Below are 104502 nucleotides of genomic sequence, written 5' to 3'. Positions count from 1 at the left end.
CCCACCTCTAGCCTCTCTGGACACCTGCGCTCACTACCATGTGCATCCACACACATAGACGTACATACATACACACATAGACGTACATACATACACACGTAGACTACATACATATATACATAGATGTACATAATACACACATAGACTACATACATACACACATAGATGTACATACACACATAGATGTACATAATGCACACATAGACTACATACATACACACATAGACTACATACATACACACATAGACTACATACACACATGTCGCCAAGTACTGATGGAAAGTAATCCCAGCTACTTGGAGACTGGGGAAAGAGAACCTCAAATTTAAGAGCTGCCTTAGTGAGATCATGTCTGAAAATGTAAAGCAAAGAAAAAGATGTGAAGAACCCGGGGCAACTGGCTTGGCTCCCTCCAAAGCTCTGTTTGGCAAGTTTTCTATAGAAGATGAGAGCGGTACAGGGTGTGGAACAGGAGCTGGGCAGCACTTCCCAACCCTCCAGGGCCCCCATGATCTGTCTCCAACCCCCCAATTCAGGCCATGCTCATCAAAACCGAAGCCCTGCCCTCACCCAGAAATGTTTTTACAAACCACCCGATAGCATGGCTCTGTTCCAGCACACGCCATCTGACGTCTGCCCAAGAAGGTTGCCTACCCACAACAACCACTTTTCTTCCAAAAATGTTCTGGCATATATACCTATACTGAGCTTCCTGCTGCGTTTCCAGGTACGTTTTAGCCAGTGACTGACTGACTGCTGTTAATCTGGGCCCTCACCCCCTCCACCAAAACTGTACACACCGCAACCACCCCTGAAGATTACACCGCTCCCCAAGCAGCCCTTAAGCTTGCCACAGAGACATCGTGTGGACACGCGGAGAAGTTCCACCAGGGATGATCTGATCCGTGGATGAATCGTCCAGAGGCGGCCTCGCTCACCAGAATCCAATGACAGTGACTAGCTGGGAGAATGAGGGCAAATGCAGGGTTTCTTTGACCTCTGGAACGGGGGTCAGCTCAGCTCCTTACCTGTCTTTTGTTTTGGAATCACAGGGCCCAGCCACAGCAGCAGGAGGAAGATGGGCCACATGGCTTCAGGATCAGCAGAAGCAGAAGTGCTTCAGCGATCAAGGCCCAGCTTCAATGGCCACCCACTTGAGAGAGCTCACCAGGTGTCGGCACACAGAGGAGGAGCCAGGTGACACCTGGCCATTGGCGAAAGGGTGGCACCATGGCCATGCGGGACAGGTAGTCCAGCACCATGGCCATGCGGGACAGGTAGTCCAGCTGCTTAGCTTACCTAGACAGAGGTCAATTTAACATCCATGACGTCAAGCTCTGGGAAGAATCTGAAATGCCCAAGTGCCAGAGGTGCCATGGACTTCAGAGAGTGTCTGACCTTCCCATTGTATAGACAAGGATGCTGAGGCCTGGGAAAACAAGGGGTACTTTGGGTTCACATGGCTTACTGTGAAGAGCTCAGATGACAGTTAGTCTCCCAGCCCCCAGTCCAGCACTCTCCCAGTCAAGTGAGGGAAATTGAAAGAGCAGTCCTATCAAGGACAGCAGTGAGCGTGAGATCCCTGATCCCTTGCAGAGCTGGCAGAGACCCTTGGCCTGGCAGAGCTGTTGCTGTTCTAAGGACCGTGAAGGACGGAGGGAAAGTCATTTCAAGGCTAAGCGATGAAGAGTTTTCCCCTTAGAGCTCATACTTTTAAAATGCAAAGAATTTACTCTGTTGGGCATTTGGAAAATTACTAACTGTGATTTGAATCTGGTTGTTTCTTTGGCCCAAGAAGGTTCCAATCAATCTCTGACTGCAGCAAAGGATCCACTTTAAGAGGGATGGTGGGTCTCCACGACAGAAAATAGCCCCTCCTAACCCTGAGCCGTTAGCTTCCGCTGTTGAGAAGACCCACCCTAAATCTGGGCCACACCTTCTGGCAGCAGCCCACATAAAAGGCTTTGGAAGAAGGATGCTTTTGCCTTTTTGCCTTTGTGCAAAAAGTTCTTTTTTTTTTTTTTTTTTTTGGTTTTTCGAGACAGGGTTTCTCTGTGGTTTTGGAGCCTGTCCTGGAACTAGCTCTTGTAGACCAGGCTGGTCTCGAACTCCCAGAGATCCGCCTGCCTCTGCCTCCCGAGTGCTGGGATTAAAGGCGTGCGCCACCATCGCCCGGCCAGTGCAAAAAGTTCTTGCTGGCAACTTTGTCTATCCTGAGACATTGTTCCGATGGTATTAGAGCCCAGTTCCTTGCGATTCCAGCACAGAGTGGAGACCAGCTGAGGCATCCAGCCTCACAGGTGGAATAACTCACCATATTCTTGACCTTTCTGTCAGAAGACAGCCAATGGTGGACTAGCCAGACCCCAACCTGTAAGTCATTGCAATAAATCCCCTTTTAATATACATAAATTCCTTCAGTTCTGTTTCTCTAGAGAACCCTAATACAGCACCCCCTTTCTCCTCTTTGTGTCTTGAACATTTTTATTTATGCATTTTAAAATTTAATTTTAGTTACAGTTACTTTTTGTGTGCATTCACGTACACGCATGCACGCACACACACGTGCAGGCACACACATGCATTTGGAAGTGAAGAGACCAGATCTGAGAATCATTTCTCTCCTTCCACCCTGGGTGCTGAGGATGGTACTCAGGTTGTCGGACTTGCAGAGCAAGCTCTTTACCCTCTGAGGGTTCTTGCCAGCCCCTCCCCTTCCTGTCCTCACTCGATTTTCAGTCCAGGGTTGTGGCACCAGCAGTCATGAGGCAACAAACACCAGGATGAAGCAAATGGCAACATTGTTGAGCCTGACGGAGCAGAGAGATGGACCGAGCCTGGGTCCCAAGGAAATCTCTATGCAACTGAACTAGAGTTATCAATTGATGTGCCTCCCTTGGGGCTCTTGCAAAAACAGAGAATCAAGCTTCCATTTGTCTGGCATCTTGTTGGGGTTCCCGCAATGTGTCAATGAAAATATAGTAGTACAGTAATAATCTCCATGGGCTGAAGAGATGACTCAGTGGTTAAGAGCACTGACTGTTCTTCCAGGGTCCTGAGTTCAATCCCACAACCAACGGGGTGCATGGTGGCTCATGGCTATCTAAATGGGATCTGATGCCCTCTTCTGGCGTTCAGGCGTACATACATGCAGATAGAACACACCTTTAAAAATAAGCACTCACACATAAATAAATTTTTAAAAATGCTGGGACCAAGATGGAAAGGGAGCCAGCGGCCAAGACTGCTATGGTTTAGTTTAGTGATATCTGTTCTCTAAAATAAACGCATAAACAAACAAACAGAAGAGATTTATCTTCTGAGGGCAGAAGTCACACACCAGGTGCCAGCAGGCCTCACCCATTATTCTAGGTTTGTTTTTAGAAACAAATTCCTTGGGGTTTTCTCCATAATCGTGTCAACTGCAAACAGAGCTCCGTTTCCTTTTCCGACCTTATTGGGGCCGCTAGAACTTGATTCGCTGTGTTGAATCCGCGGTGAGAGTGGGTGCCCTCCTCTGGTTCCCAATACCAGGGAAAAAGCATGCGAATGAGCTACAAGTCAGCCGCGTGAGATTCCTGCACTGAGAAGAATTACTTGGCGCTGACCTCCTCGGGGCCTTGGGTTGTGGAGATTTGCACGGAGGAATTTTTTTGTTTCCTTCTCCCAGAAGTCTGTGGGTGTCATCATGCTGACTGCAACGCGGGGTTCTTCACAAAGTAGAAGCAAAGACTTAGGGGTTGCTATTTGTCTAGATGACGATCTCTTCATTCACCTGGCTGAATTGCCCCCCTCCCTCCCCCCCCTTTTTTTTTTTTTTTTTTTTTTTTGGTTTTTCGAGACAGGGTTTCTCTGTAGCTTTGGTTCCTGTCCTGGAACTAGCTCTTGTAGAGCAGGCTGGCCTCGAACTCACAGAGATCCATCTGCCTCCCGAGTGCTGGGATTAAAGGCGTGCACCACCACGGTCCGGCTTGGGTTGCCACCCTGGCGAGGAGTCCAAGACCCTAGGGAAAGGAACAACGAGTACAACGCCAGGAATGCCAGCAGATGGCGCCACCGGTCCAGGAGAGGACCGCATCTTGTCTCCTCTCTAGGGGAGATTGCTGTTGCATGGACTGCATCCGGCTACTTCAAACATTGCAGCGGTGTTAAAGGAGGTTCACGCTGAGGATAGTCCACTCAGGTAACCCCTCCAGACGTCCCAGGGACCCTCGGGCCATCGTATTTCCAGGGAAGTGGGAGTATAAAGGAAGCAGCATTTGGCTTCATTGAAGATACATGTTCAAAAGTTAGCAAAAAATATAGATTTTTGGGGATGAGTTTGACCTTTAAGAGAAAATAACCAGAAGTGAAATAGGCTTAAGAGAGACTGTAACTTTAAAATATTTTTATTTATTCAGGTTTTTTTATGTGTATATATGACTGGTGCCTGAATGTATGTGTGCCTCATAGATTTAGGGCCTGTGGAGGCCAGAAGAGGGCGTTAGAGGGAGACAGAAAGAATTTTGAGTTGCCACGTCTGTGCTGTGAACCCAGCCCAGGTCCTCTGTGAAAGCAATGACACCCTTAACTGCTGAACCATCTCCCTGGCCCCAAGCCTGGATTTTTAAAACGGGAAAACTTGTCAATAGTTTTATCAGGTGTGCCTCCACTCGCCCTTGAAAAGGTCAACACAAGAAATGGTCACAGCTTCTAGAGCCACGTTCTCCCGACAGCAGCTCATTTTCTGTGCATACTGGGTCTGTGGGATATTTTTGTTCGGTTTATCATATTTTGAAACAGGGTCTGGCTATGTAGCCTCTACTGGCCCGGAACTCAGAATCTTGCCGCAGTCTCTAGAAGGCTAAAATTACAGTCTGTGCCATGACACCCAGCTGGGTGGGATATTTTCCTCTTTTTTTTTTTTTATATTTATCTTGTTCTGTTTGATTGTTTTTACACAGGGTTTCTTTGTGTAAAAGCTCTGGCTGTCCTGGAACCTGCTTTGTAGACCAGGCTGAATTTGAACTCACAGAGATCCTCCTGTCTTTGCTTCCCAAGTGCAGGGATTAGAGGCACTTGGCTTGGAATAATTTCAAAATTGCCACCTGTTCTTCTGAAGACGATTCAGCTCTTCAGCGCACCCCACAGAGCACTGTGTTCTGGCCCCTGTGTTTTAGTGACAGGATAGGAAAATACAGGTATGGCCTGGCCCAAGATGAGTTCTGGGGCAGGATGAGGAGGGGTCTCACCTGGATGCCACCTTTATCTGTGACGTGGAGTAATACTGTGAGGAAAGTGACAGAATCCATGGAGTGCCATGAAGGAAAAGTCTGGGGTGGTCCCTGCTAAGAATGGGAACGTGAAAGTCTGGCAAGGGTGGTGTGTGCCTTTAATCCCAGCACTGGGGAAGAAGAGACAGGTGGATGATCTTGGTGGGTTCAAGGCCAGCCTGGTCTACAGAATGAGTTCCAGGACAGCTAGGGCTATTTCATAGAGAAACCCTGTCTCCAAAACAACAACAAACCAAAGGAAGGAAGGAAGGAAGGAAGGAAGGAAGGAAGGAAGGAAGGAAGGAAGGAAGGAAGGAAGGAAGGAAGGAGAATGGAAGGAAGGAAGGAGGGAGGGAGGGAAGGAAGGAGGGAGGGAGGGAGGGAGGGAGGGAGGGAGGGAGGGAGGGAGGAAGGAAGAAGGAGGAGGAGGAGGAGGAAGGAAGGAAGGAAGGAAGGAAGGAAGGAAGGAAGGAAGGAAGGAAGGAAGGAAGGAAGAAGGAACGAAGGAGCTCCAGGGGATGCTATGCCTCTGGCCTCCGTTGGCGTGCATGTACACAAATTGCTCCCCAACTCCACATACACAGTGCACACATATTTTAAAATGATAAAAGAACTCTCTTAAAGAGAAAACTGGAAAAGTGAAGAGCCTTCGTGGAGAGGTCAAGACTTAACGGTGGCCTGATTTGTATCTGTGGGCAGCCCTGACAGTGAAACAGGGAGGCCCCAGGAGAGAAGACCCCTTAAAGCAGAAAGAGGTAGGTGGGAAGGAGGGGCAGGCACTGGTGGGCTGGTGTACCAGGAAGGAGCTGGACTGCAGGGCAGCAGGGGTTGAGAAGAAAGACCTTTAAGAGTAGTTACCTTCCACCAGGGCAGTAGTGGCTTTAATCCCGGCACTCAGGAGGCAGAGGCAGGCGGATCTCTGTGAGTTTGAGGCCAACCTGGTCTACAGAGCGAGTTCCAGGACAGCCAGGAGGACTGCACAGAGAAACCCTGTCTCAAAAAAACGAACAAAACAGAGTAGCCACCATCACTGCCATGGGTGCCCAGCAGTTGAAGGAGGCGGGGGTGGGGATGGAGCGGGGATAAAAATACTGCAGGGGAGCAACAGTGCCAGCCCCCCCCCACACACACACATCGCACAGAGGATTCCGGAGTGAGAGACAGAGCTTTATTAACAACCCCCGCACCCCACAAGGTGGAAGCAGAGAGCCAGCTCCCTCAGGTTGTCCTCTGAACTGTACATGTGCACTGTAGCACATCCCCAACCCCCAAAAGAAAAAGTGAATTTAAATATTAAAACCAAGCTGGCGGTTGAAAGTGGCAGGCTTTTTTTTTTTTTTTTTTTTTTTTTTTTTTTACGACCAGCTGACCCTCTGCAACAAGGGACTACACGACTTTTCTTTTTTTTTTTTTTTTTGCTTTTTCGAGACAGGTTTCTCTGTGGTTTTGGAGCCTGTCCTGGAACTAGCTCTTGTAGACCAGGCTGGTCTCGAACTCACAGAGATCCTCTTGCCTCTGCCTCCCAAGTGCTGGGATTAAAGGCGTGCGCCACCACCGCCCGGCACTACACGACTACACGACTTTTCAAGGAGTCAGGTGGGTCCCTCAGTTGCCCAGCACTTTGGAAAGTGCATTTTCTAGAGTGTGGGCTTCTTACATCTGAAGAAAATGCAAAGGATCAAAGTTTCTGTGTTGTTTAAAGTGACTGACTTGGTCAGAGCTCTTGCACTGTGACCTTCCACAACTCTGCAACCTTCTGGAAACTTGAGTAGAGGGAGTGCCTGGGCCCGAGGGCCTGTGCATTCCTGGCTAACTTTAGGGTGAGCACGATCTATAAAAAGGAGGCTCCGCTGAGCAGCTAGGCCTCAGGAGACAGAGCAGGAGGGGGTGGGGTGGGCTAGTCAGAGGGTGGATAGGGTTGGATCTTGGGGGAGGGAGGAGGCTTTTGCGCTTTCAGTTCATTCACAGGTGAGCCTGGGAATGTGACCTTGGCACTCAGCTTTACCCAGCAGCCACCCTCCAGAAGTAGGCAGGGAGCAACTGTTTGTGAGGGGCCGGCACCCCAAAACTCAATAACTCAATGTATTATTCCTCTGACTACCCCCCCCTTACTCTGTGTGTATGTGGGTTTTTTTGTTTTGTTTTGTTTTTTGAGACAGGGTTTCTCTGTAGCTTTGGAGCCTGTCATGAAAGTAGCTCTTGTAGACCAGGCTGGCCTCGAACTCACAGAGATCCATCTGCCTCTGCCTCCTCGAGTGCTGGGATTAAAGGTGTGCGCCACCACCACCCAGCTCTGTATTTTGAGACAAGGTTTCTTTCTATGGCTGTTCTGGAACTTGTGGTGTAGACCAGGCTAGTCTTGAACTCACGGAGGTTTTCTTTTTTTTTTTTTTTTTTTTTTTTTTTTTTGGTTTTTTCGAGACAGGGTTTCTCTGCGGTTTTGGAGCCTGTCTTGGAACTAGCTCTTGTGGACCAGGCTGGTCTCGAACTCACAGAGATCCGCCTGCCTCTGCCTCCCAAGTGCTGGGATTAAAGGCGTGCGCCACCACCGCCCGGCTCACGGAGGTTTTCTTACCTCTACCTCCTGCATTGGCTATCACTACCTGGAAAATTTGGGAGTGTGGTTTTTTGTTTTCACTTTGGTTTCTCTGTGCTGACTGTCCTGGAACTTGCCCTGCAGACTGGGGTGCCCCCACTTTTTTTTTTTTTTTTTTTTGAGACAGGGTCTCAATATGTAGCTCTGATTGTCCTGGAACTCTCTATGGAAACCAGACCCCAGGCTAGTCTTGAACTCACAGAGATCAGCCTGCCCCTATGTCCAGAGGGTTAAAGTTAAAGGCACTTAAAGGCATGCACCACCAGGCTCACCTTGCTCCTACTCTGGAAGCCTCTGTAGATTGTGCCCCACCCCCTTCTGTTTCCTCAGTTACACCCACTCCACCCGGCCACCCCTCCCCACATGCCTGCCTTGTTGAGTCCTGTGGCTTCCTGGGTCTTTCCTGGTTTTCACTGCCCCAAGTCAAGCCTTTTTCTGGAGTATACCCCGTACCCCCCTTTCTCTTTCCTTTCATTTACCTTCTAAAGCCTATAAAATTTAGCTCAAGTGCCTCTTTAGTTCCCGGAACTCAGGGTGGATCAAAGGCGCAATTACAGTAAAATCTCATTTAGACTAAATAGGAGCTGAGCAGATGAAGCTCAGCACTGACTGCATAGGGGTGTGTGTGTGCACACTCTACCTCACTCCTTAAAGAAGACATTAGAGGGCTGAAGAGGTGGCTCCTGGGCAAAGGTGCGCAAGCCCCAGACCCAATGCCTGTGATGCATTGGTGTCCACTTAGCTCCACGCATGCATGTGTCACGTACATACCTGTACGCCCATGTGCACACACACAGATACATACACACAATATTTTTTATTAGTTTATTAGTAATTCCTCAGGGAGGGGTGGGGCTTTATGAACCAACTCCTCCTCACTCCACTGTGGAATGGTGACAGCCTGTTCTTGTGCAAGTGGTCACGCTTGCTTGCTGGGAGTTTGAAAGTAGAAGGGCCACACCATGCCTGCCAGACAGCACTCTAGAACACTCCAGCCCCTGCCCCGTGATATTCCCAAGCTTTGGAGGGGTCACTATAGAGGCTCACAGACTTTCTTACTTGCATTACAGGAGCTGTAGGAAGAGGGATTTGGAGGCATGCACCAGCTTCTGTTTGGGCTGGGTCAGGCTTGTCTGTGGTCTCAACCCTCAGATGGCAGCGGGGACTGTGAGTTCAAGGCGTGTGGTGTCCCCAGCTGTTCAAGCTCCTGCCTGTCTTGACTTCCTTGCAGTGGTTGACTTACAGAATGCCTTGTCCACTCTCATGCATTGCTTAGGACCAAAGAACTCACTTCTCAGCCAAGAGGAGCCACAGTGGAATTCCGTGCTCATGGAATCCACTGGTCTTGACACGTACCCCACCATCTTGAAGCAGGTTACCTGCTAGAACAACGCCATGGTCTTTTAAAGACAGAGTTAGAGAGTCAAATAGGTAACGGTAGCCTGCAGGGCTGGGTCAGGGTTCTCCAGAGGCGTAGATGATTTGAACCAGCATTGAAACATGTGATATTGTTTCTGCCGTATCCAGGATTCACAGGTCTAGGAAACACGAGGTAGAGATGGGGACGGCTCCACTCACTATCACCTCTAGTGACCCACTGGCAGAATTTTGCTTCCTGTTTTCCTGACCCCAGGTTCTACTGACACGGAAGTTTTAGGTTCCAGAGGAAGGAGTGCTTTAGTAGGCAGGGCAAACATTCCATTAAAGTGGAAGCTAAGACTTCCTCCTGCCTCTCTGGTCTCCGGATGCCTTTGAGTTAACACAGTCTAGGAGCAGGGACTGATCCAGATGACTAAGGGAAATGGGCTGCCTCTCCACATCTGGGATGCAGGAAGTCCTTTGGACATCCCACAGTACTATCATGTCCTGTTATTAAGATCAATGGGAAAGCCTAACAGTCTAATCCAGTCAGGATGACAAATGGCCCAAACCCTCTACAAATGAAAGGATGGGTCACCCACCTTGCCAGGTAAAGCCCCAAGACCTACTGAGGTGCTTGCTGAGGGTGGAGGAAATACAGAATGGATAGTAGGAAAAAGTAACTATAAATACCAGCTAAGGCCACGTGACCACTTCCAAAAATGAAGGTTGTAACTGACGTTAGTGTCTCTGTTCTATTTTGTTAAGAATATGCTTGTCATATATACACACATATTAAGCAGATACTTGCATTTTCTTTCCTGTATTTATCATGCAATGTAACAGCAATTAAGATAATATCAAGGAGTTAAGTATTGTAAACCTATATTGTTATATTTAAGTTCTGGGACACTAAAAGTCTATGCATTTCTTGAGAGATTTTACCACCTATCCTGAAGGACATGTTTGTGGTTATGTGTGGGAGAGTTGTATCATGTCGGGGAGGGGTATGATTTTGCTGTTGTTTTCATGTGGAAATTAAGCATACATAAGGAACATGTTATAGGGTATCAAACTGGCAAGGGGTGGGCTCATGAGATTGTTAACTTGACTAGAACTGGAAGAAACTAAGATAAACTGATAGGTATACTTGTAAGGGGTTTTCTTTTTTATTTAAAAAAATTTGTTTTCCATTTTCCATACCAATCCCAGTTCTCCCTCCTCTCCTTCCCCCCTCCCATACCACATCCACTCCTTAGAGGGGGTAAGGCCTTCTTTGTGGGAGTTGACAAAGTCTGGCATACCAAGTTGAGGCAGGACCAAGCTCCTGCCCCCTGTTTCAAGGCTGAGCAAGGTATCCCACCACAGGGAATGAGCTCCAAAAAGCCCGTTCATGCCCCCTGGGATAGGTCCTGATGCCACTGCAGTCTCCCTCCCCCACCCCCAGATCAAGTCACATAACCGGCACTCACATCAGAGGGTCTAGTTCAGTCCCATGGAGGTTCCCCAGATGTCAGTTTATAGTCCATGAGCTCCCGCTAGCTCGGGTCAGCCGTCTCTGTGGTTTTCCCTATCACAGTCTCGACCCCCCCATTGCTCATATGACCCCTCCTCCCTCTCTTCAACTGAACTCCAGGAGCTCAGCCCAGTGCTTGGCTGTGGGTCACTGCATTTGCTTCCATCAGTTACTGGATGTAGGTTGTATGATGACAATTAGGGTAGTCACTAATCTGATTACAGGGGAAGGCCAGTTCAGATACCCTCCTCACTATTGCTAGGAGTCTTAGCTGGGTCATCCTTGTGGATTCCTGGGAATTTTTCTAGCACCAGGTTTCTCCCTAATCACATAATGGCTCCTTCTATCAAGATATCACTTTCATTGTTCTCTCCCTCTGCACCTCCCCCGACTCGATCTTCTTGCTCCCTCATGTTCCCATCTACCCCCCTCCCAGTTTACTCAGGAGATCTAACTGTTTTCCCTTCCTGGGGCCCTCCATGTGTGTGTAAGGGGGTTTCTTGACCAAGTTATTTGAAGTAGGAATACCCATATTAAATGTGGGCAGCATCTTTCAGGGACAACCCAGAGCCGTGGAGTCCAAGGAAAAAGCTTCACCTTTGTGTCTCTCTGGACTGCCAGTCACCCTGTCGCCTGTCACTGCTCTACTCATTATCAGAACAGCTTCTCCAGACCTCCATTGTGGTCCAAGGTACCCTCCAGACCTTCAGGACCAGGGAACTGCTGAAGCCTCCAGCCTTACGGACCGATGGATCCTGGGTTCTCACCTCCTCAATAGGAAGATAGTCGTTCTTTGCCTACCCAGTCCAAATCCTGTCAGACTCCCTAGTGAGCCCCCTTTAATATATATCCATTCTATCAGCTCTGTTCTTCTAGAGAATCCTGGCTGATACACCATCTAAATCCCACAAAGCTTTAGGAACCAGCTCTGGCACAGGACCTCCCCTGTCTCGCAGGGCCACACTCATGGCCCATTTCTCTGGCCTTTTAGGATGCAGCCTTTTCATTTATCTTGGCATAACACAGTGGTTAAGAGTGGATCCAGGCTCCACTAGCGCTAGCTGGGGTGTGTTAAGCAAGTTACTTAAACTCCTGTACCTTACTTACTTGTACACAGTGGTGTAGGCGGAGACTGTTCTTTCATTTTCCAGCTGCCCAGACCCGAATAATCACACAGAAACTCTATTAATTACAACACTGTTTGACCAAAGGCTCAGGCATATTTCTAGGTAGCTCTTACATCTTAAATGAACCTGTTTCTATTATTTTATATTTTACCATGAGGCTCGTGGTTTGTTACCTTATATATTGCCTCTTAGGCGGCTTCACAGCATCTCCCCGACTCTGCCTTCTTTTCTCCTCTATCTCTGCTTGGATTTCCCACCTTGCTATATTTTGTCCTGCCATAGGCCAAAGCAGCTTCTTTATTAACCAATAGTAAGAAAACATATTCATAGCATACAGAGGGGAATCCCACATCACAGTGGAAATGATAGTCCTGTCTACTTCAAAGAGTATCTGGGAGGTCTGGGAGTCACCCGTATGTAAATAATTTAGAGTGGTGCCCGGGACACAGAAAGTTCTCCATGTCTAACACTTACGTGTTCCTATATTAATAACTTCAGTCAAGTACTCAGTTACAGACACATACGTGGAGACAGTCGTACACCAGCGGCTTGGATCACGTTAAGCTGGATAAGCACAGTTAATATTTTCATAATTTATGGCTGATTTCAGATGCCTTTGCTTTTGCCTTTTCCCAGCATGTGCCAGGACTCTCTCGCCTCTCCTAGTGTGCACCAGGGCTCCCTTGGCATGTGCACTAGATTGATTGTTCCCTCTCATTGTATGTACCAGGGTTCTTCATTTCCAGTAATAGAGCAGACTCCAGATAACACAGAGGGGAAAAGATCCAGAGGGAAGCCATTGACATCACTGATTGGAGGGACAGTCTAGAGATGGAGGCTAGGACACGGCACCCCCTAGAGTCTAGGTGACATGGCGTTCTCATTGCCAAGCTAGAATGACAGCCATTTGGGCCATTGCTTTGCTCCATCCTGGAAAACTCCATGCCCCCCAAGGAACCCTATATATAACCTTTGCTGTTTCTTACCCTCTTGTGTTCTCCTCAATAAATCTCGTGTGAGGTTTGCTGTGCCGTGTGACTTTGTAGTATTCCTTGGCTCCCAACTGCCAGGACAGCGTTCCCTCCAGCGATGTAACACTGGCATTGGGGACACCTTTCCCCTCAGGGCTGTAACACTTGCAGAAAGAGCTACCCAGCATCCTGGGGCTTTGCTCTAATGTCCCTGTTTGCCTCTCAAAGGCCATATCTGAAGATCGCATTGGGATAAAGCCTTCAATATAAATTTTAGGGTAACACAAACATTTTATCTACTGCACCAATTCTTGATATAAAACCTAAAATGGCTGGAAATAGAGGCATATTCCAGTAATTCCAGCACTTGGAAAAAAGAGATGCAAATGGATCAAGAGTTCAGACATTCTCAGCTGTATAGCAAGTTCGAGATCAGCCTGGGCAAGGTGAGGACTTTAAAAAAAATGGGGGAGGGGAAGCATGGGGGAAATAACTCAGCAGGTAATAGCAATAGCTACGTAAGTCTGACAACCTAAGTTCAGTTATTGGAAACCATGCTTCAACCTCATTTGATCCCCAGAACCCCTGTAAAAAGCTGGATGTGGGGGTGTATAGTATATGTAACTCAGCACGCCTACACTGGCTCAACCAAGGACGAGTCACTTCCAAAGGCTGTCATCTGACCTGCCTGCGTCCATACTCACACACAGTTTTTTTGTTTTTTTTTAAATCTAAGATTGTAATTGGTTGAGATGGTGAACATTTGTATCCCCAGCACTCTGGAGACTGTGGCAGGAGAATTCCAAGTGTGAGGCCAGTGTGAGCTACAGAAAATAAATATGAATCAGTAAGTCCTTTCAGGTTCTTTCCCCAGTTCCTCTTGTAGGATAGTCACACACGCCAGCTCCTGTCTGAAGATATCTTTGTCCTCTGAGTTACATTCTTGGGGAAAGAGTTGCAGAATCACTCGTGGGGCTTCCCCTTTCTCTGGCCTAATTAGGATCCTGGTTCTGTTTTAAAGAGCATTTTTGTTCTTTTCCTTTGAGGCCAGCAGCAGAGCTCCAACTAGCTGTCCCTTGCTACCTGAGCGGACTGGAAGTAGGGCTTCCAAGATCCATTAAAGCTCAGGTCTTGGGCTGGAGCGATGGCTCAGAGGTTAAGAGCATTGCCTGCTCTTCCAAAGGTCCTGAGTTCAATTCCCAGCAACCGCATGGTGGCTCACAACCATCTGTAATGGGGTCTGGTGCCCTCTGCTGGCCTGCAGGCACACATGCAGACAGAATATTGTATACATAATAAATATTTAAAAAAAAAAAAAAAGCTCAGGTCTTTCACACAAAATGTTCTAGTATTTGCATGCAATCTGTTTATATCATCTGTATATTTAATCTATATAGCTCATAATATCTAATAGAATGGAAACAATGACCACCGTGTGTTCTTAAGTTTGCGGTAGCTTTCACTACATTTTTTTCTAAATACCTTGGCTTTTTAAGCCTCCCAAGCGCTAGGACCACAGGTACACGTCACTGTGTCCCTGCAGGCACAGACGGCTGACTACACACTCTCCTGACGCTGTGCTGTGTCTCTCATTTCCTTATGGGTGGAGCCTGACTCCACTTTGCTTTCTGCTGTAAGCCCCACAGACTACCACACAAATCGTGGGTACCTGAGTATCTGATAAGAGTGGGTGAACATGAAACTGACATGAGCCCGGACAACCGTGAGAACTTGTACTTGTGTGGGAGATGGAACGAGATACATTTAAAGAAAAGGACAATCGACACACTTGATTGACAGGTGGTGGGGAGGAGAGAATGCCTGACTAGCCAGGCACGGGACCTGACTCAGAGCCAGTCGAAGACAAGTCATTTTCAAATCTGAGTCAGTAATGGTTAGGTCTGTAGAGATAAACCTTGGTTTTAGACAGTGGTGAGAGACCATAAGGAGACATCTGAAGAGTCACGTGCACAGTGTCCTGTGGGGTATACCTGTCATCCTAGCACAAGGAAAGCAGAGGCAGGAGGATTTCAAGTTTGGGGCCAGTCTGGGATACATGGGGAGACCCTGTCTTTAAAAACCAACAATAATAATGAAACAACTAACAACAACAGGAATATGGAGGAGACTCCACAAACTCACAGGGAACAGTCAGACATGGCTGCTTTCAGCAGATACACAGCATCCTTCCACAGTCGTCAAAGCAGGTACATAAAAGGCAAGATTTAATTTCCTTAGTTTATTAGATGACCATGAATGGTTAGGATGTGCACACATTACAGCAGGTGAAAATCCAGTTCAAAACACAAGCTGTACACAAACGGATGTTTTTATTCCGACTCTTGCTCCCTTTCTGTTTGTTAGTTTGGTCGAGGAAGCTGGTAAGAGCCCCCTAAGTGCAGAGGCTGGGCTTCCACACCCGAGTGGAGTGCCTCGGAGCTTGTCTCCACCTCAGGAGCAAATGCTTCCCTTTGTACAGAGGGTGCTCCCCTCCCACCTCGCTCTTCAGTGGTTCAGAATCCCCACAGCGGGGGACTCTCACATACTGCTACTTGACAAAGTGCTCTCACAACCTCCCGTCTCTCCCCGACTCCCAAATAAACAAACCTGTGTACTTGGACGATAACGACAGCACAGAATCAGGAGCACTAAGAGTCAAGATCCAGAGGAACGGGGTGGGGACGTGGGGACACTGAGGTCAGCTGGAGCCTGTGTGGACGCGGAGCCTGGGCGGCAGCGGTGACCTGGAGTGAGCAGCTGGACAGGAAGTCAGCCACAAACTGGAACTGGAGCCAGAGTCTGAATCCGAGGGCTGACTCAGTGACACTTGAGTTCGAAGGGATCACTCCTAAATCTCCTTAAGGAAGGGAGATTCCTAATCAGCCCTTCGAAACAGCCATGGTCTCGGCTTTCTGTCTCACCACCAACTGAGCCAACAGTCCGCGTCACCCAGCCCAGTGCTGCTGTCAGTCCCCAAAGGTGGGGCAGAGGAACGGTGCCACGGGCCAGTTCTGCCACGTGCTTCTTGCTCTGCTAGAGCTCCGCGTGGCTGTCACATCAAATTCCCTTCTCTTTCTCTGGGAGACCCCTTGTTCCCTCGAGCGCAGGACTTGCCAGCTTCTACCAACCATGTGCAAATTTATTTGAGTTCCTGGGACAGTGCCTGAGCCAGTTATCTCACTAGCAACCAATACAGGAAGACGGGTACACGGAAGAAGTCAGTTCTAGAACAAAAGCACTGTGGACAGCAGTTCCCAGAACACCGGGCTCTGAGATGCAACCCCGGCCAATTGCGGCAGTTCAAACTCCCAACAGATGTGTCTGGCCTAGTCTAGGAAACCCCAGGGAAAGCACATTAAGTGATGGGGGAGGAGTGTATTAAAATCAGTAATATGAAATAGATGGTCCAACATATATTACCGAGGAGTTAAGTGCATAAACGGCATAAAGGCTCCTGTTACTGAGCAAACGGAAACATTCACAAACTGTCGAGTTCTCTAAAGCTACTAAGTAAGAAAAGAAACTAAGGCAAGAGATCAGCCAGAGGGAGGGCCCCCGCTCTGCTGGGGGAAGGGGACGGAGAGTGCAGTGGGGTCATGCCTCTGCTTAGAACCATACAGAGCAGTAAGGGACCCACGTTAGGATGGTGGGTGGGGTTTTACCCTTGCCTGAGCTGGAAGCACTCCTGCACTCAAGCTGGTTACTGAGAGCTCGAACACCAAGAGGCGCCCATTAACCTGTATCCCAACAAAGGCTCCTTAGGCACCCGCTCCAGCCTCACTTATGTGTGTGGTGCTGGCTACGAACGGGCCTGGCCTAAGGTTCAGTTCTGCTCTTTGCTTCAAGCCCAGCAGAGTACACAAGCCAGCTTGTGTCCACCTGTGCCTGGAACACCTGAAACAGGGAAGGCATGCTTGCCTCCTTGAGGTCTCCGAGGATTCTAGGACAATAATGATTCTGTTCTTACCTGCCCCCCAAAAGCCTAAGTCAGTCGGACAGAATGCCCGCCATGTAGCCCATTCTCTCCCATGCCTCAGGGCACAGTCTTGTTCTCTTTCAGGACTGGGACAGGGAAACTCCATTCTCCTGTTTCAGCCACAGAGAAGAACATTGGCTGAGAAGGGCCTGGTTCAGGAGCTAGGGCGCTAAGTCAAGAGTGGGAATGATCCTTGAGCTGCAGCTGTAACCAGACCTGGGCCTAGTCGAACAGGCCAAGCATGTCAGAAGAACTGGGTCTTGCTGACAAGAGGCACTCCAAGTGGCAGTTCTGACGGAAATGCCCAGTGCTCACAGATAACTGTCACAACAGACTGGACCCACCAACCAATAAAGGTGCTTTACACCTGGACAGCAGACAAGTCATAAAAAAAGTGACAATATATTTTTTAAAGGTCCCACCACCTTTCTTGGAGGTGTGGCTCAGTTCTATATCGTTTGACCCTAGGCAGCCCCTCAGACAAAGGGTCAGGTGCATTCCTCAAGTGGTCTCCAGGACAGTGGCCTCTAGAGCCAAGGCTTCTGTGGGTTCCTCCTCATAGTCAGACAGGTAGGACTCCAGGCTCTGCTTGGCCAGCAACTCCCGCCGGGCCTGCAGCCGCTCACACCGGGGGCAGCTTCCAGACTTGAAGCAAGCTTTGTGGTAACACGCTTTACACTCTATTTGGGTTGAAAGAGAAAGAGAAGAAAATAATTTGTATTCTCCCAGGCTGGAAGCAAGCCAGCCCCTCAGCCACTTCTCCCCATAGCTCGTGCTCTGGGGGTGGCGGTGTGTGGGGTGACTCCCACCATCCTCCTGCTAACAGAGGACACGCAGGGAACACATCACTTTGTGTCCAGCCTTGCTCGTCTCAATGCTAGCATCGTCCTCACCTTCACAGGTCCGGCACTTCTGGAGCTCAAAAGGAAAGATGACATCATCCTCATTCTGGCAGAACTCACAGATGAAGCCTTTGGCTTGGCACAGCTATGGAGGAGAGTAATGGAAACAAGGTGAGGGACTGGCCCAGAAAGGAGGCCTTGGTGAGGGGAAGCAAGCCATAAATACAACTTTGGGCAGGATGAAGGGTAGAGTCTGGGGCTGGACTTGTGACTATGAGAGCCAGATCAGGGCTGGGTACCATCACACAAAACTTAAGGTAAGGGCAAGAGTGTTTCCCCAAAATAATAGCCTCTAGTCAGGTTACAGTGCAGTCTACTCACCCCCCTGCCCTCCCCCACACCCCCACAGGACCACAGACTGGGCAGCGGAGATGGGTAGATCTAAAAGCATCATTCTGACTTTTCTAGCATTGTTGATCTTATCACGAATGGTAATAACTTACATTTTTAAACAGAATTTGCAAAAATGCCATCAAATAGGCTGCTTCATCAAACCGCAGAAGCTCAAGAGGGAAGAATTAATTCTCATCTAAGTATTACCTTCATCTCAGAAAGAACACTGAGGCTTACACAGAGAACAGATTGTTTGAGCTGTGACTGAGAACAGGTCTAGATTCTGGCCAGAGTCCTCCACGAGCGTGGGATCCTTCACTGAGCGCTGCCCAGTCTCGCTCGGGCAACACCAGCATCGGCTCTGTCCTAGCTCTTTCTGTATTGTTTTCCTTGAGACGGGGTCTTGCTATGCGGCCCAGGCTGACTTTGAACTCACAGCCCCCTGCTTCAGTGCCCCAGCACTACGTCCTCTAACCCCAGGTCCTTCAGAAGATCCTGCTGCTCACTCACTAGGCCTGCAGCAAGCTCTCTGGTTTCTTCCAGTGTCAACTGGCCACATCAAGTTTCTGGAGCTAAGTGTCAAGACCCTGCCCACCACTAAGCCCCACGCAAGGGCTCATCTGCATGGCAGAACACGGCTCCTCACCATACATCTCTCTACGTGCGCAGCTCCTGCTCTGGTGAGCTCAGCCAGCCGGGGCCCCAGTTCCCCCTTCTTGGTCGCAGACAGGTCGTTCAGTGAGTACAGGTGGAGATCCTCTGTCAGGTGGCCAGGAACTACGTCAAAGGAATCCAAAAGCCTACAGGAAATGAGAGGATGTAGGAGGGCTTGGGAGTAATCCTTTGACTGGCACACGACAGTACAAAAGTCCTCACTAGGCAGGGGAGAAGCTCATGGGGCTGGTGACATCCTAGGCCACCCCAGCTTCCTCACACCATTCCCTGGAGGACAGAAGCATTTTATTTCTCAACCCTGGAGAGTGAGCTTGGGAAGTGGTGTCTGGCCCTGGACAGATGCTCCCCCTCCAGAGAACTCAGATCTAATTACCGCCATGGTTTCCCATTTACTACTTTCAGGCATTTCTGCAAACCCTTCCTGTTAGGACACGTTCCTCTCAGAGACAGGACACCAGAGGACTCTGGCCTCCACGACACTTACTCTTTGGCCAGCCGGCAGGTCTTAAACATGTTCTTCATGTGGTACAGCTGAACCCGCAGCAGCTAAAGACAAGGCATTGGGTTGAGAAGGAGAGAGAAGGGGCTGTTAGAAGGACCGGGAGGTGCCTTCAAGCTCTGCAGGGAGCAGCCAGGGTTTGGAGGGCCCCCACACCTCAGTCAACAGCTTCAACTTCAACAACTCACTCAAGTGATCTCTGGCCAGGGAAGGCTCTTCTGCCAGGTCAGTGTGCTCATTCAGACACACTGGCAGCTGCTGGGAACTCTGGGATCTAAACTCCCACTCCTGTGCACGGGGAGTGTAGGAACTGTGCTTGCTTTCAAGTGCTATCTACGGCCTCAGAGCTGCCGGGAGGTTTGGACTCTGGCAAGACGAGTCTCCGGGACTGTAGACGGGCAGCTCGGTGGTAGAGGGTTTGCTAGTACTATGGGTATTAGTGCAGGGCTCCACGCCCAGCCCTGGAAATCAGCCGACAAGCAAGTACACAGAACATGAATGGTGACGGGTGGTGACCTAAGGGGGCTGCACTAGCACAGACAGAGCTAGGAGAAGAGGAGCAGGGATCTGTGAGGTGGCCTGTGCAGGCATCTTACCCGGACTTGATTGAGCAGCTTGACCTTTCTGTAGAGGGCGCTATTGATGTCCTGCACATTGAAGAGAGGATCATTCCAGATCTTGATGAGCAGATCCTTGGAAAAGTTGCTGATGTAGTATTTGCTGAAGTCCCACTTGCGCAGGATCCGGCTGGGGACGACCATCTGGGCGTTCTCGTGGCAGCACTGACAGAAGTACTTGCCCAAGTACTCACAGTACCGCAGCCTCTTGATATAATCTAGGAAAGTCAGAAAGCCAAAGGCTAGATGTTTCTGCACCCAGAAGCTGGCGGCCCTTCAAAAGGCAGGCAGGGAGGGCAAAGCAGCTTCTAGCAGCTTTTGTGTGAATTTTCTAAAGCTAGGGAAAAGCCCTTGCATAATGAGGTCCATGGCTGTTGCATCCTATCCTGGAGGCCACCAAAGAATCCAAACCTGAGAACCTGGCTATATATAATGAGTCAGTTTCTCCAGGAAGTGGCTCTGCTGGTGTACTTCTCCCCCAGGTAATTCCCCACAACTGCCAACCCCTGCCTCAGCTCCCCTCCTGCTCAGGCCCTTCTTTCCTTCTCCCCATATCTGCTCTATCACCTCCTCTAGGTGAGGAAGAACTTTACCGGGGTCAGTCCGGATGCCACAGCCTGCACAGCGGTAATTCTGCTTGGCCACAGCGATCTTCCTCCTACAGAAAGGGAAGGAGAGGGGATTGGAAGATGGAGAGCTGAGAACTCACCAACTTCCTGTTAGAGTTGGACAAAACTCATTCTGTGGGGAGGTCTATGAGGTTAGAATTTATAGCGGTGGACCATGGCAGTGATTAAGTGATTATCCTCAACAGGCACCACGTTTCTGTGTAAATGCAAGGTGTAAGGAATAAAAACCCAGAAAGAACAGTGGGGAAGGAAAGCATCTATCTTAAAAAGAGGAGAAAACCTAGTAAGTCCATCAACTACTGGGAGACAGTCTGGAAATGCTAATTTAAAAGACTGGGGTGGTGTCCAGTTAGGTATGGGGAAGAATAAAAGAACTAAAAGAACTTAAGAAAAACAAAACAAAACAAACAGAATCCCCTTTCTATGCTTTTAAATACACAGAACTGTGTGGAAAGTACAACCAGAGGCAGAGCCGAGAGGCAAGACCATAACTCTACTCACGTCGGAGCTGGATGAACATTAAAGATGATCTGAGGCCGAGGTGGAGCCCACTCCAGGTTGCCACGGACACGGATACGCAGCTTGTAGATGTCCGCATGCTGCCCATCATCTGGTGAGATGGGCAGTGAGTCGGGAATGGGCAGGAGCTGCAGGACGAAAGTGTAGGTGAGCTGGCTGGACAATCCAGAGGACAGAGATGCTTGGTCCCTCCGTCCACGACAGAAGCAGAGACCACGAAACAGATTTCAGAATCACTACAGGCTGATCTTCAAGGAACCCTGATTTCAAAACAATCTAGTAGGTACTAGGCTCCTTGAAACAAGGACCTTGAGTTCCAAGAAGCAAACAGAAGCATCATCCTGGGTGCTGGCACCCATTGCCAATGCTAGCCCGCCTCTTCCCAGGGCCTATGGTAGTATGCCTCATGCCCCAAGAGGTTCAGCTACAGGGTTTGAACAATTCACTTTCACACCATGCCTTAAAGTTAGCCACAAAACAAGAGATTTTCTTCTGCAGAAGAGGGCCGCGAAGGGGAAACGGCTAGGGAAACCCAAGCAGGCACGCACTCTCTCATTCACTCACTCTGCGCTTTAACAAATGCTGCACAGGAACACGGGCAGATGCACAGGCTCGTTCTCAACTAGAGTCGCGTGAGAGAGGAAAACAGGACCAGAAGGTTCATAGGCTCCTGGGCAGGGGAGAGTGGGAAGAGCCTACCTTCTGCGGGGCATCGTGCTCTGGAACTAGCCACTCCAGCTCGGAGGCAGCTGGAAGCTGCATGCCCTCGAACTGCTTCAGAAGCCCCATGGCCACTGCCTCAGCAGATGTGGAGTGCAGGAAGCAATGGGAGCTGGGAAGGAGAGAACCAAGGAGAGTTGAGTGCACCAAGTCAGGAAGATCGGTTTCCTTTTGGGACCATGTGCCTGAACTTTACAGCTGAGGGAACACTTGCTGCACCCAGTCTGTTCAGTTTCTTTACTCAGTGCCAGACACACATGCACTGTGGAAAGAATACAATTGTTCTTAACCATCCTGAATCTATATACAAGTCCCTATCTCACCTACCAGCATTGAGTGGTACTGCAGTTAAGAGTTCTATATTTTCCTTTCCCTAAAGTTCAGTTTCTTTAATTGCAAAATGGACAGTATGCTTGTTCATAAAATAAATCAGCAAAACTGCTATTGCGCCTCTCAGAGACGAAGTCTTTCTCCCCTTGAATTGCCACCATCTGGCAGGGCCAGCGCTTGAACCTTGCCTGTTGGTGAAATGGGATGGCTTTCTCTGTGCCCTTTTTCAACCACAGGCCATGTTCTGGCTTTGTTTCTCCATGCATCCTAAAGGTTATTAAAATGAATGAAAAAATACTCACAAGTTCTGGGAGATGGATGATTTGCCATTGGAGACTGCACTACGCCTGATGTCAGCATCTGCATGGAAACCAGAGATAAGAGGAACAGGAACTGGGAAAGGAAGAGAAGCTAAGGGAACTGTCATAGGGTGCTGCAGCTAAGCACTAAGGTGGCAGCTAGGAGCTACGTTCTATGCAGGGCACGGAACAGGGAGGCTCTATGCACTATTCAGAGTCCATCTCCATCCACATCACATCCAGGCTGAATTAGTGACATCATGCAGAGCACTGAGAAGGTCAAGTGGTTACGTATGGGGGGGGGACACACAAACTCAGGTTTGGTGTAAACAGTGAGCGAGCGAGAGAGAGAGAGAGAGAGAGAGAGAGAGAGAGAGAGAGAGAGATCGATCTGCAGGCACATGGGGGCACACTCACTACAGGCACAAATACAATGATGATTAAATCTTCCTCTTGAGTGAATCTCAAGCTTTCTTAAATGATATCCTCCCAAAAGTGGTGTGGTGGGTAGCTTGTGCTTATAATTCCAGCACTGGAGAGGCTGAGGCAGGAGGATCATGTGTTGAAAGCACCTAAAATAAGGGCTCTGTCTTTTTTTTTAAACAAAAGAATTATCAACCAACACAAGATTTAGATCATCGAGGTTACCTATTAAATGTCTGTGTCTCACTGCTCACCATTACCCCTGATGTTAGATGCTTTCTCTACATTTAGAATAAAGTTTCATGGGAAGATTTTACTCCTGTTTGGTGGCTCAGGGAGGAAAAGAACTTCTCCATGGCTCAAGACTCCCTGGAGAAGCCTGGTAACCAACTTTCCACGGGACCTGTCACACATGTCAACATGATCACTACTATAGTAATCTCATGTACAATTACAGAAAAATGAGACTTTCCAAAGCAAAGTTCTAAAGACAGACCTGAGCCCCCAGAGACCTCACTGACCCAAATCCTATAGAAGTCTTATTCTAGGACGCTAGTCAGGCCCTAATCAAGTCATTAAAAGGCTATTTTGATAGTCTCATTTCTTACTTTCTTTGATGGGCAGCGAGAGGACCTTTTCTCCTTAATCAATCCAGACAATGACTAGTGCTGTGTCTGAGCCCCTCGGCAGAGCGCTAGGCTTACATGATGTCACTCTGCATTTGGCCACGGGTAGCTCAATTGTGCCTTATGCTTTAACTGCACATAGATTCTTTTGTTTGTACAACCAGATTACAAAACATCTCTGTGAGGAAATGAGATTATGTCTAATTCACTGAGCTTTACAACATTTAATACATATTTCTGGATCCAAGTATAATTCAAATAATACTATTCACAAACTAATGGCTTCAAAGCTTCAAGCAGCTTTGATGTGCTACTTGTTTGGGGCAGTGCTGGAGAGCAAACCCAGGGCCTGGATGACAGGCAAGCACTCTGATACTGAGCTACATCCCAGCCCTCATTTGCTTTAAAAGCACATAAAACAAGATATTGACCTTTTTTACCCCTTGTAACTACAAAAAGACCATTTTATTTGACAAAAAGGTGTTCATTTCTGTCATATTTTCTGTCTGAACTTCAGTCACCCAAATCATACAGATCCAAAGAATGCCAGCTGTCTAGTCTACTGCCACTAGTACTGATGGGAAGAGGGGAAAATGTCTGGGCAACAGCAGCCAGACCTTTACACAACTGTTCGGTTTGCACCATTGACTTGGGGGTCATAAATCCTGCTAGGGCTGAACATGAATCTTGTCTTGTCAAACAGCACTCAGGATGTTCTCCATAGAAAGGATTTTCAGAGTAGTTCCAGAATGATTAACTGACTAAAAGCAATTCAGGTTTTTGCAAATTTCATCCTGCCTGGAATAGGGAAAAATGAAAGAAAATTCTAGACAGACATCCTTGAATAAGGAACTAACCAATTTTGATACCGTAGGGCCAGAAAGTGTTACAAGGGCTGGAGAGATGGCTCAGCGGTTAAGAGCACTGCCTGCTCTTCCAAAGGTCCTGAGTTCAATTCCCAGCAACCACATGGTGGCTCACAACCATCTGTAATGAGGTCTGGTGCCCCCTTCTGGCCTGCAGGCATACACACAGCAGACAGAATATTGTATACAAAATAAATGAATATTTTTTTTAAAAAAGTGTTACATACTGTTGATAGCAGTTGCTACAGAAGCCATTATTATTTCTGTCAGTGGTCAATGTATAAGACAGGGGCCCCCTGAGACCCTATCCTGAGGGGATAGGATCTCAAGACACAGTAGCCACCTCAGCCTGTGTAAGTAAATTCTCTGATCTATGACAGCCACACAAAATCACCTAGGGATACATTTCTTTATAGTTAAGCAGAGCATTTCATATTCAAATAAGGAAGTCTTTTTTATCTTTATTTTCTTTTCTTTAGAACCTATAATCATCTGGATTATCCTGCTTATTATTCTTTTTCATCAGATACATAAAAGGTCAGAAGAGGTTATGTGGCAGGTACTTTTTAGCTGATCATAAATACTGCAAGAGCGTGGAGAACCACATTCCCTGGGGTAAGGATCCTACCCCAGCACAGAGAGTTGAGGTGGCGCTGATATCAAACTGGATATGGCACCCTACACCGATCACTTTACTGTGCCTGCGGGGTGTCCTGCTGACCCTAGTTAGTTCAGGGAGATGACTAAGTTGACATGGCTGGACCACTGGTTGAACACAGTGATATGACCACACCAAGGTCAAAAATAGATAAGGAAAGCATTCTGTAGAGAACAGAAAGCAGCCTGCACCTTCCTAGTGGAGTTTAGCATAACTATAAAATGTCTTCTTAATCTTTTGAACAAAACCAAATATGTTTAAAACAAATATATTTTTCCAAGAGAATTTATTTGAAGTGCTTTTGAGCTTTCCATACATAAAGTAATTATTATTGATGGGGGAAAGTTATAAAATATAAACACAGGGGCTGGCAAAATGGCTCTGGAGGTAAAGGTGCCTGATGTCAGCCATGAGGACTTGAGTTCAAGCCCAGGACCCACATGGTTGTTCTCAGACACCCAGAACAAACTAAAACGTAAAAACAGACAAGAAAACGACGTCACATGAGGGGAAGGTGCTCTACTGGGTGGCTGGGCTGATCATGAAGAACCGGCTACACTTCTGGTTTTAGCAAAATCTACACATTTTAAACAAAGCAAGTGAAACTTAGGGAGTTAGCTTAGGGATTTCCTGCCTGTACTGACAATGGTTTCCACTCACTTTCCGTTAGCAGATAAAACAATCTCCAGCACAGCCGAGGATCCAATGCCAGTGCACTCTCTGTGATCATTAACTCAAAGAGGAAGACGAGGAGCAATTGGTTACCTTGCTCTATTCCTAGTTAGAATTACTGTACTAATCCTGTCATGGAGCACCATGAGAAAAGCGACTTGGGGAAGACAGGGTTTGTTTGGCTGACACTTCCACATCACAGTTCATCTTCAAAAGAAGTCAGGACAGAACTCAAGCAGAGCAGGAACCTGGAGGCAGGAGCTGATGCAGAGGCCATGGAGGGGTGCTGCTTACAGGTTTGCTCAGCCTGCTTTCTTATAGAACCTAGGGCCACTAGCCCAGGGATGGCACCACTCACAATGGGCTTGGGTCCTCCCCTGTGAAATTAAGAAAATGCCCTACAGCCAGATCTTATGAAGCATTTTCTCAATTGAGATTCCCTCTTTTCAGATAACTCCAGCTTTGTCAAGCTGACATTAAAAACAGCCAGCACAAACTCCATGCAGATTTTACTTATCAGAAAATATAGTTTACGAATACCCTTCTTCATATATTATATTAGGTTTCAATTTATTGCCTTTGAGCCCAAATCTGCTGTGCTTCCAACAAGTCTCCTGGTCAACTGGCGTAAATAAAGCATCACCGGAGGGCACTGAGAGGATGCTGGGAAGGAAGGAGTTTGTCCTGTTCCAGCCGGCTGTGCTCCGACCTAGACTGACAACTCAGCGCACTGATACTGCCCAGGGAAGTGTGCCCGCAGCAGAGCCACAGCGGCGCAATTACTGCTTCCTCTCACACACGGTTTCCCACAGCACGTTTTGGAGTGCGATGTTTAAGTGTCAGCCTTTCCCACAGGCTCTCTTGCAGTCCTGCCAGAGTTCTGAGAACGGCAGTTGCCTGGCACTGAGAACGGCTTCCCACTGGAGGCTGTTGGCATGGCCTCTCCCTATGGACGGCATCCACAATGTGACTCAAGGCAGCTCTGTGACTTCAGAAGCTCCTCTGCCACCTGGATCTCACCTGGGAATACAGCCTGGGGCTGCTCTACTGCAGCCCGTGGGAGAGTGGCTGCCACTGCATCCACCCTTCCTGTGTTCTCTTCACTCCTTAGGAGTTTCTCTCCCATGATTCAACTGTTATTACAGCTGAAAACTCTTACCATTCAATGTCCCCTATTCAAACTGCCCTGCTATTTTCTGTCTCCTAACTGGACCTGAAAGGTGCATATATGCAGAGGGCTTAAACGTGAGAAGAATCTACAGAGGGAAGAAAGGATGAGGATACAGCACAGGAGAATGGAGGGGCGGGGACAAGAACAACAGAATCTTAAACCCCCAAGTGAAAACACTATCCAGAACTGGAAGTCTATGGAATCAATTTGTCAGACACCACATCCAAAATAAATAGGGAGAAAGAAGCAGGGATGAGAGATCATAAATCATATACTGTATGCTCCATTTATATGAAATGCCCAGAAAGGGCAAATACGCAGAGAGCATGCATTAGTGGTCAACTGAGGCTGGGGGTGGGAACATGTCATAACTGTGCATAACTGTTCATAACTAATACAGGATCTTACTGCCATCTCTCCAGCCCTTGAGCTTAAATTCTTAATTTAACGGTTTCATTCTTAATATAACACTTATTATTAAAAAAACTTGCAAATAAACAGGATGTGGTGGCGCACGCCTTTAATGCCAGCACTCGGGAAGCAGAAGCAGGTGGATCTCTGTGAATTCGAGGCCAGTCTGGTCTATAAAGCAAGTTCCAGGACAGCTAGGACTGTCATACAGAGAAACTTTGTACCAAAAATCCCAAAGCCAAAAACCAAAAATAAAAAAAAAATAAACAAACAAAAAAACAAAATGAAAAACAAAACAAAAGAGCAGCCAAACAAAACTGCAAGTAAATAAACGCATCAAAGACTAAAATCAACCATCTCCACAGTGAATTTCTATAGTTAGTAAGCTTTCAAAAGGCAGCTGAGGAACTTCACGCTAAATTTTACTTGGTATGAATTACATTTTATGCTCTTATCTACCACCAATACCAAAAAATTCAAGATGGAACTCCTTTTCTAGGCTTGAAGATTCCTTTCTAAACTTTGACTCCATCAGTTACATGACTAGCTAATTTACATGACCACCTAATCTAAAACTATCTCTCTGAGAGGAGACAGCAAGGGCTGCTTGAGTCTGAATACCTGAATTTCTCCTGCACTGTCTAATGTTTTCCAGTTAGTTCTCTAGCCCATGAAGTTCTCATAACCTTGACAAGCACCACAAGATCAAACATGTGCAAATGCCGGTGCAAACATTCACACACATGCATGTAGAGGCACATTCGCACGTCCAGCACGGCTACCTGAGAACATCGAGGCCATTGATACTGAGAGTCCACTCTGTGACATGTGAGTCAGGTTAGAGCCTTCACTACCATCTGTGTAACAATAATTACAAAGAGGGGCCCTTTAGAAAGGAAGTTGCTGAGACGACAATTCCATAGCACAACGTCCTTGGGACCAGGCTGTGGCTTTCGTGCAGCTTTTAGGAACCCACATGCATGGGCAGGCTTGGAAAACAGTAACTGCTACTTCCCCAAGCCAGTCAAGCCTCACGCACCTCCTAAGAAGAAGCTAAGGGCAATGTTAGGAACAGCTGGTCATTTTGACTGTGGAGTAAGGAGAGGGACTCTACGGGAGGTTCGTGTGTAGAGGCTGGAGATGATGGCAAACATCTCAGTCTTCGAGCAGTTCCTCACAACAAAGGATGACAGGGGCCTAGAGACCGAGATCCTGTTCTATGGTGTCTCCTGTAAGGATTTCTGTCCTGAACCAACAGGGAATTTAGCCGATTACAGGCACCCTTGGGGCCCACAACTGAAGCAACAGTTTCCAACACAAGTGCACTTTGTTGAACTATGATTAGAAAAAAACACAAACTAAGGGGGAGGGGAGTTTTAAGTTACAATTATTGTCAAGAGTAGAAATCAAATACATTAGGAAGAACAAATAGCAAAGTCCTTAGAGGCCTGGACAAGCTGTGTAAAATATGAATTTCTGAGTGAGAAAGCACTCTGGTTACTCAGGAGATCCCTGAAGACTAAAAAAGTAAAACTATCTATTCATTATCATTTTACAGTGTTAAAATGGAATGCGTGTAGACAATTTAGCTCTGCAGGGATGAAGAGTTTATCCACCTGAACCGCTCTGTTTATTTGCTTGCTAGCTGTTTGTCTCTTTGTTGGGTCCTGAAGAGATCTATGGTTTGCAGGAACAGGGCTACTGTGAAGCACATCACTCAAGCATGACGTGGCCACTACCATGTTGGAAGCAGGGCAGCTGATCCCAGGCTAGACTCACGGAGACCCTCCTAAGATCGGATCTACTGACTTTCCTTCATACAAACTGGAGGGAAGATCATCAGATCCTCGCTGAGAGTTCAGCCACCCGGTCACTCTGGCGCCCCCATCTCCCACCTCGAGTAATGCTCGGGCCAGCTGCAGTGTCTTGGGAGATGCTAGACTACATAGCAGGTGGGAGATGAGCTGAAGGCGGGACTCCAGTTAAGCAGCTCTTGGGAGGCTGTCACTCATGCTGGTCTGATTTTATTTTATTATTATTGATGATGCAGCCTGTAAGTAAATCAATAAACTCCCTGACTCACCAGCTTGGACTTGAGACTGTTTCATTGGTCTGCTGTGAGGCCCCCTCTGAGGTGACTAGTGATGCAAAAGGAACATTACTTGCTTCACAACAAACACCTTCTCAGACGGCAGCCCCACCCCTCACTGCACTGATGCTTCCGACAAGGGGCTGGGGCTCTGCCTTAAGTCTGCTTTGTAAACCTGTCTGTTTCTCCTTTTCTTTTGCTTTTCCCTTAATGATTCATGTCCCCCACCACACATATTACTATAAAATTCCTTCTTATATATCTTGGAGCAATTTCAATTGTGTTACGGAGCACTGGGAAGCATTCTAATCAAGTGGTTTGGCTCAGCCCAAAGAGCTAGAAGGAGGAAGAGAGTGAGGACCCAAGAGAAAGATAAACACATGAGGACTGAAAATCAGGGTGACTTCAATAGCCAATCGCCCTCTTCCTTTCAAGTCTGCATGAATTTTAATGCGGTTCTGACTCTAGCAAGAGCAGCCGTCCCTTACAATAACTAACAATGTACACAGTGGGTAATAATGAAGATCTCTTTGGGGGTCACTCAGCCAACACTCCACATTAACAGGACTGTTAGTAAAAAGCGCTCCTTTGTAACAGACTGGCAATGCTTACCTTGGATTTCAAACTCGTCAACATCATCAGCAGAGCCAGAGTCCGAGAACTGTGTAGAATCACGTGAACTGAACTGGGAGCTGCTGGATGTGACCCGGAAGCCTGTGGCAGTAAAGATCACAGTCACCCCTCTCAACACCACAGTAACGAGCCCAGACTTGAACAGAGGAGAGGGAACAGAACCACTGCTGGGACTGAAGCTGAAGTGGGACTGGCACTCCTGCTGGCCCATTCTCCTTTGGAGGAGTCCATCCATGACCCCTGGCCTTAGTTCCTACCCTGGAGTCTCATTTTGGAAGAATGCTGTTTGTGATGGAGGAAACCTGAGCTCTAGCAGTGTTTCTGGTCTAGCATGGGGAGAAGAAACAAAACCAGAACAGCGCGGCCCAAGCTTGCCATGCTGTGAAGAGGCAGGCATCCAGATGTTCCCGGGCCTCACTCACTTCCATGCTCATTCTCCTGGTACGCGGGGAGCAAGTTTTTGGTGCGGATCTGCTGGCGCCGAAGGCGGATCTTCTGCTTCAGTTCCTGGATCTCCCTGTCACTATCTTCCTCCTCTACCTCCTCCTCTTCTAGGCACTGGCTCATCATGTTGCATTTCATCAGCTCGATGGCCGCAATCAAGGACTCTGAGATGCTGAAGTGGGCATTCTCCTGGAGGAAGGAGGGCACCGAAGAAGCTGCTTGTTAAAGGACTGGAGTATGGAACACCTTGTGGATGTACGATGCGGGGAAGCAGAGCTCCCAAGACTTGCACTTTCCTCAATGGCGCCACCAGGGGAAATGCACTGCTCTAAGGAAGGCAGATGGGCAAACAGCCTGCTCTAGAGTCTATGCTCTTTTAGCTGGCCATGGCTGTCTCCTCATCTGTTCTATTTTCTACATAAAAATGGAAAGAGAATCCCAGCTAGTCAGTCCAAGATCTCCTCAGTGCCAAGCACAGCTTCTGCTCAGTCCCATTTCCACTCAACACAATGAAAGAAACTATGGGAAAAAAAAAACCTCTTCAAACTGGAAGCCCACAGGGCACATGGGTGGGAAAGGAAATGCTTGAAGAAAGCTGTGGTTCACGGACCACCACAGCAGATGATAAAGAGCGCTAGTTCCTTAAAGAGGGTAGATAAAATGGCATCCCTGATACTGAAGTGAGTATTTCCACACCAAGGAATCACCTTCACAGACCTGCTGGTGTCTGGTACAAATGTTTCCACCATTATAGGCCACTGAGAAAACGCAGCCAACAGCGCGGCACCATTGTGGCACTGAGACCTGCTGCACATGGCCAGCACTGTGGTACCAGACCTGCTGCATGTGGCCAGCACCACGATGGCACTGAGACCTGTTGCACGTGGCCAGCATCGCTGTGGCACCAGATCTGCTGCACGTAGCCTGACTATCTGAAGCTCTGCCCAGTGTGTGGACGGAAATACCATTTGCTCTGGAGGCAACGGGACACTTTCGGATCTCCTAGAGAATTTGACTTCTAAGAATGAAACAAAGTGAACTGAACCAACTTCTAAAGATAAAACTTGATGTTTTATCAGCCTCTGTTTTCTTTTTCAACTGCTTTTTAAAAATTACTCAGGTCAGGTGTCCCACACCTGTAGTCTCAGGCCCCAGAGGGCAGAGACAGGAGAATCCTAAGGTTTGAGGAGTCTAGCCTGCGCTGCACAGTAAAACCCTGCCTCAAAAACAACAACAAAATGTTTACAGACTGGATCAAGTCTAAGTGTCTAATATTTTTAAGTCCATCGGACACTGCAGGTCTTTTCAGTTGCACTAAGTAAGCTGATGAAACCAGGCAATCATGTTTGAAACAAGGGCTACGAAGGAAGAGAACAAGCCAGGAATTCCAAAGAGACTCTTTTCCCAGAGTCATACACCCATACCCACAGTAGCAAGGTAAGTAAGCCCCATGATAAGAGACTGGTGGACAGATGTTATCATACACACAGTTGAGCCCAGGAACAAATGTAGACCTGGATTCTGGAAGAAGTTTCTATGTGAGGCCACAGAGTCAACAAACAACAATCACGTGGCTAAAATCCAATATTTCTGCATAGGGTAGACCCGGACCAATGACAAGCACAGGCTCCCTGAAGAATTCCCTCGACAGTTCATAGGTACTGCCGTGTACTCGGAACCTCACTAAAACAATGGCAGCAGAGACCATCGGGCCGGATCCCCCGCTGCACTAGCTCCTCATCTGCCCCTTTGATGCCTTACCTTTTCTAGGTCTGCACAGCTGCCAAAGTCTTGCTCAGAGAGGTAACTGATGAGGGACTGTCCTTCTGATGGTCTTCGAAACATGCCTTCTCCTGAGCACAGGTACTGACCACTCTCTGTGGGAAATGGAGGGCGGATATAAAATTTGAGTTGAAATGAAAACCTGTAACATCCATGCTCCTTCATAAAGTCTGAGGATGTTACTACTAAAGGCTCTTCCAAGTCTTCCTAGGGAACGGGGACCAGAAACTGCAAAGAGGACATCTGTCCATCTTCTAAAGGCATTGCTTAGACTCTTAAGAGTCCCAGAGCACCAAACCCCTTGGACGGAGAATGACAGAGAAAACAGAGATCCTAGAGACAATCCTTTTACTATCTGAAGTTACAGGAACACTGTCCTTCCTACTCCACTAAAGAGGAAAAGGGATTAACTCAGTGCTACGCATTGGGAAAGGACATGAATGCTTCTGCCTGCAAATGGTTCCCATGTAAAACTTGTCTTCTGAGAACTACGCAAAGATCCACTGTCAGGCCTCTTGCTCACTCAGGCTATGTCACATACGTACAGCAGACACACATGGTAGCGCCCAGAGCACGACAAAAGGGGATCCTAGTCAGTGAGGACCACAGGAAGTGAACTCGAGCTGAAGATGACAGAAGGGCAGGTGAGGGCATACAGGGTCCTCCACAGAGTGAGCTGAGCTCCAAAGCCCAGCAGTCACAAGGAGGGAGCAGAGCGAGACGGAAACAAGCAGGCTTCAGTCCTTGCCTTCCTGGTGCTCGCTCACCATACTCCATGAACAGGGAGCTGGGGGCACTTACTGACTGCACTGCTCTGGCCAGAGCAAGGGAAGGGGCCTCTCAAGGCCCCTTTGTTGTCTAAGGGGAAGAGACACCACCACTGGGGCAATGCAAAGGTGGAAAAAAAAGTCAAAATAGGGATTAGTTTCTTTTTCTTCCATCTTCTAACCAAATGTAATAAAATTATTAGTTAATCACTATTTTTTTTTTTTGAGACAGGGTTTCTTTGTGTTACAGCCCTGGCTGTCCTGGAACTCACTCTGTAGACCAGGCTGGCCTTGAACTCACAGAGATCCGCCTGCCTCTGCCTCCCAAGCGCTCGGATTAAAAGCATGTGACACCATTGTCCAGCTTTAATCACTAATTCTCAACAAACTAGTTTTAAAAACAATCTTTAGATGGTAAAATAAAAATAACTACAATATTTTTTTTTACCAAATATCTTGACAGTATGTTTTAAAACAGTGTCATAAAATATACATCCACTAATGAAAATGAAACTCAGAAAGAAGCTTAAAAGCAACATCAAGTCAATTCTGGAGAAGTCAAGGATGGTGGTTTCAAAACCAAAGGATTTAGTCACCAGAGAAAACGAGAGACTTCCAGAGAAGGCTGATGTTGAGCATGGTGACACACGCCTGCAATCCTAGACCTTGGAAAGTCAGGGGAGGAGGATCACAATAGTGAATTCAAGTCCAGTCTGGACTACATAGTAAAATTTTGTCTCAAAAACAAGGGTGACAGAGAGGTTGCTGAAGGGGTCATAAGACAGGAGAAACTGATATTCAAAAGTAAATAAAAAATGCCCAGTGCCATGGTAAGAAAATCCTGAGACATGAACAGTATGCTCTGGAAGAGCAGATGCCTAAACATATCCAACTGTTTCCCCAGGAAATAACGCCAAGTGTCAGATCACACACACACACACACACACACACACACACACACACGAAGCAAGTAATTTTGTGTTCTTGTTGCCCTGGCAGTAGGCTCTGCTCTGTCTACTGAACTAAGGAAACACCAGCAATCACCACAATACCATGGTAAGAAACAACGGAAGAGACTGTTTCAGATGGCACACCACACCACCGGTAACGCCATCACTGTGTTCTTCGATCACACAAGCCACTGGGCTTCTGTACTGAGGTCACCGACTCCTACAGGCACCCACTCAACAGACTCAGCATTTCTTCCCACTCACTCAGAATCTGCTTTCTCCCAGTTTTTCCTCTCCTTCTGTTTCTGCAGATTTTCTTCTTTAATATTCTCTTTTCCAAGACAACATGTCAGTAACTTCTCCATTTCCAGGAGGCTGTGGTCTCTAGTCCTCCCCGTCACAGCTTTACTAACCCATACCCACACATTAATAACTCCATCATTATAGCGCCCAGAATAGAACACAAATCTCAGTTTGAAAACCACCATGAGGGAAAAAGCAAAAACAAAGAACAAACTGACTTTACTAGAAAATGTTCAGTGACTAGTATGGAGTATGCAGATGCACAAGGGAACGAAGACTGCAGGGAAGGAGACAGGGACCTTAGACAGGCAAGTCATGCAAGTGTATCCAAGACCACATAAAAGGAATAAAACACATTCTGGTGTGAAGTCAAGAAAAATAAAGTTATCCACAGCAAGCCTTCAGATAAGAACACCCTGCTGCTGACCCATCATGAGCCCTTAGATGGACAGCAGGCCTCATGTTTACCCTTGTGTAAAGGAGAATTGCTTTAGCTTGACTATGGCTTCCAGAAGCTGTTGGTAGAATGAACAAAGCATGTGGAAGCATGTTTGGGGCACAGCACCTAGTGTCCTGCTACAGATGGGTCCCAGCACCGCAACAGGATTAAAACTCGCCAGACTTGATTTGACACCAGACTGGAAAAGGAGGTTTTGAACTAAGCAAGGTGGTCACAGAGGAAGAGAAGGAAGGAGAGGTGGGGACTGACTCCCAAACCTGCAATGGGATCTTCAACTATAATGGTGATATTCCTGGGGCCTCCTGCAGATAAACACACAGGGACAGAGAATCCAGACAGAACAAACAAGATTAGAGAGAGAGAGAGAAAGAGAGGAAAAAAAAAAACAAAACAAGCCAACCCAGTGACTTTTACCTGGCAGAAGTGGTGACATGAGCTGCCAACAAGGGACACCGGGGCTGCAGGAGGGGTGACTTGGATAAGAAGCTACGAGACCCATGCTCAGACCTTCTGCACAGGTCTTTGCTGGCTCCCTTATCCCATGCAGGTTACCATGGTTTCTGGAATCCACACAGATTCAAGAATGGAGTCAGGGAGGCTGGGAACGTCGCTCTGTAGAGCTCTTGCCCAGCATGAACAGGGCCCTGGGTTCAATCCCTAGACCACTTAAAACAACAAAACAGTGGGATGCAGGACCCAGGGAGTTCTGTATGATCAAAGGTCAGTGCACTCATGGGGTGTGGACACAGGGCTGCAGCAGATGGGACTTGAGGGTCTAACCCCAACACGCTTCCCATGTGAGGAAGTGCATGCAAAAAGGCTTTGACCTGGAGATTTTTCTCCTAAGTTCAAGTAAGTCATTCAAAATTCCTAGAGGAAAACAGATGAAGGGCTGCTACCCAGGGTTTAGTTGAAGCCTTGAATCTTCATCTTTCTAGAAACTACAGAGACAAGGACAGCTCCAGCTGCCACAAGAAATCTCCTTTATTTTTGCTCATGAAATAAATACTTTCTATTTTATTTTTATATTTTGTATCTGACTTATAGTAGCTTTGAGCACAAAAATTAGAGTTACACTTACAGACGATCCCCAAGCAAAGCCTAGAGACACCAGCTGCCCAGGAGGATGGTGGCAATGTGATGCAGGAGCAAGGAGACTCACCTTCATCATGCCTAGGTTTGCGCCCTACTACCAGCTAGCACTGTGGGAGCGAGAGGGACAGGGCAAATGGCCCTCATCTCTTATGACACTTGGTCCAGGGTCACACTGCCCATCCATACTCACTATTACCCCGATGATAACTAGGAAACCCTAATAGTACTCAGCTTAGTACTACTTCCTGAACTAACTTTTAAGGAATCACAACAGAAGGAATTTAAAAGGATTATCTCTAAACCTCTTTAATACTTTGCTGACGTCTAAGAGATTCAGTTAAAACATATACTGCAATGCTCATACTATCCCAATGTTAAGGAACTTTGGAAGATTCAGGGAAGCATTTAGTATTTAGCATCATGTAAAGGAAGACATAAAATATTCTTGGGCTTCATGAGTACTACATGCTAAACGTCTTTCATGACAGAGCAGAGTAAAAAACATGTCATCCAGAAACAGTTCTTTTCTCTCTGCCATCTGAAAAATCACAGGAACAAGCCCTCTCTCCAGCCCTGAATTTGGATTGGGGGAGGGGGCATCCTAACCAGTAGCTGGTGCTCGTCATTACCTGTGGTTCCTTTGGAGGCAATGTTAGTATCCGAATGGGAGCGAATATGGCTCTTCTTCGTCCCGTTGGCGACAGGGACTGTCTGCCCCTCTGAGAAGCTGGACCTGCGAAGGACACTGCCTGGCTGACTCTGCCTACCTGCCTCCTGGTCCCCTAAAGAAGAAGCAGCAGAATCTGGCTTCTGAGAGCTGCTGGAGGAGAACAAGTGAGAGCTGCTACTCTCGGCATTGCTGCTATGACTCTGACAACTGGCAGTCCGGCCACGGGGGTCTGGGTTGCCAATGGCCAGGTACTCAGGCCCCTCACTGGCATCACTTGGGGAGTCATTTTGGTTGCTGACCCAGGATGCCTCTATGGGGCTGGTCAGAGTGCTGGAACTCATCTCATGTGGGGTCAGTGGGGAACCCTGGGCTAGAGCTGAGTCTGAAAGCAGCGGAACTTGGGCGGTTTGACTCTCCGCTGGTGAGAGCTCTCTGTCTTCTTGAGGTTTCCAGAGAGGGCCAGAAAGCGAAAAGGAAGTGGATCTTCTTTCTAGGATATAAAAAAAGGATAAGGGGAAAGGTAAGCTAGAGACCAAAGTATGTGTATAGGTTCCCAGGTAAGGGCACCCAGGATCCACGTCACTCAGAAAAGGTCAATCAATTAAAGTACGAATTTAGAGCAGCTAAGGGGAGGGCACGGACACTTGAGCTAGCAGTGGCTTCCCTGCTCCTCAGCCTGAACCCCTCAACTGCAAAATGAGAGAAATAATGAGACCAGCAACCCCACAGAACTGTTTTAAAGATCAAATGAGGTAATACACACAAATTGTACCAAAACTCAGCATGGTGCAGGCACTCTAAAGATGTTAGCAACTATAGACCTGATTTGAAACGTGAAGCAGAAGCTCAAAGGCCTCTAAGGACATCTCTTTGCTACAGAATGATTTTAGGCTAGTTGCTGAATAACTTTCTATTTTGTGAGGCATGGTCTCACTATGTGGCCCTGGACACCTCTGAACTTGTAACCATCTTCTTGCTTCCATCTTCTGAGCGCTGGGATTACAACCCTGCAGCCCCACACCAGCAACTGCTGCTCCGTATGTTTTTATGACGCCTACGACAAAGACACTCACACCAATGTCTACCAGTCCAAGCTTCAATTTCCAGTCTGCAGTTACTCTCACAAGAACTCTCTACTTTCCAGAGGTGAAGGATGAGAAGATAAAACCAAAACCAAACAAAAGCAGGTTCTGGCCTGTGAGCACTCACAAAAGTCCTCTACTTCCCCAGCCTAAAATGAATGCAGTAATTACACATCATCTGCCCCCATACCTGAGCTGTGGTTGGCCATGGGTTGGTGGAGGCTAGAGGAGGACCCAAAGCAGGATTGCTGAGCACAGCTAGCTGGAGGGGTATACGTGGAACCAGGCAGAGCCGTCAGACTCTGGCTCTTTGTAACCAGCAGCGGGCTCTCGTGCTTTCTGGCAAACTAAAACAAAAGAAAACATGTCAGAATGAAGCAGAGGCCCTCAGAGGAGCGGCACTCATTACTGCAGAAACGCTGATAGGAGCTCGTAGTTGACACTAGGCCTGGACTACTAGAGCACAGCTACCATAGCATACAACATCAGAACACTACAGCTTCTGCACTGGGATTCTTGTAGGATAGTTTCTCCTGTGAGTGGTGCAACAAAGAACGCAAGAATATACACGGGAGGCTGGGAAGATGGTTCAGCAATTGTTCTTGCTCTGCAAGCACAAGGACTAGAACTCACAGCCCCAATACCAGTGTGAATTCCAGGTGGGCAGGGCAGCCTGCACATGAACACCCATACACATGGGAACAGGTATACAGACATGTATTACACTACACATAAATACATACCAAAAAGGATGCATGTGAAGTAAAAGTCATATAGAGTGGTGGTCTAAGCCATACATGTCTCTCATGAGCACCTGATCTGAGCTTTGGGAGAGAAGGCAAGTGTGTGTGTGGTTCGATGCCCTTTTTTTTTTTTTCACTTTTTAGACAGGGTCTTGATATGTGACTTTGGGTGGCCTGGTACTCACAACGTAGCTCAAACTGCCCTGCTCTAAACCCATGTCTATCCTCCCACCTCTTAAGACTCCCAAGTGCTGGGACTACAGTAGTGAGTTACCATGCCTACGCCCGGCCCCTAGTGACTTCTTTTGTAAGTAGAGCAAACATTCATACGTGTGTACAAACATGGAGGCCGGAGGTCGATGCTGGCCATCTTCTTCAATCACTCACCACCTTCCTTTTGAGACAGGGTCTCTCAGTGGACTTCAGGCTCGCCAGTTCACCTTTCCCTTCCATCCTATTCTGCTTCCCTCACCCCACCTCTCACCTCCCCTTTCCTTTTTTATTTTTAAGACAGGATCTCATAGTCTAAACTAGCGTAAAGCTTATTATATAGTCCAGGCTGGTCTCGAACTCTGACCCTTCTGCATCAACCTCCCAAGTACTGGGATTACAGATGCCAGTCAACTTGACACAGAGTTTTATCTGGGAGGAGGGAATGTCAACTGAGGAAATGCCTCCATCAGGTTGGCCTGTAGGCAAGTCTGTAGGACATTTTCTTGCTCAATGATTGATGTGGGAGGGTCCAGCCCACTGTGGGTGGTGCCATTCTTGGGCAGGTGGTCCTGGGTTCTGTTAAGTAACAGGCTGAGGAAGCCATGGGGAGCAAGTCAGTAAGCAGTGCTCTTCCATGTCTTCTGCATCAGGTTCCTGCTTTGAGTTCCTGTCTCAATGAACTGTGACTAAGGATATGCAAGTCAAATAAACTCTTCCCTCCTCAAGCTGCTTTATGGCAAGGTGTTTTATGACAGCAATAGCAAGCAGACTCAGGCAACAGTCATGTGCCACCACACCAGCTCTCCCCAAACATTTCTAAAAGTGAAAGTCTTTCAGCTCACAACAGCCTCAGTAAGAAGTCATCTGCTACTGAGGAGTGTCTAGCATAGAGAAGTACAGAGGCCTAGGACAGACGTGGGGATCCCTTTTCCCCCCTTACCATAGATGCATCAATCTGGGCCAGGAGCCGGGGGTTGTTCTGTTCCACTGCTTCCAGGCACTGGAGCATGGCTGTGACGTGGGCGTCACTTAGTAGGAAAGCAGTTTCTGGGAAGGAAAAACACACCACAGTGATGAAGAGTGAAAATACACCACAGTGATGAAGAGTGAAACTCGGAGAAAGAGACAGAATAAAAAGGAATCGAGGAAAAGCATGTCACTGTGGAGAGGAAGGATTTGGGGACAAGTAAAGTACAGAAGACGCTCAGTTGTATGCAGTCTAACATAAGAAGCTCCAAAATCCATTATTCTTCCTCTGAAGGAACATACAATAAACTGACTCCCAATGACTTTCTACTGTATCTATAGATCAGGGAGGCGCCCTCCTACAGAAGAGGGGAACTAATACAGAGATCCACAACTGGGCAATGTGTGGTGAGTGAGAGACTAAATAGAATGTCCTAAGTAGATTTCTTCATCAGATCCTTCTTAGGGCTCAGGGAACTATATGGATGAGGAAATTTTAAGATTGTAAGAGCCAAAGGGGATGGGATACAAAATGACTGAAACATGGGCACTCACAGAGACTGTGGCAGCCTTCATAAAACCTGCATAGGTTCAAACCAGACAAGGTTCTTGCATTAAGTTGGGAAAGTAGACATGAGTTCCCATTCTTAACCAGGAAGCTATTTCCAGAGGATAAACACACTCAAAGGAAAAGTTAGTGTCTCCCAGGGAGTCCCACTGGGCATATCACCACACTTAAGAGCAAGCAAGTCCCATGCCCAGCAGTAGATGGTCACCACAAAATGATCTCAAAGGAATTTTTGGATTTTTTTTTTAAATTTTTGTCTCATTTTACATTATTTGTGATTTTTTTTAAAAAAAAAACCCTTATTGGTCTTTTGCTTATATATTATGGATTCTAGTTTTGTGTTTTTACATTTTTATCCCTTGTGTGTTTTAGTGTGTGTTTGTGTGTGTTCCTTCTTTGTCTCTTTTCCTTTTTTGTTTGTTATTAGTTTGATCATTTTGTTTTATTCTTTTTAGAAAGAAGGCATGGAGTTGGAAGGGGAAGAGAAGGGAGTGGAGAGAATCTGAGAGGAGATGAGGGAAAGGAAGTCATACTCAGAATATACTATATGAAAAAATTGTCTTCAATAAAAATATAAAATATATAGTTTCCACCTGCAGAATGAAAAAAAAAAAGAAGAAGAAGAAGCTCCAAAATCAGAAGGGTGCAGAATTGGACCTGGCTCTGTGTTGACTCTGGCCAAGTCACCTAGCCTCTCTGATTAGAAAACAGTGATCCTACTACCCAGCTCGTGGAGCAGCTGTAAAGAGGGCAAAGGCATAGTGACTAGCACATAGGAAACACGGTTCGTGGCATTTCTTCTTACAGTTTGCATGCATCAGGACAGGAACAACTTGGCATGGGCGTTTTCCCAAGGTGGCTGAGAGGAGGGCTGGCTATGTGTTTTTGAGTAGAATCTACGGCATCAAGTAAGTTTTAGGAGACCCTGGTACAGAAGCAATCTACTGAAGAACAGAGAGACAGAAGATCAACAAGCAGTATGCACGACGCCCTGAATTGCTTCTACTCACCTGTGTAGAATTTCCTGATATACTGTCTGTCCCCAAGCAGAGGCCGGAGCTGGGCTGAGAGGCAGTGGCACTGCAAGCTGTGCTGCAGCCAGAGCTCTGCAACAGCACGCTCGCTCACATCGGCGCTGCTCTGGTCATTCTCATGCAAGCTGATGAACTGGGGAGGCAAAGAGGCAGGAGTCAAAACACATACCCTGGCAGACAAAGCGCAGCGGTGAGGGCCCAGGGACCTTAGAACTACACTGAAGACAGGCGAAAGAAGGCTACCCGGGGTGTCTCCTGCAGCTAGCTTCTGAAGATGCAGGAGGAAGACCGTGAAGAGATGAATGGCTCCTCTACCTATCAGACCTCAGGAGAAGCAAGCCTGCTAAATCTGGCTCTCTACGGTCTATCTCCAAAGAGGAATCTCTAGGATATTCCCAGGAAGGATCAAAAGCATTTGACCTCTTGGCTTCTCTTACAGAGTCCTCTATTTCAGAGCCTCCAGAGAGAAATGTGATAAAAAAAAAATCTTGGCATGCATATGTGTAGATGGGTTGGTCTAGGAAAAACACCACCAAAGACGCTCTTGAAATTTTTCTTGAGACTTTTTTCAATGCGTCTGAGTATGTTGCCTGAATACATATCACATGGCTGTAGTGCCCGCAGAGGCTATAAGAGGGCATCACATCCCTGAGGACTGGAGTCACAGATGGTCATGAGTCACCATGTGGGTACTAGGAATTGAGCCTGGATCTTCTAGAAGAGCAGCCAGTGCTCTTATTCACTTACTCAGCTCTCCAGCCTTAAGATTCTCTACTGGACCTCCTCCTCCTTCGGTGTTTCTAAGCCCGAGTTCTCATAGCCAGGATCAGTAACACAAAATGTATCAATAGCAATGTCAGGAAGCCCCTCAGAAGAAATGGCATAGCACCACATCTGAGGTGTGGGAACACACACCTGATGACTCCAGTGCACGGGTAGCTAAGGAAGGAAGACTACACATTCAAGGGCAGCCTGGGCTACCTAGTGAAACTACATCAGTAAACACAACAGAACAGAATGAACAAATGAACGAAGGAAAGATGAGAAGGTGAAAGAAAACAGCAGGTTATGATATTTTCAGATCAGAAAGGCTGGTATGACCATACACAGAAAGGCCAGCATGACCATATACAGAAAGGCCAGTATGACCAAATACAGAAAGGCCAGTATGATCATGTAAAGAAAGGCCAGTATAAAGGCCCGAGTCTTTGTTCACTGGATATTAGGGGAGAAAAGTATACTTCTTGACCTCATCTTAGCAATAAATCAATAGCTGGGACACACATGAAACAAAACAAGTCATACAAAGAGAAATAAAGAGGGACAATGGACGGATATTTTGCAGTCATTTCATTAATCTAACTTAGATACATTTAATTTTCCTATAATAAAAAAAATTAAGTGCATACATAAAATAGTCATTGATTGAACCAGTGTGTATCTTTGGTCAAGTCACCTGACTTCGTTGAGTTGTTTCCCTGACTGGAAACCTGGAGCACTATGTGGAGCTGGAGACAGGAGACTCCGAGCAGCCAGAGCTTTTAAGGCAGCACTCAATCCACTGGACTCTGGTATGCTTTATGCCCACGCTCCTCTTACTTCTTTAGGGAAATTCTTGCCATTTCTCCTAGTTTTTTTTTTTTTTTTTTTTAAAGAGTTTCATTAGACCATTTTCACTCGTTTCCCAGGAGATGAAAAAGCAAGATGAATGGATTTGGTTTGTTGGTTGGTTAAGCCTTCCCTCTAAGTCATTGCTACCGAGATAACCTCTCCCCTCTAGTTAAAAGAAAGCGGATACACTCCATCCCAGGGAGAACAGAGTCTTCCAGCTGAGCACCAGTGAAACTTGCAGCCACCCAGCAAGCCAGCTCCCCTTCACTCTTACCTTCTCAACGTGAAGGGCTGAGTGCGGACTGAGCCACCGAATGTCTTTCACAAACTGCCAGTAATCCGCCTGGCGGCTAAACACCTGCCAAACAAACACCAACGTGATGAGCAGATCCTGACTGCTGACAGTAAGAGAGAGATATAAAAGCTGACATAGTAGCACCCCTCTGTAATAGCAGCGCTTGAGAGGTGGAGCCAGAGGGTCTGGAGTTCAAGGCCAGCCTGAGCTGTATAGAGAGACCCTATTTCCAAAACAAGAAAACCAAATGAGGCAGAAGAGTAGAAAAGGGGGAAGGGTGGAGAAGGGAGAGGGAAAAAAATGAGAATAACCTTCCTCTGCTTCAACAAAGGCTGCCAGCAGCAAGCAAAGGAATATATACATACTTTTTAATTACTTAAATTGTTTTTTTGTTTTGTTTTGTTTTTTTGAGACAGGGTTTTACTGTAGTTTTAGAGCCTGTCCTGGAACTAGCTCTTGTAGACCAGGCTGGCCTTGAACTCACAGAGATCCGCCTGCCTCTGCCTCCCGAGTGCTAGGATTAAAGGCGTGCACCACCATCTGCCCGGCTCTTAAATTGTTCTTGTGTGTATGGGTGTACATATATACGCATGTTCACAGAAGCCAAAGGTCTACGTTGGGTGAAGTTCCTCAGGAGCATCTTCCACCTTAGTTTTAAGACAGTCTCTCTCTGTAGCTCACTTGGTAGGCTAGACTGGCTGGCCTGGATTACAGTGAGTATCAGTTCTGGGGACTGAACTCAGGTCTTCACGCTTCTGTGGAAGCACTTCACGGACTGAACCTAGACTGCTCTGAATAGGTATTACATGCAAATGATATAAAAGGTATACAGTGAAAGTTATCTGTCTCCTACTCCTTTTCTCTTCATCATCTGGTTTCCTACAAGGAAAAAAACTAGTGCAGTCAGTTGACAGGGGTGAATGTCCTTAGTACCTACTGCAAACAAAACAAAATAAGGAAACACTTGGTTGGCCAAAAAAGGCTGTATTTTAGAGTCAAAGAAATATGAAGTCCTAGAGGAATGAAGGGTCTTACCCAGCCAACATTAATATCAAGAGACAAACCAACTAATAGAACAAAATAAACAGCTAGAAAGAGACCTTAAAATACATTAGAAAGTAATGTGGAATTCAAAAAGCACCTCAAAACTCAATGGTAAAGAAGGAGGCTGTGGATTAGAGGTACTGTGCTTGTCAGTGTGGATGGGGAGGGGCATGGTTCAAGTCAATGGAAGGAACCCTACAAACAATTATGTGTCAATTCATTGGAAAACCTTTAACAATAGCTAAATTTCTTAACATTTAATCTACCAAAACTGAACTATGAGGACACAGAAAACCTGAACAGAGCAATGAATGACACTATTTAAATCACTGATAAAATGTGTCCCAATATAACAGAACTCAGGAACAGATGGCTCCACTGATAAATTACCAAATATCTAGAAACATTGTGATCTCAAAGCCATACAAAGATGCAACAAAAAACTGTTAATCAAAATCCTCAATGAACATAAATATAAAGTTTCTAATCACAATATTAACAAACAAACACCTTAAAAAGATTGTATGCCAGCCAACAAATGGATCAGTGGGGAAAGGTGCTTGCTACCACGCCTGACAACCTGAGTTTAAGCCCCAGAACCAATATCGTAGAGAGAGAGAAGACCAACTTTCTGACTGCATGTGTCCCTAAATAAACAAATGAATAAATGTAAAAAAAAAAAAAACAACAACAACTTTAAAAAAGAGTCTACAGGGGCTGGAGAGATGGCTTAGAGGTTAAGAGCACTGACTACTCTGCCAGAGGTCCTGAGTTCAAGTCCCAGCAATCATGTGGTGGCTCACAAAAATCTGTAATGAGATCTGGCACTGTCTCCTGGAAAGTGTATATATAACAAATAAAAAAAATGTAAAAAATGGGGGATTGTCATGGTTATGGAATGTAGCAATAATAATAATAATAATAATAATAATAATAATAATAAAGAGTCTACAGATCTACAATGTGGCCCTTACACCTCAGGGAACATGACACAAGGATAGAAGGAAGATCAGAGCAATTGTGATGTCTGCTGTGAGACAGACTTCTGTATGTGACAGGAAGCTGCACCATGAAGTCTGAACAATAGACTTACATGTGCTTAAGTAAGACCTGCACAAGGACATCAGCTGAGTCAACGCAGAGGGGAAGACCTCACAGGGCCTTGCCCTAGACAAGAGCCCTAGACAAGAGCTACCGATAGGCAACAGCTGCTGAGAGAAGGCGATTGTTCTTCTCTAGAGGTTTTCATAGAGGATACTAGCATATTATAACCACTATTTTATTTTTTCTAGAGGTTTTCATAGAAGATATTAGCATATTATAACCACTATTTTATACTGTCCCCTTTCACTTACCATACCTTGTAACTGATCCTGTAAAATCATGACTTTACAATATTACATTTATTTTTCTGAGTCTTTTTAGTGTATGTCAAAGTTTCAAAAATAATAATATATTATGCATATTTTTTAAAAACACATAGATTTTTTTTCATTATTATTACTTTAAAAATCATGGCCAGGCAGTGGTGGCCCATGCCCTTAATCCCAGCACTCAGAAGGTAGAGAGGTTGGTGGGTCTCTGAGTTCGAGACCAGCCTGGTCTACAGATCAAGTTCCAGGACAGCCAGCACTACACAGAGAAACCCTGCCTTGAAAAAACACAAACAAACAAACAAACAAACAAAATCAGGCTACCTTGGGGCTAGAGAAATGGCTCTGAGGTTAAAAGCACTGGCTGCTCTTGTAGAGGAGGTTTGGTTCCCAGACCCACATGACACTTACAACTGCCTGTAACTCCAGTTCCAAGTCATCCAAAAGCCTTCTTCTGGCTTCCATGGGTAACAGGCATGCACATGGTACACATGTATACAACATGTAGATAACATACTCATACACATTAAAAAATAAATCATTTAAAAACTGTATTGAAGCCGGGTAGTGGTGGTGCACGCCTTTAATCCCAGCACTCGAGAGGCAGAGGCAGGCAGATCTCTGTGAGTTCGAGGCTAGCCTGGTCTATAATAGCTAGTTCCAGGACAGGCTTCAAAGCTACAAAGAAACCATGTCTCAAAAAAACAAAAACAAACAAACAAACAAACACACACACACAAAATTGTACTGGGCCGACACTGCTAAGCACAGTTTGTTCTAGGCGCTACTCACTCCCACTCAGCTGTTTGCAGATCTCTGAGCAGCAGGACCGAGAGATGCTATCATTACGCTTGCCTTACAAAAGGAGTCAAAGGTGATGCAGGCTGACAAAATTGAGATCCCTCTAAGAAAATGGTCCTGACGTCACAGCTTCCCAGGGGCCCTGGGTGACTAAAACAAAAGAGAACTCACACATCCTTATGAAAACAAAGGGGAAAGATGGCCACCATGAATCATCACGTCCCTTCCCCTTCCCCAGGACACAAACCCAGAATAGCTCCCTGATGACACAGCGGCCTGAAATCTTTGAAAGCACTCAGCGTTCTGGACGGAGACAGCAGGAGAAGACAGTTCCGACCTGACTCCTTAGACCATGTAACAGGCAGTCACAACTGACGTGGAGCTTTGGTTTCTAGCTTTTTCCTGCTGGAGCCGCTATGTGCTATGTGCCTCTACATGCTGTAGTGTGTATGTGTGTCAAGTGGCTGTCTCTGCTCCCGGCGCTAGCTAGTTTTGTAAGTGGTCAGACACATTCTTTAAAAAAAATTTCATTTTGAAGAACAGGTGCTTTCATAAACGCTATCGTTTTAAGAACTCTGACAAGAGCCGGGCGGTGGTGGCGCACGCCTTTAATCCCAGCACTTGGGAGGCAGAGGCAGGTGGATCTCTGGGAGTTCGAGACCAGACTGGTCTACAAGAGCTAGTTCCAGGACAGGCTCCAAAACCACAGAGAAACCCTGTCTCGAAAAACCAAAAAAAAAAAAAAAAAAAGAAAAAAAAAACTCTGACAAGATATGTTATTAGCATTTTGCATTTGCGAGCTTGTTTTATTTGAGAATGTTATCAACATTTCTCCTTTTGTGGTACATACAGATGGTGAAACTATCATGTAATCTAGTCAGGTTACTATGTGACAATGTAAAATTAGTAACAGGGCCAAGAAAAGAACTTCTGTTATCAAGCACCATCAGGTGCTCTAACCACAGAACAGCAGCACTACTATATTAACCTGATGGCTATTCTGTCACCAGCCTGGGAAACTTGTACTTTGTCTTTAACATGAATCCCAAATTTCTGAATGGAACACTGGGTAGTTCAATACTACAAATTAGCGGCCGGGCGGTGGTGGCGCACGCCTTTAATCCCAGCACCCGGGAAGCAGAGGCAGGCGGATCTCTGTGAGTTCGAGACCAGCCTGGTCTACAAGAGCTAGTTCCGGGACAGGCACCAAAGCTACAGAGAAACCCTGTCTCAAAAAACCAAAAAAAAAAAAATTGTCAAATACTACAAATTAGCATAGAAAACACTAAGATGAAAGGCAATCTCCTGGGAGAAAATATATTCAGTTTTGGCTGTGCTTGTTGGGTAGGAAAGAGAGCCAGCCAGATGATAAAATAGAGGAGACAGCTGGTCTAGACCTAGAACTCAGAGCTGAGATCTGAGCTGGGGGTTACAGATGCATGGGTGAGACTGAGACTGCTTCAAGAATACAGAATGATTCCGCCTTTAAAGATCCATTTAAAGATCTGTACAGGACAAGGGAGGTAAAGGTCCCTGCCAAGCCTAATGTCCTGTGTTCAATCCCCAGGACCTACGTGATGGGAAGAATGGACTCCTGCAAGCTGGCCTCTGATCTTCACCATGCATGTACCCCCAAATTAAATAAATAAATAAAATCATTTTAAAATGTTTGATCCAAGAAGAAAGTCCAGGGATAGAAACTGAAGACCAGTCACACATAGGACAATGCTTCCACGGTATCAAGAAATGATGGTGGCCAACAGCATTTTTTTTTTTTTTTGAGACAGGGTTTCTCTGTGGCTTTGGAGCCTGTCCCGGAACTAGCTCTTGTAGACCAGGCTGGCCTCGAACTCACAGAGTTCTGCCTGCCTCTGCCTCCCGAGTGCTGGGATTAAAGGCGTGTGCCACCACGGCCCGGCAATGGTGGCCAACAGTATTGAATTAACATAGTCAAAGGAGAATTGACCTTGAGTTACCAAGCCAACTTTTCCAGTGAATTCTAAGACTTTCCAACGGGCCCAAAGCTATTGTTCAGGGGCAACAGAGCCCTACTTTTAGAACGGAGGGCAACATACTAAGTCCTTTGATGCCAATTTGATATTTTCCAGTGTGAGAGCCAGCAGAAAATAAATGCAGGTGAGAGAAGAGAAACATAGCTCTGGTAAAAAGGACTTCCTTGCTGTGGAATATTTGTCTAACTAGGCAAAGATGTGTTACAACTGTTTGTGTTCCAGAATATTTGTTTGACTATATAAAGACGTGTTGCATTTGTTTTACCTTGGGTGCCTAGGAACCTGATTGGTCTAATAAAATGCGGAATGGCCAATAGCTAGACAGTAGGCAGGTCTGGCGGGCAGAGGAAATAATAGGTGGAGGAATCTAGGCTCAAGAGAGAGGAGAGGGAGAAAGAGAGGAAGACGCCAGGGGCCAGTCAGCCAGACATAGAAGCAGCAGGAAAAGTAGGTCATACAGAATGAAAGAAAGGGAAAAAGCCCTGAGGCAAAAAGATGAAGAGAAACAAGTTATTTTATAAATGGTAGTGGGACAAGCATAAGATAAGACTGAGCATTTATAGCTAATAATAAGTCTGTGTCATGATTTGGAGGCTGGCAGTCCAAGAAAGCCTGCTATACTTCCTGGGAAGAATATTAGTCCCTGGCAAGGGCAGATGAGTGTTTGAGGGCCCTTAATTATGTGTGCACGAGTGAGGTCTGAATTTGCATATGTGCAGGCGTACATGCATGAGGCCAGAAAACAGCCTTGGGTGTCATTCCTCAAGTACTGTCCACCTTATTTTTTGAGACAGGGTTTCTTACTGGCCTTGACCTGGTCAAACTGGTTAGGTTGGCTGGCCAGAGACTGGGATTCCCACCTTTCGGTAAGTATTTTGTCCAGCTCTGCTTTGGAGTTTAAGACACCTGACTGCTAACCCAGAAGAAAATTTTTAGATTCTCTGGGTCTAAAGTTCAAGAGAAGCCGGGGCTAGGAGAGTGGAGTCCAGGATTTCTTCTGGGCAGAAAGCTGAGACACAATTCTAAACCGGATGACTAAATCACCACCCCCTCTTACTGGCACCATGGCTCAGAGAACATTGAGGAAGAAGAGGTAGGAGGAATGTGAGAACCTGAGGATGGAGAGGAGCATGTGAAATGCTGTCTTCTGGACAGGGCAGCTGCATGCACTGCAGGGCACTGCAGGGAAGTTGCAGTGAGCTCACTGAGGCTGCAGTTACCTGTGCAGGGTCAGGCCAACAAGATAAGCCAAAATCTCAGCAGGCAGCACTAAATGGACTCAGTGGGTTATAAGAACAAACTAACAAACAGAAGGGGAGGACATGGAAGTGGGGGCCTGTGCTGTCTCTCGGGGAGTAGCCAGTAGAGTGGGAGATGAGAATGACAAGACAGTGGTGGATAGCACCAAGACACACTGTATACATGTAAAAACTGTCAAAGAATAAATAAAATGTATGCTAAAAACTGAAACAAAAAATTTTAAATTACAAAAACAACAAAAATAAGAAAGAAAATTGAAAGGGGAGAGCTGCTGCCATCGCCTAGCCTCTGTGTGCACTGAACATACATGGTGTACAGACATACATGCAGGCAGAATGCCCATACGCATAAAATTATAAGTAAATCTTTAAAAAACTACCACTCAGAAACATTAAACAGTTATCTACAAAGTAATGTTCAAAGCATATCCTGAAGCTTTTAAATTACTCCTCAGATGTGTCCTAGGTTGCTTTCAAAGAAGAAACCCAAACAACTCAATTGTATCCACTGATACTCACTGCTATAGTTTAAAAAAACAGTCCGAGAGGGAGAGATGCCATCTGGGCTGGCTAGGTAATGCCAGCACTGTTAATATTCATGCCATCTTCCTGTTATTTCAAGAATGGGTCCTGGCTAGTCCTGCCAGGATAGTATACAATTCTTTTACCCTGTTTTAAATTAAAGTAACAGCAAAAGTCTAAACTTAAGGCAATCCAGAGTGGTGTAGGAGGTCTTTCTGTTTATGTGTTGCTTTCATTGGTTGAATAAAGAAACTGCCTTGGCCTTTTGATAGGGCAGAACTTAGGTAGGTGGAGTAGACAGAACTGAATGCTGGAAAGAAGGGCAGAGAGACAGAAGCCATGGCTCTCCTGCCTGAGATGGACGCTGGTTAGAATCTTGCCGGTAAGCCACAGTCACATTGTGATACACAGATTTAATAGAAATGTGTTAAAGTAAGATGTAAGAATTAACCAATAAGAAGTTAGAGCTAATGGGCCAGGCAGTGTTTAAACGAATACAGTTTCTGTGTGATTATTTCAGGTGTAAACTAGCCGGGCGGCTGGACAGAACAATCCCCCCCCCCCCTTGCAACACCAGAGTCAGAGGAAGAAAGAATGGTTTTAGATCAAACAAGAAACATTAATTCTAATTAAGCAAACTCATCAAGCCCAAGGATCTATCTCCACAGCACACACTGGTCTCTGGGCCAAAGCCTTCCAAGTACAGAATAATTGACCACATGGAATTTCAGCTTCTTACTAAGCAGAAACACTTCCTGGATGAAAGACACTGTACACATTTTGCATCAGCTTTATTCCATATTCCAATATTCCACATTGGGGGGGGGGGCGGCTTGGAGAAAAAGCATGCTTTTTCTATTTACTGATTAATGGAGTAAAGTGACTTCAGTGCTGGGGCTTGAACCCGGGGCCCTGCACACGCAGCAATTGCTTTACCATCCATCACTAGGCTCCAGCCCCAGATCAAAAGCATGGTGCTAAAACAAGACTAAAATTAAAGGAGAGGAAAATCTTCCTGGTTGTGGTTGATAAAAATGGTCTTCTAGGGGCTGGAGAGGTGGCTTAGTGGTTAAGAGCACTGGTCACTCTTCCAGAGGACCTGGCTTAACCCCAGCACCCATATGTCCGCTTCCAAGCATCTGTAACTCCAGTCCCAGGTGATCCGATGCCCTCCTGTGGTCTCTGAGGGCACCAGGCATGCATGCAGCATACAGACATACATTCAGGTAAACACCCATAAACTTAAAAATAAATCAATAAAAATTAAAAATAGTCACTTTAACAGCAACAACAAAGACTGGGCAGTGGTGGCACTAGCTAAAGAATTCGAGGGAAACATCCAGAAGCTGAAAAGGACAAGGAGAGAAGAACATTTAGCACTTCCTAGAGTGCAGCACAGCAGACACCCTGGCTTGAGTGATGAAACTTATTTGAGAATTCCAACCTCAAGAGCTGAAAGATAATAATTTAGTCAGTAAATTCATCTTTATTATGGAATCAACAGGAACCAAACTGACCTAACCTCTTGCTGCTGTGCTGCCTGTCCTGGCGGTTTATTCATTCCTCTGGCATCTATGGCGGCACTGAGTGAGAGAGATGGGGGTGGGGGTGGGGCAGAAAGGCAGATGCACATACACACAAGCATGCAAACACATGGACTCAGTTCTATACATAGGAACTCACATAAACCAGTGGGCTTCACCTTTTCTCTGCCAACCACCTTCATGCAACTGTTTTCCAAGAGACTCAGCCAATTAGATGGGGGGGGATGAATTCTACATACCTGGTCACGGATGAGCCCATGATATAGAATGTTCTGCATGTCCCTGCAAAGCCGCTCCAGGCCACCATACTTGGACCAGACATTGGGGCAGTTGGCTGACACCAAACCCTCCACAGTAGTCTTCAAATTACCCAGCAGCTGCCAATGCTCTCTCCTGAAATCATACCAATGGTTAGTTAAGTTTGCTGAACCTGACCCTCACCATACATGTCTGTGTCTCCTGCCTGACATTCTCTCTTCCATTAATTTTTCTCTTCAACATAAGGCTCCATTCTGAGAGTACTACAGTTATAAAGACTTGAGCCCTCACATTTACATGGCATATCATGGCGATTTGTGATTTTAGGAGTGCAACCCATTAAGATCCATTTCTGAGCCAGGCAGTGGTGGCACATGCCTTTAATCCCAGAACTTGGGAGGTAGAGGCAGGCGGATCTTGAGTTCCAGGTTAGCCTGGTCGACAGAGCGAGTTCCAGGACAGCTGGGGCTACCCAGAGAAACCCAGTCTTGAAAAACAACAAAATGAAATAAAGGACCTATTTCTGAACAATGATAATACAAATGGAAAAGAGGAGAACACCCACCCACAATCAGAAATCTTTTTTTTTTTAATTGTACTTTCATTTGTATGGATGTTTTGCCTACATACTTGTCTGTGACCATATCAGGTCTGATGATAGTTGAGGCCACTGGATCCCCTGAAACTGGAGTTATAGATGGTTGTGAGCTGCCATGGAGGCCCAGGTCCACTAGAAGAACAGGAAGTGCTACTTAGCACTGACCCACCTCTCCAGTCCCAAATCAGAAATCTTTTATGATATAAATCCAACCACCCTGCTTCTTCTTTACTGTATTCCCGAGCACTAAGTGAAGTACAGCAAAGGACAGACACATACATACAAACACGTACAAGCAAACATGACAGGTAAGGACACAAACTACTTGTCATTTGAGGGTCTCGTGTATTCTAGGCTTCCCCTGACCTCACTTGGTAGCTGTGGATAACTTTGAATTCGTGGTCCTCCTGCCATCCCCTCCCAAATGCCGACATCACAGGTGTGTGCTACAGGCTCTGATGTTGTGAAGTGCTAGGAACACAGAGCTTTCTTATGCTAGACAAACACTCCACCAACTTGTTTGTTGGTACCAAACACCCCAAGCCAACCATAAAACCTTTTGCCTCCATGATTTTTAAGTGAACATTGAAACAAAAGAGGTTTTAAGTTTGCATTGAAGTCACTTTAAGACACGTCCCCAGACCAGTCAGCTGTCACCTTGTTCTCCTAGACTATTCGATGTACTTCACTGTAAAATCAGAAAATTGCTGCCCTGATCATTTTTCAGGTTCCTCTTAATCCCTAGCATTTTCTCTGCACAGCTTTTAACCAGCAAAATTCAACACCAAGTGCAATAGAATGCGGGACCCGAATGCACTGATCAAACTGGACAAGGGAAGCATAGGGAGATGATGTGTCGTCACTCTTGGCCTCTTGGGCCCCCAACTGTAACAATGCACACATTATCTTCCTTTCCATCATTAGACTACCGCTCTTTCCTCTTCTCATGACGGTCATGGGAAATAGGAAAGATTTCTTCAGGAAACTTTATCATAACGATTTTATATCATGTAAATACCAGCAGAGGATGGATCCTGAATTATAATCCTTTCCATCAATACAAAACTAATCTTTGTGTATTTTCTGAGCAATTTTAGAAGAGTGGATGAGTAAAGGCAGATAAGTAAAACCTATAGAGAAAATGAGTGACAGGATAGTGTGGAGACTCAGCCATAGAGAAAATGAGTGACAGGATAGTGTGGAGACTCAGCCATAGAGAAAATGAGTGACAGGATAGTGTGGAGACTCAGCCATAGAGAAAATGAGTGACAGAATGGGGTGGAGACTCAGCCATAGAGAAAATGAGTGACAGAACGGGGTGGAGACTCGGTCATAGAGAAAATGAGTGACAGAATGGGGTGGAGACTCAGCCATAGAGAAAATGAGTGACAGAATGGGGTGGAGACTCGGCCATAGAGAAAATGAGTGACAGGATAGGGTGAGACTCAGCCATAAAGGGAGGGTCAAGAGGATTGGGCTTTTTGCTTTGAAGGCCTTGTGAACAAGAATTTGTTTGAACTGGAAGACATTCAGGTTTTCTTTTCCTTATTAAATATTTGAATCACCAGCTGGGCATAGTGGTTCACACCTATAATCCCAGCACTCGGAAGGCTTCAACAGGAAGATTGCCATAAACTCAAGGCCAGCCTGTATTACAAAGAGAGTTCCAGACAGAGCAACAGTCTGTCTCAAAAACAAAAATACTGAGTCACCAGACTTCTCTTGTATTTCTATACCAGTCATGAAATGCCCACTGAACTAAAGTAATCACTCAAAATACCATTTATGTTTATATTGAGAACCCACCACTCTAGAGGCTGACTCCAACTGCTGCTCACTGCCTGCATCCTATGTTTCAGCAGGGTTAATCAACCTCTGGTCTACTTTGACGGACGAGGTTTTCACATTCCAACAAACTACAATCAAGCCTTACAGGTCTAACAGCTAGTGTGACTCGGCAAGAGGCTGCATACCTGTGTTCTGATTCATCCTGGGTTAATACGGCATTAACTTCTTAAAGAATATTACGAATTAGACAGCATTCTTTGCTCCCAAAATTCTACAAAGAACATGGAAGTCCTAGAACCTCTGATCTACCAATAATGTCCTCTGGACAAAGCTAAGGAATCATCCTTTCCCACAAGAAAGTGTCCCTGAGGGCTGGAGAGATGGCTCAGTCGTTAAGAGCATTGCCTGCTCTTCCAAAGGTCCTGAGTTCAATTCCCGGCAACCACATGGTGGCTCACAACCATCTGTAATGAGGTCTGGTGCCCTCTTCTGGCCTGCAGACATACGCACAGACAGAATATTGTATACATAATAAATAAATAAATATTTAAAAAAAAAGAAAGAAAGTGTCCCTGAGATGCCAAATGACAAAGAAACGCGGCTTTACTGCGGTATCCCAAGCGCTCTATGCTTTGTAAATGCTCATTTGGGAGAACGATAATTTTGTATTTACATAGTTAGAGTATGCCTTTTAGTGTTCTCTATCTTAATGGCAGAAATATTTTCAGAGGGTTGAGATATTAAATCAACTTGAAGCTGGGAGGTGGTGGCGCACACCTTTAATCCCAGCACTCAGGAGGCAGAAGCAAGTGGATCTCTGCAAGTTCAAGGCCAGCCTGGTCTACAAGAGCTAGTTCCAGGAGAGGCTCCAAAGCTACAGAGAAACCTTGTCTCAATAAATAAATAAATAAATAAAATAGCCTTAGATGTAAGTAAAGAGACCACCGTGGAGAATCAAGTGCTGCTGCCCCCTCGTGAGTGTGTGCGTGTGTTTATTTGTACAGGTACACATGCCGGCCAGAGGTCAACCCCAGCTGTTGGTCTTTAGGAGCCCTACACTTGTTTTCTGAAACACGGTCTCTCACTGGGCTCTGAGGCCTGCTGCTTCGGTTAGGCTGGCCAGCACGCCCCAGGGAACTGCTTGTCTCAGTCTCCCAGAGCTGGGATTACAAACACACACCTGGCTTTGTTGTTCATTTGCTTGTTTTAACTTGGGCACTAGGGCAACACTTTCATCTACTGAGTTACCCCCGCCCCCCTGACCCTTCTAAGAAGCAGAAGGAAACTGCTCTAGCCTGTCCCTTTCACAGCATGCCATTTACCCAGGACAGACACACTCCTGAGACCACAGTTAGAGGTCAAACTGTACCAAGCCAAGCAATGATCTGATCTCTGAAATGGAGGGTGGGATACGATATCAACATGATAAAACACCAAAAAAGAAACAAATTTTAATCAGAAAGACTTTCCAAAGCTATGATAGCATGAGAGAGAGAGAACTGATCTCAATGTGAAAATACTAAAAAATAAAACATGCTACAGTGTTCCTTTGGTAACAGAGGGGACTACGAAGGAGAGGAGTTGTTAAGCCTTTTTCTGAGATTAGCAACTAATAAAGGCTCCACAGGGGCTTGGAGGATGGCTCAGTGGTTAGGAGCATGTGCAGAGGACTTGGACTCAGTTCCCATCACTCACATGGTGGCTCACAACTGTCTGTGACTCCGATTCCAGGGGATCCAGCACCATCTTCTAGCCTCTAAGGGTGCACACATACACATGCAAATAAACATTCATACACATAAAATAAAAATAACAAATTTTTTTAAAAAAGAAGCAATAATCTGAACCAAGTTAGCAAACAAGAACTGGAAAGTACCATAAAGCATTTTTAAACATCAAATGTCAAAAAGTGTCTCGTGCTGAAGGACTCTGACTCGGCAAGCCCCTGGGACTTTCAAAGCCAGAAAGCAGTTTCTAGAAAGAATTGGTTCTTCCTCTAGGTACAGAAAGACACAAAATAAAAGAGAAAGAATTGAGCTGGGGAGATGGCTCAGTGGTTAAGAGCACTGGATGCTCTTCAGAGCACCTGGGTTCAATTTCCAGCACCCACATGGCAGCTCACACCTGTCCGTAGTTGCAATTCCAGGAGTTCCAACACTTTCTCACAGACACACATGCAAGCAAAACAAAAAAAAAAAAAAAAAATCAATACACATAATAATACTAAATGAATAATAAAGCAAATTAAAATAAAAAATTTTAAAAAGAGAGAATATTGGTGACACTAAGGTAACAAGAGACTCCATACTTAATTTAACATTTATTCATATTTGGCTATATAATTTGTTTTTAATTACATGGTATTTAACTTTTAGATTTTGTGATTAGATATTTATGCTGGTTCTTAAATACAATGCTTATGGAAAAACATATTTGGCTCTATTGTACAGTCTCCTAACTCTGGAGTATGCAGGAGAACCTAGCCATTAGCTGGCCCTGTTCTTTTAATAGCAGTATCTTGATATATAGGAAGAAATTAGCATTATCTCTAGACAGCTTTATAACTTATACCTATTCGACAAATGCCTCACCAGACATACCAAACCTGAATGAAACTGGAATTACTAAATTCCAACAATAAACAGACTGAACAAAAGGCAGGAGGATTCCTTACACTAGGAACTATATCCATGGCTGACATACAGGCTCCTTAGTGTGGAGTTCACATAGTGGCCATCGCTTGATCTCAATCTAAATACTAACCTTTCTGCTAGATTCCTCACTCTCCATACATTGAAGACTACTTAGTACACTCTGTACCACACGCATGGCACCCTCACTCTGACTTCTGGGATTTCATTCACCAGATCTGTCCACTTAGAATGATCTCTCCTCTCATCGTCTTATTTAGGGATTTGGGTTCGGCTCTGGCTCAACTTGTCAGAGATTTTAAATAATCTGCTTCACTATAATTCCTTTGCTAGGATCCCCCTATCCTATGCTATCAACAGACAATTCTTCCTCATAAAACTTAAAAATTGCTATCTTAATCACCACCTGTGGCTAGTGCCAATCATTTTGTTAAATCAGGTTCTATAATCAAGCAGAAAAGTTGACAAAACATTGTAGGAAATGATCTTTAATCCCAGCACTTTAGAGGCAGAGACAGGTGAGTTTGGGGCCAGCCTGGTCTAAAAAGCTGGACGGTCATTGCTACAACAAAGAAACCCTTGTTGTAAAATATTAGTTTAAGATGTGGTACATTCTTTTATGCTGCAGAACATGTTTAATGATGCAAAGGTGTGTTGCATTCTTTTATGTTGCCTTTGTTTAACTATGAAGCTGTGGTGCCTGCCTAACACACCTGATTGGTCTAATAGAGAGTGGACCAGCCAATGCTAGGCAGGAGAGGGATAGGCAGAGCTGCCAGGCAGAGAGAATAGAAGGAGAAAAAAGGAGAAGAAAAAGGAGAAAGGGAGGAGAGGAGAACACTAGGGACAGCCACCCAGCCACACAACCAGCCACTGAGAAGGAAGGAAAGAAAGGTAAATAGAATAGAGAAAGGGAAAAGCCCAGAGACAAAAGGTAGATGGGATAATTTAAGTTAAGAAAAGCTGGCTAGAAACAAGCCAAGCTGCCAGGTGGTGGTGGCGCATACCTTTAATCCGAGCACTTGGGAGGCAGAGGCAGGCGGATCTCTGTGAGTTCGAGGCCAGCGTGGGCTACAAGAACTAGTTCCAGGACAGACTCCAAAGCTACAGAGAAACCCTGTCTCAAAAACAAAACAAAACAAAACAAAAAACAACAACAAAAAAAGAAACAAACCAAGCTAAGGCCGGGCATTCATAAGGAAGAATAAGCCTCTGTATTTATTGGTAGTTGGGTGGTGGGCCCCCAAAGAGTGGAAAAAAAAACAAAAAACCACAACTAGAAACCCTGTATAATAAAACCAAAATAAATTAATTAAGATAACTAAAAGAGAAGGGTGGCAAAGATGAGGAAGAAGAGAAAGAGAAAACCTCTATCTTAGAGAAGAACTGATAAGGAGCTGTGGGGTAGACACCGTGATGAATGCTCAAACTCCCGTGATCACCTGCTTCACCGCCGTCCTGATGCATCGTCAATCCTTAGCCTTGTCAAGGTGAAAAGGAAAAGCACGGAGGGAAAAAGTGATGAGGAATGTGAATGAATGGAGAGAAAGAGAAGGTTGTGATGGAGAGGGAATGCCTTCGACAGAGATCACTTAAGGGTGATTACGCTCTTCAGGCAAAGAGGAGAGAGACACCGCAGGAGTGCACAGAAGCCGGAGCGAGAAGGCTGGGAAAGTCTAGGGACTGAGTGTCATGAGCCATGACTGGGAGCTTCAGGGGGACCAAACCTCAAACTGAATACTAGTGTAGGAGTTTGGACTATATTCTATTTTCTCTATTCCCTTTAATTGCTAAATTCTATATATTACAATTCGATTTTCATGCAAGTATATAATGTGCTATGAGCACACTACTCTCAAACCCCACTACATTCCCCTTTATCCCTCGCATTGTCCCCTTTGTTCCCCAGACAGTTTCATTTCCATTTTCATGTCATCAGTACATTTATGACCTTATGTATCTATAAAGGATAAGGAGAGAAAAGTGAGAGGCAACGAAACAGTTAACCTTATGAGACGGACTTTATATGATTATCCTCAGCAGCATCCATTTTCCTACAAACAATGTAACTTTGGCTTTCACTACGGCTGAAGAAATTCCACTGCATATTCAAACTACAAGGGGAAAGAAATCACTGAACATCCCTGTGCAAACGCTGTAGGGACTTTGTTTCTGACGCATTAAGTAAGTAACAGTATGGAGACCTATGGCGTTTAGAGAGGCCAATGAGTTCAGTAGTTGAATAATAGAATAATCTGCACTGTGAGATTACGACTGCAAATGGCCATGTGACCTGCGCCTGCCTGGAATCCATGACCTGGTGAAAACGGAACCACTTTCCAGAAAGGAACCACCTTTATCTCTTATTTTGGTCACAAGGCCAACACAGCCCAGGCCCCAGGAGCAGTGCGCCCGACATGCCAGCCCTGAACGCCTGCTTTTGCTGGAGCTGCCTGACTGCATCTTTTCTGCTACTGCTCTTGTGACCGCCAGGTTGGGACGGCTACGGTTTCCCTGGAGAAAGTCTCCTCGAGAGGAAAGGCAACAAACCAGAACCCAGCTTAGAGACAGGGGCAGAAAGCGGACTTTCAGCACCAAGGTTTGGCTGCACCTAAAAGCAATACTATGACCTGCATTTTGTTTTTTGTTTGTTTATTATTTATTTATTTATTTTTTAGAAACTATAAACCTTTATCTGGAAATGTACAAAAAAAATTTTAAGGAAATACCAGGGAAGACTTGAAGACTTTACAGAAACTGGACATGGGGAAGAGGGAAGTGTCCAATTTGACTGGGAGGTTCTGGCTTAGTTGACTACATTGAAAATGCTAGGGCTGAGGACAAAGAAAGGGTCACTAAAGTGCACCTTACTATATAGTTCTGTTCTGGTGTGGGCCACCATACAGTCAAGTGAGCACCGGGCAGAGCAGACGAACAGCTCAATGATGGAAGGGCTGTGGTTTTAGCTCACAGCTTCAGAGACAACTCCCAAACAACTGGCACTTAAACTTTAGGGGAAGATAAGCACAGTAGTATCTGCTATGAGGTAGTTGACGTACAGGGAAAACAGTAGAGGACCTATTACATAAGTGCACTTCTAGGGTGAAGTTAAGAGCTAAGTCAACACCCCAATCTCCCATGTGCTCAACTTAGCTAGGGGAGCCATGGAAATAGGGAGAAAAACTTACACTGCTGCGGGTAATAACTGTGGACAGCACACCTAGTACATGAAAACTGGAGGCTGAACGAGGAGCACAACCCTTGTACTCTGGTATGTACAACACTCATTATTTTACTGAATTCTTATGATTTTCCAGCAGGGAAGAGCATTGCCTCATGCAGGCAGGGCTTAGCAAGATGACCAAGCCAAGCACATAAGCTAGGATTCTGCTGAAGCTTTGGATATGAGAAATGAAAAGATAAATCCAAAATTTCATTGTGAGGCTGTGGCTTGGTTGACTGAGTAGAAAATGCTATTAACTGAGATAAGAACAAAGGGGAAGCTTTCGGTGGGTTTAGATTATGCACATTTCACTACCGAGTGCTTTCACCGGGAAACTGTATAGCCTTCATGCTTAAACAGCTGCCGTCTCGTCGAGGTGACTTTCTGAACTGTGTGTTGTAGTGACCATGAAAACGTTATGTTTGCAGGGGCTCAGTCACAATGCCTCAATTCTCACACGAGGCATGTATGTACCAGTGTCTATCTGGAACTAAGGGGGCCATCAGTGCCATGAAGCTTCACTGAAAACATTCTGAACTAATCAGCCACCAAGAGAGAGTAGCCTTACAAGGACAGTTTGAGTGAGTGACTGTGGGGCACGGGGCGGCGGAAGGGGGGGGTTCCCACTGCTGAAATAGTTTAAAGTACTCTAGTTAAGAAGTTAGAAAAGTAATTGGCAGAAAAAAAATATACCTGCAAAGGAGTTGTCCTGCCCACCTAAACGGCAGGCACAGGATGGCAAAAATTAACATTACTGTGTACATTTGTCATGTTATCATGTTGGGTAGCAGCAGAGTATAGATACTAAAAGTAACTGGGTGTGAGTCTCAGTTCTACCAGAGATCCATGCAAGTTACGTATCCTGTCTGTCACCGTGCCTGCTTCCTCCTCTGAGAAGTGATGTTACAGCAGGTACCTCACACAACTGCCAGGACATTAAATACACTAACATCCGCAATGCTGTCAAGACCGTGCCTGGCGGAGAACAAATAAGTAATGAATAACTACCTAACTAATGCAGCTCCAGATAAACGGGAGAGAAAAACCACACTTAACATAGCTGACCCAGCCTGCTCCACATGAAATAGCACAGGAAAACCAAAATAACCCTAACGCTTGCTTAGCAGCTACAAGGTATCTTTTACATAAAACACTTCACAGACATCTGGAGGAAGAATACATAGCCAAATATACAAAAGCAGAAACTAAAATGCTGAAATGGGAAGTAAAATCAGTTTCATTTAGTATAGACCATTCATAGACCTCAGGCAAAAACTCCAGTTCAACCACTTTGTACTCAAGAAAGTACACCATAGCAGGGGTATCTTCACCCAAGCAGTTTTCAATTCTACAGGGAGGATATTTTGAGGTAAATTATTTTGCTTCTAGTCTTTGGCCTTCATCTGCTCTGGAGATCATCACTGTATCTGAATCTATTTCCAAGTGTCAAGAAAGACTCCCTTCTGCCATTATTTCTGTTGCGTATCTGCTCCGGCATCCTCTTAAGAAGTTAAGACTTGCTTCTGTTGTTCTCGTGATGCTGGGGATGGAACCCAGGGCCGCCTGCATGTTTGTCAAGTGCTCTACCATGAATTACACTCCCAAACCTAAGACCAGATGTTAATAAAGCAAACCCCCAAAAGGAGACACATCTCTACAAAGTCCAAATGATCATAGCGCTAAAGTAGCTTTTTAATCCTAGTTTGGGCTGGCGAAACAGCTCTCTGTGTAAAGCTGTTTGCCATCAAGCCTGACAACCTGATTCTAGTCTCAGCATCTGCATGGTGGATGGAGAGAACCACCTCCTCCAAGATGTCCTCTAACCTCCACATGTGCACACACATATGTGCATACACACACATACAAATATGTAACTGTTTAAATTAAAAAAAGAAAATAAAATCTTAAATGCCCTTATTTCTAGAGGTTAAGACTTTCTGATAATTCCACATAAACTTAAACTTGCATTGTGTGGAAGAAGCGAAGGGGCTGAAGATGAGAAGTAAATGACAGAGGTCCTTTCAGGGCAGCGGGGATCTGGCTGACAAAGGACACAATTTCTATCCCTTCAACAAGCCCACGCCCAGTGCAATCCGTGGCTTTGCACACACGGGCCCTCCTCTCCTCCTAACTCACAGTTGTCCCTTCTTAACCTTGCTGGGTCAATTAGAACCTAAAACCTTAGCTCCCAGAAATTCTTACATTACCCTCATAACATCAGTCTGGATTGTCACCACAAGTTTTAAGGCAGGGCACCAACCTTGACCCCTGCTCTTATCTATAGAGTCTGGCCTATAAAATCTCACTACAGCACCTCAGTCCTTTCTCTCAGACTCTGAATACCCCCATCTCCTTCAGCAGTCTTGGATCTTGGCTTCACTGTCTTCTATTCCCGGCCCTGAACGAATCATACCCATCCTCGCTCACCGTCCCTAAACTCTCCTCCCTCGTCCTTACACATGCCCGCCAGTTCCTCCTCTTAAAAATTCTTCCCAAACAAGTCACTCGCAGCGGTCGCTCTCAGGTCTGCCGCGCCCCGCACTGCGTGTCATCCCAGCCCTGCCAAGTCTCCCGATGCTCACGGCGCGCACCCAGCAGCCCCGACTGCCAGCCGCTCCCAGCCCACCTGCTCTCCTCCGGCAGGCGCTCCCTGCCGCCGCCAAGATCCATTCGCGCGCCCTCCGGACGCATCCGGGACTGCAAGGCCGTCTCCGGGCTGAAGAAAGGCTCCCGGCCGCTTCGGTCACCAGGGCGCCCGGAGCACTCTCAGGACAGGGAGGGCACCACGGTTGGTGGGCTCGGAAACATGCACTACACCCTGGCGGCGTCAGCGCCAAGGACTGCTGCCTCAGCTGCCTTTCTACCCTTGCCACCCCCACTTCCGGCCCCAAGAACTACAATTCCCAACAAGCCCTTCGAAGATTGGCCACTCCCGGCATGCACTGCCCTACCCAATCCCAGGCTGAGCTAACTTGGGCGCACAGGCTCTAGCTGCGCGTGCTAGGCTAGTTTAACCAGGCGGAGTACCAGGTTGAAAACTTCAGCTAACCACGGTCAGGAATCTGAAGGTGTAGTCTTGTCACACTTTATCCAGGAAATCTGAGGTTAAGATAGACAAGGAAGCTGATATAATAAAAATTCGATAAACTTCACTTCAGTCCATCACCAATAGTGATTTAATTTTAACACCTACACTTCAGCCCATCGTGATTTAACATCTATTGGTGTTGGGGGACCCAAGCCTTTAAATCAAGAGGTCACAAACTGAAACGCAAAGGAACAGTACAAAGGCTAGCCTTTGTGGGAAGGTCTTCAGCAGGAGTGATGTCAGGGTACAGGCTTCTGCTTGTTTGTAAACATTTTTAAATGTATATGAGTGTGCCTGGGTGTATGTGTGTGCATCACGTGCGTGTAAGTGCCTTCGCGGGCACCTAGACAGGGACCCCAACTGGGAACCGGGTCCTCTGCAAGAACACATCGTTCTCAACCGCTGAACCAATTCTCCACCTTGTTTTGGTTTTGTAGCAGAGGCTGACCTTGAATTCAGGATCCTCATACCCCAAGTGCGGATACTATAAGCATACACCATCAAGGCTAGACACAGCAGTTTCTAGGGTATGAGTTAACAGGGGGATGAAAGGAGAGGTGGGAAAGATAGACTAAACAGCTCTGACAGATACTAAGAAGATACGATGTTTTGGAAACTACTGCTTCATAGTAATCAAAATTGGCGGAAGGCAAGATGGTTCAGTAAGTAAAGATGCTTGCTACCAAGCCTGACTACTAGAGTTCCAGGCTTAGACCCCCATGTTGGAAGGAGAGAACCAACTCCTGAAAATCATCCTCTGTCCTCCACATAAGCGTTTGTGTACACACACACACACACACACACACACAGAGTAAGTAAAACGTTAACATAAAAGAAGTTTTAAAGCCAAGAAGGGAATGAGACAGAATATTGTGGAGATGTGGGCATTCTCATGCAAGCAGAACAGTTTATGAAATGACATTCTGAGGAGCAGGAATCTTAACCATAAAACATTGAGTTTTATCAAGTATGTACAAATGAGGAAATCTGGTCAAATCTGCTTACAAGGCTAAGTCTGATGATGTGGAAGGGGATGGAGTGGTCCCACATTAGAGGTAGAAGGAAAGTAGATAGAGGGGTTAGAAGTCGCAGGATGAGTCAGTGGGTGCTGGCGCAGAGTGAAAGGAGCCAGTTGCAAGAGAAGAGCAGAAATCTGAACTGGGATGTTTCAGCATTTTTCCAAGAAGGGAGTCTACCCTTAGCTGTAACTAAATGTTGACAAATGGACATTGGGACCTCTGGCTGCTAGGTACTAGAGTTTTGTTTTTTTTTCCAAAACAAGACAGGATCTGCCCTTTAAGGTATAGTTAACTACATTTCTAAATATAGGCAGAATAATGTTCAGATCAAGGAAAGCTTTTCTCTAGGCTGAAGGGGGCCCTTTGGTTGCTAATTTACAATCCCAGACCTAAGCAAGAGCAGAGGGTAGAAGAATAAGGAGGTTAAGATTACACTAAGATTACAACAATATTAAGGTAAGAATCAGTATTATGTTATATCCAGCCCTTCACAAAATAAGAGGGTAGAGAAGAGAGCAAGGACAACTCCATTAAAACTAAGGACGGTTAAAAATAACACAGCTTCTAAGGATTCTCTAATTTGGGCTGGGGATGTAGCTCATTTGGTAGGCTGTTGCAGATACTTGATCACACTGTAACACACAGATTGTGTTATTTACTAGAAAAACCTGTTCCTGGTTGTGGTGCGGCTCAGCCCTAGCACATCCCCTTTAAAACAAGAGCTTTCTGCTTAACTACCGTAAACAGGGTTAAATAAAGTCAACCACAGCTCAAGAAGCTGAGCTGGTAGCCTGGCAGTGGTGGCACATGCCTTTAATCCCAGTATGGGAGGCAGAAGCAGGCAGTTCTCTATGAGTTCGAGACCAAGCCTGGTCTACAGAGGCAGAGCCAGTAACTAGTTGGCAGGAAGTGAACATAGGATTATTAAGAAAAAATCTTAATAGAGAGTAAAGGGGAATTAGGAGCATGGATAGAGAGAGGCAGAGGAAGTAGAAGGGAGGGACATTCAGTTGGAGGGTCTAGTTGAGATAGTGTAGGAGAAAGAGGTTTCTGGGATGTCAGCTGGGGAGGAAGATCAACTGGGTGCTTTCTCTGCTTCTCTGAGCTAGCAGGCCTTCACCCCAGCATTTGACTGTTTTATTGGTAAAAATCAAATGATTGAAGGGTTTTTTTTTTTGTTTGGTTTGGTTTGGTTTTGGTTTTTTGAGACAAGCCTTCTCTGTGTAATGGCTCTGGCTGTCTTGGAACTCACTAGCTCTGTAGACGAGACTGAGATTCTGTTGAAAACAACAGTAGCCCCAAGGGTCAACCCCCAGCACCACGATGAGACAGTGGAGCATATCTGCAAATCTCAGCACTCGAGCGGCAGAGCATCCCAAGTTCGACTGCATCCTTGACTACATACAGAGTTCGAGGCTGTCCTAGTGCTCGATATGAGATCCTGTTCAAAAGAAAGACCAGTTTCAATCAAGAAAGACAAAGTCCAAGCTAGGTGTAGTATCAGATGCCTGTAATTCCATCAGTCAAGACACTGAAGTGGGAGGATTGTTAGCTGAGCAACAGAGTAAGGTCCTGTTTCAAAATAAATAAATAAATCCATAAATAAAAGTTAAAATAAAAAACACTTGACAAAGTATTTCAAATTAAATACAATAACATATTTTTTAAAGATAATACAAAATGGCTAGATTCAGGGCTGGAGAGATGGTTCAGAGGTTGGGAGCACATGCTGCTCCTCCAGAGGACCTGAGGGAAGGACAAACAGTGCGTCTGGCAGGCCTTGCCCTTTCTCCCATCCCCTTTAGATTACATTCCTAAAGCTAGCCACCAAGGTCCGTTTTCTTATTTGGCCACTCCTTCTCCCAAGGTTGTCTACCAAGGTTCAGCTATAAAAGTATTAAACTCCAGCAATCAAAATCCCTCTTGGCTGCACTAATTAACAGTCCAGTTAAAATGAATAACATCCTAACATGGGGTTTCCCCTTTTACCTTCATAAACTGCCATTTGCCTATGGGCCACATCTGTTTCCTCTCTATCCAGAGACAGTCTTTTGTCGTCATCCAGCCTCTGGAACAAATATCCCTTCCTCTTTTCCTTGTTCCCTTCTTCTCCCTCATCCTCTATCTCCTTTCTTTGACTCTTACTCCCTATTCCTTGTCCCTTTGGGGCAAACAAATCTCCTTTGTGCTGAAAACTTGGTGTCTTGAGTTGTCCTTCACTGAGTTTGATTCCCATCACTTATGTCAGATGATTTACAACTACCTATAATTCCAGCTCAGCGACCATCCAACTTCCTCTTGTGACCTCTGCAGGCACTACATTCACACAGACAGACAGACAGACAGACAGACACACACACACACACACATTTGCTGTAAAATAATCCTCTTGTACACTGTAAAGATCTGTCACTCGAATTAGTCTCATAAAAGGCTGATTGGCCAGTAGCCAGGCAGAAAGTATAGGCAGGGTGACCAAACTAAGAATGATGGGAGGAAGAAGGGCAGGGTCAGGAGTCACCCACCAGATGCAGATGAAGCAGGAGATGAATGTGCCATACTAATACAGGTGGCAGAGGATAAATAAGGAATATGGGTCAACTAAAATGTAAGAGTTAGCTAGTAACAAGCCTGGGCTATCAGCTGAGCATTTATAATTCATACACAGCCTCTGAGTCAGTCATTTGTGACCAGGCGGCTGGGACAGAAGACGTCCGCTTACACATAGATACTGTGGAATAATCCTTTGTACACTGTGAAGATGGTTTGCTCTCATTGGCTTAATAAAGAGCCAACAGGCCAATAGCTAGGCAGAAAGAGGTTAGGCAGGAAAGCCAGACAAAGAATTCTGGGAAAAAAGAGGGCGGAGTCACCAACCAGATGCAGAGTGCTGAAAGAAGGCACCACCACATGATAGAGCATAGATAAGAAATGTGGGTTAATTTAAGCTGAAAGAGCTAGTCAGTAACAAACCTAAGCTATCACTTGAGCATTTATAATTAATAATAAATCTCTGTGTGGTTATTGGGGAGCCAGGGATCCTAATGAAAAACTCCACCTACAGATATACACATAATTTAAAAAATAAAAAAGAAATACAAATCCATCTACCTTTTTCTGGTCTGTTTGTTTGTTTGTTTGTTTGTTTCGAGACAAGGTTTCTCTGTAGCACTGGTGCCTGTCCTGGAACTAGTTCTTGTAGACCAGGCTGGCCGTGAACTCACAGGGATCCACCTGCCTCTGCCTCCTGAGTGCTGGAATTAAAGGCGTGCATCACCACTGCCCAGCCATCTACCGTGTTAATATAATTTTAAAATAATCATTTGATTATCTCACTTGATATAGCAAAAAGTATTAGAGTTCAACATTCAAAATTAAAACTCAACAAACTAGGCACAGATGGGAGCTTGTTCATCCTAATAACATCTTTTTAAAATGTGGTACATAACAAAAAGCATCTTTAAAGAAATCTGCCCTAGTTAAGGAATACTTGGGACAGTGAGATGACTCAGCAAATAAAGGTGCTTGCCACCAAGCCTGACCTAGCTTTGATCTCCAGGACCTCATGGTTGAAAGAGAACCAACTCCTACAAACTGCTCTCTGACCTCAACAAACACATAGGCATTAAAATACATAAAAATGTAAGAGAAAGAGAGAGAAAGAGAAAGAGAGAGAGGAGAACCCCCCCCCCCCCAGTTGGAATTTTTCCCTCTGAAGTTGAAAGCAAGGTAAGGACATTCAGTTGAGCTACTAATTAAAGCATGGTACTAGAATCCCTGGTGCAATATGGACAACAAGTAAAAAACAGGTTGGAAACAATTATACTAAGTAAAATTTTTTTCAAGTTTTTTAAAAAAAATATGGTATGAGCTCATTTGTATAAAAAGCTAAAAACTGTAAACTTATCAACAATGACTAAAGCCACATTAGTTAACCCTTAGGTAGCAGGTGAGGGGAAGAATACAAAAGAGCACAAGATAACCTTTACAAGTGATTGATATATTTATTATTGATATATTTATTATTATATGGTGATATTTTCACAGGTATCCGTTCTGTGCACCTCTATAAACTGTATACTTTAGATGAATGTCTTTTCCTGGCTATCAGGAAAATATCTCAACAAAATTGAGGGAAAAGGAAACCTAAAAAGTACACTAAACAAAACAAAGTGAAGGGGGAAAGTGTGAGAAAGTTGTGAGGACTGTGAGCTGAGCTACACAGTACCAAGCTCAGCTGGCAAACTAAGAGCAGTGCAAGCAAGAGGTCTGGAGTTCCCTCTCCTGCACTCTCCTAAAGAGTCAGGCATCCTAGCACAAGAAAGCAGGGGGATTCCTGGGGCTTTTGGACAGCTAGCTTTGCAAAATTGGTGCATCCAGGGTCCCAGTTTAAGAGTCTGTGACTCAAACAGGAAGAGAGCGGGGTGGAAATGATACCGATGTAGTGTACTCAGGTATGAAATTCTCAAATTAAAACAACAATAAAACCAAGTTGGCCAGCTCCCAAGGAAGTACACCAGAGGCTGATTTCTGGACACCAGAGCACCTGTGCACGTATGCACACAAGGGATTGTAGAAACCCACTGGGAGCTCAGAAAATACAGTTTGCTCTGCAAGCTGAACAAAAGGAAGAAAGACATTCATATCATTTACTGTTTATCTTCTGAGCCTATTACAATGTCTGGCACTCAAACCCTACCCATATATGTGTGCACAAACGCTTACACCCCACACACTAAACACACAATACGTATAATATATAATCTTAAATACTACACCAGATACGAATGGTAAAATTGATGTTTGTCCAAAACATGTGACATATGTCGTTGCTTATCTGAAATCCACATTTAATTGCCCCTCTGTTTTCTCTGGCCATAGTAGGCACTGTCCTATCTACACTGTATGAAATCAAGCCTCTACAAAGGGTGGCTGCTTAAATTTTATTTCTTTTGACTTGGATTCGGAACTGTTCCACTCCAGGCCAAGTTAGAAGCCACATCCACAACAGTGCCTCATTCACACACGTATTCAAAACCTCTTGCTCTGCAGGTTGTGTGAAGAGCTACATTCAAATGGTTTACGGCTTCTCTCCCGAGCCTATTACAACTCCTGGGACACAGTGAACATATGATTAACTGAATAGCTAACGCTCGTGCTCTGAGAAAATGCACAGTTGACCTTTTAACTCCAGCCTTTGCACCTGGCCAATAAACACCTGTCAGCTGTGCGTGCTTGAGTGCTTACAAGTGTGCTTGTGTGTGCGCGTATCTGTGTGTGCAGTAGTGACAGGGGAGGCATTGAGCTAGGAGCAATGACACGCTGGTCACATCCATAGTCAGCAAGCTCAGCTAGCTCACAGAGTGGTGCTGCCCACATCTGGTGCTGGCCTTCTATCTCAATTAACTCAGTTGAGAAACTGCCTCATAGACATGCCTGAAGGTTTGTCTCCTAGGAAACTATCACATAGCCAGAACAAAGACATTAATATCTAATATTCTACTTATAACTTTTTATTATTTCTTTTCAATATGAACTCTCAAAATAATGTAAAATTCAGAATGTAAAGTCGTGACTATAATCCTGGAAATACAATTTATTTTCTTTGGGTTTTTTTTTTTTGTTTGTTTTTTTTTTTTTTTGTTTTTCGAGACAGGGTTTCTCTGTGGTTTTGGAGCCTGTCCTGGAACTAGCTCTGTAGACCAGGCTGGTCTCGAACTCACAGAGATCCACCTACCTCTGCCTCCCAAGTGCTGGGATTAAAGGCATGCGCCACCACCGCCCGGCTTTTTTTTCTTTTTTTAAGTTTTTGAAGACAGGTTTTTCTCTGTGTGGCTGTCCTGAAACTCACTCTGTAGACCAGACTGGCCTCAGATTCACAGAGATCCACCTGCCTCTGCCTCTGAGTACTGGGATTAAAGGTGTGCACCACCACCAACCATTCAGCACAATTTATTACTATGACATGAGGGAGGTAGACTGGAGATTCAGAGAGTTTAAATATTTACTTTAAGTAACAGAGCTTATGGGAATCAAATTCAGATCTGTGACTCCAAAATCAGTTTAAAGATCAGTTTGATTATACCATCTAATTGATTTTGGATTGATTACTTCTAAATCTAGTCTTTATGGTAATGTTTGTATCGGCAGAACACTTCTCTGATCACAATTTCATATTTAAACTTTAATTGCTATACAAGTATAAAGTCAGATTTCTTCACAAAAATAGTAGCGAATATTAATGAGTATGTGCAGCATGTGGAAACACTGGTGCCCTCACACGCTGGTGTTTCGAGTGTTTATAACATAAGCGCTAGGAAAAAGCAATCTGCCAGCTTCTTAAAAAGCTGAAGTGCACAAGGCGGTGGTAGTGCACACCTTTAGTCCCAGCACTCACAAGGCAGAGGCAGGCGGATCTCAGTGAGCTCAGGGCCAACCTGGTCTACAGAATGAGTTCCAGGACAGCCAGGGCTACACAGAGAAACCCTGTCTTGAAAAACCAAAAGAAAAAAGACTTGAAGTGTTATCATATGATCTAGCAATCTATATCCAGCATATGACTAAGAAATGAGAACTTATGCCCACACAAACCTCATATAGGAATGTTCATAGCATGCTACTTATAATAACCAGAAAGTGAAAATAGTCCAGCTGTCTATTGGAGGTATGGAATGAAATACTATTCAAGCATTAAAAGGAGTGAGGCTTGGGCTCCTTGTTAAAAAAATAAACCAACCTAGAAAACCTTGTTCAGTGAAAGAAGGAAACAAAAGATCATATATTACATGATGATCCCATTTACAAGATGTGTTCTGTTTTGTGTGTGACCTGTCTACTGACATAATATTCCCACATTGCTTCATTCTTGTATCTTTAAAAATCTGGAGACTGATTCTCTGAGGCTTTAGTCCTTGGGGAAGCTTGAAATTCCAAACAAAACAAGAGGTCATGATTGATGAGACACCGAGGGGCAGTCTAAATAACTAAGACTTGGAATCAGGCTTCAGTTGTGAGAGAAGACTAGGACAAAAGGTAGTACTTATATTAGTGTAGGCAAGTTTTTATACATTGGTGTATTTGTTATCTGTCTTATTAATAGCTAAAATTAAAAAAGTTCAAAATCTAAGCATACCCAGTTTATTATAGTAAATGCATGCTACCAAAATCTAAATGCAGTCACTTTCTTACATAAGATTAGAAATAGGATGGGCAGGTCAAATAAATGGCTCAGTGGCTAACGGTGCTTGCTGCTGAGCCTGACCAATTTGAGTTAGATCCCTACATGGTAAAGGAGAGAATAGACTCCCACAAGTTGTCCTTTGACTTGACACGTGCGCCATGTCACATGTGCTCTCACACACAGACACACAAAAACATATAATATAAAAAGTAAACAGAATTTTCATGGTGGGTATGTAAGTGAACACTCAGCCCTAAGAAGGCAGAGGCAGGTAGATCTTTGTGAGTAAGAGACCAGTCTCACTGATTACATAGGGAGTTCCAGGTCAATCAGGGCCACATATGAGACACTGCTGTTAAAAAAAAAAAAAAGACACAATCTACACTCTCTGTAGTTTACTCCTACAAATGAGCAGAGGGTGCAGAGTTATAACTAATGGCAGAGGGCTAATGCAGAAAGAAATGTCTTGTGCTTAGAAAAATCTCAGAACTGTAAAGAATTGTTTTTTCTTTCTCGAAATAGGGTTTCTCTGTGTAGCTCTGGCTGTTCTAGAACTCACTCTGTAGACCAGGCTGGCCTTGAACTCAGAACTGCACCTGCCTTTGCTTCCCAAATTTTGGGATTCAAGGCGTACACCGTCAGCAGCCAACTCAGAACTGTAAAGAATCTTTTTTTTGTTTTGTTTTGTTTTTCTAGACAGGGTTTCTCTGTGGTTTTGGAGCTTGTCCTGGAACTAGCTCTTGTAGACCAGGCTGGTCTCGAACTCACAGAGATCCGCCTGCCTCTGCCTCCCAAGTGCTGGGATTAAAGGCGTGCGCTACCACCGCCTGGCTGTAAAGAATCTTAAGACAACTTAAAAAAGCATAAGTACTTTCTTGTTTTGAAGCTGACTAAGGTCTACAGAACTTCATAAGGTAATATAGCCAATGACTGAAAGGAAAGGTAAATGTAACATTTTTGTTTGTTTGGTTTTTGTTTTGTTTTGAGACAGTCTCACTCTGCGGCCCTGATTAGCCTGGAATTCACAGAGATCCACCTGTCTCTTGAGTCCTAAGATCAAAGGCGTGTACCACCACGCCTCAACCCATCCACATTCTTCTTTGCAATCTAGCTTTCCTAGCTGCTAGCAGTTCAAAGGAAGTGGGGGTTGGAGAGCAGAATAGCAAACTCAAGAACCTGTGCCAAAAGCATCAGGCAATTCTACTCAACATACCAGATTCTATTGTTGATCCTGCTGAGTTCAAACCTTTCACCATTAGTTTCTAATACACCTTAATACGCGTACACTATGTTAACTAAGTATATGCAGTTATATTTTTGCCACAGTAAAGAAAACTAACTTGACTTTTGTTGTTTTGGGCCAGGGCCTCTTTTACATAGCCCTGATTGTCCTGGAACTCACTAACTAGATCTGGCAGGCTTCCAACTCACAGAAATTCGCTTGTCTCAGCCTCCAAAGTGCTGGGATTAAAGGCATTGGACACCACACCTGACCCGACTTGACTTCTGAGAATAAGGAATTGTATTTCTTAAAGTCTTAAAAGAAAATTTTATGTTTCCTCGAGCTAAGACTACTGTGGCTCATCTCACACACACACACACACACACACACACACTGTTATGGTTCTTTGCTTTTGGCTGGAATCATAATTTGGGATGGCTTTTGTTTTTAACCATACTTCAAATATAGGAGGCATGAAGTTTTATTTTCAAGATAAATCAATAACTGTCACAATCTTTACTAGAAAAGGCAGATGTGGTATAACTAGGTTTCAGTTGGTAAAGTAAAACAGATAAAAGTTAGAAAATACAATACTTATATATGCAACTATGCATGATAAGAGATATTTTAAGTTATTGGAGTCCCAAGCAAAAAATAGTAAAACGTGTCACGGCTGCTGAATTCGCAAACCACATGGCATTGTGACATTACTAAATTAAACATAGACTACTGTGGTTTTTAGATACTTTGGGTTAGCACAAATCTCTGGCTCAGGTCTCTACTAAAGAAATTTTAGAAAGTGGAGAAAATGGTGGCAGAGATTTCTACAAGGACAGAACATTTGACGCTACGTCTGAGATTGTTTTGAGCTGTTGGGGGGGCGGTGAATCACATGCACGCTTCTACGCAAATGCGCTGTGTGAGAAAAGAGGTAAAAAAGGTAGACTATAACGTTTTGTAAATGGAAAACGAGTTATTAAGCAGGAATGCAAACATCAAATTTCCTAATAAAGACGATTAGGGAAAAATATATATTCGTCTCGCAACTCAATTGAACGACAGAAAAATGCAACTAAATAAACAGAAGTACTTACCCTTCCACGGGAAGGTGAGATCTTATACTAAGGTAGCTAGTACCGTGCCAAAGATTTATAGAGTACCGACTGAGAGATGGTGCAGATACATTAGCATTTACTTTAATTGTTAAGGTGACACAAGATTGTCACTGTAGCTTTTGCTAGCGGACGAGGGAACTCGGGGGGGGGGGGGGGTCTGTCCAGCCTCCCGAGACTGCAGTGCAGAGGGGCGTGCCGAGTCTTTTCGCAGCAGGAGGGACCAGGAGAACACGCAAGACCGGGCTGGTGTTTCAGGCTCGGTTCCGGAGTCGCTCGGGTCCAGCCGCTGCCACTGGTGCGGAACGTCCAGGCGCTAGGACAGCGGCTCTGCACGGCGCCATAGGCTGCTGCTCTGGAGCGGAGCCCCCGGCCGGCAAGGGCCGCTAGGGGCCAGTTCCGCGTGGGCCGCTCTGGCCCGCGGTTCGTCTCGGTAGCCCCCCTCCCCTCCCGCCGCCGAGGGTGGGCGGGGGAGGACGCAGCCAGCGCGCGTGCGCGCTCCGCGCTGCAGCTAGTCTGCGTGCGTGAGTGGGAGGCGGTGGGCCTGCGACTCCGGCCTTCCCGGCTGACTGCTCCGACGCCGCAGCTCCAGTCATGAACCGGTTCGGCACCCGGTTGGTGGGAGCCACGGCGAATCCGCCGCCGCCGCCGAAAGCCCGCAGCAATGAGAACCTCGACAAAATCGACATGTCCCTGGGTGAGGGGCCGGGGCGACCGCGTCGCTGTGGGGGAGGGGGCGGGAGTCTTGGTGGGGGAAGGGGCAGTTGGTCGCGGTTGCCGGGAGGGTTTGGTCGCGCGTGGGCCGCACCGGTGGGGACCCCCGAGGTGGGGCGGGAGAGACCCCGGAGTGCCCAACCCCCGAGGGGTAGGGAGGGGCCATGGTGAGGACTGGTCGGGCCGCGCGGCCCGCAGGGACGGCGGGTGCTGTCCTTTTCCCACGCGGTACGAGTTCTCTCGGGCCACGGTTTCCCTTAGGCATGTGCTCACCCCACCGACCTTTTCCTTTTGAAGGGTCTTAAAAGCCGGTTAGGGTTGTGACCGGCTAAAGCCAGCGGCCACAGGAAGGATTTGCCTGGCATGACCGTGCCTAGATGTGCGCCTGGCATGGGCGATTTTCAACCGGCGCCCCCGTGGGAAAGTCGTGGGGGGGCGGGGACGCGGTCCCGGAACGGGCGCCGTGAGCTTCGTTAAGCCAGGACCGTATTACTGGGTTTCTTAGGTGTTTACTGAAGCACGTTCCCTAGCCGGGTCTCAAAGTTAGCTAGTTGGGGGCGGGGAGGCAGAGATGTACGCAGATTGCTAAAACGTCTGTTAGAACCAGGGGTCCAGCACACATAAAAAGGATGCCGTTGATTACGTTAAAAAAAAAAAAAGCATGATGATAGTTTTTTTATTTTTGTAAAAAAATTCAGATCCAACGCTGAAGCCTTCCGTTTGGTCCCAAAGTAATTCCATTTTGTAGAATCAAGTTATGGCAATGGATAAAGTCAGTGCTGTCTGCTTTTTCTTTTCCTGGGTCTTTTCTCCCCACCACCACCCCTTTTTGACTACTGCATTCAGGTGTGACCTTTTCTGAGGATGGTATTTAGGGTAATACTGTGCCTGGAACCATTCTTTTGCTTGCTGTTTCTTTACATTCGGCTTACCTCTTCTGTTAATTTGGAAAGTTTTTGATCAGCAGTTGAGAACTCTTTCTTGGTGTCTAGGGTTGCCTCAAGTCAGAACCTTAGGTTTGAATTAGAAGATTAGCAGGCATATGTTTGGCATCCATTCTGATGACAGTGCTGATCAGTAATGAACTCCTAAGAAAGTGGGGATAGCTTTTCAGTGAAAGGCGTGAATCCGTATTACAAATGCTGGATGCTTACAGGCTGCTAGGCAGTGGGCTAAATAATACACATTTAATTTCCTGACAACCTCACAAGTGTTGTGCTCTTATTGATAGGTAATCTAGAGCCATACTGTTTCGGGGAGACCCTGCTCCCGACACTTCTAACCAAGTGACTAAGGACAAATTACTTGTTAGTGCTTTTTGTCTAAAAAGATGATGGTGGGGGCTAGAGAGATTGTTCCGTGGTTAGCAGCATATTCTGTTCTTACAGTGACCCAAAGTTTGGTTCATAGCACCCACTTTTGCCAGCTTGACTCCCAACTTCCTGTAACTCATTTCCAGGGATCCCATTCCCTCTTTTGGCATCCATAGATACTGTGCTCATATGCACAAACAATCTCATACACACGAAATTTAAAAAGTCTAAGAAAGGTGACAGTGATTACCTAGAGATAGTTGATTGTAGCTGTATTCTAATTGTTCTTAATAAAAGCCCAAAGTCAGATATAGGGGTGAAAACTAGAGGATCAGAGAAAAAGAGTGGCCAACCACTAGAGTTCTCACCTCTACCAATGCTCAGACCAAAAGGGTGATCCTTCCTCAGAATGCCTTCTCTGACTGCTCCTCAGACGGACTGCTTCAGACTGCACTGAGCAGTCCCTTACCACCTTATGTTCCTCTCTCCGCCCAGCCATATCACTCCTGTCTTCCTAGTGCTGGGATTATAGACATGGGATCCCAACTGCTGGGATCACCTTTGTGTGAACTCTGTTTCTGTTTTAGACAGGATTGCCCAGGGTGGCCTTGAACTAACAGAAATCCATCTGCTTCTGTTTCCTGAGTCTTGGGATTGAAGGTGTGCGCCACCATTGCCTGGCCTCAAGTGGTTTAGCTCTGTGCTCTGATCTTCAGGCAAGCTTTATTTGTTAAAACACAAATAACACCACAGTTGGTTCTCTCCTGCCTTTGATTCCAGAGATTAAACTCCAGGTCATCATGCTTTTGCTCACTGAGCCATCTTGTGTTTTTAGTATGTGTATGTATGTGCAGGTATTAGGCATGTGGATGCCAGAAGTTGGCATCTGGTGTCATCTTCAGTCTCTACCTTTATGAGGCAGGGTCTCTAACTGAGCCTGAAGCTCATCCATCTGCCTAACCTGACTGGCCAGCGTGTATCAGGGGTCCTGTGTCTGCCTCCCTATTACAGGGATTACAGACTTGTGCACAGAGCCCAGCTTTGTATAGGAGAGCTGAGGATCTGAACTCAGGTCCTCATGCTTGTTGGGTAAGCATTTTACTGACTGAGCCACCCTTCTAGCCCCGTTTGTGTGTGTTTTGTTTGATAATAAGGACATCAATTAAAGAGGGCTGGTTCTTTTCAGAGTAGAAAAAGAGTGTGTGGAGAGCTGATCGAGCCGTCTTTTTCTCAGGAGAGGCCATCAGTCCTCCAGGTGCTTTGCTTTTAGTGAGAATCTTAGAGATGCTGTCTTACCAGGTCTACAAAAATTTAGAATCTGCACCTGGGTGTGATGAAACACACCTTTAATACCAGCAGGGAAGTGTCGGTAGGCAGATCTCAGAGTTTGAGGCCAGCCTAGTCTATATAGTCTAGGCCAGTCATGAATGCATAGTGAGACACACGTCCCTGCCCCCCTCCCCAAAAAGTCTGGTTTTCTTTCTTTTCTTTTTTCTTCCCTCTTTTCCTCCCTCCCTCCTTCCTTCCTTTTTTTTTTTTCTTTTTTGTGGCTCTGCTGGATTGATATGAGAACTTAGAGTCTTTACCAAGTTAACTCGTAACTGACATTGACTCAGCTTCTTAATTTAAAAATTAATATTATAGCCCTTTTTTCATAGGATTATTGTGAGAATAATTGAATGCACTATAATTATCTCAGACACACACACGTACAATTATGTGTATGAGTGTTTTGCCTACAAATGTCTGTATACCATGTGAGTGCCTGGTGCCTGTGGAAACCAGAAGAGGGTGTCGGATCCCTTGGAACTTGAGTTGTAGCCGGTTACAAGCTGCTATGTGGTCACTGGGAATTAAACCTGAGTTTTCTAGAAAAGCAGCAAGTGCTCTTAACTGTTGACCCATTCTCTAGCCAAAGAAAAAACTTCAAGTAGTTCGTTGTAGTGCTTCTTTGGTGTGGGAGAATTGTCTGTATTCTGTCAATCATGTTATAAATAAACGCTGATTGGCCAGGTAGGAAATATAGGCAGGAAAACCAGACAGGAAGTAGAAATGATGTAATGAGAACAGGAGAGTTCTGGGAAGGAGAAAGTTGATTCCTCCCACTCCTGCCCAGATCACCGAAGCAGCAGGATGTGATCTGCCCCACTGAAAAAAGGTACTGAGCCACATGGCTAACATAGATCAGAAAAATGGGTTAATCAAGATGTGAGAGTTAGCCAGTGAGAAGCTAGAGCTAATGGGCCGATCAGCTTTATAATTTATGGAGACCTATGTGTGATTTTCTTTGGGGCTAAACAGTTGAGGGGTACTGGGTGGGACAAAAACCCCAACAACAAGCAGACCTGGCCCCTTCATGCTACACCACTTTTTTCTTCTCATTCCTACCCTGTGTACTCATTGGGTAGGAGAGGCCAGTGTTCCAATGTGGGTCTCTGTCTCTATCTCCATCCATTGCCAGATGAAGGTTCTGGTAGTCCAAGGACACCGCAGACAAAAAGGCGCTTTTAGTGTCTTTTATCTTGTTGATATTGAAGAGCAAGGGTAGGGTCTTAGGAGTGCTTACAGAGGAACATTCTACCACTGAGCTACACCTCCAGCCCTTGGGGTTTTAAATTTAGCAAGCTATTTTGCAGTTGGAGATTGGTCTCAAGAAGACAAATAACGTACTTTGAAGTACTTTAAATTACATGTACTTGTTTGTGCATGTTGTTGTGTGTGTTTAGGCCAGAGAACAATGTATGAGAGAAATGATGTAAATCATATAAGAAATAATCCTTATCATTTTTTTTATTTCTTTCTCCGATTTAGGAAAAAGTAATTATATTGACATCTTTATGGTTAAAATTATTTGAAAAAACAATTGGAACTAACCTTTAGCTTTAGTAGGAAGTTGCTGACAGAGCAATTTCTTTAGTTACTTGCATTTTCCGTCATCACAATTAAGGTTTGATGTAGGTCCTAGGGGATTTTTCCTTCCTTCCCTTTCCTTCCCTTCTTCATCCTCTCTGTCTTTGTTGAGATAGAGTGACATTATGTAGCCAAGGCTGGCCTAGGAGTTACAGCAGTCCTCCTGCTTCACTCTGTCAAGTGCCAGGATTGCAAGTGTGGGCCACCACACCCTGCTGAGTTTGGATAGTTCTTTTTCTTTAACATTTATATTTTTTGGGTCTGGGGTTGCACAACACAGCATGGGTGTGTGAGTCAGAGAACAGCTTGTGAGGATCAGTTCTCTCCTTTGACCATGGTAATAAACTTGGGCCATCAGGCCTGGAGACTTGGAGGTAACCTTTACTTGTGGAGCCATCTCCCTGGCGCCAGATATTTTTTTGAATGAGTATATTGTTGTCTTCTGATAACCTTTGACACTTAATGAGTAAGAATTTGAAATACATTTAGTTTTCTCATCTTTACATTGTTCACTGTGGTATTAACAAAGTGTGATGTTTATGAGTTATTCTGAGGGGTTTGATAGTGTGTTTGGAAAAATGAAGCATACAGAATTAGGTCAGAATAGAAAGAAGTAATTATGAATGACTTTGCTAGAGAAGAACAGAACTGAGTACTATATCTTTATGATGGTATTTGTTAATTTTGCTTGCTATTTGTATGCCTGTTTCCATAAAAAATTGAAACTATTGAGATGAAGACTGTCTTATACTTTTATTTCCTTTATGGTAGACTTACACGTGAATTAATTGCATAAAGTATACACCCAATAAGTGGTTTTTGAATTCAGGTGAATTTAAAAATGTCTTTTGAGGTCTTTATTGCTATTTTTGAGTTGGTTGGTTGGGTCTCTCTGAGAGTCCAAACTTGCCTCAAACTCAATATATAGTCAAAGCTGGCCCTTGAACTCCTCCTGATCCTCCTACCTCTGCCTCATTTTCCTGGGATTACAGGCATGTGCCACCATGTCCAAGAACAAGAGTATACATTTTGCTGATGTTTGTAGTACTGGGGTTTGAACCCAAGGCCTTATATGTTCTAGGCAAACACTACTGCTGAGCTGAATCTACCTGCTGTCCTGTCCCCCTGGCAGAACTCATTAGTTGGCAGATCTGCTTTTGTCTATTGATTGGAACTTTTACTAGAGAAATTTTTCTCAAGCATTTCATCAGGTAAAACGGCTGATTGAAGCTTAGGATGAGGGAAGAGGATTGGAATCTAGGTAGCCTAAGCTATACAGTAAGTTGAAAACCAGCCTTGAGTACACACTACGGCTGTCTGAAAAAGCTAAACGGCTGATTGAAGCTTAGGATGAGGGAAGAGGATTGGAATCTAGGTAGCCTAAGCTATACAGTAAGTTGAAAACCAGCCTTGAGTACACACTACGGCTGTCTGAAAAAGCTAAGATAATAATAATGGGGACTAAGTTGGGGGTATAGGAGAATATATTTACTATAAAATGAGACTGTGCAATTTACTCATTGTGTTAAAATGAAAATAATTATGGCATTACGTCTTTTGTAGATGATATTATCAAACTGAATAGAAAAGAAGGAAAGAAGCAAAATTTTCCAAGACTAAATAGAAGACTTCAGCAAAATGGTACCCGGCAATTCAGGATGAGAGTACGGTGGGGAATCCAGCAGAATTCTGGTAAGTTTTAAAATGCAGTTATTTATGGATTCATAATGTAATGCGTTCAGCATAGACTTAAAACCTGAAAGGAATATACCAGTACCACTTCGTGTTTTTTATTTGCATTCAGATTTTTGTTCTGAAAACTTAATAAAAAATTATTTCCTAAAATAGCTGATAATTGATCTTTAAATACTGTTGTTTAAAAGTGATCTCAGTTTATAAATAGTTTAAGTTATATCTAGAGTTTAGAATTGCCAAAGATGATATGTAGCATCAGATTCTGTTTCCCCTCCCTAGTAAGTCTGATACATAACTGACTCCAGCTTGAATTTGTTCAGTGAAAGAGCATACTGCACCACAAACTAATTTACTCTGTTGTGAGACAGCTCTATTTACTAGAAGATTCTCAGTTTGAACTAAAACACATCCAAGTATAACAGGAAGCAAACTCATGTTGTAAAGGAGAATCCTTTACTATGTGCAGACTGCTATTCTGCAAAGAAAATTACCTGCAGATTTATTTGTTTAGTTAGAGGCAGAGTCTCAATTGTGTAGCCATGGCTAGCTGTGTAGACCAGGCTGGCCTCAAAATCACAGACACTGCCTGCCTCTGCCTCCCAAGTACTGAGATTAAAGGCATGTGCCACTACTGCCCAGTTTTCCTTCGAATTCTTCATCTCACCATCCAAGAGCTTTATTTGTAAATTCCCAAAGGCAGCACTAAGTTGACTGCTGTAGGTGTAAATATAGTTAATTCTGTTAATCTGACAGCTGTTTACCTATAATCATTTTTTTTCTTAAATAGATTGGGAGCAATAATTCACCATATATATTATAAATTAACTTTTTTAGTAGCTATACCAGCATCTTAGAATAAACCTTTGTTCAAATAAAAAGAAACTTAAGTCTTTTTCACATAATAAAAAAACTTTTTCGGGAACTACATTTGCAATGGTATCTCCAGTTGCAGACACAAAGTTGAGAGAGGGGGACATGAAAGGCTTGTGTGACAACCCCTGCCTCTCAGTTCCCCCTCTCTGCAAAAATACGGGTAACAGCCTAAACAACAGGAACCCATCGAAGAGAATTTTGAGGAAGTGTGGTAAGGATGCTGAGGGTGGCTCACCACATTTGATGGCTTCTGGTGAGGGTGCAGGAAGGGAACAACTCAGTTCTACTAGAGGGGCGGGCAGGCCAGTGAGGGTTTGAGCATGTGCCAGTAAGTGTATGGATAACACAAACTGGACTTAAAATATATTTTTTATTTTATTTTATTTTGGGGGCAGACACAATGGGGGAGGAAATGGAAGGATTGGAAAAGGAGAGTGATTAGGGTGTATGAGTGAGTTTCCCAAAGAATCAATAAAAATTTTTTAAAAAGATAAAATAGCCGGGCGGTGGTGGCGCACGCCTTTAATCCCAGCACGCGGGAGGCAGAGGCAGGTGGATCTCTGTGAGTTCGAGACCAGCCTGGTCTACAAGAGCTAGTTCCAGGACAGGCTCCAAAACCACAGAGAAACCCTGTCTCGAAAAACCAAAAAATAAAAAAATAAAAAAAGATAAAATAAAACGGGGTTAGCAGTGAACTAATGCTTGTTGGTGGCGGGAAGGTTTGGAATAAGAGAATCTTTTCTATTTTATTTTCCACAATAAAGTAGAAGGAATTAAAAAAAATAACTTTGCCAAATTAATCAACTGTTTGTTTGTTCGTTGTTTCTTGAGACAGGGTTTCTCTGTAGCCTTGGATCCTGTTCTGGAACTAGCTCTTGTAGACCAGGCTGGCCCTGAATTCAGAGAGATCCACCTGCCTCTGCCTCCCAAATGCAAAGATTAAAGGCGTGCGCCACCACCGCCTGGTTCTCAACTTTTAATTTTTTATTCTGTATTTTGAAAAGAAAAAATGAATCTTCAGTTGTTTGAGTGTAACTTATATGTTTAACAGTTAATATACAAGCATCTATTCAAAAATACATATTGAGAGTGGAACCTACAAGAAACTTAATGTTCTTTAATTTTTCTAAAAAATTATTTTTATTTTTAATTATATGTAGGGTTGTGTGCATGTGAGTATAGTTGTGATGGAAGTCAGGCATTGGAGACCTTGGAGCTGAAGTTACATGTGGGTGTGCATCACCTGATTTGGGAAGAGCAACAAGTGCTCTTAACAGCTGAATCGTATCTTTAGCCTCTAATAATTTTTTGAATAACTGAATCTACTTTGTACATTTTGTGATAGGTATTTAGTTGTTAAGAATGAATATATAATTATATTGATTTATATTAAAGATTCATTTACAAATATTATTTAATATGCCGTATTATTGTGTCATCATATGTTTATATATTTTGTTTTGAAGTAATTGTTTTGAGTTCAGAGTAGCCAGAAATAAAATTTATTTATATCTTCCATATCTGATAAATGGTTTGAACTGTCTGATTCTGGAAATACATTTTTAAAAAAGTAAAAAATTTTGATCATACTTTCCCTTTCCCTCCTCCTTCCCACTCAACTTCACAATTTCTCTCTCTCCATCCCTCCAGAAGAGTGAATTGCAAAGCAAAAAAGAATGGTTAAACTGAGAGAGAATCCATTATTGTACCACAGTTTCAGGGTCAAATGAAACAAGACTAACAGGAATAAAGTTGGAAGCAAGCTAATACTGTCAGAGTCTGCCCTTTAATCTCCCCTACTTCTGAATGTGTCTACAACACTGCTCCCATACGCATTATTCTCTTTACTCTGCTGCCATTTCCAGGCACAGAGGACACTGGGAAGAAGGGCAGAGATGTCAGCAGACGAAGAGTAAGCAGTATGGACACTTTGGCAGAAAGCAAATGAATAAAAATGGGTTAATTTAAGTTATATGAACTAGTTATAAACAAGTTTAAGCTATTGATCAGGCTTTTATAATTAATAAGAAGTCTCCTAGTGGTTACTTGGGAGCTGGCAGTTGAGACAGAAAGATCCACCCACACCACTGTTTTTTACTTCTTTTATCTGGTGGTAATACATGTGATAATACTTTTTGAGTTAACTTAAATATAGTTGAAACTAAAACTATGTTTTTAGAATATCTATAGCAAGCTTTTTCTATTTAGACTATTTTGTTCTTTGATAATCTTATATATGTATAGAATGGGTTTTTTTTTTTTTTTTTTTTTTTTTTTTTTTTTTTTGGTTTTTTCGAGACAGGGTTTCTCTGTGGCTTTGGAGCCTGTCCTGGAACTAGCTCTTGTAAACCAGGCTGGCCTCGAACTCACAGAGATCCGCCTGCCTCTGCCTCCCGCGTGCTGGGATTAAAGGCGTGCGCCACCACCGCCCGGCAGAATGGGTATTTTTTTATCATTAAAAAAAAGCATATAGGGGCTCGAGAGATGGCTCAGCGGTTAAGAGCACTGGCAGTTCTTCCTGAGAACCTGGGTTCAGTTCCCAGCACCCACATGGCAGCTTACAACTGCCGGTAACTAACTCCAAGGGAATCTGACATCCTCATAAAATACCAATGCACATAAAGTAATAATAAATAAATCATTTTTTTAAAAAAGAAAAAAGTATATATAGAGATATTTAACAGAAAAGCAAACTCAGTAATGTTACGTGCCACAGAGTTTAAAATAAATTCATTGGCTCTGATGAAGATTTCAGCGAAAGCAGTTTGGATAGAGTAAGGCTAAGAGTAAAGAAGCCAAATTGTAACTTAGTAAACGGAAGATGAGCTGGGAACTCCAGTGTAGATCAACACTAATAGAAATAAAATTCGAACCATGTACAAAGGGACCTGATTTAGTCAAGCACATTCAGTATATTACCATTTTAGCATAAAATATAAAATCATTAATGAAACACTATGTACTGTCTCAGTTCAGACTAGTCAAGGTATTCACTAGCCACATATAGTTAGTGGCCACTATCGAACATGTCACACATCTATAATCCTAATTTGGGAGGCAAAAGCAGGAAGATTGTTGTGAAGTCAAGGCTAACCCCATCTTCCTAGCATTTTCAAGACCAGACAGAACTATGTAGTGAGACCCTATTTCAAAAACAAATAAATTAGTAGCCACTGTATTACACAAATTGGTTTAGATTGTCCTATTGAGAAGTTAATATTAAGGGTTGGAGTGTATCTCAGTAGTAGAGTGTTTGCATAGCACACATAAGGCTGTGAATTTGATCCCCATCATCACATATACATGTTTCAGAAGTAAAATACCTGATCAACTTTGCAGTTGCATTCCTAAATTTTTTCTTTCTGTAGGTTTTGGTAAAGCAGGTGTGAGCCGTAGAGGAAGAGTTTTGCCTGGAAAGAGACGTCCTTATGGAGTTATCACTGGCCTTGCAGCTAGGAAAGCAACTGGAATTCGAAAAGGAATTAGTCCTATGAATCGTCCACCTCTAAGTGACAAGGTAGGATGATGGCTTGATACTGTGCGAGATACCATTTTCCTTTATTTATATTTGTGGGTGAGTGTCACATACTTATTAGTGAATTTTAAGACAAAATCTCATTCTGTAGCCCTTTCTGGCCTACAAAACTTACTATGTAGACCATTGGCTGGCCTTGAACTTACAGATGTCTCTCTACCTCTGCTTCTTAAATGCACCACACCTGGCTATACTAATGTTTTTATGAATAAGCTTTAGATAGAGTCTTTTGATTCTTGCAAAAAAAAAATTTTTTTTTTTTTTTTTTTTGGTTTTTTGAGACAGGGTTTCTCTGTGGTTTTGGAGCCTGTCCTGGAACTAGCTCTTGTAGACCAGGCTGCAAAAAAAAAAAATTTTAAGGATTTTATTTGTGTGTGTGTGAGAGAGAGTGAGTGTGCAGGTGACCTTGGAGGTAGAGGTATCAGATCCCTGAAGCTGGAGTTACAGGTTGTAAGCCACCTGTCATGGGTGCAAATTCAGGGCTTCTGCAAGAACAGCAAGTCCTGTTATTTCCTGAGTCCTCCCTCTCTCTATCTCCTCCCCCCATTTAATTTTTAAGAAAATAATATTGTGTGTGTGTGCGCGTGCAGGTACATATGTACTAGGATGCATGTGTGAAGGTTGGAGGACAACTTTTGGGAGTTCCTTCACCATTTAGGAATAAACTGATGGCTATAAGGGTTGCACGGACCATCTCATCAGCCTCAGAATTTAGATTCTTATTTATTCTTTTGGACGGTGGAGATTAAACTCAGAGCTAGACAGCCACTATACTACTGAACTGTATCCCCAGCCTTGTTTTTTTTTAATTTTTTAAAATTTATTTAACTTTATGTACATTGGTTTGAATGTGTTAGATCTCCTGGAACTGGAGTTACAGACAGCTGTGAACTGCTGGGAATCTAACCCTGGTCCTCTGGAAGACCAGCCAATGTTTTTAATCCCTGAGCCATTTCTCCAGTACCCCCCAGCCTTGATTTTTAATTTATCTTTTTGAATAAGATCTCATGTAGCCAAGGCTTGTCTTGGACTCTGCTTCAACCTCCCAGATGCTGGAATTACAGTCATGTTCCTTCAAGCCCATGCTTCTCTGATTTTTATATTTAATGCAGTTTATTTATTTTGGGGACAGAGTCTCTTTTATGAAGCCCTAGCTGTACTGGAATTCAGTATGTAAACCAGACTCACAAAGATTGGCCTGCCTCTGCTTCCCAAGTGCTAGAATTAAAGGTATGTGCTATCATTCCCAGATTTTTTATTTTTTTAGATGAAGTACTTTGGGACTTTATACATAAACATTTTAATAGCTAAGTAAAAATCTTTACCATTCATAAATATACCTCATGCTCAAATACAGTTGTTTCTCCATATCTGTGGGAATTGGTTCCAGGACATTTCTTTGATACCGAGATCTTCACATAGCTCAAAGTCAGTATAGTATTTGCATATAAAATATGCCCATTCTCCTGTGTACTTTGTTATCCTTCAGTTACTTGTAATTCCTATTACAATATTCTGTATAAATAGTTGTTTTGCTCTATTTACGAATCAATGACAAGGAAAATCCATATATACATTTAGTAAACTTAGTTTCTGTCTCCTGTTTTTGAGGAGGGGGAAGAGTTGAACTGTTTAGTCAAAGATGACTTGAACAACTTGATCTCTCCTGCCTTTTCTTACCAAGGGAGGCTTGGATTATAGGACTGCACCACCATACCTGGCATAAGTAAGCTTAAAAATTAACTTATAACAAACAATTATAACATGCCAAGTACTGAAAAATTATGTTTCACAAATGAGCCCTTCACGTTTATCTATAAAATGGTCTTTGGTGTTATGACTTAAAATAAAGAAGCTTGGAATAGGGGCTAGAGAGATTGTTCCTGGGATACGAAAATATGCTTCTCTTGATGCTCTGGAGTTTAGTTCCCAGCACTTATGTCAGGAAGGTTATCATCACATGTAACTCCTGCTCCAGGGACTTCAACAGCTTCTTCTGGCCTCTACAGGCACCTGCATGCATATGTACATACCCACACTTAGACACAATATGCATAATTAAGAAAAATGCTTGAAATAAGCATGATCTTTCTGATCTTGTGGGCTTTTTATGTTATTGATAGTCTTTTTCCTTGTTCTACATTTCCTTTTCTAAATAATCTCTAAGCACCAATGAAGGGGCACTGGGGAGATGGCTCAGGATGGCACTTGCTGTTAAGCATGTGAACCTTAGTTCAGTCCACATATGACAACCTGTAGTTTGAGAGCTGGAGAGATGGAGACAGGAGGATTTCCTGGGGCTTACTGGCCACCATAATCAGTGAGGTTCTTTCTCAAATAATAAAGCGGAAAGCTATTGAAGAAGATTTGAGGTCAACCTCTGTCTACACACACATCTACATGAATATATGTGCATCCACACACAAGTAAGTAAAGACCTGTTTAAAACAAAAATGGAGCCAACTGTGATTGCATCATAATCCTAATATTTAAAAGATGGAAGTTGGAGAATTGTAAAACTGAGGCTAGCTACATAGTATAACTCTGTCTCAGGAAAACAAATAAACTGTGTGTGGTAGTATATACCTTTAATATCAGCACTTAGGAGGCATAGACATGTGGATCTCTGTGAGTTACATGGTGGGTGCAGGAAAGCCAGGAAAATATAGAGAGACCTTGTCTAAAAAAGAGAAAGAAATCAATGAAATAAATCTAGGTTAAATATTCAAGAAAATATTTAAATATTGTTTAACTTCTCATGCTTAAAGCAATAGGGAAATGCAGATAATGTATAAGAAATGGTCCATACAGTTAAAAAGTTTGGATACGTCTTCATAGAAATATGGAAAATTGAATTAGAATTATGATGGATATAATTTACATATGTGGGAAAAAAAGACATTTCACGTGTTTGATTTTTATTAAATTCCACTCCCAATCAGTTACACTCTACCTTCATTGTTAGTATGATATCATTTTCACATACTTGCTTTGGAAGTTGGCCTTTATTCCTTTACATACAAAAAGTCAGTGTTTTAGTATTGTAGTAAAATAGTTGAACTAATTAAAGAGTAAGGTTTATTTTGGCCTTACTTTTTGGGGCTTGTGGGTTGTTCTGCTAGGAGTCAAGGAGGGGCAGAGCACATAGCTTTGGGCCTCTGGTGAAATAGGTCATAGCAGGAGACTGTAGTACAGCAAGATGTCATCTCATGGCCAGAAATCAGAAAAAGGTGGGGTAGGATTATCACACTTCCCCTAGTGACCTAAGAACTTTCTCAGTGTGCCTTGGATTCTTTTCTTGAGTGCTAGAGTAACATTTCTCCATCACCAGTTCACATTCTCACCCAGTAGCTTAGGTATTTCTGTAGTAAGTGTGATATGATTGTCCATCTTGTCAGTCATTTTAAAAAAATTCAAATTATCTTAGTTTTTCCATCTCCCTATTGTATTAAAATAGTTCTAGGGTTCTGTTATTGCACATTAGAAAATGTTAGTAATCTCAATACTTGGGAAAAAGGCAGTTGGGTTTCTGTGAGTCTAAGGCCAGCCTGGTCTACATAGCAAGTTCCAGGACAACTAGGGCCATATAGAAACCCTGTCTCGAAAAACAAAAACAAAAACTAACCACAAAAAAATGTTTTTATTGTAGTAAGTTATATCACAGATGGCAATCTGATTAACACAGTTGTCTTACCTTCCAACAGAATATAGAACGATATTTTCCAACGCTAAAAAGGAAGACAAGTCTTCTGAGACAAAATGAAGTACAAAGGAAACCAGTTGCAGTTCTCAAGAGACCTAACCAGTTAAACAGAAAGTAAGTACTCAAATAGAAGAATGGATTATCTGAAAGTCTCTGTGTTATTTCCTTGTCGTGTCGCTGTGCCGTGATACCTGACGAAAACAGCTTAAGGATGGAAGGTTTCTTTTAGGTTGTAGTTCATTGTGGCAGGAGGGCATGGCAACAAGAATAGGTTGGTGACAGTGTCCACAGACATGAAACTGATGGCTAAGTACTGTGCTCGACTCACTTTCTCCTTTTTCTACAGTTTGGGTCCCCAGTTCATGGACTGTGTCTTAGTTACTCTTCTGTTGCTATGATAAGATACTCTGGCAGGGATGTAGCTCAGTTGCTGGGGGTGCATCCCTACCATGCACCAAACTCTGGTTTGACCCAAGCAGCACTTAAAACCAGATACGGTTTCCATCATTTGGGAGGCAGAGGCAGGTGGATCTCTGTGAGTTCGAGACCAGCCTGGTCTACAAGAGCTAGTTCCAGGACAGGCTCTAAAACTACAGAAAAAACCCTGTCTTGAAAAGAGTTAAAAGAAAAATAATTGAAGTAATCAGAAAGGCAGCTGATAATCTGTGAAGTTACTTTATTGTTTGAATATCAAGTGCTGTTATTTATCTCTCATAGAATACAATTTATGATAAAGACTTCAACTTGGATTGAAGTCTTTCTATACATACAGTAATCAAATTGCAGTTTTGCCTATTGATTGTTTTTGGAAGTCATTTGATACGGTATCTTTTGTGAAAGGGGGTTCTTTGCAAATAAGGATCTGTCATTTATATGAGGTTTATGTGTTAATTGTGCTAGCTAAAAAATTTTTGCGTTTGAAACTCTGGAGGTTGGAAGTGAGATTTAGGTAACCTTTTAAGTACTTGATTATGTAGTAGGTAATTATAAAATTTTGGGTCTTTTTTCATATTAAAGTGGTAAAAACCAAGTCAAATATAATTGTGTTGTTCCATGTATGAAAATTAAAAAGTAGAAGTGTAACTTGAAAAATGTGTTATTTATTAAATGTGTATGCCACATAGCATTATGTTAGAGGACAATTTTGAGGAGTTGGTTTTTTAGCTTTTGCCTTAAGTGAGTTTGGGACTAAACTCAAGTTGTCAGGTTGGCACAGCAAGTTTATTTTCCTGCTGAGGCATCTTGCTGGATCAAAAAGCATGGCTAATATGCATTCATATACATATGCACTTGTAGGTTTTATATATTCGTGTTTGTTTTCCCTTGCCATATGAGGATTGACCCAAGGCCTCAGATATGCTAGGCAAATGCTCCACCCCTTAGTTCTGTCCCTACCCATGTCGTTGGTGTTAACAAAGGGATCTGAATGAAGATAAGGAAGAAAGCCAAAGCAACAGAGATGATTTTTCCAAATCTTTTGTTGTTTTGTTTGATTTTTTGAGACAAGGGTTTCTCTCTATAATCCTGGCTGTCCTATAGCTCAACTTTGTAGAGTAGGTTGGCCTTGAACTCACAGAGATCTGCAGGACTCTGCCTCCTGAGTGTGAGTGCAAGGATTAAAGACGTGTTCCACCACCACCAGGCTCCAAATCTTTTTTTAAAAAATTATTTATTTTTGTTTTGTATGTATCACCACATGTATCTGTACATCACATGTTTGCAGTGCCCACAGAGGTCAGAAAAGGATTCCGGATCCCCTGGAACTAGAATTAACAAAGTTGTGAGCCAACCATGTGGGTGCTGGGAATCGAACCCAGGTCCCTTGGAAAGAGCACCCAGTGCTCTTAACTGGTGAGCCCTCTTTCCAGTCACAAGTCCGTATTTGTGGTTTTCAGATTGGCTCTGAGTGTATCTAGGTATGGTTTTCTTTGAACTAATCTTGTAAATTGTAATTTAAAAACAAATTTAGGGATATTAAATAATAGCACTAAAATGTAATTTTGTAAATGTCTTTAGAAGTTGTGAGTAATATTAGAGAGGAGAATATTTGAGATATAGATTAGTTCATAACCAAGTTATGTGATATATTGCAGAGGGAGATATTTATAAATCAAATTTAGTGACTTTGTGTAAATAAAAAAACGAATTGGAGTTTATATTACTTGCTCATCACATTTTAAGCTTATGAGTTTAATTTTCTGCTTATTTTTTCTCAAGGTATTTGAAAGCAAAGTGGCCGAGATTACTTATACATGTTTCTTTTTTACAGAAATACCATTCCAGCTAATTTTACCAGGAGCGGAAATAAACTAAGTCATCAGAAAGATACTCGTCAGGCAACTTTTCTTTTCAGAAGAGGCCTAAAGGTATTGACAAGCCCTGGTTGTGCTTCCTTTACTCACAGTGGATCCTTAATAATCATAGGCATGGCCTGTTGTTAAGAGGGAGAGTAGGTTTTAGTGTGAAAAGCAAGACATTAGATTAATTCTTTCTGTTAATACATGTTTTTTTTTTTTATTTCCTGTCTTTCTCTTGCGTGTGTAGTGACATCTTCTAATAATTTAACTTGCTTATTTACTAATAAACTTGTTCTAATCCATGGACCCCAAAAGTGTGTATAGCTAACATGGTACAGGCCCTTCCTGGACCCATGCTTATCTTAAACCTGGGTTGTAAAGTTACAGTGCATGATAGCTGATTGGCTTTAATCCTGTTTTCTATGAGATCTGCTGGGGTTTTGTTGTTTTATTTTCCTTTTAGGTTCAGGCCCAGTTGAACACAGAACAGCTGCTAGATGATGTTGTTGCCAAGAGAACTCGTCAGTAAGTTGCATCTTGTTTTTTTTTTTTTTTTTTTTTTTTAATATATTGTTTCTAAACTCATAATATTGCCCTTTGTTCCTATGTGTAAGAAATTAATGAAACATAAAATGAAATTCTTCCTGCATTAGGTAAATAGAACCCAGGATCTCACATGTGCTAGATAGATAATCACTGAACCACTTTAGTCTCCAGTTGATTCAGGTTTCAGATGCCCGTTTAGTACTAGTTACTAAACTAATTCTTCACTATTTATCTGGTTTAAGTGGTGTAGATTTTCCATGTTCCCTCCCTCCCTCCATTTCTCCTTCGTTCATTCTTTATCTCTCTCTCTCTTTCTCTCTCTCTCTTCCTTCCTTCCTTCCTTCCTTCCTTCCTTCCTTCCTTCCTTCCTTCCTTCCTTCCTTTCTTTCTTTCTTTCTTTCTTTCTTTCTCTCTTTCCTCTGTACCTTCTTTTATACAAATGAATCTGTTTAAGGAATGACTAAAATAGAATGCCATAGAGCTTTTAGAAAATTTATAAAACATAAAAATACAGCAGGAATTTTTCTCCTTGCGACCCTGTGAATGTCTTTTAAAAGTCAGTTTCTGTCCATTACTCTTCCCAAGTATAGTGTATACTTGTATAGTTCTCTGATTCCACCATCAGAGTTATCAGAATTTAGAATATTCATTTTTTAAGGATTGCTTATTTTAATTGCATTTGTGTTTTGCCTGCATGTATGTTTTTGTATGCACCAGATCTCCTAGAACTGAAGTTAGACAGTTGTGAGCTGCCATGTGGGTGCTGGAAATTAAACCCAGGTCCTCTAGAAAAACAGCTAGTGCTCTTAACCACTGAGCGATCTCTCTAGCCCCTGAAATTGGAATTTTTTTTTTTTTTTTATAAAACAGCAGTTACATTTTGTTGAAAAAAAAAAAGTGTAAAGGTGGTCATGGTCCAGATAAGTAGAGTGAGGTGTGATTATGAGCAGACTGTAGGAAATTATTTGAACCTGGTGCTGGCAGTAACCTTTAGCACAGGAGACATGAACCAAATACTACAGGAGAAAATAATAATCATTGTGCTTCTTCAGTGAACATTTATGTAATAGTGATGTTATAGACTGTTTATGCTGAGAGAGGATCTCTCAGGACTCTGCTTCAAATCCAGTGTGCAGCTGACTTTAGCCTTGAGCTTATCTTTCTGCCTCCACCTGGGTGGTACTGGGATTACAGGGTGTGCCAGGCTGCCTGGCATTATTTATCTGTTTTGAGCTTTGAGAGTAAAACACAGATTAAAAGATTGTTGATTTGGGAAAAATATAATGGAAGTGTGCCAGATTTTGGATAATATAAATAAATATAGAGGTAGAGCGGCACTATTGTGGCATTCACCTGGAATCCCGGTGTTTAGAAAAGTGGCACAGGAAGATTCCAAGTTCAAGACTAGCCTAAACTACATAGTGAGACCCAGTGATGGTAAGGAGGAGTTGGAAATACAAGGTGGGAGAAAGGGTGGAAAGAAGTAGCGAGGGTATTAAACCTCCATACAAGCAGACAGAGAAGTTAGGCGCTTCTGGAAGAACTGGAGTTTTAAATTACAATGAAAAGTAAAATAATAATACAACCATGAAAATAGAAGGAAGCAGGGAAGCTGATGGCCTTGTTCCAGCTTGGGAAGTATTTTGTTTTGTTTGTCTAGGAAGATCTTTTTACATAAACATCTTGTTTAATGAACTAAAAGTAGCCAGCAGTCAGTGAAAATAAGAAGTGTCAGAAATTCTACCTCTAGTTTAGAAATGGTGAGCAAGAGCCTGGGATGAGAGGCTGCTTGGTTTCATTAGATGCTTCTCGCATTTAATTTTTTTTTCAACAACTGTGTGTTCGTTATATTAAAAAAAAAAAATCTAACAAATTCAGGTTTGCAGTTCTTACACCTAAGATGTTGGTGCATTAAGTAGATCGTGGTGGGGTTCAGCATCTGTATGTGTGCGTGTGGGTGTGTTTAGTCTGAAAAATGAATGGCTACTATGAAAATGTATGGTTTAGGGCTGAGAGTTTATCTTGGTAGTAGAACGTTGGTACACTAAAATGGGTAGAGAGGCAGAGTAAATATTGGTCAGTGGGATACACTGTAAGATTTATAAACTTCCATTTTAAGAAAACATTTCAAACCTAGATGGCGCACTTCCACCACAAATGGAGGAATTTTGACTGTATCCATTGACAACCCTGGAGCAGTACAGTGTCCAGTGTAAGTCTTTTTCTTTCTTTTTTTTTCCTTCAGAAATTGTAACCTCTTGGTATGTAATAGGAAAATAAAAAGTATTGGACTTGTGCTCAGAGTATACTGTCTAAATGAAGATAAAATGAGATGCAAGGATAGAGAATATTTGTGACCCTAACAAGGCCCTTAGCCCTAATGCTTGAAAGGCTAAGGCAGGAGGATTGCCATGGATTTTAAGGCCAGGTTTAGATACTTTAGTGGTTTCAAAGTTATCTTGGACAAACCATTTCACTATATGCGTTGCACTAAAAAACATAGATTAATTTAAGGACCATGACTTAGAATCACCAATCATTTGACTTGTTAAAATGTTATATAGCTAGGACTAGAGAGATGACCATTTTTTGTGTTGTTTTTCTATTTTTTGTTTTTCAAGACAGAGTTTCTCTGTGTAGCATTGATTGTCCTGAAACTCCTATTGTAGACCAGACTGGCCTTGAACTCGCAGAGATCCACCTGCCTCTGCCTCTGCCTCTGCCTCTGGAGTGCTGAGATTAAAGGCGTGCGCCACCACTACCTGGCTTAACCTGCTATTCTTGCATAGTGTCTTGAGTTCACTTCCCAGCACCCACAACACAGATCACAACCATCTATAACTTGAATCCCAGAGGCTCCAACACCCTCTCCTTAGCTTCATGGTCACTGCATGCATGTGGTGCATATGTATGCATGGAGGCAAACACTCATACACATAAAGGGGAGGGGGTTTAAAAAATGTAGTTATGGGATTGGAGAGATGGCCCAGTGGTTATGAGCGCTCTCTGCTCTTTCAGAGGTCCTGATGAGTTCAATTCCCAGCAACCACATGGTGACTCACAAACATCCATATTAAGATCTGGTGCCCTCTTCTGGCCTGCAGACAGACATTCATGCAGTCAGAACAGTATATACATAATAAATAATCTTTTTCAAAAATACAGTTGTACTTGAAAAAATATTCTATGAGCAGTTTTTGGTAGAGTAGTCCATCAAGAGCCAGCACTTTATTTTTAGTGTGTGAGAGCATAAGGTGATACCTGTAATTCACTTGAACATGTGTAAAGAAATTTTGAGTACTTTTAACTGGTAAACTAACTGAAACCTTTTTTTCCTCTGCTAGAGCTCAGAAACCACGATTAACTCGTACTGCTGTACCCTCATTCTTGACAAAAAGAGAGCAGTCCGATGTTAAGAAAGTTCCTAAAGGTGTCCCTCTACAGTTTGATATAAATAGTGTGGGAAGACAGGTAAAAAAAATTTTTTTTCCTGTGTTTCTTTGGACCACTCACTGACAGCTTTCTGATAACCAGAAATATTTTATAGCAAATTAAACAGGTTGACCTAACACCTTCCCAATCCCTAGGCAACCGCTAACCTGCTTTTTGTCTCATAGATTGCCTGCTTTGACATTTCACTTAAATTGGATCTTATAATATATGATCTTGTTACTGATTCTTTCATTTCCATGATTTATTTAAAGTTTCTTCCATATTAGCATTTTCTTTTTATTATTTGAATGGTGTTCATCACATGTACATGTCACATTGTATATTTTTTAATTAGTTGGAAGTTTCTGTGTTCTTTGGCTACTATAAATAATTCTGTTTTATCAGTTTTTATGTTAGCATATTTTTTTCTTTTTCTTTTTTATTTTGGTAAATGCCAATGTATATTTGGTATATTTCTTCTGGTAGACTGTATGCTAAGTCCACATTTAACCTTTAGGAACTACCAAGTTGTTTCACAGAGAGATATTCTTTTATATTCCTACAGCACATATGGGGTTTCTAAACTTCTCCATATTCCCGTCAACATGTGTTATCTTCTGTCACTTTTAGTGTAGGGACAAATTAGTATAAAGTGAAATATCACTGTGTTTAACAGTTTGTATATTGTTGTTGTCTTTGATCTTTTTACATAGAATGAACTTCAGGGGCTAGAGCGATGACTCACTGACTGCTCTACTATATAGGTCCTGACTTCAATTCTCAGTACCCACATGGTTTTTTACAGCCATTTATAATGGGATCCAATGCCCTCTTTTGTTGTGCATACATACATGCAAACAAAGTACCCACAAATGTAAAATACATAAGTAAATCTTTTAAAAGATAAAAATAAAAACACCTTGGTTAGTTAACTGCTTTTTTTAAAAAAAAATCACTAAACTTCATAGTCTGTGGAGTCTTTAGTTTTTTTAATATATATATATTTATATACTTGTTCATTCTCTAAATTCTTTTCCAGTATTTAAACCATTTTTCTTGTTTTATTATAGCGTCTAGCACATGTACTACAGTGTTAAATAGGCATAGTAAGACTAGTGTGCTTGCCATGTTCCAAAACCTGAGGAAAAGCATTAAAAGTTTAACCATGTGTACAATACTGTAGCAGTTGGTTACAATACTGCACAGCTAAGCTTGCCCACTTTTCCGAGTTTGAACTCAAAAATATAACTTTGCCTTTTTCCGTTTCTTTTTCTTCAGGTACTGACCAATCCCAACCATGCTTGCCCTGATACTTGGGGCCTTCTCACTCTGTGCTCTAAAAACACCCCACTCCTCTTCTATAGCTGTTTTCAGGTTTCCTGCTGACACTCCTTTTCCTTTCTCTGTCAGGTGCTGGGAATTACAGCTTACCTGCCTCTAGTTTTTCCTTTCAAACTCTTGAAGAAAATACTTCTTAAGTTTAATATATTTATTTATATATTACTGTTGGCTTTAAGTTTATTGTGGATTCTATTTATCAAATCGGGGGAGCTCCCATCTTACTAATTTGCTGAGAATTTTTACCATGAATTTTTGTTGAATATCATCATACACTGCTTTGGAAAACAGTTTACCAAAAATGAGGTCCTGGTATTTAAAGTTAGAAGTATGAGGGATAAACTTGGTTTTGTTTAATGAGAAAGTGCATGTTGAACATAGACAAAGTCCTTTGTACAACCGCTGGTACTAAATGTGGAAAAAAAAAAAAAGAGATGAATGTACTCTTTTATTTTGATCCTGTTCTTAATTTCTTTTATGTTTGGAAACACTTTGTTGTTCATCAAGCCAGAGGTTTTTGTTTTTTGTTTTTTTTTTTGAATTTTTTTAAAGATTTATTTATTTATTAAGCATTCAATGTACTGCTGGCAAAGAAGGGACCAGGTCTCATTACAGATGGTTGTGAGCCACCATGTGGTTGCTGGGAATTGAACTCGGGACCTCTGGAAGAACAGCCAGTGCTCTTACCCTCTGAGCCATTTCTCCAGCCCCCTTATTTAAATTTTTGTAGGGCACTCAGTTAAAATTTTTTGAAATACTCAGAAGTCGAAATAACAGTGGTTCTGTTATTTTTTTTAATCACAGTCTCATACTGTAGCCCAAGCTGTCTTTGTACATGGTTTTCTTTCTGCCTCAGCCTCTTGGGATATTAGTAGACCACCATTTCTGGGTAAAAGAACTTTTTTGTTGTTTGCTGCTTTTGTTTTTTGAGACAGAGTCTCACTGTATATCCTTGGCTATCCTTCATAGGTCCACCTACCTTTGCTTCCTGAGTGCTAGAATCAAGATGTATGCCAACACCAGCTGAAGTATCTCTTTACCAAAGGCATCACTGGAATTTGTAACACTGTTTGCAGAGCCCCAAATTAATTCACATAGTGGTATCTTGGATGTCTGTTACAGACAGTAGTAATAGTCGTAGTGTGCATGTGTTTATGTAATAGTAATTTAAGCATTATAGTGATGGGAAGATGAGGATCCTTGGACCACTTAGTTTAAAGTTCTAGAGCTTCTGATACGCAACTCAATCATACACAACAATTCAAGATGTTACATATTGCTATTACTAGTTACTATTTTTAAATCACATATAAAGGAAATGTTTTTTTTTTTTTTCAGTTAAGTTAATTTTTCCCTCCTTTTCTATAGACAGGGATGACTTTGAATGAACGATTTGGGATACTGAAAGAGCAAAGAGCCACTCTCACATTCAACAAAGGAGGAAGCCGATTTGTAACTGTGGGATAGATCCACGTCAAAGGAACTCTTAAGTGTTGACTGTTTGGAAAGTTGAATTGCTTGAAGAGTTCATCAGAGAAGTTCAAGAAACTTTACTTCAGAATATCCACAAGCCTAAATATCTTTATTTTTGAAGGTTTTTTTTTTTTTAATGTATAAATAATGCCCTGAAAGAATAACAGGGGATATACCTATCTGTTCTTAAAGATTTCATGGTTGGCCCAAACAAAGCAATTCTCTATTGACGTCTTAGATTCCTCATGAAGCAGAAGGAAGACAGAGAGATAGAAGTCGATTATTTTTATGAGCGTGATATTTAGGATCTCATCACTTTTGTCCAGTTTTTAGACTTTGCCATGGTTAATCTTAAACTTGAAAAAAGATTACGCCCCTGTGTTGCTGTAACTTATCACTAATGTGCTGGGGTAATAAACAGTCGCCTTTCTGTCATTGGTGGTGTTTTAAATTCTATGAGAATTTCAGTTTTAGCTCTTAAAGAATTGTGGAAATATTTAGAATTTGGCTCATTTTTAAGTTATTGTTAGCTTAAACCCCATGGTTCTAAACATTTAGTATTGAACTTTTAGTAAGAATGTGGCTCTCAGGATTAGTCTCGGATCACAATGTGTCAGGGCTGGAAATGCTTATTTACAAAGTTACCTGGCAAACACAAACCCTGATAGTTTGTCTCTAGTAAAAATTTTTTGAAGAAGAAATGAAAGGCAGTAGCAGATCGAAGGATTGAAAGTGATAAAAAAAAAAAAAAAAAACCTGAGTTATAGTTATACTGTTTGGATTTAGTGTTGTCTTGAGTCTAGCGTCCATAGATTCTTCTAAAAATGCTTACAAGAATTTCGTTTTTTAAAATGAGTTGAATCCTTGGGTATTTTGACAGTACACTTACTAGACATAAAATCCTATGCTTCGTATTTTAAAAGTTTTTTTAAAATGCCTTTAGGCTTGTTAAGTTCAATAGTTTACAACTTCCCCAAACAAAAATCTACTTGCACATGTCACAATGAAAAATATGATAATGAAGTTACACGTGGCTGTACATGTACATGTCATTCTGTTTCTTGTATCACTCAGAGTTCAGGCATTTTAGGGAGAAAGGGTTGTTCTCTTACTCTGGAGGTCTGCTGTGCCAAAATAGTGCTGAGAGTCCTCATATAATTGTACATCATAAATTACAGTAAAATGCCAAAATGCAGTGACATATTCCAGCTACAGGTTATCAAGTGTGGTCATTTTGAAGCTTGACCTTTTGTTTTGCTACGATTTTAAATCTCTGAGTGGTTTAAGTATCTCTGCTGTTCATTTCTTTTGAATACCGAGACAAAGTACTATGCTTCCTGCTTGCCTTCAGTGCATCCTAGACTCCATTGTCTTTGATGCTCTTTAGAATTTCATACTGGCTTTTGCTAGTCATGGGAAAATCAGCAACAATTTCATGCTTATACCAAAGATCTAAATCTGATCCTCAGTGTCTGTTATTTGCTAGTACTTCTACTTGATAAGGGATTTTTGGAAGCCAATCACAGAATTTGAAAATAAACTCTAGTTTCTCCTTAGCTGTGATGCTTTTCATTGAGGCCAAGGACTCATTATAAAACATTTTGCCAATATGAATATTTATATTTGGTTCAGGAACAAAACATTTTAGAGTGGTTTGCTGGTAGCTTATTTTCAAGCAAAGGAAAAACAACTGAGCATGAACACTATCTTTGGGACAATTTATGAAAATATGGTATAAAAGTCTTTGGTTTTTGTTGTTTTAAATATTATACAGAGGTATTAGTAATTCCGTTTTTGGAAACATACTAAAAATTGCCCAAATGTTGACACTAAGTACATTGAAAAGCAGTGTCTTTGGTATAGTAAATGTTTGCTCTTTATGCATCTGTAATTTTCTTTCAAAGTAAATTTTGCTTTTGATACAACTAAGTTAAAACTCATGAGTGCTATGTTGTATATAAACAAAACAATATGCTTTGTTGGAGGAAATTTTCCTTTCTTGGAATGTGGTTGTAGTCATCCTTGTTCAGTTTTCGAAACCCTTTTTTTTTTTTTTTAATTTAAACAGGGTGCAACTTAAAATTTCCTTTGCATCAAGGTGTATGCAAAACATTGATGCAGTGCATCACAAAATGAAAGTTTGTATTTAATGAGGAGGTGCTTTACACTGTACTTTTTGGTGTTTTTTGGAAAAGTTACATTAGATTTATTCTGAAGCTGTTCATTTTTGACAAATAAAATGTAACAGGTTTCACATGAGTTGTTCTGAGCTATAAAGATCGAGTTGTGGTTTTTAGATTGTTGTGTGTTCCAGAGCATTTTGTAGTTATTATATTTATGATTTTTAGGATTTGAAGTTAAAGCTATACTCTGCCTTTTGACCATTTCACGCATAGATAACATGAGGTTCCAGTGTAAGGTAACTGAGAAATTAGATAATCAAATTCTTACAGTGCAGAGCACGAAACAAGACGAACCTTTAGAGGCCATCTGCTTTAGCCCCCTTTTTTTTACATCTTAGCAAAGTGAGAAACACCTTATATGTAGCGGTCATGTTTTGAGCCTCACGTCTTACACTTCTCAGTGGACAATAAACTACTTCCCACACAGACACTAGTTTTGTGGTATTTCACTTGTCAAGATATCTAAGAATTAGTAATAGCCCCATCTCAGCATTTGTGGCATGTTTGGTAAATTTACTCTTCCAATGATAATTCCTACTTTATTACTTTGATACTGATATTGCTGAAGGTATTTGGGAAAGGCCAGTGTTTCCAGTAAGAAGGAATACCAGTGTATACCAGGAAGAAGATTGTTAATTCCAGACCCCATCTCAAAACAACACACAGGAAATACTGGTTTTCTAATCTGACATGTGTCTTTAAACAGACACAGACTTTTCACTCTATAATCAAATTATAATACCTTGTATTTAAGAATCATGCAAGAGTTCTTGTTTAGTTTTGTTAATACACTGCTGTCTGTAATGTAAATCATAGTATATGCACTTTGGCAGTATTTTACTAAGGAGATTAGAAAAAAGTTCATTTGACACTACAGAGAATTCCATTTATTACAAATGTAGCAATATTAAAGCAAAAAAGAACTTGGTCATTTCTGATTAATAGACCTTTCCCAATCATTTGTGATCACTAATTTGCCACTATTAAAATCTTAGTTGAAGATGGTGGTTCTGTTTGGAGCTCGAGGTTTGGGTGGAGATGGTGTTACAGTCAGTCTCTGTCTTCCTCTCCCTCTCCCCTTCTCTCTCTCCTCGTTCCCCTTCCTCTCCAGGCTATACATCACATGTATCACATTGATACACTTCAGCTTTCAGAGAACTGAGTTTACAGGTATATGCCACAATACCTGGTTTTGTCACATTTTAAAGACTGGTTTATGTATTTGTGTATGTGCCTGCATGTATGTTTATGCATTGTGTGTGTTGGTGCCTATGGAAGCCAGATGAGGGTGTAACTCCTGAACTGGGGTTAGAAGTGACTGTGAGCAGCTGGTGTAGATAGTGGGAATGGAACCTGTATCCTCTTCAAGAACAGTGCATACTCTTAACCTTCTCTTCAGCCCCTTTGACATTTCAAGATGGATATTTCAGTAACACCAAGCATTTATGAAAAGACTTTTGGATACTGTAGACCACTAAGATGTAAAGATTTGCTTGGAAATTGTAGACTTCTAAGTATACTCACATGAGGTATACTAATGTATATATTACTATACTAAAGATGAATAGGAAGCTATTTACCCAGTGTGTATGGCCATTAATGCCTCCCCTCTCCCTTTTCCACTTCCTTTAATGAGAAGAAAATAACATTAAACTTCGTTGTATAATTTTTTTAATCAATTAGTCCTTATTGAAGGAATAACAGGCAGGTGTGATGGCACACATCTGTGCTCCCGGTACTTGGGAGGAAGAGGCAGTAAGCTTGCTGCAGGTTCCAGTCTGCATAGTGAGTTCCAAGCCTGGTAGAACCAAACCTGTCTCAGGAAAAAGCATAACTAAAAACCAAATGATCAAACATTTTGAATATTCACCAAGTCAGTTTCTTAAGTTTAAAGAGGATGTGATGTACCAAGTTTTTAAACTTTAGGAGTACCCACAATGAATTTCTAATGACTTTTTCAAAGTTATTGAAGTTGGAGTGGAATTTGCCTCTAGTATTGAATGAGTTAAGTTTTAGCCTATAAAATAAACAGGAAGGAGAGTCTGGCAACTCCTGAGTAACTCCCACTGCCTCTTTGGTAGCTTAGAGTGGTAGTTGAATACAGTTGTTAATTTCTGCTCCCTTTAAATCACAGCCTTTTTACAACTCCTTAATTCTTCACTAAGGTTATGAACTCTCCACAAATTCCATTTCTTATAACCCAAAGTACAGTACCTACTTTATGAAGATTGAGGAGCAGGGTTTGATAGTGTATGTCTATAATCTTAGCACTCTGTAGTGGGAGCTGCGGGCCTCTTCCCATAGCCCGGCTCCCGCATGGTTAGCTTTAAACCCGAAATAACAACACACAAATTGTATTCATTTAAACACTGCTTGGCCCATTTCTATTCATGTGTGTAGCGCCCCAAAGTGCGCTTACCGGGAAGATTCTAGCCTACGTCCATTCTGGGTCGGAGCTTCATCGCGCCTGCTGTGGAGAGGAGAGCATGGCGTCTGTCTCTCAGAGGAGCTGCCCTGCATCTGAGCTCACTTTCTCTTCCTCCCAGAATTCTGTTTTGTTTACTCCACCCACCTATGTTCTAACCTATGAGGGCCAAGCAGTTTCTTTATTATTTAACCAATGACCTTCCTCCATCAGCACTCAGGAAGCTGAGGCAGGAAAATCAAGAGTTTGAAGGCAGCCTGGGCTACATAAATACTGTTAAAAAAAAAAAAAATTGGGACTCGAGAGATGGTACAGTGGTTCATGAGCATTGACTGCTCTTCCAGGGATTTGGGTTTGATTCCCAGCACCCACATGGCAGCTCAGAACTGTCTCTTAACTCCAATTCTGTGGCAAAACACCAATGCACATTTTTAAAAAAAATGGAATAAGGATTGAGAGAATTTTATACATTTTGCATTTCATAGTTGAAATCCCAAGTCTTTACACATCTCAAAAATTTATTCTTGACCTCATGATCTCACACCCTTTAACAACTTAAACTTTTTTAGGCTGTGTTTGTGTATTCCCAAGTTTGTGTATGTATGTATGTATTACTATGTGTGTGCCTAGTGCTTGCCATAGTCAGAAGAGGACATTGTGAGCCACCATATGGGAGCTAGAACCGAACCCAAATTCTCTACCAGAGCAACAAGTTCTAACCAGTGAGCCAATACTGCAATTCAGATTTAATTATACATATTGTGCATGTATGTTTTCATATGTGTACATGTGTTTGTTGCACATGAACATGTATTAGCATGTGCAAGTCAGAAGATAGCTTTCCTTCTGGAGTCTGTTCTTTGCTGCCAACATAGCCTCTGGGGATCAAATTCAGGTCATCGGGTTTGGTGGTAAGCATCTTTGCCCCTGAGCTATCTTGATGACTTAAATTTTTTATGTAGTTATATATATTTTGAGATAACATGTCACTGTTATCTGATATAGGATTTAAATTCCTGTGCTCAAATAATTTTCTGCCTTTATTCATTCTTCATTAGTTGCTTGACTGAGGCAGAATCTCACTGGCTCTCAGACTGGCTTGAACTCCCTGTTCTTGTGCCCCCTTTCTTTTACTAGCTATTTTCAAATAATTTTAAAATATCTTTTTCATGTATGTATGGTGTATGCCTGTATGTGCTCAGAGGTCAGGTGAAGATGTCAAGTGTTCTGCTTCATCACTCTGGAAATACAGTCTCTCTGAACCTGTAGCTAGACTGGCAGCTAGCAACCCTTTAGAGTTGGGCTTGTAATTCAGATGCAGCTACACCTGGCTTCCTTACCTGAATGCTGGAGATTTGAATTCGGGTGTTCATGCTTATATAGCCAGGAATTCTACCTACAGAGCCATCTTCCTGGGCCTCATATCCATCTGTCCTTCCTTCCTTTCTTCTTTTGAAGACATTTTTTCAATAATAGTATGCGTAACATCTCATTTCTCCCCATACCTTCAGACTTTTTAATTAGTACATTTTGGCCTCCAGATATCTAGAGACTTTATCTGAAAAATCCTAATTTTCCCCTCAACATTCTCTTAGGTGTTAATACATAATCTTCTATCTACTTCTCTGGCTTATTAGCTGTCCGTATGGTCAGCCCTCCCATATCTCCCTGGGATATGGGAGATTTGTGTAGCATCAAGTTTAATTTACTAATGACTTCAAATCAAGTCAAACAGACTAGCCTCAACACATCTGGTCAGTTCAGGATTAGCATTGTATGCTGAGATCGCAGTGGAGTGGGCATGTCCATAGGAAAAGGGCCATATTACTAACAACGTGTCAGAATTCATGTGAATATATTCATGACAAGGGTGCACTTGGAAAGGTCCATCTGGCAATCCTGTAGGATTATATAGAGTTTATGTATGTGATGTGTGAGTGGGTACACACAGGTCAAAGAATAGTTCTCCCTTCCTTCATGGGTGTGTGATGAGCTTTTTCCTCCACTGAGCCATCTTCCAGTCCAGCTTAATCTTGTGCTTTTTCCAAGACAGGTATCCCTTTGTAGCTAGACTGCCCTGGATCCTCCTGCCTCAACCTCTCAGGTTGTTGAGGTTGCGTTACAAGCACGTACTGCCGTGCCTGGCTAGCTTAGTATCTTTAAGACTAACAAAGTTTCAGAAAGACTAGAAAATACTTATATTGGATAAACATTACTCAACAAGGACTAAACATTATTTACCATGAAATGACTCATTCATAGACATTAATAATTTGTTGAAGGACTAGTTGTGAAGAGCCAGGCATGGTATCAAGTATCATATACTTGCTTTGTATTCTGAGGACTCAGAAGGCCAAGGCCAGCCTGGGTTACTCTGGGACTCTTAAAAATAAATAAATAAATAAATAAATAGTTCGTAGAGCAGTTCTCTGAGCAGTCATTACTAGTCACCTTTATTATTGAAACATTTTTACAACTTCTTAAATTTAAGAACTCAGGAAAGTACTTGTCTGGGTTTC

At 43.5% G+C, this 104502-nt stretch overlaps 2 protein-coding genes across 7 annotated transcripts; one reads left to right on the top strand and one right to left on the bottom strand.

Moving 5' to 3' along the window:
• Nucleotides 1–15054: 15054 nt before the first annotated feature.
• Rubcn (rubicon autophagy regulator) lies at nucleotides 15055–74011 on the bottom strand. 5 transcript variants are annotated; one of them, XM_057763389.1, is made up of 21 exons: nucleotides 73529–74011; nucleotides 51647–51800; nucleotides 42832–42915; nucleotides 40923–41079; nucleotides 39319–39425; nucleotides 37613–37769; nucleotides 36300–36830; nucleotides 34833–34877; nucleotides 32075–32190; nucleotides 30292–30502; nucleotides 29849–29950; nucleotides 27930–28004; nucleotides 22324–22381; nucleotides 21671–21803; nucleotides 20954–21099; nucleotides 20417–20481; nucleotides 19803–20041; nucleotides 19192–19253; nucleotides 18679–18832; nucleotides 17691–17784; nucleotides 15055–17477 (listed from the first exon to the last, which is right to left on the bottom strand). In XM_057763389.1, the coding sequence occupies exons 2-21, from the start codon at nucleotides 51683–51685 to the stop codon at nucleotides 17299–17301; spliced, it is 2754 nt and encodes a 917-aa protein (XP_057619372.1). In that variant the 5' UTR covers nucleotides 51686–51800; nucleotides 73529–74011; the 3' UTR covers nucleotides 15055–17298. The 5 variants fall into 5 exon arrangements, with proteins under 5 accessions (XP_057619372.1, XP_057619367.1, XP_057619370.1 ...); XM_057763384.1 differs by lacking the exon at nucleotides 73529–74011 and adding an exon at nucleotides 62552–62796; XM_057763387.1 differs by lacking the exons at nucleotides 27930–28004; nucleotides 73529–74011 and adding an exon at nucleotides 62552–62796.
• A 34-nt stretch (nucleotides 74012–74045) lies between these two features.
• On the top strand, nucleotides 74046–100447 carry Fyttd1 (forty-two-three domain containing 1). 2 transcript variants are annotated; one of them, XM_057763390.1, is made up of 9 exons: nucleotides 74046–74243; nucleotides 80047–80175; nucleotides 84420–84568; nucleotides 88291–88403; nucleotides 90559–90655; nucleotides 91050–91111; nucleotides 93252–93344; nucleotides 94477–94603; nucleotides 97271–100447. In XM_057763390.1, exons 1-9 carry the CDS (start codon nucleotides 74141–74143, stop codon nucleotides 97367–97369), a joined length of 972 nt encoding a protein of 323 aa, XP_057619373.1. In that variant the 5' UTR covers nucleotides 74046–74140; the 3' UTR covers nucleotides 97370–100447. The 2 variants fall into 2 exon arrangements, with proteins under 2 accessions (XP_057619373.1, XP_057619374.1); XM_057763391.1 differs by having other exon boundaries at nucleotides 74047–74243; nucleotides 93270–93344; nucleotides 97271–100445.
• Nucleotides 100448–104502: the final 4055 nt, after the last annotated feature.

The sequence above is a fragment of the Chionomys nivalis genome, chromosome 3, assembly GCF_950005125.1.
Source record: "Chionomys nivalis chromosome 3, mChiNiv1.1, whole genome shotgun sequence".
Taxonomy (NCBI): Eukaryota; Metazoa; Chordata; class Mammalia; order Rodentia; family Cricetidae; genus Chionomys; species Chionomys nivalis.
This window is presented reverse-complemented; position numbering and strand designations above follow the sequence as displayed.

Bases quoted from the DNA above. Each gene is read 5' to 3' on its own strand.
- Fyttd1 (XM_057763390.1), top strand. From the start codon at position 74,141: ATGAACCGGTTCGGCACCCGGTTGGTGGGAGCCACGGCGAATCCGCCG. The intron at 80,176-84,419 runs GTAAGTTTTAAA...TTCTTTCTGTAG, and splicing joins GGGAATCCAGCAGAATTCTG to GTTTTGGTAAAGCAGGTGTG. The intron at 90,656-91,049 runs GTATTGACAAGC...TTTTCCTTTTAG, and splicing joins TTTTCAGAAGAGGCCTAAAG to GTTCAGGCCCAGTTGAACAC.
- Rubcn (XM_057763384.1), bottom strand. From the start codon at position 62,616: ATGCGTCCGGAGGGCGCGCGAATGGATCTTGGCGGCGGCAGGGAGCGC. The intron at 41,080-42,831 runs GTAAGAGTGAAG...TTGCCTCCCCAG, and splicing joins CAGCCCTTCACGTTGAGAAG to TTCATCAGCTTGCATGAGAA. The intron at 37,770-39,318 runs GTAAGGGGGGAA...CTTTTGTTTTAG, and splicing joins CCCAGATTGATGCATCTATG to TTTGCCAGAAAGCACGAGAG.